This window comes from Plectropomus leopardus, chromosome 10 (genome assembly GCF_026936395.1).
Source record: "Plectropomus leopardus strain MGB_pleo_1.0 chromosome 10, ASM2693639v1, whole genome shotgun sequence".
In the NCBI taxonomy this organism is placed as follows: Eukaryota; Metazoa; Chordata; class Actinopteri; order Perciformes; family Serranidae; genus Plectropomus; species Plectropomus leopardus.
The window spans coordinates 16,636,363-16,768,754 of record NC_142185.1 but is presented as its reverse complement, the minus strand read 5'-3'; the positions used below and the strand labels follow the sequence as shown (position 1 = coordinate 16,768,754).

The window sequence follows — 132,392 nt, the reverse complement described above, 5'->3', positions numbered from 1 at the left end:
TTTATGCTGTGGTGTGTCTCTGCAAGCTTTTTTATGCAGTTTACAGGTGTTTTAAGCTGGTTTTTGGACATGTCATTTTTGGATTTTTTTGCCTTACTATAGCCTTGCTTTTTGGGTCATTTTTTCGACATGCCATATTCTTGTGTTTTCGTGTATTTTTGCAACATTCTATGCTGTGGCAAGTTTTTGCATGCTTTTTTATGCAGTTTACAGGTGTTTTATGCTTGTTTTGGGACATGTCATTTTTGGACATTTTTGCCTTGCTATAGCCTTGCTTTTTGGGTCATTTTTTCAACATGCCACATTATGGTGTTTTTGGCTGTTTTTGTAACATTTTACGCTGTGGTGTGTCTCTGCAAGCTTTTTTCTGTAGTTTGCAGTTGTTTTAAACTGTTTTTGGGACATGTCATTTTTGGACATTTTTGCCTTACTATAGCCTTGGTTTTTGGGTCATTTTTTCAACATGCCACATTATGGTGTTTTGGGCCGTTTTTGCAACATTTCATGCTGTGGCGTGTCTCTGCTTGCTTTTTTATGCAGTTTACAGGAGTTTTAAGCTGTTTTTGGGACATGTCATTTTTGGACATTTTTGCCTTACTATAGCCTTGGTTTTTGGGTCATTTTTTCGACATGCCATATCATGGAGTTTTGGGCCGTTTTTGCAACATTTTATGCTGTGGCGTGTCTCTGCAAGCTTTTTTATGCAGTTTACAGATGTTTTAAGCTTGTTTTGGGACATGTCATTTTTGGACATTTTTGCCTTACTATAGCCTTGCTTTTTGGGTCATTTTTTCGACATGCCATATTCTTGTGTTTTCGTGTATTTTTGCAACATTCTATGCTGTGGCAAGTTTTTGCATGCTTTTTTATGCAGTTTACAGGTGTTTTATGCTTGTTTTGGGACATGTCATTTTTGGACATTTTTGCCTTACTATAGCCTTGCTTTTTGGGTCATTTTTTCAACATGCCACATTATGGTGTTTTGGGCTGTTTTTGCAACATTTTATGCTGTGGTGTGTCTCTGCAAGCCTTTTTCTGTAGTTTGCAGTTGTTTTAAACTGTTTTTGGGACATGTCATTTTTGGACATTTTTGCCTTACTATAGCCTTGCTTTTTGGGTCATTTTTTCGACATGCCATATTATGGTGTTTTGGGCCGTTTTTGCAACATTTCATGCTGTGACGTGTCTCTGCTTACTGTTTTATGTAGTTTGCAGTTGTTTTAAGCTGTTTTTGGGACATATCATTTTTGGACATTTTTGCCTTACTATAGCCTTTGTTTTTGGGTCATTTTTTCGACATGCCACATTATGGTGTTTTGGGCCGTTTTTGCAGCATTTTATGCTGTGGCGTGTCTCTGCAAGCTTTTTTATGCAGTTTACAGATGTTTTAAGCTTGTTTTGGGACATGTCATTTTTGGACATTTTTGCCTTACTATAGCCTTGCTTTTTGGGTCATTTTTTCGACATGCCACATCATGGTGTTTTTGGCTGTTTTTGCAACATTTTATGCTGTGGTGTGTCTCTGCAAGCTTTTTTATGCAGTTTACAGGTGTTTTAAGCTGGTTTTTGGACATGTCATTTTTGGATATTTTTGCCTTACTATAGCCTTGCTTTTTGGGTCATTTTTTCGACATGCCATATTCTTGTGTTTTCGTGTATTTTTGCAACATTCTATTCTGTGGCAAGTTTTTGCATGCTTTTTTATGCAGTTTACAGGTGTTTTATGCTTGTTTTGGGACATGTCATTTTTGGACATTTTTGCCTTACTATAGCCTTGGTTTTTGGGTCATTTTTTCAACATGCCACATTATGGTGTTTTGGGCCATTTTTGCAACATTTCATGCTGTGGCGTGTCTCTGCTTTCTTTTTTATGCAGTTTACAGGAGTTTTAAGCTGTTTTTGGGACATGTCATTTTTGGACATTTTTGCCTTACTATAGCCTTGCTTTTTGGGTCATTTTTTCAACATGCCATATCATGGTGTTTTGGGCTGTTTTTGCAACATTTTATGCTGTGGCGTGTCTCTGCTTGCTTTTTTATGCAGTTTACAGGAGTTTTAAGCTGTTTTTGGGACATGTCATTTTTGGACATTTTTGCCTTACTATAGCCTTGGTTTTTGGGTCATTTTTTCGACATGCCATATTATGGTGTTTTTTGCTGTTTTTGCAGCATTTTATGCTGTGGCGTGTCTCTGCAAGCTTTTTTATGTAGTTTGCAGTTGTTTTAAGCCGTTTTTGTGACATGTCATTTTTGGACATCTTTGCCTTACTATAGCCTTGCTTTTTGGGTCATTTTTTCGACATGCCACATCATGGTGTTTTTGGCTGTTTTTGCAACATTTTATGCTGCGGTGTGTCTCTGCAAGCTTTTTTATGCAGTTTACATGTGTTTTAAGCTGGTTTTTGGACATGTCATTTTTGGATATTTTTGCCTTACTATAGCCTTGCTTTTTGGGTCATTTTTTCAACATGCCATATCATGGTGTTTTGGGCCGTTTTTGCAACATTTTATGCTGTGGTGTGTCTCTGCAAGCTTTTTTATGCAGTTTACAGGTGTTTTAAGCTGGTTTTGGGACATGTCATTTTTGGACATTTTTGCCTTACTATAGCCTTGGTTTTTGGGTCATTTTTTGGACATGCCACATCATGGTGTTTTTGGCTGTTTTTGCAACATTTTACGCTGTGGTGTGTCTCTGCAAGCTTTTTTCTGTAGTTTGCAGTTGTTTTAAACTGTTTTTGGGACATGTCATTTTTGGACATTTTTGCCTTACTATAGCCTTGGTTTTTGGGTCATTTTTTCAACATGCCACATTATGGTGTTTTGGGCCATTTTTGCAACATTTCATGCTGTGGCGTGTCTCTGCTTGCTTTTTTATGAAGTTTACAGGAGTTTTAAGCTGTTTTTGGGACATGTCATTTTTGGACATTTTTGCCTTACTATAGCCTTGGTTTTTGGGTCATTTTTTCAACATGCCATATCATGGTGTTTTGGGCTGTTTTTGCAACATTTTATGCTGTGGTGTGTCTCTGCAAGCTTTTTTCTGTAGCTTGCAGTTGTTTTAAACTGTTTTTGGGACATGTCATTTTTGGACATTTTTGCCTTACTATAGCCTTGGTTTTTGGGTCATTTTTTCGACATGCCACATTATGGTGTTTTGGGCCGTTTTTGCAACATTTTTTACTGTGGCGTGTCTCTGCAAGCTTTTTTATGTAGTTTGCAGTTGTTTTAAGCCGTTTTTGTGACATGTCATTTTTGGACATCTTTGCCTTACTATAGCCTTGCTTTTTGGGTCATTTTTTCAACATGCCACATTATGGTGTTTTGGGCTGTTTTTGCAACATTTTATGCTGTGGTGTGTCTCTGCAAGCTTTTTTATGCAGTTTACAGGTGTTTTAAGCTGGTTTTTGGACATGTCATTTTTGGATATTTTTGCCTTACTATAGCCTTGCTTTTTGGGTCATTTTTTCGACATGCCATATTCTTGTGTTTTCGTGTATTTTTGCAACATTCTATGCTGTGGCAAGTTTTTGCATGCTTTTTTATGCAGTTTACAGGTGTTTTATGCTTGTTTTGGGACATGTCATTTTTGGACATTTTTGCCTTGCTATAGCCTTGCTTTTTGGGTCATTTTTTCAACATGCCACATTATGGTGTTTTTGGCTGTTTTTGTAACATTTTACACTGTGGTGTGTCTCTGCAAGCTTTTTTCTGTAGTTTGCAGTTGTTTTAAACTGTTTTTGGGACATGTCATTTTTGGACATTTTTGCCTAACTATAGCCTTGGTTTTTGGGTCATTTTTTCAACATGCCACATTATGGTGTTTTTTGCTGTTTTTGCAGCATTTCATGCTGTGGCGTGTCTCTGCCAGCTTTTTTATGCAGTTTACAGATGTTTTAAGCTGGTTTTGGGACATGTCATTTTTGGACATTTTTGCCTTACTATAGCCTTGCTTTTTGGGTCATTTTTTCAACATGCCATATCATGGTGTTTTGGGCTGTTTTTGCAACATTTTATGCTGTGGTGTGTCTCTGCAAGCTTTTTTATGCAGTTTACAGGTGTTTTAAGATGGTTTTTGGGACATGTCATTTTTGGACATTTTTGCCTTACTATAGCCTTGCTTTTTGGGTCATTTTTTCAACATGCCATATTATGGTGTTTTTTGCTGTTTTTGCAGCATTTTATGCTGTTGTGTGTCTCTGCCAGCTTTTTTATGCAGTTTACAGATGTTTTAAGCTTGTTTTGGGACATGTCATTTTTGGATATTTTTGCCTTACTATAGCCTTGCTTTTTGGGTCATTTTTTCAACATGCCACATTATGGTGTTTTTGGCTGTTTTTGTAACATCTTACGCTGTGGTGTGTCTCTGCAAGCCTTTTTCTGTAGTTTGCAGTTGTTTTAAACTGTTTTTGGGACATGTCATTTTTGGACATTTTTGCCTTACTATAGCCTTGGTTTTTGGGTCATTTTTTCAACATGCCACATTATGGTGTTTTTTTGCTGTTTTTGCAGCATTTTATGCTGTTGTGTGTCTCTGCCAGCTTTTTTATGCAGTTTACAGATGTTTTAAGCTTGTTTTGGGACATGTCATTTTTGGACATTTTTGCCTTACTATAGCCTTGGTTTTTGGGTCATTTTTTCGACATGCCATATTATGGTGTTTTTTTGCTGTTTTTGCAACATTTTATGCTGTGGTGTGTCTCTGCAAGCTTTTTTATGCAGTTTACAGGTGTTTTAAGCTGGTTTTTGAACATGTCATTTTTGGATATTTTTGCCTTACTATAGCCTTGCTTTTTGGGTCATTTTTTCGACATGCCATATTCTTGTGTTTTCGTGTATTTTTGCAACATTCTATGCTGTGGCAAGTTTTTGCATGCTTTTTTATGCAGTTTACAGGTGTTTTATGCTTGTTTTGGGACATGTCATTTTTGGACATTTTTGCCTTGCTATAGCCTTGCTTTTTGGGTCATTTTTTCAACATGCCACATTATGGTGTTTTGGGCCGTTTTTGCAACATTTCATGCTGTGGCGTGTCTCTGCTTGCTTTTTTATGCAGTTTACAGGAGTTTTAAGCTTGTTTTGGGACATGTCATTTTGGACATTTTTACCTTACTCTAGCCTTGCTTTTTGGGTCATTTTTTCAACATGCCACATTATGGTGTTTTGGGCCGTTTTTGTAACATTTCATGCTGTTGTGTGTCTCTGCCAGCTTTTTATGCAGTTTACAGATGTTTTAAGCTGGTTTTGGACATGTCATTTTGGACATTTTTGCCTTACTATAGCCTTGCTTTTTGGGTCATTTTTTCGACATGCCATATTATGGTGTTTTTTGCTGTTTTTGCAGCATTTTATGCTGTTGTGTGTCTCTGGCAGCTTTTTTATGCAGTTTACAGATGTTTTAAGCTTGTTTTGGGACATGTCATTTTTGGACATTTTTGCCTTACTATAGCCTTGCTTTTTGGGTCATTTTTTCAACATGCCACATCATGGTGTTTTTGGCTGTTTTTGCAACATTTTATGCTGTGGTGTGCCTCTGCACGCTTTTTTATGCAGTTTACAGGTGTTTTAAGCTGTTTTTTGGACATGTCATTTTTGGACATTTTTCCCTTACTATAGCCTTGCTTTTTGGGTTTTTTTTTTTCAACATGCCACATTATAGTGTTTTTTGCTGTTTTTGTAACATTTCATGCTGTGGTGTGTCTCTGCAAGGTTTTTTATGCAGTTTACAGGTGTTTTAAGCTGGTTTTTGGACATGTCATTTTTGGATTTTTTGCCTTACTATAGCCTTGCTTTTTGGGTCATTTTTTCGACATGCCATATTCTTGTGTTTTTCGTGTATTTTGCAACATTCTATGCTGTGGCAAGTTTTTGCATGCTTTTTTATGCAGTTTACAGGTGTTTTATGCTTGTTTTGGGACATGTCATTTTTGGACATTTTTGCCTTACTATAGCCTTGGTTTTTGGGTCATTTTTTCGACATGCCATATTATGGTGTTTTTGGCTGTTTTTGTAACATTTTACGCTGTGGTGTGTCTCTGCAAGCTTTTTTCTGTAGTTTGCAGTTGTTTTAAACTGTTTTTGGGACATGTCATTTTTGGACATTTTTGCCTTACTATAGCCTTGGTTTTTGGGTCATTTTTTCAACATGCCACATTATGGTGTTTTTTTGCTGTTTTTGCAGCATTTTATGCTGTGGCGTGTCTCTGCCAGCTTTTTTATGCAGTTTACAGATGTTTTAAGCTTGTTTTGGGACATGTCATTTTTGGACATTTTTGCCTTACTATAGCCTTGCTTTTTGGGTCATTTTTTCAACATGCCACATCATGGTGTTTTGGGCTGTTTTTGCAACATTTTATGCTGTGGTGTGTCTTTGCAAGCTTTTTATGCAGTTTACAGGTGTTTTAAGCTGGTTTTTGGACATGTCATTTTGGATTTTTGCCTTACTATAGCCTTGCTTTTTGGGTCATTTTTTCGACATGCCATATTCTTGTGTTTTCATGTATTTTTGTAACATTCTATTCTGTGGCAAGTTTTTGCATGCTTTTTTATGCAGTTTACAGGTGTTTTATGCTTGTTTTGGGACATGTCATTTTTGGACATTTTTGCCTTACTATAGCCTTGCTTTTTGGGTCATTTTTTTAACATGCCACATCATGGTGTTTTGGGCCGTTTTTGCAACATTTCATGCTGTGGCGTGTCTCTGCTTGCTTTTTTATGCAGTTTACAGGAGTTTTAAGCTGTTTTTGGGACATGTCATTTTTGGACATTTTTGCCTTACTATAGCCTCGGTTTTTGGGTCATTTTTTCAACATGCCACATTATGGTGTTTTGGGCCGTTTTTGCAACATTTCATGCTGTTGTGTGTCTCTGCCAGCTTTTTTATGCAGTTTACAGATGTTTTAAGCTGGTTTTTGGACATGTCATTTTTGGATATTTTTGCCTTACTATAGCCTTGGTTTTTGGGTCATTTTTTCGACATGCCATATTATGGTGTTTTTTGCTGTTTTTGCAGCATTTTATGCTGTTGTGTGTCTCTGTCAGCTTTTTTTATGCAGTTTACAGGTGTTTTAAGCTTGTTTTGGGACATGTCATTTTTGGACATTTTTGCCTTACTATAGCCTTGGTTTTTGGGTCATTTTTCAACATGCCAAATTATGTTGTTTTGGGCCGTTTTTGCAACATTTTATGCTGTGGTGTGCCTCTGCACGCTTTTTTATGCAGTTTGCAGGTGATTTAAGCTGATTTTTGGACATGTCATTTTTGGACATTTTTCCTTTACTATAGCCTTGCTTTTTGGGGTTTTTTTTTCCAACATGCCACATTATAGTGTTTTTTGCTGTTTTTGTAACATTTCATGCTGTGGTGTGTCTCTGCAAGCTTTTTTATGCAGTTTACATGTGTTTTAAGCTGGTTTTTGGACATGTCATTTTTGGATATTTTTGCCTTACTATAGCCTTGCTTTTTGGGTCATTTTTTCGACATGCCATATTCTTGTGTTTTCGTGTATTTTTGCAACATTCTATTCTGTGGCAAGTTTTTGCATGCTTTTTTATGCAGTTTACAGGTGTTTTATGCTTGTTTTGGGACATGTCATTTTTGGACATTTTTGCCTTACTATAGCCTTGCTTTTTGGGTCATTTTTTCGACATGCCACATCATGGTGTTTTTGGCTGTTTTTGCAATATTTTATGCTGCGGTGTGTCTGTGCAAGCTTTTTTATGCAGTTTACATGTGTTTTAAGCTGGTTTTTGGACATGTCATTTTTGGATATTTTTGCCTTACTATAGCCTTGCTTTTTGGGTCATGTTTTCAACATGCCATATCATGGAGTTTTGGGCCGTTTTTGCAACATTTTATGCTGTGGCGTGTCTCTGCCAGCTTTTTTATGCAGTTTACAGATGTTTTAAGCTTGTTTTGGGACATGTCATTTTTGGACATTTTTGCCTTACTATAGCCTTGGTTTTTGGGTCATTTTTTGGACATGCCACATCATGGTGTTTTTGGCTGTTTTTGCAACATTTTATGCTGTGGTGTGTCTCTGCAAGCTTTTTTATGCAGTTTACAGGTGTTTTAAGCTGGTTTTTGGACATGTCATTTTTGGATATTTTTGCCTTACTATAGCCTTGCTTTTTGGGTCATTTTTTCGACATGCCATATTCTTGTGTTTTCGTGTATTTTTGCAACATTCTATGCTGTGGCAAGTTTTTGCATGCTTTTTTACGCAGTTTACAGGTGTTTTATGCTTGTTTTGGGACATGTCATTTTTGGACATTTTTGCCTTGCTATAGCCTTGCTTTTTGGGTCATTTTTTCAACATGCCACATTATGGTGTTTTTGGCTGTTTTTGTAACATTTTACGCTGTGGTGTGTCTCTGCAAGCTTTTTTCTGTAGTTTGCAGTTGTTTTAAACTGTTTTTGGGACATGTCATTTTTGGATATTTTTGCCTTACTATAGCCTTGGTTTTTGGGTCATTTTTTCAACATGCCACATTATGGTGTTTTTTGCTGTTTTTGCAGCATTTTATGCTGTGGCGTGTTTCTGCCAGCTTTTTTTATGCAGTTTACAGATGTTTTAAGCTTGTTTTGGGACATGTCATTTTTGGACATTTTTGCCTTACTATAGCCTTGGTTTTTGGGTCATTTTTTTGACATGCCACATCATGGTGTTTTTGGCTGTTTTTGCAACATTTCATGCTGTGGTGTGTCTCTGCAAGCTTTTTTATGCAGTTTACAGGTGTTTTAAGCTGGTTTTTGGACATGTCATTTTTGGATTTTTTTGCCTTACTATAGCCTTGCTTTTTGGGTCATTTTTTCGACATGCCATATTCTTGTGTTTTCGTGTATTTTTGCAACATTCTATGCTGTGGCAAGTTTTTGCATGCTTTTTTATGCAGTTTACAGGTGTTTTATGCTTGTTTTGGGACATGTCATTTTTGGACATTTTTGCCTTGCTATAGCCTTGCTTTTTGGGTCATTTTTTCAACATGCCACATTATGGTGTTTTTGGCTGTTTTTGTAACATTTTACGCTGTGGTGTGTCTCTGCAAGCCTTTTTCTGTAGTTTGCAGTTGTTTTAAACTGTTTTTGGGACATGTCATTTTTGGACATTTTTGCCTTACTATAGCCTTGGTTTTTGGGTCATTTTTTCAACATGCCACATTATGGTGTTTTTTGCTGTTTTTGCAGCATTTTATGCTGTGGCGTGTCTCTGCCAGCTTTTTTATGCAGTTTACAGATGTTTTAAGCTTGTTTTGGGACATGTCATTTTTGGACATTTTTGCCTTACTATAGCCTTGGTTTTTGGGTCATTTTTTCGACATGCCACATCATGGTGTTTTTGGCTGTTTTTGCAACATGTTATGCTGTGGTGTGTCTCTGCAAGCTTTTTATGCAGTTTACAGGTGTTTTAAGCTGGTTTTGAACATGTCATTTTTGGATATTTTTGCCTTACTATAGCCTTGCTTTTTGGGTCATTTTTTCGACATGCCATATTCTTGTGTTTTCGTGTATTTTTGCAACATTCTATGCTGTGGCAAGTTTTTGCATGCTTTTTTATGCAGTTTACAGGTGTTTTATGCTTGTTTTGGGACATGTCATTTTGGACATTTTGCCTTGCTATAGCCTTGCTTTTTGGGTCATTTTTTCAACATGCCACATTATGGTGTTTTGGGCCGTTTTTGCAACATTTCATGCTGTGGCGTGTCTCTGCTTGCTTTTTTATGCAGTTTACAGGAGTTTTGAGCTGTTTTTGGGACATGTCATTTTTGGACATTTTTGCCTTACTATAGCCTTGGTTTTTGGGTCATTTTTTCGACATGCCATATTATGGTGTTTTTTACTGTTTTTGCAGCATTTTATGCTGTGGCGTGTCTCTGCCAGCTTTTTTATGCAGTTTACAGGTGTTTTAAGCTGGTTTTTGGACATGTCATTTTTGGACATTTTTGCCTTACTATAGCCTTGGTTTTTGGGTCATTTTTTCGACATGCCATATCATGGTGTTTTGGGCCGTTTTTGCAACATTTTATGCTGTGGCGTGTCTCTGCAAGCTTTTTTATGCAGTTTACAGATGTTTTAAGCTTGTTTTGGGACATGTCATTTTTGGACATTTTTGCCTCACTATAGCCTTGCTTTTTGGGTCATTTTTTCGACATGCCATATTCTTGTGTTTTCGTGTATTTTTGCAACATTCTATGCTGTGGCAAGTTTTTGCATGCTTTTTTATGCAGTTTACAGGTGTTTTATGCTTGTTTTGGGACATGTCATTTTTGGACATTTTTGCCTTGCTATGGCCTTGCTTTTTGGGTCATTTTTTCAACATGCCACATCATGGTGTTTTTGGCTGTTTTTGTAACATTTTACGCTGTGGTGTGTCTCTGCAAGCCTTTTTCTGTAGTTTGCAGTTGTTTTAAACTGTTTTTGGGACATGTCATTTTTGGACATTTTTGCCTTACTATAGCCTTGCTTTTTGGGTCATTTTTTCGACATGCCATATTATGGTGTTTTGGGCCGTTTTCGCAACATTTCATGCTGTGGTGTGTCTCTGCTTACTGTTTTATGCAGTTTACAGGAGTTTTAAGATGTTTTTGGGACATGTCATTTTTGGACATTTTTGCCTTACTATAGCCTTGGTTTTTGGGTCATTTTTTCGACATGCCACATTATGGTGTTTTGGGCCGTTTTTGCAACATTTTATGCTGTGGCGTGTCTCTGCAAGCTTTTTTATGCAGTTTACAGATGTTTTAAGCTTGTTTTGGGACATGTCATTTTTGGACATTTTTGCCTTACTATAGCCTTGCTTTTTGGGTCATTTTTTGGACATGCCACATCATGGTGTTTTTGGCTGTTTTTGCAACATTTTATGCTGTGGTGTGTCTCTGCAAGCTTTTTTATGCAGTTTACAGGTGTTTTAAGCTGGTTTTTGGACATGTCATTTTTGGATATTTTTGCCTTACTATAGCCTTGCTTTTTGGGTCATTTTTTCGACATGCCATATTCTTGTGTTTTCGTGTATTTTTGCAACATTCTATTCTGTGGCAAGTTTTTGCATGCTTTTTTATGCAGTTTACAGGTGTTTTATGCTTGTTTTGGGACATGTCATTTTTGGACATTTTTGCCTTGCTTTTTGGGTCATTTTTTCAACATGCCACATTATGGTGTTTTTGGCTGTTTTTGTAACATTTTACGCTGTGGTGTGTCTCTGCAAGCTTTTTTCTGTAGTTTGCAGTTGTTTTAAACTGTTTTTGGGACATGTCATTTTTGGACATTTTTGCCTTACTATAGCCTTGGTTTTTGGGTCATTTTTTCGACATGCCATATTATGGTGTTATTTGCTGTTTTTGCAGCATTTCATGCTGTGGCGTGTCTCTGCAAGCTTTTTTATGTAGTTTGCAGTTGTTTTAAGCCGTTTTTGTGACATGTCATTTTTGGACATCTTTGCCTTACTATAGCCTTGCTTTTTGGGTCATTTTTTCGACATGCCACATCATGGTGTTTTTGGCTGTTTTTGCAACATTTTATGCTGTGGTGTGTCTCTGCAAGCTTTTTTATGCAGTTTACAGGTGTTTTAAGCTGGTTTTTGGACATGTCATTTTTGGATATTTTTGCCTTACTATAGCCTTGCTTTTTGGGTCATTTTTTCGACATGCCATATTCTTGTGTTTTCGTGTATTTTTGCAACATTCTATTCTGTGGCAAGTTTTTGCATGCTTTTTTATGCAGTTTACAGGTGTTTTATGCTTGTTTTGGGACATGTCATTTTTGGACATTTTTGCCTTGCTATAGCCTTGCTTTTTGGGTCATTTTTTCAACATGCCACATTATGGTGTTTTTGGCTGTTTTTGTAACATTTTACGCTGTGGTGTGTCTCTGCAAGCTTTTTTCTGTAGTTTGCAGTTGTTTTAAACTGTTTTTGGGACATGTCATTTTTGGACATTTTTGCCTTACTATAGCCTTGCTTTTTGGGTCATTTTTTCAACATGCCATATCATGGTGTTTTTTGCTGTTTTTGCAGCATTTTATGCTGTTGTGTGTCTCTGCCAGCTTTTTTATGCAGTTTACAGATGTTTTAAGCTGGTTTTTGGACATGTCATTTTTGGATATTTTTGCCTTACTATAGCCTTGGTTTTTGGGTCATTTTTTCGACATGCCATATTATGGTGTTTTTTGCTGTTTTTGCAGCATTTTATGCTGTTGTGTGTCTCTGCCAGCTTTTTTATGCAGTTTACAGATGTTTTAAGCTTGTTTTGGGACATGTCATTTTTGGACATTTTTGCCTTACTATAGCCTTGCTTTTTGGGTCATTTTTTCAACATGCCACATCATGGTGTTTTTGGCTGTTTTTGCAACATTTTATGCTGTGGTGTGCCTCTGCACGCTTTTTTATGCAGTTTACAGGTGTTTTAAGCTGTTTTTTGGACATGTCATTTTTGGACATTTTTCCCTTACTATAGCCTTGGTTTTTGGGTCATTTTTTCGACATGCCATATTATGGTGTTTTTTGCTGTTTTTGCAGCATTTCATGCTGTGGCGTGTCTCTGCAAGCTTTTTTATGTAGTTTGCAGTTGTTTTAAGCCGTTTTTGTGACATGTCATTTTTGGACATCTTTGCCTTACTATAGCCTTGCTTTTTGGGTCATTTTTTCGACATGCCACATCATGGTGTTTTTGGCTGTTTTTGCAACATTTTATGCTGTGGTGTGTCTCTGCAAGCTTTTTTATGCAGTTTACATGTGTTTTAAGCTGGTTTTGGGACATGTCATTTTTGGATATTTTTGCCTTACTATAGCCTTGCTTTTTGGGTCATTTTTTCGACATGCCATATTCTTGTGTTTTCGTGTATTTTTGCAACATTCTATTCTGTGGCAAGTTTTTGCATGCTTTTTTATGCAGTTTACAGGTGTTTTATGCTTGTTTTGGGACATGTCATTTTTGGACATTTTTGCCTTACTATAGCCTTGCTTTTTGGGTCATTTTTTCAACATGCCACATTATGGTGTTTTTGGCTGTTTTTGTAACATTTTACGCTGTGGTGTGTCTCTGCAAGCTTTTTTCTGTAGTTTGCAGTTGTTTTAAACTGTTTTTGGGACATGTCATTTTTGGACATTTTTACCTTACTATAGCCTTGCTTTTTGGGTCATTTTTTCAACATGCCACATTATGGTGTTTTGGGCCGTTTTTGCAACATTTCATGCTGTTGTGTGTCTCTGCCAGCTTTTTTATGCAGTTTACAGATGTTTTAAGCTGGTTTTTGGACATGTCATTTTTGGATATTTTTGCCTTACTATAGCCTTGCTTTTTGGGGTTTTTTTTCGACATGCCATATTCTTGTGTTTTCGTGTATTTTTGCAACATTCTATTCTGTGGCAAGTTTTTGTATGCTTTTTTATGCAGTTTACAGGTGTTTTAAGCTTGTTTTGGGACATGTCATTTTTGATAATTTTTGCCTTAGTATAGCCTTGCTTTTTGGTTCATTTTTTCAACATGCTACATTATGGTGTTTTGGCTGTTTTGTAACATTTGACGCTGTGGTGTGTCTCTGCAAGCTTTTTTCTGTAGTTTACAGGAGTTTTAAGCTGTTTTTGGGACATGTCATTTTTGGACATTTTTGCCTTTCCTTTTGGGTCATTTTTTCAACCTGCCATATTATGGTGTTTTGGGCCATTTTTGCAACATTTCATGCTGTGGCGTGTCTCTGCTTGCTGTTTTATGCAGTTTACAGGAGTTTTAAACTGTTTCTGGGACATGTCATTTTTGGACATCTTTGCCTTACTATAGCCTTGCTTTTTGGGTCATTTTTTTGACATGCCATATTATGGTGTTTTGGGTGATTTTGTAATATTTTATGCTGTGGTTTGTCTCAACACGCTATTTTATGAAGTTACAAAACTACGACAACCTTTGAACAGTTTAGAATTCTATTTAAAAAAAACAAAAAAAATAACAAACATGACATTTTATTTTTCCTGGAAAAAAGAATTTAAGAAAATACACTTTCATAAACTTATCTGTAAATATAGCAGTGTCAGCCAGCTGGCTACCTTCACCTTCATTTCTTTGCAAAGATGCTTTTAAACCATCGGGGAACAAAGTCATACAGAAATCATACTGGTCCTCAGTGAGTAATTGTACATTTAAAAAATTGTTTTAAAAAACTCTCTCATTTGTGTTTTTCTAACAAAGTAATACAGAAAATGGCTGCTCAATGTGTGGTTATAAATGTTTACAACGTTGCAAAATAACAGCAACAACAAAACGTAAGTTGCATTTTCATAATAAAGTAATACAGTGACTATATTGGTCATTAGTGAGTAGTGATGCATGTTTACAATATTGAAAATACAAATCTGTTCATTTCTCATCATTTTTTACAATAAATTCTATTCAGATTAAATTGCCCTTATTGAATATAACATTGAAACTTTTATAATATTATTTGCCTTGTCATAACAAATTAATATAAAATTTATATTAGTGACTTATAGATGACCATAAATGTTTACACTGTTGTGAAAAACAAACAAAATATTCCTGTTTCATTTAGAGAATAAGTTCTAGATCATGTTGTCCTCAGTAAACAATTATAAATATTTAAAACATTGCAACTAAAAAATCCACTAATATTTATATTTTCATGACAAAGTAATACAGAAATGACATTGCTTATAAATTTTCTCAACAAAAAAGTAGTCTCATTAACCGTGAGTTTTCATAAATGTCGACAACAATGCACAAAAATCTTTGATATTTACATTTTCATAATATATAGTAAAATTCATATTAGTCTTCAATGTTTTTTGCAATGACTCATAAAATAGGCTAGACATATCATGCTAATGTCTGTCCTGTTAAAGAAGTGATACTGTTATTATTTTTAATGTAATATTTCAAAATATGACTAAAAGTATTTTTAACATGTCAAAAATTCTTAAATTGACTCTGCAACCATGGCATGTCTGTTGTTCTTCAATCCCTAATTTACATATGCTTCTACTTTTAGGAGAAGCTCAGATGCCTTGTCCAATGCTAACATTTCATTCTCTGATTTGAACTGTTCGTTTGGAATATGTGGCAGTGGATGGCAATTTGGATACTGAGTCTTTTTGGCATCCACTCCCAGTATCTTCAGATTCGCCACAATTTGAGGCAGATCTCTCAGTTGAGGGCTGTAGAGGTAAACTTGTGAAGCAAGGCCTGAAATAGAGGTGCCGGTGGGACCTTCACCATTTCTTTTATACTTTGCTGCTATGAGAGACTTTTCCACTGCTTGATGGATTTTGAACAGACACCACTCTGTGCTGGCCGTACCAACATCTTGGGAAGCTGCGTTGAGATCACAGCGAGCTTGCCTACACCAGCGTTGGGCCTCCTCTTTGTTTGGCCTTGGAACATTTTCATTATGGGTCCAAAAGTTGTAGGAGCGGTTTCTCCTAAAGAATCTCTCTCTCCCATCTCTGTGATGCCTGGCCTCCTGATCCCATTGCTGATAGAAGTTGCTGAAATTTGAGTTTCCACTTGAATAGGACGAGCCTGCAGTTCCGCCTGTGCCTGTTCTTGTGCTTTTGCCTTTGCCTCTGCTGAGTTCATCAATTCGATTCTGCAAGTATTTGAATGCCTCAGTGGCCAGTAGTGGGCAGTCTGGGTTTTTGTCAGGATGCCATCTAAGGTACAGTCGTTTGATGGCTTTGTGCCTCTCCTCCTTGGGAAGAGTCCAGATCTCTGACAAACATTTGTCAATTTCCCTTTTAGCTTCGTCAATAGAGGCTGGTGAGGATCTCTTAGATGAGGAACTTGTAGCAGATGATTGGGAAGAATGTGGCACAGATCCTGCTAGTGGCACCAGCTCCATGCAAGGAGCTTCAGCAGATGTGCTAGTCCTCCCTCCGGGTTCTTGCCTCTTCTGTCTTTTAAACTGAAAAAGATCAAGACAACTGACTTCAATTAGCTCTTCTTGTCCAATTTCTATTTTGTATCTCACTGAATACGGTCCAGAGTGTCCAGGCAGTTCTTCAACAATAACTGCATAAATATAGTACTTATTGTCAGTGCTGTAGCCAACATATTCACCCTCTTCAAAGTTATTAAGGATGTCCTGGTTTAAGGAATCATGCCATTCCTTTGGAATTTCTGTTCCAGGAGCTGGTGGACTGGGGAATAAGCTTTCAGTTTCAGCACTGTCACGGATCCCATTTTTCCCCAGAATTTCCAGAACATCTTGCATGCTATCACACGTCAGAAGTTGTCCAAGGACTAGGAGGTGAACTGATTCCAGTCTGTTGCCTAAAAGAGCATTAATCTCCTTTGTTAATGTCATGTTGATGTCATTAATCACCTTGTAAACCATGTTATCATTGTGTTTCAGGTAAAAGATGCAACCTTGTTGCCCTTGTTTGACAAAAACATTGGTTTCAGTGGCAGTTCTGTGTAGTGGCTGTTTATTGACCCAAATTTCTGTTGTCAGACTTTTGCAGCAGACAATCTGAATACTGCCAAAAGTATTCTTGCACATTTCAATAGCATCTTCTTGTGTTATTTCTCCCTGAGACTGCTCTCTGATGAGACAAATGAGTCCATGTGTAAATGCTGCTGAGGACAGATGTTTCCCAAACAGTCCACTAAATTCACAGTCGTCCTCAAACTCACAAAGCTGCATGTGTAATTCAACTACTTTCTCCTCTGTGAACTGAGATAGCATTTTAGGCGCAAATTTCTGAGGCAGCAATTGCAACAACTGATGATGCAGATAGACATCACTGCCTAAATGACATTCACTGAGTTTCTCAAGCAACAGGAACTTATTCTCCAGCGCCTTTTCCAACCTTTTGGTCTCAAACCCTGTATCATTGTAGTAGAGCGTACATGATGGATATAATTTACCATCTACTGCAGGAAGATACAAAGTCTTCACATCATCAACAGGGAACTGGTTTCCTTGTGTTCTGATTATCCTGAATAACTGCTCAACAGCACGTTTCACGGTTTTCTGTTGGTTTGGGTTTAGCTGTGGTCTATCAGAGGAATCAGCATAAACTGCTGCCAGAACATTACAGTACTGCACTGCAGTAGGTTCGTCCTTTACACCAATTTTCCGGAAGAAGTCTTCGAACATGAGATCCTTTGAAGAAATGTTGTACAAATACGGTCTGAACTCACAGCCACGGGGGAGTGAAAAACACGCATCTTCAGTCTTGACAAGTTCTTTGTCTTTTTCAACCAACACAACAGGAAGACCAGCCAACTGCTGGCCTTCAAACCCGTTTGCTTGAAGGTATTTATATGCACTTCGAAACACGTTAGCACGGGTTTGGATCAACTGGCCAGTTTTACAGGGTGACTGACAGATGTTGCTCAAGTTACTGGTTACGCAGTGTGAAGGTGGATGTTCGTGCGCTCCAGCATTTTTCATCATTTTTAGGAGCTGCTGTGACCTATAAGCCCGTAGATGTATAATTGGCATTGAAGACCAAATCAGTTCTTGATGCTCAGGACCACTTTCCATCAAAGATCCTCTGATTTTAACAGCAGTATTCTCAGCAGCAAATGGTTGGTGGTAGTCGCACAGTTCTTTACGAATTTTCACAGGGAAGATGAACTTGATGTCAGCTATGCTCTGCAGTAACTTTCCATCTTTGTTTTTGCCATTACTCACTGTAGTCAAGGCTGCTTCGAGAAGTAATGATGATTTCTGCTTCAACTCTTTCAGGGGACTGTTTCCTTTTGCTTCAGATTCTAACTGGTATGCAAAATTTATTATGTCATCTTCTGACACAACATGCTTCATTCCAAGTTCTCTGAGTAACTTTTCTGGTTGTATTGTTGCTTGTAAATGTCCTTCACACAACTCAGTCCAAAATTTCTCAGGCACAAATCTCTCCAGGGGCAACATTTTCTTGTATAGCTCCACACTCCTATCAAAGTAGTACGATGCTGTCTCCAATCTGCCTTTAGAACTGCGAATCAATTTCACTGTCCTCATTGAGGATATGATGTTGTCCTTGTACTGAGAATATGTGAATTGTGGTGACAATAACAGTTTGAGGCAGTGAAGCATCTGCATCTCTGTGAGTGTGTGTACAACGGGCAGAATAAACTTCATGAAATAGTCCACATCAGTCAGGGTTTGGATGTTCAATGTTTCAGAGAGACTGCAGTTCTCTGGACTGTTTTGGAGAAAAATGTTGTTGCTGTCTGGGAGGTTGAACAAATCTGGAAATGTCTTTGAATATGTGCTGTTGAGGATGAATACTTCTTTAGGTGCGTCAATCCTCACTCGGTTACCATGTATTGTTTCAAATAATGGCAAGCATTTGAGCTTTCTCTGATACTCTTGTTTGTCTTTGGACTTGGATACTCCAGACTGCAGGAAACACTGCAGCTCTTTCATCTCATTAGTAGAGAGTTGGGAAAACTCTGATTGGTTAATGTTGAAGACCTGGTTCAACACACAGCTTTTATCATTCACATCCATGAGTTCAGGGTATAGAAGTAAACGATCTTGTCTGTCCACATGTATCTTCTCAAAAAATACATTGTCAAGCTTCATGAAACCTAGTTTAAAGAGGATGTCTGATATGTCCATGTCCGAGGCAAACTGAATCACACTTTGCATGTCTTTCATTGTTTGTAGGAAGCGCTTGTTCTTCAGCCTTGGACACACAACAGGTAAAATGCAGCAGTCGCTGAGCAGCTGCCTCACATCACTTAATGTCAGGCTTTTTGCATCACTGCTAGATGTAGCACGTTTAATTTCACTTGTTAAGAACATCCACAGTAATTTCAACCACTTCAACGCTGACTCATCTGGGACATGAAGACCACTGTGTGGATCAACTGCACAGCTCTGATGAAGTTGCTGAATTAATGGTTTCAGATATTTCATTGCACAGGTAACAGTCAAAGTGTTGACAAGGTTCAAAGTTTGCAGAACAGCAACATGGGGTCCATTGGTTTTATGGTCGGCAAACTGGTGCTGATAGTCACAGAACAGACTGTGATATTTTGATATCAGCTTAGGAGTTTTGGAGTCAAACACTCTCAGAACTTGATCACTTGTGAGAAGAAGTGGAAGTCCATTGAATAAATCAGAGTCTATCTTTTTCAAGCTTACATCTTCTAAGCAGAAACTCAAGAGCTTTGAACATCTTGTCTCATCTCTGATTAGAGTAGCAGTTATGGGCAGTGGTAAATCCTCATTGGTTTGGGTTGGATCATTGAGAGGTTTTTCTCTCAGGAATTTTCGCACAGTTGAGGGGTTCACATCTTTCACTTCGACTCCAGCTGATCGGAAACTTTGCCAAACCTTTTGCATTTGCATGGAATGCGGAACCAATGCCATTCCAAGATCTTCCAAAATGGGATTAATCTCATCTCTTACTAAGCGTGTCAGGTAAGGTGCCTTCGTCCTTTCAGTTTCTCTGATGTCACACCAGTCAAAAGAGTACTCCTTAACCTCATGTTTTGCAATTATTCGCGTTGAACTCCTCATTACTGGAATCACATCAAGGCCTCTTTCTTTGATTGATCTGTATACCTCATGTATCATGTCATGCCATTCCTGACCAACATCTTTGGAGACAGTTGGCCAAAAACACAAGTATTCCCTTTCGAAGCATAACTCAATATCTGCAGAGAAGACTTTAATTTTTGGAAAGTTACTTCTGATGTAATGAAGGAGATCAGCATACAGTGGAGCAATGACTTGCTGTGTCAAAGACTCATTCCAGCTAGATTTGTGACTTTTCCCATCTTCTTTCCAAAGGCCTCTCCTGGCAGAATCTACCTCAAAGTTTGCATTGACATGCACTGGCAGTCCAGTTCTCCCTGGCAAAGGTAGTGAACAAAAGGCCTCTCCATTGAAATCCAAGGGGCTAGACACACGTGCTGCTATTGCTGCTTGAGGATGTTTGTCTGATAGTGTTAGTTCACTGTCACCACTGTTTTTGAAAGAGCCAAACTGTTCTGCAATGATCCATTTAGTTTGTCTGTTATTGGAGGTTGAAATTGTGGTTCCATAAATGGCCTTTTCTGGCATTATTGGCTTGTCAGATTGCAGGGCATTTTGTCGAAGTTCAACAAAAGCATCTTTTCTTTCTCTGTCCTTTTGTGGCACACTTTTGTCAACCACAAAAATGGTCTTGAGTTTCTTTGAATCTTCATTGATTTCATGAACTTTTATTTTGCAGATGTTTTTCAGAAACAGAATTAATCCTTCAGGGTCTTCAGAGAGTGCAGAGCATAGTTCTCTCATGTCATTGTCAGTGACTCCCTGGTCTGATATTTTAGAGCTGTTTGCCATGGTACCTGTTCTTAGAGGTAATCTGAACATGGTGCCCTCTTTAAGAGGAAATTTGTCTGGAAGAAAGGAATTGTAGACTTCTATGTACATGTTCCTGAAAGTTTCATCTAGTTTATAGCCAGTGCCAGATGGTGATTTTTCTGAATAGCTTTCAATGTATTTTTGATTGGGATCAGAAATGCAGAGTAGTTCATCTCCAGTGAGGATTGAAGGGCAATCAGTCAGATGGTAGACAGAGTTAAATCCTACTCCGTATTTTCCAATCTTTCCTGGAGAGTTGTGCTTTCCTCCTTCTCCCAACTGCTGAATGCCAGCCAGGTCAGCATCAGAAAACACTTTGTTGTTAAACACACACAGTGCTGGACCTTGCAGTTGGTTCCATTTCTTCCCAAATGTTTTTTTTTTGCCATGCTGTCGTTTGTCCCAAACAAAGTGAATTTCTGTTGCCTCTGCATCATCAGCATTTTGGATAAGCTCTTTAAGGATATCCTTCTTTGCTGGATAGGCAGAAATTATGTTTTTAATCCGAACAGTTAGTTGTTCCTGCTGTTCAAAATGAAAAGAAAATGGTGAAAGGCTCTCAACTTCGTAGTTTTTCAGGGTATGATGCCTGGTAGTTCTGATTCCAAAGTGGCGGGCCATAACACGTGGGATATTCTCATGGCATAAAGTAATACCTTGAGCAACTGGCATCCATGGGCTGTCATTGAAAAACATCTCACTTGTGGGTTGTAAAACACCATGTTCGTTGGGTACCAGACAATCACCTGTTGTTCTCTCTTTGGCCTCATATATGCCTCCTTTTAAAATTCTGAGGCATATTGATAGGTCACTCTTTGGCAGGGTCTTGTTACCATGTTTAGAGTGCAATTTCTGGAGGACTGCTAGAAACTGACTGGTTGTAAAACATTTTGTAACACCTACACATTCCCATAGTCTCCTGAAACCGGTGAAGGCAGGTGGAAGTACATAGAGATAGGGTTTTGCTTCAAATTGCTCACTTTCAGCTACACAATTAACCCTTACAAATGCACTGTCAACAAGAATGAATGGGAATGAGTTTGCCCTCTGTAAAATTAAATCAAAATCCCCATAATCACAGAGCCACTGATTCAGAAACTTATAGCATTCGTATGCTATTTTGTGAAGCATGGATCCATCAATGCATTGACATTGCTCACATGCCTCTTGCAGCTGCTGAAGCACTTGCTCAGGCCTTGGACTGTCATGAACACCCAAAATTTGCAGGAGTGGATCGGTATTGTGTATTTTCAGATTGGTATGATCCAGCATATGTTGTGTCATGTTGATGAGTGGAGAGCATTTGTCACTAAAAAGTTCAGTGGGCCTTGTAAGTGTCACATCTCTTTCCATTTTGGTATCCCCGGGGGAAAATGCTGGGAGAAATTCAGTCATCCTCAGTGTTTCCCAGTGGAAAGAGTCTTTGTCATTCATGTGGTGCTTCATAAGTTCAAGAAGGCAATTCAAATGCCCATATGCTTTCTTTTTGTCAGTGTTCCAGATTTTGGGAATTTCTTCTGCTTTCTCTGTGATGTTCTCCAATGAGAGATTATCATTTGCCATTCCAAGTTGCAACAAGCGTTGAATCCTTTTAGGAGAGCAAAAGTCATTTTTGGTACCACCAAGTAAGCGTCCTTCTTCTGGCTCAAAAAGACATGCCACTCTGCCTGATGGATTCACAAGTTTCTTGATATGCTGAAGTTGTCCACCTTTTGTGGGGATGCATGGATAGCAGACCAGTAGTTCGTCAATTTCTTTCATATTAAGGTCAATAGCATGCATCACAAGAGTATCTCTACTCTTAGCATCCATGGTATCAAGGTTGTTGAACACTACTTCCTGGTAAAACTTGTCCCAGTTCCATGTTCTGTTTTGTAAAACTTTTTCGAGGCCAGACTGTTTGAAGCAATTTCTCAACCACCCAGGAAGAGGAACAACACGGTTGGGTGGCTTTACATGTTTCTTGCACACCTGCACAGCAAGTTCACTAATGTCTTTATCCTCTTCAATGCTCTCATGTAGAAATATGGCCCTGTCCCACGAGCACCAGTTTTCTCCATCACTAAAGAGCTCTGGGCCGGTGGAATTCAAAGCAATGGCAGAGTACAATGCACCAACCAAAGGCTTGAAAGTTTCACTCACTTTTTCTCTATCAGGCCAAAATGTGTGATAATAGTAAGTTTCCAGTTGCTTGTTTTCAGACATTTTCTTTAGTGCCAAAAGTACAGTTATATATGCTGTCACTACAGGATCCTGTAGAAGAGCTTTGTTCCAGTGATGTTTCACCCCACTCTCCCACAGACCTTTTCGGTTGCTTGTCACAGCAAATGTCCCATTTACATTGACTGGAAGTCCTGTGTGAATGGAAAGAGGAAGGAAGCAAAATGCCTGTCCAACAAGATCTGTTTGTAGTGGGGCCAGTCTCCCAGTTTCTGGATTTTTTTGCAAAGGCACAGCAATCCCCCCAATGGGTAAAGAGAACTTGTCTTGCTTATTTTCTTGGAGGGCCATCTGCAAAGACTGCTGTGTCCCAAAGCAGTTGTACAGGAGCCAGGACTGCACTTCTGTTCCACCAGATTGCTCACTGGTCATTTGGACAATGTTGACTGTGCAGCTGTCAATGATCTCTTTGCATTTTCCATCAAGTTTCATCAATGATTTCTCAGCTTGATGCTGCTTTGACACATTGGTTTCATCAGGAATCCTCATGGTACTCAGAGTTGTTTTGGACACAGTAAGGATGTTTTCTATTTCGTTATCTCTTGGTGGAGTTGATGCATCGTTTGAGATACTTTGTAGAGATAATGTATTGATGTTCTTTAAAAACAGTAGGTGGGTTTTTGAACCATTTGTCAAGTGTTGTTGAAAAGTGATGATACTGTGTTTGTTATATACCTTTTCACTTATTTCTGACTTGAGAGCCTCTTCTTCAGTCCGGAAAGGTAGTTTGATCAAAGTGCCTGGATAGGGTTCAGGGGGACTTTGCCTGCTGAAATTACAATCAAAAATGTGTTCATATGGTCCAAACTGACCAGGAAACCAATGAAAAAGTCGTTGCTGAGAGAGATCCAGCTTGATTCCAGGATTTGTGTCATGTTTGATGTGCTTCTTCAGGTGGGTTACATTTGGATCAAGTATGAGAAGACTGTTGCCACTGAGGATAGATGGAACATCCGTCACATGATACACAGTATTGAATCCAAGTCCAAACTTTCCAATTTTTTCCACCTTCTTTTCCTTTGAGGCAGAGCCAACTCTGACAATATTTTTCCAGTCCTCAGCTGTGAACTGCTCATTATTATATGCCCAAAGGCAAGGTCCCTGACAAAGGGTCATGTTAGGGTCAATGAGACTCTCAGGGGTGTCTTTGTGCACTCTGAAATCCACCAAGAATTTACAGGCATCTGCTCCAGCATCCTCTGCATTTTGAATGAGCTCTTTAAAGATATCACTTTCTTCATCATACTCTTTAAGAATGTTCTTGATCCTCGTTGTTATCGGTTCGGATTGTCCACACTGTTCTATTCCCACTAACTCTGGATCAAGGATGTGGGTACTGAGAAATCGGATGTTGAACCATTCAGCAGCTGCTTTTGGGATTTCCTCGTGTACAACATGAATTTCATCCAGGCAGTACTTAAGCTCTTTTAGCCCATTTTTGCTCACATCACAGAACACGGCTGTTGACAGTGGTTTAAGGGTATGTTGTTCACCTGCTATGAGGACTGGTACTGGAATGTCATCATGAACAGTCTTCTTTTCTTTCCACAGCCAGTTGAGAATTTCTATTGACACTTTTACCTCAGAGGAACTCGCAAATGGCTGTTGCCTTCCTTCAATGGTTTGCTGGATAGAATGAAGAATGCCAACAATTTCTTCATCTGAAAGCAAAGTTCTCAGGCCAAACTCCTGGAGCAACTTCTTGTATGGCAGAAATTCATTTGGCACTTTCCCAATATAAGAGCTCAGATCAAGATTGCGTGGGTAGTCCAGAACCAGATCCTGTGGTGACACAAACTTGCTGTAGCGCCATAGCCAGGGTGTATCCTTGTTCATCATGCCTGAAAATTCAGAGATGTGGTTTTGCATGTGTTTGTAAATACTATGCAACTGCCTTTTGAAATCCACATCAGTGTCAAGATCCAACATTTTCTGTGATTTTAATGTCAAGACTGATAAATTTTCCATCACTTTTTCAGGTGGGGGTAGGCGTTTGAGACCAAGTTTGCTGCTAACTCTGTCACTGAATTTTCCCACCAGAGGCATCACATGCCCAACAATGTCCTTGTAGTCAGAATGTCTTATTTCATCTGGGCAGAAGAAACAACTTATCTGAGATTCAGTCTTGCAGTGTTCTTTGTCATCACCAGGTTTAGCACATGGGACCCATTTTAACATTTTGAGGCAATGAAGCTGCTCGTGAGAAAACTTTGAGAGTAGATCATTAGTGTCCAGGATTTTCATGAGCACCTGAGCTCTATTAATGGCCTCAAAGTCAACTTTTAGTTTGTCAATCAGTGTGGCAGCATGCAACAAGTGCTTGGGTGACACATCTACTTCTTTATTTAGCAGTCCAAGATCTGTTAGGCTTTGAAGCATCTGTGATGTGTGTGTGTATAGAGGTGGAGGGAAGAAATCAGACTCAAAAATTACTTTAAAGGTTTCAATTCGTGGATCAAAAAAGCTTGAGGTCTTTTTAAGCTTTCCATTTACTTCAATGAAGTTCAAGTCCTTACATCTGCGTTTCAAGGTCTGATTTTGAGAGAAAAGTATACCACCATGCTGCAAAATCCATGTCATGATTTTTTCGGTGTCTTCTTTTTTGCATGCCCCCCTCTCAATGCAGTCAATGAGGAGACTGGCTGCTTCAGCGGTGTCCAAAAGATTAACTTTGAGCAGCTGCAGGAGTCTGCGATCAGCCTCCGTTGCACACTGCACAACTGAATCAGGCATAGGGAACTCCGTTGGTACTGTTAGACCAGAAATTAGAAGCACAGCCTGTTTTGATTGAGCTGCAACACAAGGTCCTTGCATGGATTGAAACAGAGGCAACATGGAGAGTAAATCTTTCTCAGTGACTGAGAGAGAATCAAGATGAGAGAGGTACTCTTTCAGATCTTCTCGTGCATTGTGAGAGGCAGTCTTGAGCTCTCTGATGAGATCCCCAGAGTTTAAATTCACCAAGACTTTCAAGACACTCCTTGGAGATGGGCACAGCACATAAGAGTCTAGGTCATCATGTTTTAGCCATTCATTTCCTCTTACCACTGTGGCACCAACTTTGTTCATCAACTGAGCTATTTGTTCTGGCAAGTTCATCTGCCTGCTTTTCCAAAAAATTACAGTTGTGTTCTGTTCTAGTCTTGCTAGTGACACAGACTGACCGACAGACAATGGAGTGACTGGTATTAATGGCATTCCAGTGAAATTACTTAACTCTTTGAAGTGAGTGTTGAGAAATTTCCAGAATTTTTGGAGCCAGTCTAAAGGAGGATGCTGACTGCTGCTGATGTCCCAGTTAACAAGTCCTGTCCTCATCTGCTTCCAGTCCTGTGGTAAATATCTTCTCGTATATTCAGCCACCTGGTTTGCGTCAATGTTGATGACCTTGAATAAATCTGAAAAATAATTTTTTGAAAAATATATACATTAATGTTTATATGAAAATATACAAAGGACAGATAAATATTTAAATCTCTACTCTATAAAATGACATTCCTACTTTTTCTGCCAAGTTCTTTCAGGTGGGCAGTGCAGACTGGACTGAGATCATCTGGGATAAAAAAGTGTTTGCAGAATGGCAGCAGGACTCTGCACAAAGGATAAGAGTGTTTATTGTGCATTTAACAAAAATTAGGACATTTGCATATAATCTTTGTGTACATTTAGTAGGGCTGGCTAATGTTTCAAAATGACGATACCAGTAACAATATAAGTAACCTTTAACTGATACAAAAATACCTAATTTAATACCAATAATATGAATGAACTGGCATGTAGTGTATAGCCATACTTTACGTTTACGTTTAAGTGGCATTTCAGCACACAATGCTCAACTCCACCATACCACAGACTGTATGGTTTGAAGCTATGGTTTGAAGCTGCACTGTCACACACAGTGACCCTCCTAAATGGTCACATCATATGGCTAATGTTGCCCAATGATTCTATACAATTTTAACAACATTTCAAATAATATACTCAAGCAAGGGTGAGCCAATCAATGCTAATAATTAACAAGCATTGGATTAGGGGAACAACTGGCAACATGCTAACATAATATGGATGTAACTTCTTTAAAGTAAATAATCATATATATCAATGAAATTAAATATTGACTATAAAAGAGAATTAAACCAAAAACTAAAACTGTACCTTGGGAATTCATTGCTGTCAATCAATGCAGTGTCCTCCTCTCTGTCTGAGAAAAATCTGAAAGAGCCATCGTTGAGTGGAAGCAGCTGAAGACCCTTGAGTTCTTTGTAGTTTCCATCACTCAAAACATACTCCAAAAGACAGAGTTTGTCGTCTTTAGAAATAGTGTGCACGCCAATCCGGCGGAGAATGTCCCTTAGGAAAGTTTGAGTCACATGTTTTAGGGTGTTGAGATGTGGGTAGGCCTCATTAATAGCTTCTGCAACATGACCTGGCAAAGTTACAAGATTTTCTCCACAGGAAACCAAAGTCCTTTTAATGGCGGCCAATATGTCAGGGCTTGTTGGGCCATTACAGGGTAACACAGCTTCTGATGGAGTGATAAACTCTTTTTCATCTTTGGCAAGAGAGAGGACAGCCACATTATGTCTGAATAATTGATGAAGAACATCCAGAGCAACGGCATACCATTTGTCTTTGTGCCTTATCTGGGCTATGTCTGGCCACAGATTGTACACGGAAGAGACAGGCAGAACAGATTTTTGGGCAAGTTTGATGGCATCCTGAATGATCATGAGGTATGCTTGTGGGAGCACCTCCTTTATCAGCAATTCATTCCACACAGCACTTTCGTCATGTTTCTGATCTTCCTCTTGCCACTTGATGTGTCTTCTGTTGTCTGTGAGGCCAAAGCATGCATTGACATAGACTGGGAGTCCTGTCTTGTTGGATTCATTGTTTGGGAGAGGGAGAAAGCAGCTCAGTCTACTCTCACTACAGTCTGTATTCTCACCACAAGGGAATGCCAAGTCAACTTGAGGGAAAAAGCTTAACTTTTTTGCTAGTGAGTCAAGACTTTCTACATTGCCTTCTTTCATGGTGCACGTTGTCACAAGCCACTTTGTTTCTTTGTGGTCTTCTGAGCTGAGGGCTATATATTTGAACCTCGTTGAACCCTCAATGACTGAATCGTATTCTGACTTCAGAACGACATCTGTGGGGACTGAGGATTTTACTTCAAGTCTGGTGTTAACAGTGCCATGTACATCGATATGTATCAAGGAAACAGAGGTCACATTTTTCAGGAACAGAAGGCTCAAGTCTGCATCTGCAATGAAGCTATCAAAAAGGTCGACCACTTTGTCAGAGTTATATAGGTTGTCTGAAATATCTGATGCTGATTTGCGCAAGGGGAACCTGAAGATTGTCCCATCAAAGTGCTGATCTTCCATTATGACTTTTGACCATTCTTGTCTGCTTACAAGTGAAACTATGTCTCGAAAGGGTTGGAACTGATCATGCATATTCATCAGAGCTTCCTGATGTTCTTCATCATCCAAAGACCACAGAAAACCTCCCCGTCTTTCTCCAAATATTTTTTCTTGGGGGTCCATCAAACCAAGATGCTCTGAACTGAATATACTTGGCACATCTGGATATATAGAGAAACAGATATAATAAATTACTATGCATAGTCTTTAATGGCTAAAACTGAGACTATTTGGCATGCATGTGTGTCTGTAAGAGGTTTCACCTGTTATGTGGTAAACAGAGTTGAAGCCGATTCCAAACCTCCCAACTCTGTTTGGGTCATTTCGCTTGACACTTCTCCCTGCCATCTGAATTCCTTCCCAGTCTTCTTCAGCAAACGCTGCATTGTTGTAGGCATAGAGAGCAGGACCTTTGCAAAAAAATGAAAAAGAAAAATTCTGATGACAAGTGCTTATGGCATTAGGGTTAATGCAACTTTTTGTCGTTCATTAATTATCTCTGATCTCTGTTTTTAATTATATCCCACCATGCATTGAGCAAGGTAGAAATTTTTAAAAGGCTGAAGTTGTAAACATATATTCAGCAGACATGATGCAATTTCTGCCGGAGGGACTAAACAATGTTAAACTAGAACAGGTACATTTTACTATAATATTACTCCATCCAGCCATCCATTTTCTACCGCTTATCCAGGGTCTGGTCACGGGGGCAGCAGCCTAAGCAGGGAAGCCCAGACTTCCCTCTCCCCAGCCACTTCGTCCAGCTTGCGGGGGATCCCGAGGCTTTCCCAGGCCAGCTGGAAGACATAGTCTCACCAGCGTGTCCTGGAACACCTCACCAGGGAGGCGTCTGGGAGGCATCCTAATTAGAAGCCCGAGCCACCTCATCTGGCTCTTCTCAACGTGGAGGAGCAGCGGCTCTACTCCAAGCTCATCTAGGATGACCAAGCTTCTCGCCCTGTCTCTAAGGGAGAGCCCAGCCACCCTACGGAGGAAGCTCATTTCGGCATCTTGTTCTTTCGGACACCACCCAAAGCTTGTGACCATAGGTGAGGGTAGGAACAAAGATCGACCGGTAAATCAAGAGCTTTGCCTTTCGGCTCAGCTTCCTCTTCACCATGACAGATTGGTGCAGAGTCCGCATTACTGCAGACGCCGTGCTGATCTGCCTGTCGATCTCTCACTTGTGAACAAGACCCCACGGTACTTAAACTCCTCCACTTGGGGCTGGATCTCTTCCCCAATCTGGAGAGGACACTCCACCCTTTTCCGGCTGAGAACCATGGCCTCGGATTTGGAGGTGCTGATTCTCATCCCGGCCGCTTCACACTCGGCTGTGAACCGATCCAGTGAGAGCTGAAGTTCACAGTCTGAGGAAGCCAACAGGACCACATCACCTACAAAAAGCAGCGACCCAATCCTGAGGTCACCAAACGGGACTGCCTCAACTCCCTGGCTGCACCTAGAAATTCTGTCCATAAAAGTTATGAACAGAATCAGTGACAAAGGCCAGCCCTGGCGGAGTCCAACCATCACTGGAAACAAGTCCGACTTACTGCCAGCAATGCGGACCAAGCTCCAACACTGGTCCTACAGGGAACGTACGGACTATATCAGGAATTCTGATAACCCATACTTCAGGAGTACCCCCCACAGGACTCCCCGAGGGACACAGTTGAATGCCTTCTCCAAGTCCACAAAGCACATGTGGACTGGTTGGGCAAACTCCCATGCACCCTCAAGGCTCCGGCCAAGGGTCCAGAGCTGGACCACAGTTTCACAACCAGGACGAAAACCGCATTGCTCCTCCTGGATCCAAGGTTTGACTATCTCCTCTCCACTACCCCTGAATAGATCTTACCAGGGAGGCTGAGGAGTGTGATCTCCCTATAGTTGGAACTCACACTTCGGTCCCCCTTCTTAAAAAGAGGGACTACCACCCAGGTCTGCCAGTCCAAAGGCACTGCCTCTGATGTCCACGCAATGCTGCAGAGTTGTGTCAACCATGACAGCCCCACAACATCCAGGGCCTTAAGGAACTCTTGGCGGATCTCATCCACCCCTGGTGGCCTGCCTGGTGGCCTGCCACCAGGGAGCTTTTTGACCTCGGCAACTTCAGTCCCAGAGATGGTAGAGCCCACTCCCAAGTCCCCAGGCCCTGCTTCCTCACCAGAAGGCGTGTCGGTGGGATTGAGGAGGTCTTTGAAGAACTCCTTCCACTGATCCACCACGTCCGGACTCGAGGTCAGCAGCGCACCGTCCCCACCCGACCACCTTACGGCCACAGCACCGACAGCAAGTCCAATAACAAAACACCACTCGGGGTTAGATCGGGGGGGGCATTCCTCCTGATCACAACCCTTCAGGTCTCACTGTCGCTGCCAACGTGAGCGTTGGTCCCCCAGCAGAATGAGGGAATCCCCAGAAGGAGCACTCTCCAGTACCCCTTCTAAGGACTCCAAAAAGGGTGGATACTCTGAGCTGCTGTTTGTACCATAGGCACAAACAACAGTCAGGATCTGTCCCCCCACCCGAAATTGGAGGGAGGCTGCCCTCTCGTTCACTGGGGTAAACTCCAACATACAGGCACTGAGCCGGGGGGCAATAAGTATTGTCACCCCTGCCTGGAGCCTCTCACCAGTGGCAACTCCAGAGTGGAAGAGAGTCCAACCTCTCTCGAGAAGACTGGTTCTGGAGCCCATGCTATGTGTCGAGGTGAGGCCGACTATATCTAGTCAGAACTTCTCAACTTCGCGCACCAGCTCAGGCTCCTTCCCCACCAGAGAGGTGACATTCCATGTCCCTAGAGCTAGCTTCTGCAGCTAAGAATCTGACCACCAAGGTCCCCGCCTTTGGCTGCTGCCCATCTCACATCGCACCCGACCCCTTTGGCCCCTCCTATGGGTGATGAGCCCACAGGAAGGAGGTCCCACGCCGCTGTCTCTTCGGGCTGTGCCCGGCCGGGCCCCGTGGGTAAAGGCCCAGCCACCAGGTGCTCGCCATCGAGCCTCACCCCCAGGTCTGGCTCTGGGGGGGGGGGGCTGCTGGTGACCCGCGTCCGGGCGAGGGAAACTTTGGACCATATATGGGTTTCATCATAAGGGGTCTAGTGAGCTACACTTTGTCTGGTCCCTCCCCTAGGACCTGTTTCCCATGGGTGACCCTACCAAGGGCATAAAGCCCTTGACAACTGAGCTCCTAGGATCATTGGGACATGCAAACCCCTCCACCACGATAAGGTGGTAGCTCAGAGAGGGGCTATAATATTAATAAATAATTTGAAGTTAGGGTCTTTTGTCTAATATTGTCAACACAATCTATTTAAATGTAACCAGCAACATGCATATTTCAGAGACTCTAAAATGCATATCAGTCTTATGACTGACGGATATAAATGGTATAGCATATAACCCTTTAATGTAATAATAAATATAAAAAAGTGGTGAGGAGAACCAAGTTTGCGAGAAATGCACATAAAAAAAAACAGCACAACAAACAAGTAGTAGGGACTGGGCTGACATTTGAGTGTTGGACCTTTTTGTTAGGAGGCTAACAAACTACCATCAGGCTACCTCATACTAACTTTAATTATTAATTTTCCAATATATATTTTTGTCGAAACATTAAATGATAACCACTCTTGAGCATGGCCATTCTCAGAACATACTGCATACCTTGGTATTCTTCCAATTTATCAGTCCAAAGGCTCTCAGTCCCATAGCTTCTCTCATCATGGATGAAAACCACATCTGTGGCTTGAGCATCATCTGCATTTTGAATCAGCTCCTGTTGACAAACAGAAAAACAATAACCATTGACAGAGATTAGCAGACCAACACCAACACACACCATGTTCCTTTGCATGAATGCCTCTGCATCAGTCTCCAAATTTGGGCAAGTTACTGGTATATTTAAAGCCAGCTGCACAAACTTAGCCCACTTACACAGGTGTTTTCATTTATATAGCTTAATTAGACTTCTGGCTCTTGGGACTGTATGAGCATGTACAACCTGTGCTTATTGACAGCGCAGTAGTAACACCCTTTTATAATTTCCAGCACATTCCCACCCAATTCACATTGGACTGTGGAAAAGATAAGCCTGAGTATTTCAACACACTTGTGTTGACATGCAGAGCCTTGGAAACTTTAAATTAAAGTGACAAATTACTATACAATCGATATACATAAGCTAACTTTAGTCAGTAAACCTTTAAAACCTGGAACAACTGCAGTTTCTTTGTGCTGTGGTCAGAAGCCTCTCTTATGCCTTTAAACATCTGAAACCTTAACAGATTGGTTTGATTTATTTTGAGAACATGGCTTAAAAGGGAATGGCAACCTGGCAAGAGATGTCCCACAAATTGCAAGAAAATCAGGAAAAAGTAGTCAAACAGAGAGAGAGAGAGAGAGAGAGAGAGAGAGAGAGAGAGAAATTATTTCAAATGAATAAAATAATAAAATAGGGAAAAATGTTCAGAAAACTATAGTCATAATTATTAGAATTATTTTTAGCTATTATAACTATTATATCCATATATATCATTTTTTTTTATCCTTTTCTCCTTTTTTTCCACCTTATATTCCTTTTTTTTGCTAAATTTCAGGTAATTTTCTTTTAACTCCTCATGTATAATTAATCTGAAATACAAATCAACAGCTCTGCCACTCTGGTTTATCATTATCAGTTTTAATGACACTGCATCAGAGAGCTGTTGATTGAGCTGGTAATTTTGGAGGGTCCTGGTATTGTGCATGTTAGATCACTGTCACTCTGATTTGATTTACTTTAACACTTGAGTATGATCTTTAATGTTTTTAACACCTGTGATTTTTTTTTACCATGACAAGTAAATTGTCTTCTTTGAAAAAGGCTTATGAGAGCATTTTTGCTCCAAATGCAGGGATCCTGTACTTTGGGGTAGAAGAATATATTTTGTACCATTAGCACTTCCAATACACTCTATTAATGGAGTAGGTATATATTCTGTTCAAAAACTGAGGATAGGATGTCTTTTCACAACACTTTAAAGGTTAAGTGTGTATGATATAGGGGCATTTATTGGCAGGGATGGTATGCAGAAGTCATAACTGTATTTTTATTAGCTTATAGTCGACTGAAAATAAGATGAAAGTATTCAGAAGTAAGATTTTGCCCATAATCTAAATTTGGTTGCAATATAAAAAAGGCTTTTGGACAATGGACAAGCAAAATGAACAGGTCTAACTTGTTGCAAAAAGAAACTTTCACAAGTTAGAGGACTGAGGGCAGGGAATCATGTTTGTCACTAATTTTACAACTGATGCCAAGCAAAATTGCAAAGATTTTTAATAATCAATTAAAGCTGCTAGCAGCGATGAAAGGGTCCTTGGCCCCCCACGTATGCCGGGGTACTGGTTTCTGTGAAAGTCGGATAATGCTTGCAGATAGTTTGGACCCTGAAATGAGATATTTCACATGATGTAGTACTTCCAACGCATAATAGATGGCACTGGAGGGCATATAAATTCCATGTCATCTTGGTGTACATCACTGGTAGACCAAATTAGAAAAATTCATGTATATTAATGAATTAATTAATTAACATTAAAACAAAAATCCTATTTGAAATGCTGAATTTGAACCTTACGCAGGGCAGTCAAGTTTTACGGGCCACTTCCCAGAGAAGAGTCTGAAGTGCAACTTAAAATACAGTTGAAAAGTCTGCAGGTTTAGCTCAGTTGGTTAGCCTGCTGGCCTTCAGGCTATGAAATAGCAGGTTCAAACCTCACCCAGTTGAGAATTGTACAAGCAGCTGTCCACACCACAGAGGGAAAAAGAACACCAAAAATCATCTAAGTGTCAGCTGGATTAGTTCTAAGAGTGTTTCTGGTTGTGAGATTGAACTTTATCCAACTTTATCTTTATTTTAAAGACTGCTGTCCAGACAGGAGTGTGAAAGAGAACGTCTAAAACAGTTACAGTGTCAGGAGGTTTGGCTCAGTGGGTTCGATGGCTGGTTGGTGTTCCTGAGGTTGTGAGATCAAGCCTTAATCAGGACAGGTGACTTTTAAAGGTTGTTGTCCAAATGGTAAAGGAAGTATAAAGGGAATGTCCAAAATGGTACAGATAACTGAAGTGTGGCTCAGGGGACAAGGAGGCTGGTTGGAGTCTCCTAGGTTGGCAGTTTTATCCTCACAAGTGAAATGATTATGTGACAGAAGAAAATCCATGGCTAAAATTTCACAGATAATGCCAGAATTGGCGAAAACTATACATATACAAGAAAAGGAGACAACTGTGACACAAACAAACAAACAAACAAACAAACAAAACACCTTACACTTGAATATTAAAACATGTCAGTACTCTCTAATGGACAAAGTATGATATTATAACACAGTTTCTAAATTACCTCAGATTTTACTGTGACATTCTTTTACCAATATTCCTTGATTGTGACAGATGCATCTGCGGATACTAGTTTTACCTGTTTTGGGACAACTTCACCTGATGTAACAATATATCATTCAACTTTACATGCCATAATTTTTTTCTGCAATATCACAATCAGTGTCTAAACTGTATTAATCTGCGGCCAGATGATATTTTATGGCATAAATAAAGTAAAATAGCAGCTGATATATCGTTCTGCTCTGCTGATATAAGGGTCACATGTGGAAAATTCTGTATCGGCAGTGATGTCTGTTGAAAACCCGACTATATTAGTCAGGCCGACAATCAACTAAGTTCCTTGCAGGGAAAAATCAGTATGCAGTAGATGAAAATTCAGGAGACAGTTGTATGTTTTTTAACTGTTTTAAGTGTTCATTGCAAGGAAAGTCATCGATGATATACGGGATTTCCTTCATTTAAAGACTGCTCCCTGTCATTCAAGACTTAAGGGATGTATCATCCCTTTTTTTCACCTTTCCAGACTCGTGGTAGACTGCATCATGCTATGATCCTGACTTCCATCTTCTACCTTTACTCAACTTCCTCAGTCTCTCAACTTAACCTGCTGTAACTTGACTTACCTTTCTGTCTTTAAACCCAACTTCCTGTTTCTCACCTCAACTTCCTGTCTTATCTGCCTTTCCTGTCTCACAACCCAACTGCCTGTAACTTGATTGACTTTACTGTCTCTTAACCTAACTTCTTGTCTTTCCCCCAACCTACTGTGTAAATGATCCCAAAGGTTTGTTAACTGCATTTATTCGTGTACAAAATTTTCAAGTTTATTGTACACATTTTTAATTTTATATCGTTAAAACAGTACCGTATTTTTTGCTAAGCAAGCTAATGCATCGTGTCTTGTGTTTATTTTCTGTTTAGCTCTTACGTTGGTCTATGAACTGAATCCTTCATTAAAAGACATTAGACCATCAGTCCTGGCTTACACTTATTTCGACTGGTACGCTACATACTGTGTCTTGACTGTCCTTCCTGTCTCTCAGTCTAACTTCATGTATTTAGTGTTTGCTTTAGTTCCTTTTTCTTTCTTTTTTTAGTTTTTCTTTCAAAAGTCACCTGTCCCAGACAAGACTTGAACCAGCAACCTCAGACACACTAACCACCTGAGTTACCCACTGAGCCAAATCTCCTGTCACTTTGTGTGTTTTTGACATTCCCTTTAGCTCTGTGCTAAGACAGCAGCCTTCAAAAATCACATGTCCCAGGTAAGACTTGAACCAGGAACCTCAGGCACACTAACCACCTGATTTACCTACTGAGCCAAACCTCCAGACACTTTGAATGTTTTTGACGTTCCCTTTAGCTCTGTGCTAAGAAAGCAGCCTTCAAAAGTCACCTGTCCCAAATAAGACTTGAACCAGCAACCTCAGGCACACTGACCACCTGATTTACCAACTGAGCCAAACCTCCAAACACTTTGAGTGTTTTTGACATTCCCTTTAGCTCAGTATCTGCAGTGATGTCTTTCGAAAACTCGACTGATATATGATTCAGGCTGATAACCAACAATGTTCTTGGCAAGGACAGGAGACAATTGTGTGTTTTTTAACTGTTTTAAGTGTTTGTTGCAAGGTAAGCCATCAATAACTTATATCAGCAGAGCAGACAGATATATCAGCCGATATTTTATTTTATTTATGCCATAAAAGTCAAATGTCACCTGTCCCAGATAAGACTTGAACCAGCAATCTCAGGTACACTAACCACCCACTTTACCCACTGAACCAAACCTCCAGACACTATCCATATTTTCAACATTCTGTTGAACTTGAACTTGCAATCTCATGGTTTATGTGTAAGTGTTTTAACAAACACTTCACCTGTGTTTCACCTTGAATATAGCTCTTTGCTTTGGACAAATGACTTTAAAATTTCATCTGCCGCGGATAAGGATCAAAGTCTCAATCTCATGAATTTCCAACCTCAATTAAAGCTGCCCCAAAAAAGCCAATTTATTTCAAGGAATAATAATAATAATAATAATTTTAGGAATATCAAGAGGGTCCTCACACCGGTCGGTGCTTGAGCCCTAATTAAAGCTGCAAGCTGCGATGAAAGGGCCCTTGCACCCCCACGTATGTTGGGGTACTGGTGAACTCCAGCTAAAGCTGACATTCATTTCTGTGAAAGTTGGATAATGCATGCAGAGAGTTTGGACCCTGGAGTGAGATATTTCACATGATGTTATACTTCCATTGCCCACTAGATGGCTTAGAGGGCACAAAAATTCTACATCATCTTGGTGTACATCATTTGTAGAACAAACCATGAAAATTTTATGTAAATTCAAACATAACTGTCTTGCAAGGCTTACTTTCATTTGCCAGTAGGTGGCGCTATTACGTTTAGTGAATAGTGTAATGCACGTGTTCAGGGCAGGACCCTTATTAAATCTATGAAGTTTCAGGCAGATCGGACAGTGTACACCAAAGTTAGAACAATTTCCTGTTTTATGATGAAACATCAGAATTTAACTCTGCGCCCCAGGAAAACTGTAAAAGTTTTGCGTGGACCTTTGATACTGTTTCATCACTAAGGGGTTAAGTTTGGAAACAAAAAATTTGAAGTCGATCAGATTAATCTTGTAGGACAAATTTGCAAAAGTACAAGACCCGAAATTGCCAAAAATTAGCACAAAATTTAAAATGGCCAACTTGTTGGGTTTGGAGGGTGGGTCCAAGAGGATTTTTTTGTGCACCTGGGCATGATACATGAGTGTCACTTTTCCACGGCCATTTACAAACCACCAAAATACAAAATTTTTCGCCAGGCCAGACTTGCATACCAACTTTCATGAGTTTTTGAGAATTTTTAGACCTCCAAAAATGCGATTCGCTGAAGAGAAAAATAATAATTCCTTGCATTCCAAGAGGGTCCTTCCACTGCTAGTTGCTCAGGCCCTAATTATAGGTATGTTGTGGGGAATGCAGCTATTATAGCAACCTTAAACTGAGTCTTTATTTATTTGCTGTTACTGTTTAACAGGGACATTGCACAATACATTCCCTGCAATGAAGGCTGCCAAAGGGCTCATCCATATTTACACAATCCAAACAAATGCAATAAATGAACACATTAAATGTGATACATGCTTTGTTGTTAACTTGGCAGGACAAAACGGAACATGGCAGTTTTTTTTCTTAAAGGTCTCTTAATTGAAGTAGATTGAAGTAAACCTGTGTTTGGGATTAAAATAAATTTAAGCAGAATCAAGATTAGCAACCATACTCGTCCTACCACAAGAAACAGAATTCCATAAACCAAGTGTGCATAAAGCAGATCTAAAGAACAATGCTATGTATCAGTTGTGAGTAAAAAAATGAAATGTTACATGACTCAATTATTCAAACCAGTATTCAAGAAAGCATTGTACCTACCTTCAAAATTTGTCCACCGTCTGGATATCGACGTAGAATATCCTGCAGGTAGTCGATGAAGGGAGGTGCTGTGGCTCCGAAGGACGTCCTAAACAAAGCAGGAAGATAAAAGAGTGAAAAACAAGACTTAAAATTTAAATCCACAGAGGGTGTGTCCTCCTGAAGACATTAATGTAAGAAGAGCTGGGAGAAGAGTCAAGTCTGACTAACACATATGTACACACAATTAAATAATGTTTGGCCAAAAAACAGCTAAAACATTGCTGCATTGCACTTTTGTCAAAACACCATATTACTCAGTTGTTGGACTGCCTCTTACAGTCATGAGATTGCATCAGTTTGCACATAGAACAGCATAAAAACAGGAAGCTACGACTCACCCAGTTTTTTTCTTTGCCTTCGAACTCATCCTTCATGTCTGGTATGTTGTAAGAGAAAAGTGCATTACATTACACTGCAGAACAAACATCTCTTTCTATCTACATGTGATGGCCGCACCTGCTGCCACACAGCTGATTTAAATGTTGGCTTCCCTTTCGGCACACACTTCAGTTTCCTAAAGTTTACACGCAAGTTCATTTCTCCTCTATTGAGTTTTGTTGACCTTGTGCACATTGCAAAACCAAACAGATAAATGAGACACATATCTTTCGTTCAATACATCAAACTCATAGTTGTAGCATTAGTCATACATTAGTTTCTACTTTTAGAGATCACATTAAGCTTACTCGTAATCAGTAACACTTTAGTTTGTCTTAGCTTATTTAGCCATCAGTCATTTTAATTTCTGTCTTTGAGTAAGCAGTGCTGATGTTGCTGCATCTTTTCAGGCTGAAGCTAAAGTTGCTTCAATTAATATGCTGCTTAAGCTGATGCGCTCATACAAATTGTCTAACGAACCACTATTCCATAGAATTAGTATTATAGCTGTATATCTGTTTGAGAATACTGAAAAAGGTCCAGAAACCCCTATCATGGGTCAACAGATCACACTGCTGAGTAGTAGTAGTAGGCCTGCTAAATGGCCAAAAAACTGTAAAAGAAGGTCTCAAAATCATGAAAAAATGCACAGTATTGGCTGATCTGAAACCCTGGGAGCATGTCCGCTGGAGGAACATGTTTTCAACAATTAGAATGTGTTTTGAAACAAATCTCTGAATTCCCTTTACCTGGACTTTAAGCCTCCCAGACTGGACCCCTTCACCAAAAAGCACCGTATTTAACAGTTTCTGGCCTGATACACCTGTGTGAGTTTAGAGGAAAACTTAAAAACCCATCTGCAGGTTTTGCAGTTCTGAGGTTATTTAAAAATAAATACAGAGTTAAATGTCTCTTCCCTGAGCCAAATAATAAAAACACATTGCTTAAAAAATAAAAATAAATCAGTTGATCCACTTCCCCTCATAAATAACGATCAGAACTTTAGTGGATTTGTTTGGTTTGCTGTTTCGGCTTTAATTCATTTCATATTTCTGCTGTCCACTGTACTGCATTCCCTCTGTATAATTCCTTTATCTGACACGTAGCTTAATATGCTGATAAATATTCTAATAATTACACAGTGAAAACAAATAATCAAAAAACGCAGTACCTCGGTCATATCTGTGAAGAGTCGCATCAGTTCTGCTGTGGCCAAGTTTTCTCTAGAAACGAATGATACTGCATCAGTCCTGCTGGTTATAAAGGCTGCTGCTGTCCAACCCTAACGCTAACATTTTTCTTTCGTTTTCCCCTAAGATGCTGTTTTGCATTAAACGAAACTTTGCAGGGCAGCATATTTTCACCAGTCACGCACCGTTTCTCGCTGCCTCTCCGAGGAAACGAAACTATTCTAAGTAAAGACAAAGTCATCCTGCTCGCGGAAAATAAAAATAGGTCTAACCACAGACATCATATCGTTGTATCTGCACACTCCGGTTTAATGATTTATATCTATAGCGATCTTCTGCCAGTTTCCCGTCATCAGCTGTTTGCCTGTACTGTCCCTCTGACATTATCGCACAGTTACTCCGCCACTCGCTAGATGCTGCTGCAGCCTGCGTCTCTCTGCTAAAACCGGGCTGCTTCTTGCAGGAAACCATAGCAGATGAAATACGATCTCCTCTGTCCGTTGTTAACCAGGCAGTGTTATTGAGATGTATAACTCCGTTTACAAGATAATCATTTTCAATACATGCATTAATTCATACGAAGAATGAACGCGGTATGTAAAACACTTTGTTAATGCGCCATTACTACCATCGTGCAATTTCATTGTTTAGGGCGAAGCGAGGCCTACGACACAGCTGATCGGTTGTCAAGCGAGCTAGTGTATTATTTCTGGTTGTCAGATTTGCATGCCGATTACAGTATTTTGGCTTGTTCAGTGATCCACGTAATCAGACCAGCTTTGTATTTTCTTGCAGTGACATACAGTATAGCTTCAGTAACGAGGAACTAATTAAAAAGTAATCCGTAATTTAGCCTTTGTGTTAACCTAGTAATTAGCTGAGATACGCATGTTTAAACATCTGAAAGCTGAGAAAATTGGTTTTATTTCTTTCAAAAGCACACACAAAAATATTGAGCAGTTTGGCAAAATATATCATGCAAAGTGATCTGAAAATTAACTTGGATTATTAAATAAGATTTGTTATTAATAATAATAATAATAATAATAATAATGCATTAAAAAACTAGGGTAATGTCTAGAAAAACAGATTTGTCTTTTTCTTATTTATGTAAGATTTGTAAATGTTTTTTTAGCACATTTTCTTTTTTTGTTTGCTTGATTGATTTTTTTTTAACTTTTCTTGTTTTTTTCTTATTATTTTAAGGTAATTTTGTTGTAACTTTTCACTAATTTCTTGCTAATTTTTGGGCTATTTCTTGTTCAGCTGCTTGGTGCCTTCTTCCTGTGTTTTTGAAAGAAATTAAGCACAGGTTTCAAGTAGTTAATGCATGTCTACCCTGAGCTGTATCACGGCAAAGCATAACAAGCATGGGTGGATTATGACACAAAGGCCCCTGGGCATAGATATGAAAAGTTAAATATAGTTAAAAGACACAGACTTTGTGATGGTTTTGCATATTTGTAGTAATTTTGTGCCTTTCTGTAGTCTGGCAACCTGTTTTGTAGTAGTTGGGATATCTATGCGGAAATTTTCTCTCATTTTTGTCACTTTGTTTCACATTGTTGTTGTTTCCCCCATTCTATAATTGTTTTTTGTCTCTTTCAAGTTCCTTTTCATCTTTTTGTGGTCTTTTTGTCTCAATTTGTAGTTGTTTTTTTAGTCATTTTGGTGTCTTTAGTTTTTTTTAATTTTGAGTTAATTTTGTCTTCTTTTTTTTTTTTTTACATTTTGTGTCGCTTTGTAATAATTTTGTCTTTTTGTACTTACTTTGTGTGTATTTACAGATCCTTTTTGTCTCTGTGGTCATTTTTTCTCTTTATGGTTTTGTTTCTTTAGTTTTGTGATTTTTGTTGTGTTGTAGAAATTGTGTCTTGTTGTGGTTGTTTGTAGTCAATTAGTATCTCTTTATGGCTGTGTTACACATTTGTTATAGTTATTTGTGTCTCTTTGCATCTCTTTGTGGTCATTTTGAGGATCCTCTTAATCAGTACATGTTCATTTGAGTGACATTTTGCAGCTGAAGGCTTGGTAGGCCTGTTCAGTAATCCATCCATGATAACAAATGTCTTTATCACTTTCAGATGTTCCTATGATGTGTGAAAAAGTGGAAACCCTGCCACTCACGTTATAAATTGCACCATGTTGGATAAAACCGATGATAAAGATCAACAAACGGAAAAGTGCTCGGACTGCGGATGCAGGCTACCAGAGCCCAACTCTGATTCAACTAACACTTCTGAAACAGCCCCTCTGAAACAGCAGCGTGTACACAAAACAGCCAGTCCTTCCAAATGTTCATCCTGCGAGGCAGGCAGCAGCCTCCCGAATGGGCAACGTCCACACCGCCGCCTCCGTCTGGACCCTCACAGCTGCGGTTTGTGCTCCAAAACCTTCATCTCCTCCGCCCACCTGACCCTTCACCTCGCCTCTCATAACAAGGAGAGGAAGTTCAGATGCAGCACCTGTGGCAAGTACTTCCATCAGTCCTCCCACCTGATGGCACACAAAGTAATCCACAGCGGGGACAGGCCGTTTAAGTGCCCACAGTGCGGTAAGACCTTCGGCCGCGCCTCACATCTGAAGACCCACCAACGGCTCCACACAGGCGAGAAGCCCTTCAAGTGCACCCACTGTGACAAGTCGTTCACGCAGAAGGCTGGGCTCCTGGCACATGTTCGTCTACACACAGGAGAGCGGCAATTCAAGTGTGAGGAGTGTGGTGCGGGTTTTCGCTCTCTGTCACTCTTGCTCTCTCACAAGGCCGCAGAGGCATCTGGGCATGCCAAACCACCGGTACAACCACCAGCAATAAACCAGCCCCAGAAGACACAGAGTAGCTCAGAGGATCTGAAGTGTGGTGTGTGCTGCCGCACCTTTGTACGATCATCCTACATCAGGCTGCACATACGCCTCAAAAAGGGACAGCGTCCTTATCACTGCAAAGTGTGCAACAAGACCTTTGTCAAGCTGGATACGTTTGTAAACCACTGCGATAAACACTTAAGGCAGAAAAGGGAAAAGAATATGGCGAAGGCGGCTAAAGACAAAGTTGTTAAACCTCCCCTGTTTGTCCCACTCTCAAGGCCTCCTTCTCCTGAATCCTTACCCACTCAGCCTTTATCCTCAGAGGTCAACACGCGTGCCAGAGCAAAAGCAAAGAGTAAGACGGAGCCATGACCAAGGAGTGCATCTACTGAGATAAAAATGGTCTTTAACTAAGAAATGTGCCACTGCATATAGTAGTAATAAATGCAGGACAGTAGTTTCATGTTGATGTAAAAGTTACATGTTTACAAGTGATCAGAGAAAGGGACAACAAGCAAATATGTAGATGAATAATTCCGATGATACAGTCATGCATTTTATGTCAACATGATTTTATTAATTGTACAGTTATTTTATTTTAAAGAATTTATTTTAATTGTTTATGTATATTTTTAGGTACCACAATGTTGTTTTTAATGCCTGTAAGGCTAACAATTAAGTAGAATTGTCAGTGGCGTGAAGTGTTCACTCTGTGAATATAAAAAAAATATTTGTAACCATTATAGTTCATGGTTAATCTGTTGTTTATTTAAACCCATACAAGCTTACTGGCATGTACAATAGCACTTGATCCATGTACCATCAATGTAAATTAAATGCCTATTGTAAAACAATATGCACATAGAGTAGAAAATAATCATAAAAGCATAGTGTGGAGGACTGAGCCATTTCTTTTGTTGCACCTTGAGACCGCATATCTGTTCAAAACAAATTTGTGTGTTTCAGACATTGTCCTCTATAAAGCCTCTTTTTCCACTTAGGCCAGTGAGCGCTCAAATCAAAAATACTGTAACGCTCCACAGTTCATTCTCAGCTTGTAAATTCTTTCCTTAAAACATGGTTTGTACTGTGCTGTATCACCTACACCTGTACTTACGGGGCTAATGTGGGACTGCATTTGCCATCAGATGGACCACCTTTGACTGTCACACCTTATTCCAGGTCAGCAGCAGCTCACAGCTGAAACCTCTCTCACCCAAAACTCAACAGGAGATGTGTTAGACTGTTTTCCTGTGGATCTCCACCAACGATGACAATCTGTCACCTCCACATGGGGAAACTCTTTGTCCCAACCTACGGACAAAGAGCAAAAAAAGTCACTTGAAGGACACCATTTACAAATCGAAAGTAAAAAATGAGACCCTTGGGAATCACAGTGCATGAGAGTGAGAGATGCAACCACATGCTGCAAAAGACAATAAAACAATTTACAAACCACTGTGTGGACATAGTTAATGAATTAGATTAGGAGAGTGCAACATTTAAGATGAAATGCTTGCCTGGCAGCTGTCTGTGTCCTCTGTGCTGCTGTTGATGCTCCAGTGCAGGGTAACGGTCATGTGGCGTCTCCAGACGGGGTTCCTGCGCAGGAGAATGGTTCCACTGATGGAGTCTCCAGCATACACACTGACCGGCCTGTCCAGCATGAACAGAGTCTGCTTCCAGTGTGTTGGCCTGCAGAGGAAAGAGTCTTACTGTCATGCTTGGCAGTTTATGGCTCTTTCAAGACACTTTGTAAACTTTGTTTTTTAGATTTCAAGGGTGGCTCCATAATTTTCTTGAAGGTTTGTGTATTATTCCAGTAGTCTTGCTAATATATTCATATTGTAAAATTTTAATTTTTAGTGTCTGTTTTAGTATCAAAATGCTATTTTCCCACACCCCTCTAACATTTTCCTATATGACGTGACAATTTTCTTCACAATGTTATTGCAATATATAGACCCACATACTGCTGTCGACACCATGTTAAGTTCCAAAAGTCACAAAAAAACACAACAAACTAAATGATCAAGTCAGCAGTAACCCAGAAACTCCCATGTTCTGTTATGTAATGCTACTTTTGTTGTCAGTGGAGTCTGGTGGCTTTGAAGAGGGCAGTATAACAGCTTCAGTTCCTCATCATGAAGGACTGTCTGACGGCAAGGTAGAGTGGTAAAATATTTTTAATCTATAGTACCCTTAAAGTGATATGGATATTTTTAGGTGGTCCTTTTAGGAGGCTAAAATATGCCTTGCTGCTGCTCCCGTCCACAGCCACAACATTCCATTGACAGACACAGAAATTTTACCTCACAGAACACAGAGTTGCTGGTGTACCACTGCTTAAATAACATTTTCACAATAATAAAATACCACCATCTTACATTTCCATGCTCAAATTTTCCAAATCTTTTAAGAGTATTGGAACATTATTTGCAACCTATAACAGAGATACATGCAGACATTTTTTGCAGTACCTATATGTTTGCCCCTCAGTAATTTTATAATTTGAATTATCTGTATGGGCTGTTAAACATTGCTGTTCGGGCTCATGAGCACTGCTGTTAGCGAATATTTCTTCATGCTGTAGCAGCACAACAGAGTGAGTGAGTGTTTTTTTATTTTACTCAGAATTAGGTCCGGTGTTTAGCTCCACTGTAGCGCCTCCCGTCTCCAGGCTCTCAAAGTGAACAGTGAACCAGGCTGTGAATCCATGGAAAACACCAGACTTTTCCACACAGAAATGAAACTGACCCTTTATTTCCTGAGAAATGAAACACAGGGCTATCTCAGTTAAATATTGCAGTTTACTATTCCGTTTGCACATGCACAATTGCACTGTTCAAATTTGCACTGTACTGTTTTATTTGCACTGTTCTTCCTACTTCTATTGCAAATTTCTAAATTTCTTCTATTGTAAATTTTTAAATTTCTATTCATATTTCTTTTATATTTGCTAAACGTTTTTTAGGCATTCTGTGGACAGCAAAGTAAGAATTTCATTGTACAGGGAAACATGTTTCCATACTGTGCATATGACAATAAACACTTTGAATCTTGAATCTTGAATCTTGAATCAATGTGTGTGAGGGTGGAAATATTACTCTCACATGCACGCACAGACACACAGACACACAGACACACACACACAATACCTCCAAGTCTTTGACTTGCAGAGTGTACATGTCGAGGCATAGGACATCACAGGGAGCGGTGAGGCAGTCATTGGGCTCAATGAGGTGGCTGAACTTTGGCTTGGTGAAGAACTCCTGCTGAGCCAAGGGCCTGCAAAGATGAAATGTTGGTCAACACTATGGTGAAATGAGGTTGCTGCCACAGACAACACTACACAAAAATCCAAGCACAGCACTTTTGTGTTTGCTTCCATTATCAAAGGTTAAAGTAAAAAAATCTACCGTTTTTTAATGCGCACAAAAGCAGTTTTTCTTTTATTTAGACTGGATAAATGAACCTTGGATTACCTTGGATTTGTGTATTTATAAATGGATGTTCAATATAGTTGTGATGTGTTCCCAGATCAGTCATAGATCAGTATGTTTGCAATGTGTATGTTCAGTCATTCATTCATTCATTTTCTGTAACCGCTTGTCCTTGCAAGGGTCGTGGGGGGGCTGGAGCCAATCCCAGCTGTCATCAGGCGGAAGGCGGGGTACACCCTGGACAGGTTGCCAGACTATCGCAGGGCCGACACATATAGACAGACAACCTTTCACGCTCACAGTCACACCTAAGGGCGATTTAGAGTCACCAGTCGACCTGAGCTGCATGTCTTTGGAATGTGGGAGGAAGCCGGAGACCCCGGAGAGAACCCACACAGACACGGGGAGAACATGCAAACTCTGCACAGAAGGGCCCCCGCCCATGGACCGAACCCCTTTCCCACCCGGGTTCAAACCAGGGACCCTCTTGCTGTGAGGCAGCAGTGCTAACCACGACACCACCGTGCTGCCGCAATGTGTATGTTTTCCTCAGAAACTCAAGGTAACATGGTGTGACTACTATTAAGTCATTTTGCAAGTGAAATCTGAGTATGTACATAAAAAATATGAGTCAAGACAATGTTCAGTGAGAACAGCTGACTAATGGCCCTTACTGAAGAGGAGTGAAGTCCAGACCGTAGGGCTGCTCCCAGAAGGCCATCTTCTCTGCATAATAGCTGTTGGCCTGACACGGCACCAAGCTGAGGGCCGCAGACGAAGGCCACATCACACCGCCTTCCTTCAGCCAGCGGTCCCTGGCCAGCAGAACTGACTCCACCATGAACTCAAACTAGACCAGAAGAAGGAAACATGATCAATCACACAAACATTGTTTACATATCACCTGTATTCAGGTTAATGCAATATATGAGATAGAAAGATAATAAAAATGTCATTACTATATGCTGGTGTAAGACTATGAAAAACAAGCGCAAGAATTTTAAAATCAAGACGCAAACTGACAGCCAATCAATGCACGGACTTTGGTGATGTAGTATATTTAAACCTGAATGAGACTGACAGCAGAGGAGCATGATTGACATCCAATGAGTCTGTAATAACACTGAGATTAAGCATCTAAAGTTGAACAAATCTTCACACAGTAGTTTGTATTATTAGTAATGACAGTGTCATTATTACCAGCAGGCAGTTTCCCATCCACTCAGACACCAAGACGTCCACCTGCTCAGGTAGCTCGATCTCCTCAGCTCGTCCTTGGAGCACCGTGACCACCTCCTCACAGCCGTTCTGCTTCACCAGCTGTCTGGTGTACTCTGCCATTGAGCTTGCCTCCACGGCATATACCTACAAAAGAAACAAAAAAAAGATGGACACTGTATGATGTTTTTGCCATTTAGTGACAACTGTTGTCCAGCAGATGGGAGTAGTATGCCAGTGTTTAATGTGCAGTGTGAGTAAACTGAGTAGTCTGGCACATTCTCCAGAATTGTATTATCATTTCAGATGAACTCTGAACTTTGGAATACATTTTTGGGTAAAAATGAATTATGCTAAATTCTATTTTTTTGTACGTTACTTAATATATAGTTGTACAACTGGCCACATCAGCTGCAAAAAGCATATCACACCCAAATCTCAACTGTCGGCTGTCAAGCTGCATTGCGTTTAAAACAGGCACCAGGTTTTCACAAGAGAGAGGGTGTGGAATTTAAAAAAAAAACAATATCTCTGATTGTGCTGCGTTAATTTTGACCATTTTTAAAAAAATGTCCATCCCCTTGCACCTACAGGTATGAACACGTTTGCACATGCATGATGCAGAAATAGAAATCTCCATGACATTCTCTACATGTTTTTTGTTGATGTACAATTAAGGATCTGAGCCAAACTGACAATACCAGTAATTTTTCAGTCATGCCCTCCCTTTCAGAGGCCAAAAAGTAAAGTTTATGACACCACACCCCATAATTTTTTTAATCAATTATTAACAATATTTGGGGGATCAACCAATAAAAAAGGATAATGTTGATTTTTTGTGAAATAAAGGTTAGCATGATACCATCATCCAGAAATTAATCATACTTCTTAACTTCGCATCACCCCTTATTTTGTCCCTGGTTATCTATGCCCCATCTGCAGTAGTTCTATGCTGCCCCACAGTTTGAGAAACACTGGATCATACACTGTATGGTCCAGGACTGCATAACCTGCAACCGGTGTCTTTATGTGAAAGAGCCTCAGCATTTGAGTAACTTCCCCAGCAGCCATGCTGTTGACGTTACCTCTGAGGGTTGTGCCAGCTGAGCGCAAAACAGGCTGATGATTCCAGTCCCGCAGCCCAGGTCCATCACCACCTTATTCCTCAGGGAGGCACTGTTGCTGATAATAACCTGCCGGTACGCCTCAGTGCGGCTCTTATCTGACAACATCTCCAAATGAAGCCTCTGTGTGATGACCCCCCCACCCCAAAAAACATATAAAACAGAATAATTGATATGATTTCCTCATATCAGTACAATGTGTGACAAACATAGTCAAGACAGTATTGGCAGTTTTGTCCTTTAAGACCAAAAGTATAACATATTGAATAAAGATGACATTATGAGTTATTTATGTATTACAGATACAGATAAAAAAAAACAGTTTGAAATAATCAAATAGTTGTTATAACTTAACTACAATAAGCTGTTTACTTTGATTAAGACTGTGTGATAAAAGTGGCATTACTAAATAAAATGGTCATTGAGAAAATGCTGTTGTGAAATCACATTTCATTCATTTCAGTTATATTGAATAACTTTGTGTGTTTTTAATATGAATATTTAAAATACACAAAATGACTGTGGCTGGTGGCACCCACATGAACAAAGGACCCAAGGTTTCCCAGCAGCACATTGCATTGTAACAAGATGATCAATTTCAGTCACGTCATCTGTCAGTGGTGTTAATGTTTTGCCTAATCGGAATATGGCCATTCGTGTTTTCACGTCAGCCACTGTAGTTCTTCTATACTCCAAATGCCACTAAATCCTACACACTAGACCTTCAATGCAAAATTGAGCATGCCACCACATAATTTATTTTTTTTTAAATTCTGGGCAGCTATTGTTTTCATTAAATTTCAGTGCAGAATGACAATCACTGTGAACAGACTTGAAAACTTTGTTGAGAGCTAATCCATCACCACTTTAGTTATTGCCCTAGGAAGAGTAGTGGTTGCAAAGTTCACAACTTTTGGGATAAAAATAAACTATTAACAATTTCCACTTTGTAATAGAGGCAGGGCGAGTTCTAAAACCTCTTGCCGCTTGGTGCATTCTAGGAAATGCTGACCTGAAGAGGTTTGTATGAGCAAGGGGAGGGTTTCTGGAGCAACTTTACCTACTTTCAAGGTACATGGAGAGCAGAGATAAATCAAAGACGAAGAAACTCCAGCAACTATGGAAGTATTTAGAACATTTTTATTGCAAGACTAACACATTGCAGCATGTGTTCTAAACACTACATGTGTCGCTGGAGTTTCTTTGTCTGTGACCTGCAGAGGATTAAAAGTAAATGGCTGGACAGCAGTCTTTGAGATCTAATTAGCTTATCAATTTGGGGTTTTCTACCAGCACTTCTTGTGCTCAGCTGCTCTTCCTGAGGTTTCTTTTTCTCTTTTTCTTCCTAACTTCCTTAAAAATATTTAATTTATTGTTCATCATTTAATGTTCAACAGCAAAACTATGGTTCTGCACAAAATGGTTTACATACATTTTTGTGTACCTAACTTTGTTATGCTGATACACAAATGCATGTTTCTCAAAATCACTTCATAAAGAATATTACAATCAAGTTTCTGACCAGTGTCCCATAACTGCCGAAGTACTCTTCATCTTGCCATGGGTCTTCCAGAGAGGGGTCCTCCTCCTCCTCCTCCTCCTGGCGCAGGTAGCTGGCAGGAGCATAACCTATGACCCCGTGCAGCTCTGCCCACCACCACTCTGCTGAGGGCTTCGCGTGCACGAGCAGTCTGTCCCCGCTGCTGAAACTTAACTGCGGGGGGAAAAAAAGCAGCACAGTTAGAGCCACACACAACTTTTCAGCAAATATGTGCTGATATTAGACTGCCCAATGTCTGTGTGCGTCTCTAACCTGGTCACTGCCACTTCCAGTGAAATTAGACAGGGCAACATATTCTTCAGCTGATGCATCCTCCTCCTCCTCCTTCACTGCCTGCATGACTAACGGCGGTTCTTTCGACTCGCCTGCTGTGTAATAACTTGCAACTATCCTCTCAGGAGAAATAACTGGAGTCTCTACAAATAAAGAAAAACTGTATATTAATGTGAAATGAGCGGTAAAGCCATCATAACTACACTTCCACTGGCATGCAACGAACACTTCCTGTTTTGACGTTAACGTGCCTTCACGTGCTGTCGGAAATATGGGAATTGTAAATCAAATGCAATTGAAGGATCCCCAAAAAACATGATTCGCCAGATTGTGTGTGCGAATTATGATTTGCGGCATTTATGTAACAGCATTGTACAGCAAATGTTTGGCATTCAACGTAAAATGTATTTATTTTAGTCGTTTAAATGTAAGTATGACATTTATTATATTGGAATCGCGCACATCACATTTTGTTTCTCATTGTACCACCAAAGCCAATTTCCACTGCGCTCTCACTGTTACTACAGCCTAATGTAGATCACAATTCACAGCACGTAATGTAACAGCAGGACACTTCCAAAGATGGCAAAGGATCGGAGGAGCACCTAAAGGCAGCACGGGGCTCTACAATGGATAGGAAACGATACAATTTAAAACACTGATAACGTTAGTCTCCAGTTAAATCATTTTTTGCACATTTTAGAGCGGTGTTACTCAAAAAGGACTTACTGCTTTTAGTTTACCTTTTTTTTTTTAAGTAACCTCACTGCCCATCTTCATATTCAAAGTGGAACCAAATTACTCATTCAAATACAAATGTATACTGTAGTTATTATAACGAGAAAATCCAAATCTGCAACACATTCAGAAGTTTAGTGTTGGTTCAAGCTGTGGTAACATCCCCCCTCTTTCTCCTATCAAAAAGCTCAGTTTCAATGTCCATGTTCCACCTCCTTAAATAGATATATTTGCAGACATCGAAGACCTCCCTTTGGTTTTGAGAAAACTATAAAACAGAATTAAGGTGCAATATACAGTATACACAAATAACAAAATATTTATTTACATAAAAATGAATTCAACATGAAAAAACTGTATCAAGCCATAACAGAGACTTGATGTGCAGCTCTGGATGCTAGAGTTCACACCTGAAAGTCTCTAGACATCGCTCCTAGCTGATTCTCAGAGTGGTCAACATTTCTTCACTCCAGCAAATCAAGTGTTTGTAGTATTTAATTCATTTGTGTGACTGTGTGTGTGTGTTTGCATGCTGTTCAACATGACAACCAACTTCAAAAATTTCTTTAAGGAATGCGTCACACATCCTTGATAAGTTGTTTCAGCTGTCTTTTGTCTTCGACTTGAGGAAGGGCTTATGCAGCACATCGTGGAGTCGCCGAGCCTGCAAACACAAAATGTCAACACAATAATTTTGAGAAATGTTCTATCAACCTTCTGTATACTCATATGGTGCACATTTACTTTTTCTCACTTTTTGTGGCCCGAGGCCTGGACAGAGAACCAAGTCTTCCTTAGAGGCACTGATGATTCCTTCAACAGACTGGAAAAAAACACAAAATTCATCAGCTCAGTATGAAAAGATTAAGCCTGTGGATATGTCTGTACATATAAACTGAGCGTAATAAAGCAGCAATATACGGATGAGTTTTCTTTGTAGTGGTGCTCACCTGGAAAGTGGACAGCAAGGTCATGGCATCGGTCTTGTTTATGGACTTTACAGTGGTCAGGCAATCAGTAACCTTAAAACATACCGAACAATCAGCAGCAACATTCAAAGACTGAAAAACACACTGGAAAATAGTCTTGTTGCATTTCTGTGTGACTACATCATATTCGGTCAATCACATTTAAACGCCTTCCATATTCTTATTTTTTTCTTTTTATTTGTGACTTTTACTACCACAGCTGCATAAGGACAGAATCTTTTACAACACTTACAATCACATCACCCGTGCAGTGCAGATACAGCATAATTTGCAGGACAATTGCCCTGCTTTTCTTTCCTCTACTTTCATTTTCTTTTTTCCTCATTGTTTTTGTTAAAAGACAAAGAGAGGCAAAAGAAAAAAATAAAGAGTTCAGTATGGACAGACGCACGTGAGCCTGCTCGCCCACTGAAGCGCACACACGCACCTGCGAAAGCAAGTGAGCACAAGTGGATATGGAAGCACGCCACATACGCCTCCACACCCGCCCATCCCCCTAAACACACATGCATACCCAAGCGGACCCATCCAAGCACCAACTATAACCCTCCATATTTTTCAATAACAATCTTTACTGGAAAACAACAAATCCACACACCTTTGACAGATAGTTTTTTTCAACTTGCTCCTTCAGTGCATCTGCTGGTTTCTTTTCATATGACTTGTATGTTTCCAGGTAACGGCCAGCCTCCTCTGGACTGTTAAATCCACAGGAAGACAGTATTACTTATGTTTATTTATTCATTTCTTTTTACTTGTTCATTTTACAGAACTACGTGATTCTTGATCCTGGCCAGAATAAATAATAATAAAACAACATATTGTATGGATGTTTCAATTAAATGTTTGAAATATGAATATAAACTACATATCAATTACAAGTCAAAGATGTATGACATAACACATCAAAAGATGGAGCAACTAACTTAATAATTTGATTTCTCATTTTTTTTAGGTGGCAAAGAAAGGATAATAGAGAAGTAAACTTTCAAAACTGTTTCCAAGAACGCTCTTTTATTCCATCTGAGTCTTGTAGCAAACTGCTCATCTGTGGCAGGTCTTACCTCCAAGCCAAAATGAGAGTGCAGTCAGCCATGATGCAGATGCGAGCCAGCTCCTTTAATGCATGATGAGGATCTTTCTGTGATGATGTGTGACGATGTCAGTTAGACAGGCTACAATTCATTTCAAAACTGGTTCAGGCTATAGATACCCTGAACCAGATCTGAGTCTTTCTCATACACTATCTAGTATTTGTGAACTCTGGCATTTATATCTTTCTACATACAGCACAGAAACTGTCTCCAGCTGCAAACTTCAGACTTAAATTATACCAACATTAGCAAAATTTATTCCACTGCGGCAAAATATACTTCACAAATACTTCTGCATGGATAGCTTACATTACAGCTGTCCTTTAATGGTTTAGTGTTTTGTATGGGCTGTTCAATTTTGTTAATTATTATTATTATTATGTTAAATATGAAATGCCGAACATTCTTATCCCAGTACTTTAATGGAAAATTACATTACTAATGTGAAAGCTGTTGTAGTGAACTAGCAGGGTATTTTTATCTGTGGTTTTGTTATCAACTTGCTTTAAAGTCTGTTTTTGCCACTAGTATTACCAGATAACCAGATGTCTTCAAGTTTTCTTTTCTCTTATAGACAGTTAAATATTAACATGAAATCAAAGTGAACATCAGCAAAGGGAGTATTATTCTTAAGTTTCGAACAGAATTTAGGCAGCCGCTCTTACTTGCCACAATGAACAAAGGTAAATGTAGTTTTTAAAAATGCACGTCACAGCTTTTAAAGTGCTGTGTCTGGAATGTGCCACAAGAGTAATAATAATATATTTGTTTACTGCAAACGTTAAAGCAGAAACTACATAAGAGAAGGCATGGGTCAAACAGGCATATTAATACATGAAAAAATAAATGTATAATTTCAATTTATTCTTTTTTTATTTTATTAATTAGTCTTATATTTCATGTGTATACATTTTTTAAATGCAAGGCCAGATCAATTATATTAAACACTGGCAAACTGATGTATATTAGAAATAGGTACTAGTAGTTAACAGAGTAAAATAGGAAATTTATGACACCTTTGAACAGCTGCCCTAGCTAATCAGAATTTAATCAGATTTGATATGCAGATATCAACTGATTAAAAAGGCCATCTGATAATCTGATAATGAACTTCCTTTGTCTTCAAAGTTTCTTAAATATAGTACTAACAACAGAATATTACCTTTCAGGAGTTAAAACAATACTGTTCATGAAACATAGTACTTTCAGCTGTGAGACAGACAGTATTGACTTAATTATTCATTTTGTCCATGTGAAATTCAATGTTTTGATTACAAAATATGTTTTCACTTACCACATCTACTTGTACCAGTAACACCCGCAGGGTGAAAGTCTGTCCAAGCTGCTTGAGACGATCATGGATATAGTTTGGATTGAGATTGTGATACCTCAGACTTCATGCCAGGCCCAAAACCAACATCACAGCAAAACAAAACACACACGAGAGAAAAGAAAAAAGGCGTGAAAAGGGGGAAGTTTGCACAACAAATATTGAAGAAAGAAAAAAAATCTGCATTCTTTAAAATAATTTATATACAGTTGAGACAACATTGCACAAAACAAGGCACACATTGTTTGCTTCTCTACATACACATACAAACACATCCTCTGGATATCAAATACATACATGCCATTGTTGAGACTCAAAAACCCACCTGAGGAAGAGCGCACAAGTTGTTTGGCCCAAGACATAGTCTGGTACCACTTCGCCAAACTCCCACGGGACACTCCTCACAAACTTCAGGATGGGATTTCCCCGCTGAATAAGTAAAAACAAACATGTGATTACATACCTGCACAAGCCAACCTACAAACCTGAAAACAAACAACTCCAAGCTAACAAAGAAACATCAGCTTTAGTATCAACAAACTAATATACCCAGAGACTGAATGGGAATAAGATGTGTAGATGATTGATGTATGAATGGGGAGAGTTGGTGATTTCGTGTATAAATCACTCCCTACATATACACATGTCAAGATGCTGATGTCTACCTGTCGAGGACTGACAATGATGCTGCTCCCAGACCCTGCTGGTTTTGGACCCAAGCCTGGATCTGACCTTTGACAGTTCCCCTCCTTTTGGTCTGTAGCAGCCACCTGTGTCTCCTCGTAACTCTTTCCTTCAGATCCACCTGCAGTGTCTTTAGCACAGTCCTGAACTGTCTCGCATGCTCCTGCGGCAGATGTCACTGAATCTGACTCAGTTTGTTTCAACTTGGTAACTCCAGCACCTTCAGTCTTCGGTGGTTTGGTGGGACCTCCTCTCTGGGGAGGAGCAGCGTTGCTTTTACTCTGGACGATGTATTCTGCATAGGACAGGGGCTGGACCACGGGGACAGGCTTTGCTGGAGATGCGTCTGAGGCTGAGGTGCTTTGTCCTCCTTTAGATGAAGACTGAAACTGAGGCTTTGGCTGGAATATAATTACATGGAAATCATGTCTGAGAGCCGTGAAATTAATTACAAACAACCACTCACGTTTATGGAAAGCTGTCCTGTAACAAACGTCTGTTGCTTTGTTGTTCAGCTAATTAAAAGTCTGAAAAGTTGGAAAGCTATTTACCAACGGGAAAGCTAACGTACTGTAGCTAACGTTAGCTAGCTAATACCTAGCCGCCATAAAAGTTAGCGTTAATTCTAGTAAAATACTCACCGGTGTTCTTTCTTTGGTGAAAGCAGAGTCGTCAAGATTGATGTTAAATCTTCTCTTCATGTCTTTTAGCTGATTGAGACTTTTCAAGAAAACACATGCCACTCACTGGTGAGATTCAAGACGCTACTATCAACAGCGGCACTATGACGACATCCGACTTCCTTCAGAATAAAAGCACCGTCTCGAAATCTGCATCTCCGCGGTGCCATTCAATCTGTAAACCGAAAGTCTGAAAAAGCGCGACGCTCAAGTCAACCTGCGATCTGTAGCTGAGGAGAGAGTTAAGGGGAATGTAATTCGCAATGCTTACTGACCGATTCTTGGCCTTTTTGCAAACCCTTCTGTGGTTAAAGCTTGTTCGTTGTCTGAAATGCAAAAAAGGGACAATTCGCTGCATTTTTCACACGTAAACCATAGTGCACTAGAATATACATCTAAAACTAAAAATTAATCTCCTAAAGGGCTCTGGTAGACCACAATGAACCACGTCTCTCTCGAAAAACACTATACTTATGTCAAATCTGGCCTAGACTATCCAAGACGGGGTAAAAATTATTTAAAATAAAGTTTCACATTTGTGAAACCTATTTTCTATTTGTTAAAGTGCGAAAAAAAAGACAAAATTGCAAAAAACACAATAAATCTCCCTGTGCATTTATGTTGCATATACAATAAACACATTTCTTTTTGTTTCACGTTCTTAGTCAGTTTACTTGGGCATGTTGGAGAGGAGGGCATGGAAGATTATATTCAGTGTACAGTTATGTTTATATGTTGACTCACTGGTGATTATTGTATACTTTTCTGAAATCAAAAGATGAGGGAAAAAAACGATTAAATTGACTTTCAAAATACCCGAGGCGGACTGAAGTGAACAAAGCACACAAAGCACACAAGTATGTAGAGATCATTGAGGTTTTCAATAAACATCAACACATTTATGTACAAAGCAGGCGATGTCATATTCATATGACCCAAAACCAAAACTCCTAAAATGCATTTTCTTCCTTTTTCGTCATTAAAATAGCTAAAGGTTACCTCAGGGAATCAAATTAACAGTTCAACTACGCTTTTGGTACAGACTCAGTTTAGTTACAATTTGATAAAACCTCGACAGATTATCTTCCACAGTTTAACAGCCCTGGGTGTGGGAGGTCGACAAAGGAGAACTAATTCCCTCTCGGATGAAAATAAATGAGTTATGAGTGCAAGATTAATTAAAAAACGCATCCCTGCCAGTTTTCCTACAAGCACCAAGTCCGTCTTTGTTCTTCAGTCATCCAACGGGATGAAAGCATCCAGTGGAGCCCATTTCCCCCACACACTGCTGACACAGAAGATCTACCAGTGGCCAGGGTAACAGCATTTACAAGTCAAGCAGATATTTAACGCATCAATGGATTAAATGAAAAGGGCTTGTTGGGTTTTTCATTATGTTTGCGTGTTACTACACATTATGTTAATCATAACAATTCTCTCCTATTTACCAGCTGAACACAATGCTGCAAGATGTGTGCTTCATGTGGTTATAGTTCTTGCTTCAGTAAAAAAAGACAAAGAACCTGATTGTCTAATACAATTTTTTTCCCACAGTGGCACAGTTTTGGGACCCTTTCTCAATTTTATAACCACTAGAAGTCATCAGTTAACCCCCAGCGCAATGACATAAACTATGTTCTCCATGTGTGAAGCCACCGAGATAAATTCAATAATGTAAACAGCAACAGAAAGGCAAAAACATATCTAAAGCACATTTATTTTAAAAAAAAAAGAAAAAAAAAAGCCTATGGTTGAGTATGTTTTCACTCACAGAAATTAATTTAATTAATTTGAATTAGAAACATTCTTAAAAAGTAATAATTACCTCCATTTACAGTGAAAAGTTATATTTTTATCCATCCGGTGTATTATTAGGTTAACAATACGTTACATTGCAGTGTTTCAAAAAATTCTATTTGTGGCAATAGCCTTCCTCCTCTCTAAATTCTGACGTTTTTGTGGGTCAGTGAATGCAGGGCAAGTTATATTTATCCCTTTGCAACATTAAGTTATGGCGTGGATAACTGATCAGTTGATCTGGCCAGAGCTGATCAAAATGATGGATGAGGGGAAAAGCAGAGTGCAGAGTGAGTGAATGCAAACTTTTAGACCCTGCGCAATAAACAATTAGGTTTTACTTTAACTGCGCCTGGTGTTCCACTGCTCTGTCTGACACCAGCACACTCAGCGCTCTGAGAGTGGGGTCAAATTAATTACTGCATGATATGTACATATTTCAAAGCGCCAGAAAATCTATTTGTGGTGGCAGATGTTTTTACTGTGGCAGCTGGCCACTAATATATGAATATGTGGAAAACAATGCATTGACATCACTGAAGGATGGTGGCTCAATGTCCAGTCAGTCAGATTTTAGTTGTGATCTGAATCTGAGATTTAAGGGTATTATGGTAGCTTCTGTCCTGCTGGCAACTTCCCAACATCTAGGATCTCTGTACACATCCAGCACTGCTTTCAAATCAAGCCCAGATGACAAATTGTAAAATCCGACCTTTGAAATGTTTACACGCAACCAAACATCTTTTAGTTTTAAAACACTATCATGGCAAGCACAAAGTAATGGTGTGCTTTGTGAATCTGAAATTATATTGTATATTATAGTGTTTTGCAAAACACATGACACTGCATGTAAGGATATTGGTGTTAAAACTGTGGCAAATGAAATGTCTGTTCAAATATAATGTTTTCAGGTTGGAAAAAAAAAATCCCAACAAAGCCCAAACAAAAGACCAGGTCAGAGTCAAAAACAAGGTTGATTCTGTTTAAAATAGAGGGAATGAAAATCACACCCAGGACAGTGGAAACTGAATTAGTTATGCTTCGTGAATCAAATTTAAACCTTCTTTTTGCATCCAATATATTCAGTTATTCCATTCCTTCAAATTAATCAGATGTGGCAGCCTGTTCCAGGATTCACAACACGTGGTCACTCTCCTGTCCTGAAGACCCAGGCTTCCCAAAACAAATCACATGTGCGGTTCTACCAAAAACGATGTCTGCATTCTTTGTTTATAAAACCAGGGATTGGAGATAACTGGGGGAATTACAGCAGAACAAGGAAACAATCTCCACTTAACACAAATCTTTAAGAAAGCATAGAAGTAGAACAAATTTAGAGAAACTAATCTTTTACAAAAAAACTTGCGCCACTAGTTAGTTTGGTTTGTTTTCTCTTCAGTCTTTACAACAGTGACCGCTTAAATGAGCAGCAACACTGAGGAGTTGGTGGTGAAAGTCACTACACACACGCACGCACACACACACACACACACTCTACAGTCATACAACTGTGCACATGTCAGTATGTCCAGTTTACTCAGTGGTATCACAGGTGCAGTCTGCCAGTCACTCTCTCACACAAACTGAAACAAACTGGGGAGCTGGGTGGGGCAGTGGCTGGTGCGCCTATATTGTAACTGTGACAACTAGGGTGCTTTTCTTTTTCTAGGTGGTTAATGAGGCTCAGTCAAGTCATCTGGCTGCCAGAGGGAACTGTGGGAAGGTAGGTCCTCCTGTGAAGCATTTGTTTTTTTACATTTTCCTTCAGTCCTTTAAGGAGCGGCTGTGTGCAGACAAAGAGAAAAAAAGATCAAAGTTTGTTCATCATTTGATGTCAACAGAGAACATTAGGTTTAATTATATCTACAACACGTCTATTTAATATGCAGAGGAACAATACAATGAGGGAGGCTGATGACATTGTAACTGACCAGTGAGCCAAAGAGCTAATGTGGGTCTTTAAACAAGTTAAAATGTAGAGAAGACAAGACAAAGGTGGAAGGATAAGTATTTTACTGATTACGGCATGGCAGAATAGAGAAATTGATTCGAAACTGAGTGAATGAGTATGTTGCCACTGTACTGATGATCAACCAAACAAGGTTGACATCAAGTTAATAAGCTTAAAAATACATATGAATAATTCAGTTGCTGAAAAAGTAGCACTTAAATATTAATACATCAAGTTTGGAAAGGGAATCATGCTATGCAAAAACTTTTTAATATCAGTTGTTATAAAACAGCCAATGCTCACAATGGAATGAATAAAACATGAGTATAAAGACAAGGACATAGACTGACAAAAAAGTGGAAGAATAAAAATGTTACCGTGAGGGCTTGGCAATTTTAGCTTTCATCATCTGAGACATGGGGTTTAGCAATGGCCATCTCCTCCTTGCTATTCGCAATCATCTTACACTTCTACAAAGACAGACAAAAACAAATCAGCTACTTGCATAGTAAATATCCTGAAAAACACAACCACGTTACTCACACTTCAACATTCTTTCATTCAACATTGTTTTTATCAAGCATGTACACAGGGCTCTGGACTGTGACCAAAATGATCAGTCTGACAATTTTTGGTGAGGGGGCTTGTTAAAATTTCTTGTGGTTACATTCATGCAAGTGCATGACGCAGACTGAGGTCACTCATACATGGGTCTAACACGTGTTAAATGCATATTGTCAGGCCTGTGTTAAATATGTCCAGTGTATGAAATGTCTGTATCCTCATTGGGCTGCATATTAAATAAATTGTTATAGGGTCACATCTCTCACTACGCCCAGATGTTGCCTCACTTCCTCTTCCTCTCAGTGCAGTTCTTATTCTCACAGAACTGAAGTTGCATCCAGTAACTTTACTTACTACTACTATCAGTATAACGTTACCCGGGGGAAACACTGGGTGTTTTTGCAACTTCAGCATATTGGATTGTGATGTTTATTACAACTTCAGTATATCTGCTGCCTTATGTTCAAGACAGCTCTGATTAACCAGAGCAGCAGCTCCAGTTTCGGCACGGCAGCCATCAGAATTGATGGGCTATTACGTTACCCTTTTCCAATCAAAATTATCGTGTGCACACAAGTTTTTCAAACACGGGTAAACCCGCTAAAAATATGCTATTGACTGCTTTCCCATTGCCAGGAGAGCAGAGCTTTGAACACACTGCAGCAAACAAGTATGCTTTTCAGTGAGTGTGTGTTTTGTTTTGGTAATTCAGTTTGATGTCACAGACATGCTGGAGCTAAACAATGGACAGAGGTCTGTCTCTAAACTTTATGGTTACTTCTCTTTATAGATCTCTTAATCAGTCTTTCTTTCAAACTCAGTGCAGACTAATTTGGAGCTATGTTTAGCGCTGCTTGGGTGCAGATGGACGGTAATTAGTGGCGTCCCGTCATTACATCTTGTCGATTAAGGAGCTGATATTAGCACGTTCACCCGAGCATCAATGCTGATCGGAGCCGGAGGCGATAAGTATCCGTGACTGCTCGACTCATTTGTTTTTTGGCAATCAGATTTTAATTTGAAAAAAAAAAACAAACAATTAAAATAATAATAGAAATGAAAAAAGGGTGCAACCAAATCATGTGCTGGCGTGACCAACTAAGAAAGTTGGTTGCACAACTGTTACTAGAGGAAAAGTTAGTCTGGAGCCCTGAAAAACACACAGCCATTTACCTCTGTAAGCTCCTTGATGGTGTGTATGTTCGCTTGCTGAGTGACCTTCCTCTTTGCTTCCTCGATGTGGTCCAGGTTAAGGGTTGGTGTTGGTGGGGCGAGACATGGGGGAGGCTTGTTAGTGATGGTAGGAAGCGGGGCAAGGGGAGGCATGGCCGCCAGGGCACCCATGTTGGTCAAGGCAGCTGTCATAGTAGCTGCTGTCATACTTGCCATAGCGGCACTCATGGTGATGTTTGACATGCTGGGCATTCCTGGAATATTGGGTAGCCCCATTGGACCCATGTTGGGCATATTCGGCATGTTGGGCATCCCCATGCCCATTGGTAGAGGTAACGGTAGAGGTAGGGAGAGGGGGGCGGGAGATGGAGTGGGAAGAGGGAGCTGGAGGATGGCTTTTGGCCGAAGACTCTCAGGAATGGGCACCCCCGCCTTAGCACACATGGCAGCAGCATTAGCTTTGGCTATCTCCAGTAACTGGTCCTTATCTGAAGAAAGAGAGGGAGGGGTAAAGCAACAACAGCACACAGAGAGGGAAAAGGGGTCAGATTAAGCATACGAGCTGAGTGGAAAAGAATTCTTACAAAAAATGTAGGTTAATGGTTATAAATGGTGTGACTTAAGTGTGACTGTCATTAGTGACCATCATAATGTTTTTACCCAGTTCAGTCAGCCGTGGAGGAGTCTTGCTGGTGCTGCGTCGTGTCCGGGACCCTGAGCGGCGCTGTTTGCGTAGAATGAGAACTGGAGAGTGGCTAGGTTCCCTTTTCCACCTGTCTCGCCTATCGAAGGAACGACTGCGAAATACTGGGCGCCTCCCTCGACCCCTCGACCTAGACCTGCGTCTGCGGTCAGACGAACGAGACCTTGATCTCCTGCTTCTGTCTCCTGACCTTTTCCTCCGGCCTGTGGAGCGACTCCTGGATCTCTTGCTTCGGTCTGTGGACTTGGACCTCCTCCTTCCACGGGCATTGGGTGAGCGGGATCGTCTCTTTCGTGTTGGAGAACGGGACTTGGATCGGCGAGCTCTGGTTCGTGATTTGGAGCGTGACCGCCTACGCCGCCCAGCAGAACGCGACCTCCGCCGCCGAGCAGGACTCCGAGATTTAGATCGACGTTTCTTTCTTTCCGATGGAGAGACAGATTCTCTTTTCCTTACAGGAGACTTGGACCTGGGAGAGGTGAACAATAAGACTGATGAAAAACTGCACATATGTACAATACTGACTTACTAGTGCATCATAATTTCAGCATTGGGCCTGGCAGCTAGATACCTTTGAAGTTCCCGGTTTTTCATTTCATAACATTTAATACACCTTCAGACTTCACAATAATTGAATTCAAGGACATATAGGACCCTGATTTGTGATGTGGGGCAGGCGCATACACAAATAACACACCTAGACTGCTTCCTTCTTGATGTAGACTTGGATGCCGATCGTCGAGGTGAAGAAGTTGAGCGTGAAAGTTTCCTGCGATCTGTGGGTGAGGGGGACAGCTGCTTCTTCTGCACCTGCGGAGATGCTGAACCTGAGGAGCTTCTCTGGCCTTTAAATGCCGTTTTAATTGGAGAGGAAGAATCCTCTTCTTCGTCTGAGTGTTGCGAACAATCTGACCCATCAGGGTCAGTGCCGGGATCTCTGGAACCAGATCTGGACCTGGAAGCATCCCGTTCATTAGATGAGCTGGCGCGCTCACTCTGTTGCTTGTTATGGTTGGGAGAAAGTCCTTTAGATTGCTCCTGCAAGGTATCGGAGGTACTTCCAGCTTGAGAACTGGAGGCAGCTGCTGAGGGCACAGGTTTCCAGCCACCTGCATGGTACATGTTGAGACATGTTTAGCCATTATAAGACAACATTAACAAATATTACTGGGGAACTGAGCTCCTTCTTTTTGGAGTCTATACTTTAAACTAGACAATAGAAGTATGCCATAATAAATATTCACTGCTAGTTAAAAAGAGCAAACAAGGAGCAAGATGTCTACCAACTCCAAGTGTCTTGAAGGTGTGAGGGATGGAGAGTAACTTCACTGTTATCTGATTTTGATTTTGAGTGTGGGCAATACGTATATGAGTTGTAAAACTGTTGTCAAGTCAATGTTACACATCAAATTGGTTTACAAATAAAGGGCCCAGTTTGTGGAGAACAGAGATTTAAGATTCACTTTGGTTTTTGTAATAGAAGGAGAGCAGATACAAGAACTTGAGGAGCAAAATTTAAGTTATTGTAGTTTGCCATTTTTGTATCAGTTACTCACCATGTGGTACCTTGAATTCATGAACTGTTTTTTACATGCCTGCATGGTGAATGGAGAATCCAAAAAAGGTAAACATTCTTCATGAATTAAAATATACTGGAAGAGCATTTAAGAACAGCAAAACTATATCAATACATCTGTTTACCATCTCTCCTGCAGTATAATCCTAGTCTGATTTATCCAGTCGGTTGCTCAGTATCTCCCAAACACATGCATTTTCACTTAAACGTTACCATATAAACCACTTCTGCCCATGACCAGCTCACTCTGATCATGTTTCTGCATATTTGCTCTGCTTGTGCAGACATAGAGAGCACGTGTGCCAAGGCATGCCACTCTGATGTTTATGGGAGTGTTCTGAATCGCAACTTTTTAGCAAAATCGATGTGTTTGTGAAGCACTGAGCATTTGACTGAATAAATGAGACCAAGATTATACTGCAGAAGTTGTGTGAGAGTTTGTAAAAGGATGCTAGGATATAGTTTTGCTGCCGTTAAAAAAGCCTGTTAACGTCATTTCATGAATAATGTTTGCCTATTTTGGATTCTCCATTTACTGTGGAGACATGGAAGAAGAACAAAGTTTATTTTTTACGAGTTAAACTCAACACGCAATGAGTAACTGATATAAAAATGGACCTTTTGTGGGTGAAATTATCCTTTAGAAACACAGCAATTGAAGAAAAAAAGTCTGACCTGTTGTAACTGAAAATCCTCCACTTTCTCCATCTGTCTGCTCTGCCTCAGGAGAGGAAGCCTTCCTCTCCTTGACAGGAGACGAGGATGTGGATCTTGCTGGGGAGGAGCTGTCAGAGTGTTCATCACTTGACACAGACCTGGACCTGGACTTAGATCTGTTCAAACCGGCCGAGACAGATTTAGACTTCGACCTTCTTCCACTCTTCCTGGGAGATTTGGACCTCCTCTTAACAGGTAATGGTGAGTGTGACTTTGACCGATGCCTTCGAGACAGCGAGCGAGATTTGGAACGTTTGCTAGACCTTGGTGGAGAACGATTTCTCCTGGCGGGGGAACGGGAGCGCCTTCTGACTGGCGACCGGGATTTGGTCCGTTTTCTGGGAGTCCTTGATCTGGAACGCCGGTTGCGCTTCAGGACTACAACGGAACGTGACCGAGTGCGCCTGCTCCTGCGGACCGACCGGGAGCGTGAGCGGCGGGATCTGGGGGGTGGTGACCTCCTACGTCGAGACAAGGATCGACTCCTGGAACGCCTGCCTCCTGTACGCCTTGCTGGTGACCTCGACCTGGAGCGACGAACAGGGCGCCTTGATCTAGAACTGGAGCGACGGGTTCTAGTGACAGAACGTGACCTTGAACGCCTGCTGGCTGCACCACCTCGTCTAGGTGAGCGTGCCCTAGAGTGCCTTGTGCCTCCACGGGAACGTGATTCTGACCTTCGACTTTTCCTTGGAGACCGAGACAGAGAGGGGGACCTGCGCCCGCCCCGTTTAGGGGATCGTGACACCTTTCTTTTGGGAGAATGGGAACTTCTGCGTCGTTTTGGAGAAACAGAAAGTGAACTCCTCCGACGTTTAGGAGACTTGGACCTCCTTGGAGACTTTGACACCTTCTTCTTGGGAGTGAGGGAGCGAGAGGTGGACCGGGACTGACGGGTGACTCTCTTTGGAGACTTTGGGGATGGGGAAAGTGACCTCCTCTTAGATTTGGGGGACTGAGAGCGAGAAAGCTGCCGAGTCTTTAGAGGACTTGTAGATCGTTTTCCCTTTGAGGGTGACCTGGAATGGGTTCTTGACCGTTCTTTTATCGCTGCTGCCGTTTGCCCGTCAGACTGCTCCCTACTAGGACTAGGTGAACGACTATGACTTGACCCAGACCTCTTAATGTCTAAAACCCTGGGAGGGGAAGGAGACGTGGACTTCTGAACTGAATTTGCCCGATCTTTAAGGCCTGGGTCATCTCTTGCTGTAGCACCTTCCTGTTTAGGGATGATGTCAGGGAGTTCCTGGGCATGGCTGAATGTACCATCAGTGAGACTACCTTCTGTCTTAACCTTTACTGTTGCTGTTTGTGTTATCTCATTCTGGTCTGCAGAGGCCAACTTCATTTCTTTTTCTGATCGATTATTTTCCTTTCCTCCTGTTGGGGACACGTCCATATCTGATGTCTCCTCTTTCTTCACTCCAAGCAGCTCAGGTTTCTCCCCTCGTTTGCTTTTAGAAACCAATTTGGAGACTGGTTCCTGCAGGTCTGATACTGCAGCAGGAGAGTATTTTCCATCACCAGCCCCTTTCCCTCCTTCACCCTCAGACTCAGAGCCTGAAGCCGAGCTGCTTTCAGATGGGGAGCGAGATGGGGATTTCTTTTCCTGCTTTTCATCTTTCTTCCTCTTCTTTTTCTTCTTCTTGGCAGCGTGTCTTTTGTGTTTCTTGGATTTGGCATCACCCTCCGTGTCTGCACGATCTGAGTAGAAGTGATGATTTTAAATAAATAAATAAATAAATAATTAAATAAATAACACTTAACAGGAATTAATTAATCACTTTCAAAGAAAATATGAATTATGTGTGTGTGAGGGTCTCCCACCTGTAATTACATCCTTCTTGCCCTCCTCCTTCAACCCAGCTGGGTCTCCAGCTCCTGCAGCTGCTGCCAGTCTGGCACTACAAACACAGGAAAAATAAAAAATTCTGAACTTTATCCTTCTTAATGAGTACATTTTAAGTTACCAATACAAAAATACACAATTGTTTGGGTTAAGTGCAAATCTTGTTTAGGTATAAAAAATCCTTTTTTTTTCTTTTTTTCTTTCTTGGTATTTTTTCTTAGACGACTCTCCCCAGATAAAATGGGAAAATTGGATTTCAAACCATATTTAAAAAAATAACATCCGTGTCAATATGTGGCTTAGGGCCCTGTGCCTTACACCTCATATTCCACACTATGCTGACATTTTTTACACGTAAATAAGATCATTGTACAACCCACAGATTCCATTGTGTAGTGCTGAAAATACTTTTGTAGAATGAAAATGTCTTAAAGCATTCTATACTGGCAATTTATGTACAAAACCTGTGGCAACGGCTCGAAAATAAAATCTGATTAGTAAAAGATGTGAAATACTGAACCAAAATATATAGGTGACACGCTGAAACAAAGATGTGCTTACTATCACATACTTTATCTTTCTGAATTTAATACAATTAAATGAAAACATGCTGATAGAATACATCTACCAAGTCTCAGACATCTAGTTAACACAATGTTTTTCAATTAAATTTTACTTCTGACCTGGCTCTGGTGGCCCTGACAGGCCTTGGTGGCGGAGGCTCCACATCTGACTCAGCACCAGATTCTGAGCTGCTCTCCTTTTCCCCCTTTCTCTTCCTCTTCTTCTTCTTGCTCTTGTGTTTTCTGTGCTTCTTGTTTTTCTTGTGGGGTGGCTCATTCCCTTCCTTGGCATTCACGTCGTCTTTCTCAGGGGCCTCATTCTCACCTGCACAGGGCAGTCAGTTATTCAGGTAAAACAAGTATTTAGCAAATCTCTAACATGCATAAAACCTAGAGCACGTTACTTGATAAATGCTGTGCATAAAAATAAATTAATTTAATCTAATTTATTTCACTCTGTAAAATGTGAACGGTATATAAAGAGTAAATTGACATATGGTTAAGAGACATTTGAAAGACATTGTTTAGCCTTTCAACTTGACAATGCAGTATTTGATGTAATGGTGTTTGCTCCATACAGATGGAATATCCATAACAAGCCATGGCATGAGAAACCGCACTGACTATTTTTCTTTGTATTGGTGAACATGCCTAGAGTAGTTTATTCCTGCCACCACTTTAAACAATTAACTGCATCAAAGAAGAGCATGTGCAGTGACATCTTTCCAACTTGAAGCTTAAAAATAACAACAACAACAAAAAAAACCTTGACAAAAACTTGACTGGCCATGTCACAAAATGCAGCTTTCAAATTGACTTTTATGACAAACTAGTATGTCAAATCTGAAATCTAGGAGAAAACAGCAGCAAAAGGAACTTAATCAAAATGAGTCAAAATTATTAAAAAAAAGTAACTGTGTCTTATCCATTTAGCCATTACTCACCTGAGGGGATGTCCACTGCACATTCCATTGTGCCAGTGCTCCTTCTATTATAAATGGCCCACTGAATGTTACTGGTGTGCTGCTGGCGTCCCTCACTCAACACTGGCAAAGGAAACAAAGGAATAGTAACTTAAGCATTTTGCATTTTTCAACCACATTATTCTTTGGGTCAAAAATTTGACGGGTTGAGTTGCAAACTCAACAGCTTGTCCTTGAACACAAAACCTCAAAGCGTAGTTAAACCTTAAGTATGTCTAAGCACAAATATTGATAGTTGATAAGATAACTTGGAGGAAAGCAAAGCAGCTGATTACCCTTTGCTTTTGAATTAGCAGTCTGTAGACACACTTTTCAATTAGTTTGCAAAGAGTCAAATAAGTAAAATAAGAGATGCAAGTGAACAGTGGCATGTGTCTTCCAACAGATCAGCACATTGCAACCTGCCTGAGGCAAAATACTTGCTTTTGACACCACTGACTGAGATGTGACCAAAGATGTAATAAACATGGTCTGTCAGCACTTAAATATAGGAGCACTGGTAGAAAAAGGTCAATGGCATGACAAGAAGACAAAACATTCAGACCCATTCCTAACCCAACAAAAGTAACTTTGTACTACTCCTTGCAGCATCTCTCAGACTACCCTGAGGCCGGACTGCTAAAGAAAGCAAAGTCCATAACTAGATGTAGAGGTTGGCCAATGGGTCTTTTGTGTATGCACAAATATCACCTTATTATTTCTGAAAAGCTTTTAAAAAATGACAATATTGATCAAATTCTGTGTATGACTTAAGCATGAAACCTCAGACAGACAACCTACAATTTTAAAGCTTTAATAAAGCCAACATTAGCCCTGCTACCATACAAACGTAACAAAACAATTCATGTTTCAGTCAGAATTAGTCCAAAATATAGATAGAAAGTTGTGTGTGATAAATCTGCCTGTGCTTCAATTTTAAAAGGCGTGTTTTTACTTTGAAAACTCAAATAAATTGGTACGTCACCACCTGAACTACACTGTATATATTGTACACAATATGATCAAATAGAAACTCCATTATTCAACTATTTAAAGAAGCAGACATAAAGAAGTGGCTATCTAAAATGCATTACTTATCCTGAAAGTCCAAAGTAACTCTCTTTAACTTTTGTGAGACTGAAATTGAAAGAAGTGATCATCTGTTTTTCCAATGTATTTTTTCTGCAGCATTCTGGGGGGATTTGCAGGACTGTTAGTCAACCTAAATCCAACTGCTTGCTCCTCTCAAAAGAGGAAATATTGTGTTGGGTATTAACATAAAGGACAGTAAGAGTGACTTTTTATTGAACTTTCTGATACCCCCGGCAAAATACTTAATCCATACAACCAAATGGAGAAAAGTGAAATCCCTTTTCTGTCTTTCAAAAGGGACCTTTTTAACAACTACTTTGGTGCTTTAAGACTAATGAAAGGAAAACACCTAGAGTAACTACAGAAAACTGCAGACTACAAGTTATTACTGCTTTAATCTACCTTTGTTTTATTTAGCGTTTTGTCCTGATATTTTTATTATATTATTTTTATTGTATTCTTTACTATATTATTTGAGTTCTATTTCTTGACTGATGTGCCTTATGCATGGGTAAGTAAGTATTAAGTATTCTATGTGGTTACGATATCTATGCCTTGTTTTTTTGTAAATGAATATTTTCCCCTTAAAAAGAACACGTGAGAAGCAATGCTACTCATAGTGAAGCCACATTCTCACAGTATTTACTCAAGTCACATATAAAAATTATTGGCGGGAACAATTAACTTACATTCAGCATTCGTTACTTATCCAAAAACAATTACACTAAAATTGTATGCCACCAACATTTGAAGTTATGTAGCCACAACATCCAGCTAGTGAATGATACCGCTTCGGTTAATGCTAATGTTAGCCTTCCAAGGTACGACTGCCGACATGTTATTTTAGATAAAAGACACGTTAGCTACTACAACGTTAGCCCATCTTTACGTTTATAATATTAAACACTTTTGAGATACAACAATAATATTTTATAAAAACATATCACTAGGCTAAAGTGGTATGGGTTACAGAAGCAAAAAAAGAAAAAAGTTTGAAGCGGCAACGGACGTTAGATAATACTGATCACTGTCAGGCCTGCGCTAACATTCATTCACAGATCGCTGCGGCTAGCTAACAATATCATAAGTTACCGTAACAATGGCTGTGATTTTATTTACACAGCGGTTATTCCCTTAAACGCCAATCGTTTCGCGTTATTTCCAGTTGGACAATGCACACGCCGTGAGAGCCAAACATGCTGCCTGCACGCCGCGGCCTAAAAGCGGCGACCCACTGCCAACTCGTTCACCACCATTACCGCTAGCTACGTTAGCATGCTCGTAGCTATTCAAACTAGCTAGGGCATTTAGCTGCTACTTGTTTCAACAAAGCAAGTTCGTTCGCCAATCATAGCTGTTGATTCTGTAGAAGATCATTACCCAGTTTATGTTCGGCGGAGGCAGTCCGCTTGAAGAAAACGCCGGATAGCTGCAGACCTTTAACGTGTGGCTCCAAACAATCGTTGAATATGCTAACCGTTTACGTTAGCCGACTACCTTATCCGCCATGATGGGGAAAGGTATCCCAAAATGCTATGCTTCGCGGTTTGAATGGTGGCGTCACTGTCTCCAAGGCAACTACATGTAGCAGACCCCTAGCAGACCAATAAAAGAGAAGTACTCTAACAAAAATATTAGACACACAATAAGTTCTGTTCCTACCTCTTCATCTAGATATTTTTTGGTCATCCTTATTTAATGATATACAATGGGGGAAAAACACACGAAACATTTATAATTTATATCGTGTAAATAACAAGCTTAAGGAAGTATCCAGGCTTGAAAAAAAAAAATCTATGTATTTACACCCAAATGTTTTGGATTGATATTGCCAACTTAAAATAAAAAATAAAATACACTTGATGTAATGTTATGCTATAGGCAAGATACGATTGAAAATAACAAATTGGATATAATCCAACTTTTTATTATTTTTGGAAAATGCTTGTGACAAATGAACCTTCTAGGACACCCAGGACATCTGGGACTGGCCGGTGAAGCAATGTTTCATTATCATACAGTGAAAACCTGGCAAATCCTCCTAGATGATGTTAGACAAGCCCAGACTCTGACCACTTTTAGCTCAAAAGTAATATTGCTCCTTTTTTACACTGCCTACTCCACCCAGTAATGACTGCAAACTTATTCTTAAACTTGATTTTAAATCATTTTAAATAATCTTTTTTTTTTTTTTTTTTTATCTTTGCACCTCTTGTCTGCACTAAATCATTTAGTAATTCATTTTATCTTTTCTATCTTATCTCTTTACTATTTTACTATCTTTAATATTTATATATTATTCTTTATGTTTTATATTTCATTGCTCTGTAAAGCACTTTAAACTGCACTGTTGTATGAAATTCCCTTTACAAATAAAGCTGCCTTGCCTTGCCTTTGCTGTGAGTGATCACACTCGAAAAGAGTTTGAATGTTACATTTGCTAATAAAGATCACTTTGGTCATATGTTACAGACATTGAGCACAATAGACTAAATTCATTTTGCTGTACTTGGCTTAATTGTCGGTTTTAATCATCAAATACATTAGTTGGTCATTAAACCCAAAAGGTTTATCAAACTCTGCATTCCCATCTTGTCCTTTGGGAAATTTCCTAGCTGTGTGCATTCCATTTCACAATCAACAGGTAAATTATTTGGTTCAAAGGGATTCCAGGAAGAAGTTGTGGCTTTTATAATGTGTCCTTCTTTACATGGTGCATGGGTACAGCGTACACCACTGTACATTGTACGCTGCTGCTAATTGGCCTTCTCTGTCTGTCTGCAGGCTCACATTGGTCGGTTTCTATATATAAGAGTCTACTTGGGCTAGTTCCTTATTGTTTATGTATGGCCTACGCTCTCACAGCTCTCACTTTTGATGTCGGTCCCCAAGGTTCACACAGAACTTGGCAAAAAAGCTTTTAAATTTGCTGCCCCCTCCACTTGGAATAACTTACAGAAGGATGTAAAACTGTCTGAGCTGATCACTATGGGGGATTTAAGTCACTTTTAAAAGGTCAGAAAATAGCACTAATGGTCAATGTGACTGCTACTCCAATGATAATGAAATTTGATGATTGCACTTTTTGCATTTTAACTGGAGATTGTGCTCGCTCTTTGTATTGTGTGATAGTTGTATTTGTTTTATAGTTGTATTTGTCTGTATGTATTTGTTGTTGTTGTAACCTTGTTTTAAGCTGGCCAGGTCACTCTTGCAAAAGAGATTTTAAATCTAAGTGAGTCTTTTACCTGGTTAAATAAAGGATATGAGTTTCCTTTGTTTAAATTTAGGCTGTGCAGCCAGGTGTGAATGGGGTCATACAATAAATGTTTAGTTCTGTGACATTGGCCCAGTTGTGCATCGCTCAGCAGTGAGTGACCAGCTTCCAGATCCATAATGACAGCCTTCACAGCAGAGATGGAGCCCAAAAGTGCAGCCTGTCTGTACAACTTATTGATTTGTTTGAAGACTGTGTGCATTAACTGTGGTCAGTTTATGTGTGGCTGTGTGAAAGAAAGATTACGATGGATATAAACACGCTTTTATATAAGTGTTTGAAATTGACTGGTGCCACCATGTCATTTCTTGTGTGCTTGGATAATTGCAGTGTCGTTTCAGAAAATGTTTTAGGCCAGAAAAACATCTGTAGTTACGCAAACCTACCTACAAGTGGTGCACTTTCTCTTCGTTTCGACTGTACTTTTATTGTAGAGGTCAGAAATTAACCCTTTGAAACTTGGAGTGACAGCACTCTTCTTGTGCTGCTTTCAGATATCTTTCACAAGTATTTAACCATTTGAACACGGAGAAATAGGTTTGATTTCTTTCAAAAACAAAAAAAGGCAATGAAAAACTCGGTAAGAAATGTTCCGTAAATTGCATGAAATTCATAGAATTAGAAAGTGATTTTAAAATAAGCTAGGGAAAATATATCTATAATTATCATAATTACATATTTACTGTATAATTATTATACATTTTAAGCACATTTCTGGGTCATTTTCTCATCATCTTCTTTTGTTACTAATTTTCAGTTAATTTTCTTGTTCTTTTTACTAATTTCTCACTAATTTTTGGGTAATTTCTGCTTACATTGCTCATTGTCTTCTTCCTAGTTTTTTTTGTTTTAAAGAAATCAAGGCAATTTGCACAGGTTTCAAAGGGTTAAAGGAATTTTGGACCATCTCCATAAACAACAATGCCCCTAAAACACTACAACATAAAGCTCTAACAGATTGTGTAGGAGTGGTGGTAAAGTACGTAAAGTATAAGGGCTTTGATACATTAAACGTTTTATTTTTAGTTTACAAGTTGTCTGATTTACTTAGATGTCGAGCAAAAAGGAACGATCAGGGCAGTCTTCATGAAGAAAGCTTAAAAGGCTTTAATCTGTGGATTTCCTCACAGACTTGAACAAAGAGGTTAAAAACTCAGGAGTGAGAGTTTCAGTCTCCATCTTCATCATGGGGTTTAAAATACAATTCACTGTTGCCTACACTCAAATGAAAAATACAATCATAACCGTAGTCATGGAATTAGAGCGTTGAACTTAACTGTTTTTTGTCTTCAAATGAAACAAACACCAAAGAAAAGAGAAAAATGCCTCAGTCCCTTTTGTATTTTAAAAATGTTTCATAAGTTGGCTTGTTTTGATGGCGATAAACACATTTCAGCTTATTCTGCTGTTGAAACCAGGATGACATTCAATTTAATGCTTGTTGCAGAATTTCCTGTTTTTTTTCTTAGTTTTATTCTTTAAGATTTAGCAAGTTTGGAGACCGTGTTGTTTGTTTTTATTGTCATCTGTTGTTGAAAGGCAGGCAAGACAGGCAACAGTGGTGAATGCAAATCTTTCCATGCAATCTCTTTGGTTACAGTATTATGTTAGATAAGTAGGCGAATGCACGCTTTCTTGCATGACTTGTGCTGTGCATGCATGTCTGAAGCACGAGTTGGTTTGCAGAAAAATATAATGTCATCTTGTAGCATTATAGAAAAACATGGGGCTGTACCAAAGTTACTGGCGTGGAGAGGTTGTCGAATCTAGAGTAAATTAAAGTTAGAAATAATTTCCTTGGACTCTCCCCATTACACTACATATTTATAACTAATAGGCAATTTGTTGATTTTTAACTGGGGAGAAAACCGTCCTCAAGCTATATAGATTAGAGAATATTAGAGATCCAAGACAAAACTGACAGAAGGGCAAGACTGAAATTACTAATTCATCTGCTACTTCAGCACCCCGGACAGCACCATGGATTGATCAATACGAAGCACAGTGAGGTTTCTGATATTTTAGAGCCATGGTTGAGGCCATAGATTCTCACTTGCACAAACCTCAGTCAGATAAAGGATCAATGGGTCAGGCAGACTAGACAGACATATTCAACAGCCGCTCTGCCCCGGCACTCTGTCTGCTACCAGGGGATGGAGAGGAGGGAAGGCAGGTTAACAAGGTGCATACAATTTGGTCATTTTGCTAACAAGGGGGATGGATACCCCCCTCATCCCCACTCAAATTGCTTACTGATATGAGACCACAGCATGTATAAATAATGGATGTAGCTACCCTGACATCACCCACGGGTTTATGGACAGCAGTTTTCGGCTGTTGCCATCTTTGTACTTTGGAGTCAGAAGTGACCATATTTTGGTGAAAGGGTGGTGCTGAGGAGGATAGGGGTAGATCTGAAGGGAAGCCGAGGACACTATCGACACACAGCCTGTTACTCAAGCGTCCCCGCACTTAAATATGTGTAACTTTTAACTTTACTAACTTATCCTTTTAACAGGCACACATTTGCAAAAAAAAATTAAGAAAGAAAAAAAGTTCAAAGCCACTCTTTGAATTTCTCTCGCCCTCTCTTTCTTTCTCTCTCTCTCTCTCTCTCTCTCTCTCTCTCACACACACACACACACGCATGCATGCACACATGAGTTAGTGGGGACTAGGCTGCCGATTGTGATGAGAACATTAAAGCCCTGATACAAATGTCCATAGAACCCTTATTACCCGCAAAGAACAGAAAAAGCCTTTTTTTTTTTAAAAAAAATTGAATTTTCATATATAAATAATAATAATAAAAATACATTTCATTTATATAGTGTGCACAAAGACGTTTAGAGACACACATTAATTATAAATCTGGAAATAGGAAAATAATAAGAATTAAATCAAATTATTAAATCTCTCTGAAAAAATCGGCCCACCCTTCAGCACAAAGAAAAGTTACCCTCCCACTTTTCTGACCATTCCCTACCCTTATAATTTTTGTTCCCTAAAGACAAAAAACTACAAATGTCTTCAATAGAAATGCAGAGCCAGAATTTTAATTCCACTTTCAGTTTCTGATATTATTTTCTTAATTACTATGTGTGGGTTAGGGTTAGTAATCTGCATCAACTGCAATCTCTGAAAGAGTAGCTCTGTTTACAGATTTGGAGCCAATTATACTCATTTAATTTGTGGACTGCAATTACATTAATTAGTAATTACAGTTACGGGCCTTCCTGTCAGTGCCTGCATGTGTGCTTGTTTACACAAAGCAGTCACGTTCGCATGTATACGTATGTGGGTTGCATACTGAGAAGCTGGTGAGTCATTGGATTTTGCAGATCAATGGCTGTCGGTCGATGGATGGCTGAGTGCTTTGCAACGACCACCCCAGTCCAAGCACTACCCATTCTGTCAGGCAGCCAGGAAAGGAGGTCACATACACAAATTTCCTCCCACTCCCCCTTTGCTTTTCACTTTCACAACACACATTTCTCTCACAACATTGCCTCACACTCAACTCATACTCACTCACACACGCACACTGGGTAAGCGGATGAAATTCAGCGCGTGGTAGAGTTCTGGATCACAGTGGAACTTGTTTCACTACAATGTGAGACCGACTAACGAAGACAACAGAGACAGTGAGGAGAAAGGGAGAAAAGAGGATTTGAGAGAAATGAGAGGCTCGACGAGATAAAAGCTGACGAGAGTGAAAAGAGGGAAATATGAGAACAAAAGAGAAAAAGATGCCTAATTTTACTGAGGAGGATTTAGAGTGCTGCCTACAGAACCAAGTGAGCTGTAACTGTGAGGGTCCATGCACTGGTCAGAGGAGTAGAATAAAGGTTGTGACTTTGACTGTACTTGTCGGTTCATTGTACTGTCAAAATTGTGTGTGTGCACATTTTGGTTCAAGTGTGTGTGTGTCAATGTCCTCAACAGGACAGAGTCAAACCAGTATTGTATAAAGGGGAGCCTGCTGCAACAATGGCATGTCAACACACATGCCTACATGACTGAAGACACACATGTTGCATGCATGCATGCATGAATATTTCACGAGGGCACTGGGAAGGAGCAACTGCAGATCTTAATTTATGGATGAGTGAAGTTAACCCATTTGAAATATTCATGCAAACTCGAGACAAAATGAATTTTCAAAATATTCTTTTCATTTTCCATTACAGATTCAAAATTTAAATATGCATACATTTGCACAGAATATTAAAATCTCCTAATGTATGGTTCAAATGCAAATGGAAATTCATATTTGCAGGCTCAAATGCTACTTAATAGTTATAAAAGTAGGACACATACCATCTTGCTAAGAACTTGCTAATTTAAAGGTCAAGTATATAGGAGTTAGGTGGATATATATGTTTCGTCACCTGAAAATAGGAATTATTGTGTTTTTGGTCCCTTGCCACATTGCATTGCCATGCTTCTACAGCATTATATAGTAGCCTTTTTTAAACAAGAAAATGGTTTTTTCAGTGTTTTCACTGGTTAACATCACTGGGTCCACTTGTTTTGGAGAGGAGGAGACCTCTACGGATAATTCCCCTATGATAAAAACCTCTTAAAAGTCTGATCTTAAGTTACCAGAAAAAGAAAGGCGAGCACAGATTAGCAGGAGCTTAGCTACGAGTCCATCTCCAATGAGCCGAACAGCATCAGAAAAACATTGATTTGTAATGTGAAACTGCTTTATTGCAGTTGGGTCAAATAACTACCTGTCTGTCAATCTGTTTATATTCATGGATAGAATTTTCAATGAGTTCTTGGTAATTTGGGACTGCTGATGTAATCTTGGTCTAAGACGCCAGACAGAAGTGATTCTCCTTCTGATAGGTTCTCCTTCTGACCTTTTTGGAAACAAGACTTCTCAGAGGAAAGGACTCAAAATAACTCATATATCCATAAAAGAGCAAACAGAAAAGTATCAAGGCATAAGGTTGTCTTTCTGTGCAGCAGAGACGATGTTTTCTTTCGAATGTCCTTAAACCATGTTAAAATACTTGTGTATGTGTATGTATCTAATTTCATATCTAATTTACAAGTATTTTGAAATGTGGTGTCTTGTCATCTTGGCTGAACTTGGGTCATCAAACACCATCTATGAGGGCGGAAGAAACGCTGGCCACAGTCGCAGAGTTGACCTATGAAGTCAGCCCAAGAGACGGATGCTTCCTGACTGTAGCGCGCGTTGGTGTGAATGATGAGAACATTGGGGTAGTACAGTATAGTTTGTGTGTGTAAGTGTGTGTGTGTGTGTGTCTGGCTCAATAGACTTAAAGTGATTCATTTCTATAGGGAGAGAGTGTGTGAGTCAGAGATCATGGTGTGTGTGTATAAGGTTGTGTTTTTTGTGCTTTCAACAAACAGCAGCAAGGTTGTGTGCATGTTAATGTGCACAAGTCCTCTCTGTGTCTTTCCCTGTGTGTGTGTGTGTGTGTGTGTGTGTGTGTGTGTGTGTGTGTGTGTGTGTGTGTGACAGCCGCAGGAATGTGTATGTTAGTTCCAGTCCATTGCTCGAGAATGAGAGCAGAGGTAGCGCCGCGTGTGTGTGCTGTTTGTCACAGGCATGGAGGGACTACCCATGATGACATCCACGAAGATCAAGGTAGATCAAGGTTAATATGTGTGTGTGTGTTGTGTGTGTGTGTGTATGTGTGTGTTTGTTTATTAGCTGCAGGCTAGGAAAGTTCCTCATGTGTCTACACTGATTAACGTAGCATGTGTTCCAACATCAAAGGTGAGACTCAGTGTTGAAGCCTGAGCGATAACACAATCATATTAAACTGATGGTGGGCAGCAGAATTTAATTTTCTTCGTATACATTCCCTAAAAATCTTTAATAACCTTAATCAATTAGATTATGATGAGGTAATTTGAAATAAGTGCCTTAAATCCCACTGGGTGTTGCCTAAACTATCATGCTATGACTGCAGCTACACACTACTCTGACAGTTCTGTGTGTGTGTGTGTGTGTGTGTGTGTGTGTGTGTGTATATGCCATATAAACTGTATGGGAGGTTTCAGTCCAGTGCTCACACTTAAGCCCCCAACCCGACTGCTGAGACGTGTGTATTATAGAGTCATGGACGTTCCAGTTCATCGCCCATGTTCGGGCTCACAGTGAGAATATCTGGAGTGTGTCACAGTCACAAAACGATGTAAGGTCATGATACAACAAGGTAGAGTGGTGCAGCTGTGTGTGTGCATTCTTGTCACTTGTGCAGAAGCTATATCTGGCTCATCATTGCTCTTGTTGACTACAACGAAATCATCAAAGTAGAGTGGTGTTGGCATTTCCATCTATGTCAGAGCATGCATGTGCTTCAGGAAGAACAACGTACTGTATGAGTAGCTGCCATTTCATGTGCTTACACAGTTATCTGTATGTGTTTCCCTCAAGCGGCAACCACCGCGGATTAAAAATGAAGCCAATGCTGAAGTGCCAAAGACTGCAGTTCATTGAATGGCCACTAGAGGCTGGCTACAGAGGTCAGTCAATTACCATAACAACACACACACACATACTCACACACACCTCAGACATGGACTGTGAGCACCCTCACACTCACACAATATCCACTCACATTTTATAGGTTCTATAGGTTATGTGGTGTAAACTCAGTATTGTTTTCAATTTAACTTATGTGGTTTTTATGATGTCTTTTACATGTTTGATGTTTGTGAGGATTGATGAGCTTGTAATGCAAGACAAATCTAGGTGCAAACAGACAATAAAGTGTTATCTGATTTTAATATTATTGTAGCTATATGCAATATGAATATCATACGTATTGTGCTTTAATACCACATTTTTATACTAATTTATTGTCTCGATACTTATTGTTTTTAATACTATTGTATATGATCTTTAATGTGTCAGCTTGTCTGTAAAATGCTGTATATACCACTGGCGACACTTAATTTTGTTGTACAGCTATGCAATGACTATTGAGGAACTGAACTGAACTGTATTGAATTGAAATGAATTGGACTGAACTGAAAAATCTAAGATGGCAACGCTTGAAATGTCAAACCTGATGCTTAAAAAAGGGATAAGTAGTTAATGTCACAGTGGCTATGTCCATTATTCATATGCAGCCTATGGTTTTCTTGTCATTACTTATTTATGTGTCACACATACATATGAAACCAGCTGAATCACCCATTATTAAAAATAGCTCTATTAATTAACTCGTTTTTGATATTTAGGTCAAGGAAAAGTTTTCATAGTAAGCCTACAGGCCGCTACAGCAATATTGAACAATGTAAGAGTAAATGCCACTTGGGGACTCTTCCTTCCACGATTAAAATGTCCAGGTTTCAGATCTTACCTACCTGCAACAGGCTAATAAAATATTGAAATCTGCAACTGGCTGATCAAATATTTATACTGGCCACAGGGCTGTAAGGTACTCACATTAGTTAGTTGAGTGGTCTCCCCGGCTTACCGAGCGATCACAAGTTCTATTCCTGGATAAACTAATGTATAATCTTATAATGTATAATCTTTAATTATAAACTGAGCAAAATTTGGCCCTATTCACTCATTAATCACCCCTTACAGTTGTGGTAAACTGTGTCTTCTCTTAAATGTCATCAAAAGAGAATATGTCTAAACTCTAAGTTGATAAAAATGGTTATCAGTGAAATGATCACCTTTTTCTCAGGCTTTCTTTAAATGGCATTAATGAAACTGAGGAAAGTCACAGGAAACTCAAGCTGAGGAAGGGTTATGTCCTCGTATCTCGGCTTTATTAGGTAATATACATAAGGGAGAAATAAGGACGATAAGAAAGACAGAGAGGATGAGACGACTAATGAGCCAGACTTGAACCCATTTAATGAACCCATTGTAACTGGCTTCACATGCTGACTACTTGTATGGGCCTATTATTTAAGATTCAAATCATACAAAGCCTAGTCTATCCTAACATTAACTCAACATGTTCTATTCATTCAGGTATTTAAATGTGAACTTGGGAGAGCTCTATGTAGTTAAAGTCATATCTTACTCCTTTACAACGAAAGGCGCAGAGAACTGTATGGGTCTCTTGTTTGTTGTTGGCAGTCTGAAAAACTTTGTTGTAATTTGAAATACAACACTAACGGCACACATTTTATTCTTGTAAAGTGTGTTACAGGAGCACAAAAGGGCGGCAAAGGTACTGAAGTGTTTTCCTCATGCAGCAGAAAATGACAAATGCCTCTTCACTATCCCGCTGCTTTCCTCAACGGACCGCACTTAGCACATTTTATTCATGCAAGGTGTTAAACGCTGACTCACTTTCACCGACAGCAACAAACATTTTCACTCTGCTGCTGTCCAAAGACTTTTATCTCTCACTGTACTTGTGCACATTTTTTCTACATGACAGCTCTTTTAAAGTTAACTCACTGTTCCCTAACATAGCGCGACAGCCAAGAAATGTATGTTTTTGCCCGCTGCCGCATGCATTAATTATGGCTGCCATGCAAAATAGATTAGATCTGCAACTTCATTGAGTGGCTGAGGTGGTTGTAGAGTTCACGGCACACATGACTTTGCTACTCCAATCCAACTACATGCCCCCGCCTTCGCTCACACCAAGCTAAAAAAATAAAAATCAGGCAATTTATGCCCCTCATTTTAGTTACTTTAGTGGCTTGATATTACATACCTAATCAGAGGTTGCAGTACTAAATATGTAGCTTTTGTAATTTTGACATGCATTTTTTGCTGGATCAACTATCAAGTAGCAAAATCAAAAAAAAAGCATGCATTATAATTTATAGAGTATAGCACATTTTAACACAGAGAACAGCTCTTATGTCTACTTTCACAACCCTCAAATCCCTTTTCAGTCTGTAACTCTTTCCAACAAACATTGTGCTGTAGTACAGACAGGACAGGAAGGCTGATGTGTGTCACTGTTTTCTCCTATTTTCCTGCAGGACATGTTTGACTTTGAGAATACAAGGGGCTGTCTATTGGCTTGTCTCCTGTTGTCTCCCAGCGTTTGCCACTTTTGAATGCTTGTTGTACGCCAACACTGCCCCGTATTTGTTTTCCTAGACACGCAGCGAGTCTTATCTCTGGTGTTCTCCTTTACGGCCATTTGCCAAGAACAGTATGCATCATGAATGAAGTATCTGGAGAAGACATGGGTTTTTAATCATTTAAAGACTGGATCGAAGTCAGTTTTGTTGTGCTGCATTCAGATGCCTTCCATTGGATTTTGAAAAAAATGGTTTGATTTCTTTTGAAAAAATGAGAAAAATGATCAATGAGCAACTTGGTAAGAAATGTCTGGAAAACTGTGAAAAAAGAAAAAAAGTTGTGGGGAGATTATTAGCTATTATCCAAAAAAGGATAATTCCTATAATTATATAAAATAAAACAAAAAAATATTTTTGTTTTATTTTTTGCTATTTCTTGAGGTCATTCTTCTCTCTCTTTTATTTGCTTAAGCTTCTTGTAAATTTTCACTAATTTCTTGCTATTCTTTTTGGGCCATTTCCTGTTAAGTTGCTCATTGCCTGCTTCCCAGAAAGAAATCAAGCCAATTTGTTACAGGTTTTAAATGGTTAACTAAAACATGATTTGATGGATTTGATGCCGTCGTTTTCGTTAGGTAAAAACTTGGGCTGTGGATACAAAATTATCCCTCTGTCTCGTTGCTACTGGAAATTCAAGAGGAATCTGTTCATATTTTATCATATTCATGCATAATACAGTAGAACAGACTGAGGACCTCTCTGTAGTCAAAGTATCTCCAAACCTACCTCAGTTAGAACAGGAAAGCATGTATAAATATGCCTCCTATAAGGGATTTTTTTTGTCAGTGGGCTTCTCCATGAGTTAAGATGTTTAGTCCTAGGCTTTTAATTTAAGAGCTCTTATCTGTATCTGTGGAAAGAGTTCTTTTCTTTCAAGGCTGTTATTGACCTTCTTGCCCCTAAAGTGTTGTGCTTATTAGCCAACTGACAATCTATGGCAAATGGACTCAGAGGGAGGCTGCAGCACATACAATACCAGCAGGAACTTGCCATTCCTTTTGAATTTCATTCTGTCTACTTTTTATTCACCATATCCTCTTCTGCATCTCCTTATCTTTCTTTCTTTCACACTTGTGTGCCTCTATGTGTGCATGTAAGCTTGAGAATTTGCGGGCTGACACTGCTCCTCTCCCTCTCTCTCTCTTAGTTCAGTGTGATTCAAGGACACTTTAATGGCATGGGTGTTGATAATACATTATTGCCAAAGCTGCATTACAATACTGAATTCATTTTCATATGAAAAAGAATGAGGACAAATATTCTTAACACTAAAACAGCATCTCTCCTTCCTCAAGTTCTCACCTGCTTTTATTGCTTCCACTTCAGGGGTTGCTAGGTAACCGCAGGGATGTGACAGGTCAATGGCAGTGCCACTTGGAGTTTTAATCTAAGGTTTTTTGTCACACAATCTTGCACTGTTTTGTTGCATCTGTCTGTGGAGTTTAGTGTATCTACATTTTATGGCCTGTTTTGTTTTTATGGTGTGCTTATCTGCATTTCTTAGAGTGCTATTTAGCAGTATAACTGGACTTAATGCACACAGGATACACTGCATCAACATAAACTTGATGTTATTTTTGCATCTTTCCCCAATATGTCCAGTTTCCAGTTTACCCAGATCCACGACTGACCTGTCTTGGCACTGAGAGAATAAATTATTATCAAGTTGTCTCATCTTACTCTTGGTAAGACCATCAAGTCCTAAAACGTGCATGACAAAATAGAGGGCGGCTAAGGCTCAGGAGGCAGAGCAGATCGTCCATTAATAGGAAGATTGGCAGTTCGACCCCCAGCTCCTCAAGACTGCCTATTGAAGTATCCCTGGGCAAGACACCAAATCCCAAATAACATCGGTGTTCTGTTGGTGTCTAAGTGTAAGTGAATGGTTACAGAGTAGCAGGTGGTACCTTATACAACAGCCTCAGGCACCAGTGTGTGAATGGGTGAATGTCACTTGCAGTGTAAAAAGCACTTTGAGAGAAAGGCACTACGTAAGTACAAGTCCAATTTACCTTTTGCCAGTGTTGCAAAAATGTGTTGCTGTCTGATCTGCTGCCCCTTTAATGAGTGTGGTTAATTTAAGGCAACTGAAATTTCTTTGGTATGGTTGAAGAAAGATTTCCTGAATGGGTTAAAACAACATTTTTTTTGACTGTATGTGGATGATGATAAAAAAAAAGACAATAAAATCATGTAAAGATCATCCTGGCCAAAATAAGTGCAAGTCATTGTGTTGCATATTTTTTAATCATCAGAATATGCTTAAAACTCTCAAGATGGCACTAAAATATAGCCGACTGGAATCACTTTACATTACATTAAGAAACCATTATTTTAATTGTATCAGAGAGAGGGGATATATATTTTTTAGCAAACATTCTTTTTAGTGAAAAACAATTCATCTTAAAAAGCAAGGCATTTCAACTAAAATGGCATCATATCTCTTGATATGAATTGTATCAATTCTTGATAAACATCTTTTGATTTTTTTTTTTTTTTTGGTGCATATGCACCAATGATGGTTTCCCATCATTCTCTTTGAGTGCTGCTGAACATGATATTCATTATTATCTCCAAACTTTCACCAAGGTTTTTTTTTTTTTTTTGAGATAAAATCATATATGGTCCCCTCTCGACTCATATTTCCCAAGCCGATGAAAGGTTCCTTTTATTCACAGAGCAATTATCTGCTATATGAATCTAGTTTTTCCCCTGTTGGTATTGTTTGAGATCTTTAATTGACATAAAATTTTTTGTGAGGTAATACACTTTGAGAGATTCTCACCTGCTCTTCCCTAATTGTGACCAAGAGTATCCCCACTAACAGCGAGACTGAACATTTCAGCAGCCCCTGCTAGTTTCGGCATGTATTATAAAACAGCTGTTAACAGTTTATTAATCTTTAAATTACAGCCATTTCATTTGCCTCTCCCAGTTTAAAAGGGGAAAAAAATCTAATTTCCATTATAATTATCCATGTGTGGTAGGAGGGCGACGTATTTCCAGTTAAGCTTATCAGCCTGTTTAGTGAAATGTGCTGCCGCCTCACAGGTCACAGTTCACTTGGGTCTGTGACTTCATTTATGAGGGAAATAAGGGAATGGCCAGAGTAGCATCTCAATTAGACGGCCATGTTAGCAGAGTCCATTTTGCTCAAGTTCATGAATGTGGTAGAAAACCTAAGACAAGCGAACATTTTACACTCTGAGTAAAACTCATGCAAGCAATGTTTTACCATCAAGTTTCATTATTTTCTTAGCAGCTGCTTTTGGTGATTAATGTATCTGTCTATACCAAGAACTTTCTTCCTAACGGGGCAAGAACTGAAAGCATGAAATATGGAACAAAAAAATGGTGGAATATTTCTACCATGGATTATTTTTTAAGCAGATACTGTATTACCAAATAAAATAGATGTTAATTTAGATTTAGTGATTTACAGCTCCAGTCTTTTTTGAACTGACACAATGTCGAGGTACAGCTTAGTGCACTGTTATTTCTATTTTTTTAATTTGTGCAAGTGTCCTATGACTGTTAGAACTGTTCTTCCGTGTGTATTTATAGATATGAGTTGTTTTTCCTCCATATGTGTGCAGCAGAACAGAACATGCAACATGCAAGGCGCCACTTAGTACATTACAAGTGCATACATATTGTATAGTTTAAATCTGGGCCCTGCGTAATCATCTGTGTGTGTGTGTGTGTGTGTGTGTGTGTGTGTTGGAACGGAAGAAAGGCTTCCAACAGGAGTGTGGGTTGCCGTAGAAACATAAGAGAGTTAAATAAAGCCAGAGCCCATGGTCACATTGGAGATGATCAACCACAAGACAAAAAAGTCAAACAAGTGCTTTGTTGACATGAGTACTAGCTATGTTCAGAGCATGCTTGTAGCTATATGCATAGATTTTGGAGGGTTGCAGGGGACATGTCCCACTGGATATTTAAAGCAGGGGTGTTTCACTGATTTTAATTCATGAGTCACATACAGCTTAATTCAATCTCAAGTGGGTCGGACCAGTAAAACCATTACATAATAACCTATAAATAACAACACCTCTAAATGTCTTCCCTTTCTTTTAGTGTGAAGAAGCACATTCTGAAAATTTTCAATATTTAACAGATTTTGAACTGTATGAAATGTCAGTAAGTGTGAGTTTAACAATATGTCTCAATTTTTCCACATTCAGTCAGTACAGCTCACACGGGCATACAATCCCTCTCCTGTAATTCTGGCATTGCCGCACCAAACTTAAGTGGAAGCTGTTGAGGAAGTTACCTCCTGCCTTACAAACCATTTGCAAATCTAAAGTTTTTAGCTGTGTCTAAACATAAGGGTTCCACCAATATAGATAGAAATCTGATCCAGTTTCTTTTGACCGAAGCTGCTGAATGACAATATTTTGCACAGTGTTCAATATCTTTATATATGACCACAATAAGTATTCACTTTGTTTTCTATTGCCCTTTTCACGTGGAACTGTGCAAAACTTAATTTAGTAACATACAAACAGATATTGATTTAGTATACATGGATGATGCACAAAGATGAAGGTGGTTATTTACGGTTAGATTAGCTCATTATCTGGAGAAAGCATGGGAGATGAGAAAACAAGCTCTTTATCAAGATAAACTGTAGATTTGAAAAAATTGTAAAACGTATTTTTCATTGTACAATTCATTTTTGCAAGAAGTATTGGCCATGTATTATTTTGCAACTTAATTTGCTTTTTGTGCCTACTTTTTCTTTTTTGCTCAACTGGAAGATGACACATGCTTTGAATTGTGATGGTGTTTTGTAATCCCATGTGGCATGGCCCAGAAATGGCAGAACACATATATAAAAACGAACTAACTAAACATATCAGACTATCAACTGTATTATGATCTGGGTGAAAAGCCTCTGTAACAGCATTTTACATGAGGCATTTACATGAAGGCCACCCACTATTGAACATGCTCCTGAAGCCCGACACCTCTTTGCCTTCTCAAGTGCATCATTAGGCATGAAATGTCATAGTGGGCTGCATCAGACCCTTTGGCAGGCTGGTTCTGATCCCTAATTTAGAGCGTGTGCATTTTCCCCCCAAAATAAAATCAGAAAAGTATAAAAAGACTTTAATTTTGATGAAAATGAAATTTCCACCATAGATTGATGCGGAAAAGGCACACATTTGTGCAGAAAAATTCACCAGAATGCAGGAAATTAAGTAGGGACTCATTTGCATACCCCCCCAATTTATAAATTAGACCAACACCCTTGCTTGTAGCATCAAGGTTTGCACATGCACACATGCGCGCACACACACACACACACACACACACACACACACACACACACACACACACACACACACACACACACACAAACGAATTCATTAAACCGAGGTCAACAGTCAGCAGCATCTATCACTGAGCTTCCCCCCTCCAGAACAGTTCTGCACACAAAACTGGTGTTCAGTATCAGTGTTTAAACCAGCTTCTTCTTCAGGTTATTTTTGCATTTTGCTAAACAGATGCAAAGCTTTTATTATTATTTTTTTTAATTTAGGTGATTGTACACCTCTGTTTTTGACAAGCACTAAATAAACGTTATCATTATACTATTATGACTGCTTGATTTTATGGCACATTGTCTTAAAATGTAAAACATGTTTGAGAACATGTTAGATGACACTGAGAGCAGCCAGGGAAATTTTCTGAGAGTATGGGGACATTTTCTGTTTCAGAACTGAGAACACTACAGCAGAATAAAAAAATCTGGTTTCTTGGTTTGAGAGAAAGTAGTTCATATTCACAAACACTGATTGAACTTTCCAAGGTCATGGAAATAACATCTTAAAATTCATATTTATGTGGTGTTCACCTTCATTGTGATGCTTGGTATGTGAATGATTACTTTTGTGACCTCCCAAACATTTACAAGACAAAGTCCCGTCCTCCTGTCTGAAAAACACTGAACTTCCATTAGTGTGACTAAACAGTCACACTAATGGAAAGTCTGTCTCTCAACACAAATCACAACCACAACAGTAATTCTGTTAGAAAACTGCTAAAGTAAACACAGCAGGAGGTGTGTAGCTTCTGCATAAATTCATACTGATTTGACAAATTGGAGTCGATGCACTGTTTTCGACACAGGGAGTTTAAACAGAGACTCATGCACAGTCACAACACAAAGCTGACAGAGGGATGACTGAGACAGGCGGCAGAGAATGGAGGGATCTTCAAGTTAAGCAACTGGATTTCACCACCACTCCTGGAGGCTTTGTCACCTAGCAGTGCCCATAGGTATCTTGATTGAACAGCTGCCGTATCAATTCAGGAGCCACAGTGGTGGCTATTTGCAGCTCAGAGGCACCTTCGGCAATAAATCTCCCAACACAGATAAAGAGGAAGACGCATGTACACGAAACACACTCATGAACACTGTCTCACACAGCCCTCACTGCCTCAATCCAGTGCTCTTGTTGGATGAACAGCTTTACCTCACACACATTTTTGGCTACACACATACATATTTTGAGATACAGAAGCTCCGGTCCCTGAGCGATGAGTTACTTTTTCTATTTGATGTGAGGTGACAGCAGGAAGACCCTTTAGGGCTGCGATACATGGACATCAATTTCAGGCACTGTGGCTTTACATGGGCAGTAGTCTCTGCAACACGATGGAACAAAAGCAAAATCACTGGCTTATGAAGTACAAATATAACATGAAAAGATGCTATAGGCTGTAGGTTGACAGCATTATTCAAAATGTTTGGACCAAGGAAGTGTACTTTTAGTGCGCTTTCACTACACACCATAATGATTCTGTGTTTCAGGTTTTAAATTTGGAGGGGGTCGTGAATTTGGTCGTGTGTGTGTGTGTGTGTGTGTGTATCTATGCATTCACAACAAACTACTAGACCCATAAGCCTAATATTTTTTGTGTCATTCATGCCTGTATTCTCAAGGATTGAGGCTTGTGGTTGTTCATAATCTCTGAAATCCCTCTCTGTCTAATACAATCACTGACTGCTGATGCCTTACTCCTTTTACACTGCTTATAGGAGCTGCAAGACATCAACAAAAGCAGGAGTAAACAGAATCTGTGTATATGACAAAAAAACATTCATAAAGTAAAAATGGAGATATGCAGTACATTTGTTAATTATTTACAGGTTGTAAAAAAATGTGTTTTCAATATATTTAATGATTAGTTTAAAATACTGTCAAAAATTGGGCAATATGTTGCAGGTAAATACTGGTCTTATATTTAAATGATGTCTATTGCTCAGTGGGACTCTTGATAATAGCCTGGTGCCAGAAGTCTAAATTCAATGAATAGAGTAACATCAATGGAATTTCGATGAATTTTCATTTAATTTCGATCTAATTTGATTAATTAGATAAATTGCTGATTTTCAGAAAAAAATTCCTGTTAGTCTCTATTTATCTCACATTTAAATGATAACAGTTAAAAACGGTATTCTTGTCTCTTCAGGTCCCATGAACAATCAATTTCCACACAGTTGTCTGGCACTTTTTATTGGTTCTAACCTCTGCCCAAACCAGTCCACAGAGAATGACCAATTATAGAGCTTTTATTTTCACACCACACAAGTATGGCCTGGACATGTCAATTTCCTCACAGCCTCTGGATGTATATACACCCTGGCGCTGTGTGTCGATCGATACTCATCCTCACCTGAGTAATGCTGCATCCATATCCCTTGAACTTTGATCACAGTAGTTTCACAAAACTGTTAATTTAAAAGATTGATAAAATACCCCTCTGGCAACACCTTGTTTTCTATCTCTGTATCTTTCTCACCTTTTTTAATTGCTTTTTCACTTTTATTCACACCCTCAGCCCCCTCTATTAGCTCGCCTTCCCACCATTTTTACCCATCTCTCTCCCATTCTCTTTTATCTCTCCCTTGCACCACCAATTTTCCTTTTCTTTTCTCTTTTACTGATTTACTGATCTTTTTCTTTCTCATGCTTTTCCCTCTGCTTTCCTTCCTCATTTCCATCTCATTCAACCCTCCATTACTTGCTCCTTTCCCCCCTGTGCCCATCTGACACCTGTCCTTTCCTTCACAATTGCCATCCTCCCTCCCCCCCTCTACCGCTGTGAGAAATACCAATAAGGGCTGTTGCTGCTACATGCACCAATACTTCATATGCTCCTTCAACCTGCAAGAGGGCAGCAAGTCAACTGAGCTGGTCCGTACTGCACAGAAAACCAGTCGACCCCAGCCTACACATGCAACACAGTGTGGGTGTGTGTAGGTGACATTTTGGAAATAAACTCAAACAAAATCCGGAGTAAATCAAATTTTGGCATGCCTGCCTGCCAATGGGAGCCAAAAAACAAAGGCTTTTGTTACTGGAAACAATAGTTTGGATAGTGAGTAATGTGTGGGTGATGTACACATTTAGTGTCAGTTGTATATGAAATAAAACCAGGCTGATAGTTGAATAGTGTGTATTATACCCATAGACACCACTCATTGTACGCCTGTATTGTCCAGTGACAATCCAGCACGGCTGACAAATTACAGCTGATGAGGCAGAATCTTCAGCCAATCGAGTGAGCCAATAAGTCAAGAGCGACCCCTTTGTTTTAACTTTCATTACATTCTTTTCAATAACAATTACAGCTGATTTAAAGTTATTGTATCTTAGGACGGATTTACCATTAACACTAGTGCTGGAGAATTTATAATCCATCACATCAAATTACCCAGTTCACAGAGTTTAAATGCCTAATGTGATGCACTCTTTTAGTTTTAAATGAAGTCATTTTGTAGCCATTTCTGGATATCCTGCACATGTGATCAAACTGGTTACATGCATGGGCGGATTATGAGGTAATGGGTCCCTGGGCACAGACATGCAAAATGCCCCACCACCTTGCCTACATAGAAGCACAATATAGACTTTGTGGTGCATCTGCCTCTTTTTTGTTGTTGTTGTTTTGAGTCTCTTTGTAGTCATTTTTTTATTTTTTTTTGGGGGGTTGTTTAGCCTGTTTTTGCACTTATATTGTACCTCTTAGTAGTTCCTTTGCATCTATTTGTGTTTTTTGTCTTTTTAGTGGTCTTTTTGCATGTCTTTTTGTCTCTGTGGCTGTTTTTCCTATTTTTGTAGTTATTTTATACATCTTTGTAATTTATTTGAATCTATCTGTGGGGGGTTTATGTCACTTTGCAGTCTTTTTTTAAGTCTCTTTGTGGTTGTTTACCCCATTTTGTAGGATAAATGTTCTGTCTCTTTGCAGTTCCTTTACATCTATTTGTTGTATTTTGGTGTCAGTTTATAGTTGTGATGTGTCTCTTTGCTGTATTTTCATGTCTCCTTGTGGTTGTTTTGCCTGTTTTTGTGGTTATCTTGTGTGTGTTTGTAGTCTTTTGTGTCTCTTTCTGTGTGTCTTGCCTGTTTTGTAGTTACTTCATGTCTCTTTGTATTTCCTTTGCATCTTTTTGTGCCCGATAGGCCTGTTCAGTATTCCATCCATGGTCACATGTGTATGAGTGTCTGTTGTGAGAGAGTGTATGCAAAGGTCTGATACTAAAACTGGTCTAAAATTGACAAATAGATTCACAAAATGTTGTCAGTTCTCTCCTCTGTCTGTTGCTGTATCTTTAAGATATTTTATAATCCAGTACTGTGCTGTAATTTCCTCTCACAGTATGCAGGTCTCCATGTCAGTCCACCCATTTCATCATTTCAGACAATGTGTCAGACTTTGCTCCAGACCACACGCCCATTAAGTAATAAAAGCTTCCTACATGGAGAGCAGCAGTTATCTCCATCCATCTGGCTGCTTTCTTGTCTGTGTTAGTCTGACATATCTCCTGAAGACTGTTTGTTTCAGTGTACCCTTATACACATACTGACAGGCACACTTAAGCACATACAAAGTCTAGCTTGTATGTGTTCTTGCTTTTGTCTTTTATTGGCCCTTGTTTTGATATCTGCTTGTGTGTCCTTTGTTTTCTTTGAGTTCTTTGTGACAAAGCACTTTGTGACAAGTGCTCTATAAATAAATCTTACTTGATTTGACTGCCCAGCAAATAATATGATGGGAAGGATAAAAATACTTCCGAAAGCACACTCTGCACCAGTGAACCATGGTCGGGGGAAGGGCAGGAGGAGAGAGGCTCCCCAACAGTATTATGCAGGTTGACTGAAATTTAACTGAAACACTAATGACTTAAATGAGATCTCATGTCAAGAATGCACTTGTTTTTATTTAAACTACGCTGTCTGAACTAGGAAAGATTAAGCTGACAGATGGCTTACTGTGTAAAGTGGGTTCATCTGTTTGATCTGTCCATTTGCATTTCTTTGCACAGTTAGCAGCAATGAGAAAAGCCACACAGTGTAAAACAGGTGTAAAATCTGGTTAAAGAGGAACAGTTTTTATGACATATGCAACAGGTTTGAGTAATCAAAAGGGGAGGATAAAATCATTTTTTGTAACTGTGAATTCTCAATCTCAGCCAGTCATTTATTTTTCATTATTTCTCAGATTCAGTAAAACACAATTTCCACCGTTTTTCTGCTTTCCCTGTTGTTGCACAGGCTTTGAGGTTCTACTGGGATTACAGCACTACAAACATCTTGTATTCATGATTTTGTCTCGCTGATTTTCAAATAACTCAAACACCAGTCATTGTGCCAGTATCACTGTCTCAGTACAAAATGTCCATATTGTTGCAAAAATCGCAGAATATAATGACGCTAAATATGGCACTTAGGTATGTGACAACATATTACATATTATTATATTTCAGCAAAGCATAAAACTAGAAAGCATTTTCAGAATAAGTTGCATGAAATAAAGAATTCTGCTTATACACATATATGAATTGACATAATCAAATTGCTAGTGGTTGAGCACTTTCGTCTAAAAACTGTGTGATGTTCTGAGGGTTATACAGAGCAGTGAATGAGTTAAGGATAGGTAGTGTGTGCCGAAGAGACACAAAAAGTGTTTAAGACATCAATGAATATTTTAAGAGAGAGCTGGAGCTATGGGAGGGATGGGTGAACTGAGAGAGAGTTGGGCTGCTGAGAGACGGAGAGATAATTTAATAGACGAGCAGAGCAAATGTGTTGGAGGAGAGACAGAAAAGCTGGAGGGATGGGAGATGAATGAATGGTGGACTAATCTGGACTAAGCGATGGAGAGAAGAACTGACATTAATTTAATAAGATGGATGAACGGACAAATAGATGCATTGTGCAATGTTGAAAAAAAAAATCCCTAAACCTGGACAGGCTTGTGACAAACATTAAGTGTGTGTTTGTGTACGTGCATCTTTTCACAGATGAAATTAAATGGTTTAGAAAAAGCACTATAAAGGTCAGGACACTTGTAGAAAAAACAGGAGCCTCAAACAAGTTTTAGACTGATGAGGTCTAGAGAGGTAAACAGAGAAATAGGGATACTAGGATGGAAAACAAATAAGCAATTTCATTAAAAATGGCATGCACAGACAAGCTCAGTCTACAGACACTGAATTCTATGAGGCTATGGTGAAAATGAACAGAGGTCATCTCCCCAGTGTGTGCAGGTCAAGGGTTTTTGCCCTGATATGACACAAAAGCAGCACTTGAGCTAAGAAGAGTGGCATTTGGACCAACCGTCGCGGCACTTAAAATGACCAAAGAGGTCCTTGGGGTGACTGTGGGGTCAGTTGTAGTGCAACTGGTCTGACCAGAGGGGCTTTTATGAGCATTTGAGATGACCAGAGGAGCACATGGGTCACCCAGTCTCCCCTCTGGTGTGGAATCAGGGCACAAAGTAAGAAAGGAGAGGAGCAGTGAGTAAGAGAATTAATCTGCTCGGTTTACTGTAAACAAAACCAGGCACTAAAAGGCAGAGTGACAGTGTTGTACTCAAGAGCTCCTAAACTGAGACCCAGTCTAGACTGAAGTATCGAGATCGAAACAAAACTTTGAGGGGTTGAGACCAAGATCAAACTAGTGCGAGTCCCACACTGCAGGACACACTTATGATAAAACGTTAAACATTCAAACCATAGACACTCCTAAAATTGATCTGAAAAATCCACACAGAAAACACACCAAGATTCTTCTCCATTTCCCCCTTTTTTGCTACCTTACTGTATATATGTGTAACATGAGAAATGTCTTGATAAAATTACCAAAAGGCACTGCAGAGGTTAATTTATATAAGTGAATTTTCTCCATGAGAAAATAAATACAAACACTAGGAAACTAAAATCAACTTTACCATGTTTATCCAACACTTTTTTTGTCACAGGCAATTTGGTGATATTCCCAAAAGTTGTGGTCTTGACTGGTGTAGGTTGAAACAAAATCCTTTTTTGTCTGAGACTGAGACAAGACAGAGTAAAAATAAAGATGAGTCTGAGGCGAGACCAACACCTTCAAAAAAGTAGTGCTGAGACCAAGACCAATCTCAAGCACTACAACACTGAAATAAGAACACAAAGACGGCTCGCTCTGTCAGCCGCTCTGGTTGCAACTCATTTCAAGGTTGACACTCATGCTCAAGTAGCATCAAGGTGTCGCAGTCAGACAAAAATGAAGCATTAAGGTGTATTTATAGAGCACAAATGTAGCAAAAGTTGCCCTGTGCATGCTGCTGGCTATGGTGACATTGTGAACTTGTATTTCTGGGATAATTTGTCCTGCCTGTCGAATAGAAATTTAATTTCAATTAATGGTTGTATTTACTTCGTAACTTACATTTTGTACCTCAGAATTCAATTTTAGGCGCAGTTTTATTCTCACAATATCCTACCATTTGGCTGCCTCATCTTGCACTACTCATAGCTCAATTGCTATGCAGACGATTTTCCACTGTATCTCTTAAATTCACATCAGGCTCTATCTGAGTAATTTAAGACCGACAGATACTGGCAGTGATTTAAAACCAGAGATTAAATTGGATTGAAGCTTGTCAGAGATGAGCTGAGCTCCACTTATCTACATCCAAATTACTTCCTGCTGCAGCTCAGCTGCAGCTTCTGGTTGTAATGACAGAATGGCTCAAACGGGAAAGGTCTCTTAAAAAGATAAAATGAAAGTGCCACTCTCCTCAGAAGTGTGGTGTCCATGTGAATCTACTGTATTAATAAACACATGTTTACTGCAAGTAAACAGGCTCTATTCAGTTTCAGTTAACTTTTGCCTGTTTGTAGTATTTTTGTCTTCTAAAAATTAGGTATACACACTGACCAGCCTGTTTAGTTTAGAGGAATGAACTGTTGGTCTTATCCGGCAGCCTAAATTATTCAGAAAATGATAGAGTTTTGAGAATAAATGGAAAGTTTCACTTTTTTTTTTTTTTAGCATAAACAGCTAGGCCCTGTTGTATATGCAGTCTCAGTTAGCAATGATAACACCAATAGATTTTTTGTGGTCAAAACTGTCCAGCTAACGAGCCCCCCCGTTCCGTACCAAACGAACTGATCTACAGATTTGAAAGCACCCTTAGTCTTGAAGTACTTTCTTCTCATACTAAGAATATTAATGCACATTTAGAGGTTCTTAGCATGCATTGTGCATGATTGGCATTAAATTTTGATAAAGCGCTAAAGCACTTAAAATCATCAGGAAATGCTCAACAAATTGTTCAACATGGCTCAATTTGTAATCTTGGTGAAGGGCCAATTAAAAAGAAAGTACGCATGTAAAATAATGCCTTTGCAAGTTCTTTATCCTTTTTTGGTACCAATCTGCTCAGTGCCATAAAGCTCTATTGTTATGTTTAATGTATGTGGTTTGATTGGAGAGAGAAAAAAGATGAATTTATGAGCAAAGAATTAAAGCTAATGCAGATACTTCCATGCAGGTGTACTGAGTGATACACTTAAAGTAATTTAACTTCTTTTATACTTTATGACATGAATAAAATGAAAGGTCTTAAAGACTTTCAAAGAGAGTTCGTATTGGAACACGAATGACAGGAGCTTCAGTCACAAGACTGGGTCAAGTGTTCCAATAGGTACAATACTATGGAAAGCATATCAGTGAAAAGGTTCGCAAAGTTTACTGACCCTGCGGCATGCAAGAAAAAACTCAAGATAACTCTCCCTTATGTGACCAAGAATGTCAATGGAGGATCAATGGTGATCAGTTTGTGTCAGTACCAACACTCTGCTGACAATAACATAGAGAGGACTTTTACAGGAGGGTTACAGTTCATAAATCCCTCACTACACAAGTCCTCCAAATGAAATGACAAAAGGCATTGTTGGTCCATGCACTTCGGAACGACACATAAAAGCATTTTCTGATCTGACATTGCTGTCAGCAGGACAACATTTTTTTTCTGTTTCTCCCCAAACTAAATCACTGTTAAAAAAAACAGATCTGTGTCACGCTGTGATAATGGGGTAAGGTTCGGTTAGATTTAGCCACAAAAATGACCTGACTTGCATTTGTAAAATGAGAGCGCTGTTGTTCGAAGTAACAGAGCATTCCATTTCCATATAAATTAACAAATGATTAAGTTGATCACACATTCACACCGCTTGGCGCTCTACTACTACGTCCACCCAGACAGAGTGGCCAGAGTGCTCTCTGCCACTCCCAGAGTGTAATGTCCTGAATAACTGAATGGTACACCCCAACAGGGCTCCGAATTTACAAACAGCGCAGTTTGTGCCAAAGTCCGCTCCGGCATTCACAGTGAGTACTTCCATACACACCCTAGATGTCCAAGATTTTCCTTATTGTCTGACTTCCCTTAATCAATATTCACTGAAATACAGAGGACCATCTTTTTGGAACAGCCTACTTCTATCACTACAAGTGTCATCTACATTATCATTACTTAAAAAAACATTTGAAAATGACTCTAATTTGCAAAGAGTGGTAGGACACCATTAATTAATTTGAAATCCACTTACTTTGTATCTACAAACTTTTGCCATTTGTACAATTTTTTTTTTATCAACTTGGTATTAATAATAAGTCTTGGAATTTTGATCAATTATGCAAACTTTATCATTATCGTTTTTCTTTTTATAAAGGATTGCAGGTTAATATTAGAGGAGGTATCCCCATAAGCCATTTTTGGCTTCTAACCTTTCCTGCACAGTGTTTAAACATTTTAATTTTCTTTTTCGGTTGTTTCTTTGTGTATGTGCAAATAAATCAAATCAAATAAAATAAAATAAAATAAAATAAAATAAAATAAAATAAAATAAAATCAAATCAAATAAAATAAAATAAAATGTCACATTCACCCATTCACTCACACATTGGTGGCAAGGTACAAGGTGCCGACTGCTACTCGGTTAACCATTTACCCACATTCACACATCAATTGTACAGCCATCCAAGGCAACATGTGGAGTGGAGGGGCTGGGGATCTAACTACTGGACAACCTGATCTACTTCCTGAGCCACATGTGTAAGGAAACAGGGTGGTTGTGATTAAAATGACTACCATGTCACCACATTTGGGGACCTTCAGCCTTATGGTTACAATAATAAACACATGGTTGAGGTCAGAGAATAGTGGTCAGGCTTTAAATACCCAAATGCTGACTGTCAGTAGGAAACAGGAAGCAAACAGCAGTCTCGGCCTGTATTCTTCTTGACCCATTCATCCATTTAAAACTCCTGGCTACAAGGACTTTGTGAAAAAAATAAGGCGTCATTAAGTTTTGTGATAATTAGGTTAATTAGGTAGTGATAGATTATCTTGATATAAAGGCTATTATCAAATCTTAATAGACCTTATTACATGTGTTGTGATATTCTTTTTGCAAATTAATTACATTTATTTCACAAATTGCACATTTGTTTCAAGGGCTGTCTGCTGTCTCTTTCTCGTGATTTTGTCCTTTTTATTCTTTCATCAGTGAAAAGAATGATGACAAACACAGGGGGCACTATGTCCCCAAAGCCCTGACGTTAAGCACAAGGGTTTCCCGTCTTAATAGATCCAGATCTCTATTAAAATCTGGCAGCTTGCTAGTAAACTGCCTGAGTCTAAGTTCACATCCTCTCAGCTCATCACATTAGTAAACATTGCAACAGGAAAATAAACCCTCTGTAAAATATTCCATACTCTGACAAAACTGAAGTATTGTTTTGTTGCTAGCACCTTGTTATTGCCCATGAATCAATTTCAAGTCAAACTCGGCGCTCTGTTTCCGTCCTTTATCCAGATAATAGACTTTTGGCGTAATATTTCATCCAAGCTCTCCCAAATCATCATGTTTACTTCAGCTGGGTAATATTTCCAACAAAATTCATGACAGAGAATCAAGCGTGCTTTCTGAGCTGTTTGTCTCAAGTCCTGTGACATCTTATTTATCCCTCTCGACTGAGGAGATGTGATACGTCTCCAGATAGTGCAAATAGCTGTAGCTTATTTTTACGCCCTTACGTTCACAGCACGGCAGAGTTATTCCTTGGATTTTATTGATAACTTCTTTGGGTTGTACGGGCCTAACCTCTAGCTCCAACTCTAACCTTTTAATCCGATATGAGTCCGAGCACAGCCTCAGATACTCATGCAGCGTCAATTTTGTTGGCAGTCTCAGTTAAAGAGAATGAGTAAAAGGCCCTATGGCTTTGCAAAGCTTAGACTATAAGTCAATGTCATCCTTTTAAAACACCTCTCAAACCCCATCTGTACAAATAAAGCCTTTCCGCAAATTGACCGGCATGTTTTCTTTTTTTTTTTTGCCTTATTAAAAAAGAGACAACCTGCTTTAAAAGAGAGGAAAGGAGAGAGAGGGAGGACTCAGGAGACGTGAGCAGAGGGCACCACAGAGGAATAAGCAAACAAGTGCACGGGCAGACAGAGAGGCAGACAGGCAGACAAAGAGATGGATGGGTGGATGGAAGAATGTTGAGGAGAGGAATAGAAAGTTCTGAATGCTGCTGCAGCAGGCTGTGCTGACGTGAGGAGTGTTCCCAAACACAGTTAGTAGCGACTGCAGACCCACTGCATTACCATACACACGCACACATACACACACACACCGTGCCTAGGGGAGAACGCTACTCACAGGCTCAGCTGAATAGAGACAGAATCTCCTGTTCTGGTCCTGAAGAGGTCACTGTGTACTCCAGCAACATTGTGTTAAGGTGTGTGTGCAAATGTGTTTGGGCATGTTACAGGTTTGTGTGCATTTTTTTTCCCAGGTGTTTCATTTGTGCATGTGTTTTTGTCTGCAATGGGTGCTTCTACAGGTGTGTGTGGAGCCATGTATGTTTATGCACCAGTGTGCTTTCAGTATGCACTTCTCACTCTGTGTGTGTGTGTGTGTGTGTGTGTGTGTGTGTGTGTGTGTGTGTGTGTGTGTGTGTGTGTGTGCCTGCACTGGTCGATCCTCTCCTCTTCTCCATTCTCTCCAGTCTGCGCTTCCTCACGGAGCTAGGTGCGTATCATTGGATCAGTAGCTGCTGCCTGCCACACTGTCCAATCGCATCTAGGGAGAGAAAGAGACACAGGGAGAGGGAGAGCAAGGCAGAGAGAGAGAGAGAGAGAGAGAGAGAGAGAGAGAGAGAGAGAGAGATGGGGGAGGGAGGAGAAAGAAAGGAAGAGAGGGAGATTGATCATTTGAACGTCCTGGGCCTTGCGATCCTTGTGGAAACACAATTTCTACAACATCCAAAACGTCGTTTTTTAAAATCTCCACATTTTCTCCGACTGAAAGCTTGAGCGTTGTTTTTTTTTCTTGTTGCTTTTTGGGGGGTTATTCCCACCCAGGAGACGTGCCATCGCCACCACCACCACCACCAGCAGCAGCAGCAGCAGCAGCAGCATCAGCAGAGGAATATCTCCCAATATCCCATCCTGGGCACGTCGGATAAGCTGCAGCAGCGAAAAACACGAGGCGAATATTGCGGTGGACGGGAACGGGAACATGCTCCGTGGGATTTCGCACCACTCACTCTGTCTGGGTAGGTTACATGTCACATTTTGTCATTTGATTTTTTTTTTACTGCAGCAGGGATGCAGGTTGAGGCTTTTGCATCTGAGTGTGTGTGCGCGCGCGTGTGTGTGTGTTTTGCCGTAGTCAGCTTCAGTGCCGATAGTGATTTAGACAGGATATTCTACCTCACAGGGAAGCGCACACTTGCTCTTTTTCGTTTTTTCTTCTCTTTTTCTTTATTTCTATTAGGAAAAAAACGCAGCTCAGCTTTTATCTGTTGTTTTCTGTGTGAAAACATACATGGGGAGGCTGGCAGGCGGGTTTGCCTTGATAAATGGAGCGTTATTCATCAGCGTGTGTGTGATCACCACTGGAATGTTAACTAGCACCTTGGACAGCCGACACCAATACAGTCTAACATGGGAGGAGCGATAGTACTGATCACTTTGACACTCTAATATATTTGGTGTCCGGTGTGTGCGTGTGTGTGCGCGCGCGCGTGTATGATTACACGGAAATTGATGTTGCTCTCTCTGTGCGCGTGTGTGTATGTGTTAATATTCTGCCCTAAGGCCCTCAGTGAGAGATAGCAGTGTCGGCTGGGGAGCAGCTGTGTGTGTGTGTGTGTGTGTGTGTGTGTGTGTGTGTGTGTGTGTGTGTGTGTGTGTGTGTGTGTGTGTGAGAGAGAGAGAGAGAGAGAGAGAGATAGAGAGAGGGGGAGCATGCAGAGAGAGATCAAGAAAGTGTGTGTGTGCATCTTTGCAAGAGAGGAAAAACCTGGGTGTTATTGAGAGACGTAAAGAAGGGGTGTGTGCATGCATTTGTTGGAGAGAGAAAGAGAACAAAGTGTGTATGTGTGTGTGTGTGTGTGTGTGTGTGTGTGTGTGTGTGTGTGTGTGTGTGTGTGTGTGTCACAGGCTTCCTACCTTATGCTACATGCAGGTCAGGAGCCCCATGGTGTATTCAGGGTTTAATTAAGCGTGTGACGTGACTCTCCACCCCCTCCTCCAACCCCCCTCCTCAACCGGGTCCTGCGATCTGTGAAACATTGTGTAGTGAGGATGTGACATATGTCTGCGGCTCATACTAGATACACATGCACATACACACACACACACACACACACACACACACACATATATATATATACATACACACACACACATGCCATTCCTGTGTGACACAGCAGCCCTGACAGTCTGACACCGAGTTAAGCTGAGCGGACAACATCTTGTTTGCCCTATCTATCGCTCTCATATCTATTTTTAACGTGAACAGCAGCGAGGTAGCACAGCCTATTTTTTCTGATGTGATATGTAAGTTTGCTGTGGTGTGTGACATTTTGTCTATTTGACACTGTGATTATTCTAACGAAGACTAATTAAGTCCTTCTCTCCTCCTCTTTCCATTTCTCTGCCTCTCTGTCTCTTTTCCAGGAGGCAGTTTGGGCTTGTTATGGGGGTGACCGGAAGCAGAGAGTGACAGAGGAACAGTGATGCTACTGTTTACATAACGAGAGACTCACACACATATACACACACACACACACACACACACACAGACACACATACACGCACACATGCTCGAATCGCCTGTCCAGGACATACACACTTGCTTAAAACACTTCCACACATACACGCGCATACAGACACATATTCAAGGGACTCGCTGACTGAGTCACCACACACTCAGAGGCACAGAATCACTGACTCACACACAGGACCAAAAACACGCACAGACACACACACACACACACAAAAGGAAAAAGGTTTTGGGAGAGTCAGAGCTGTGTGTTGTCTGTGCTACGGGCCAAGCTGAGCAGCAGCTGTGTGTGAGTGTTGGATACCTCTGAAGGGTCAACACAGCCACAACCCTCGCCCTCCCCTACCATCCCTCATCTCCCAGCTGCCCTTAAACGCACCACCATGTCCGAGCAGAGGACCTGGAGAACTCCCTCGCCCCCTGTCCCATCTTTCTCCTCCCCGTTCAGGTTTCTATCCCTCCTTTTTTCCCTCTGCCTCTCCCTTTCCCTTTATTTGGCCTCCTCTTCAGCACAGCAGACTGTGCCTGTCATCTCCACGGTGCAGGGCCGCATCCGTGGCATCCTGACCCCGCTCCCCTCCGACCTCTTGGGGCCTGTCATTCAGTACCTGGGAGTACCATACGCAAGGCCTCCAACGGGGGACCGGCGCTTTCAGCCACCAGAACCTCCTCTGCCCTGGCCAGGAATAAGAAATGTGACGCAGTTTGCTCCGGTGTGTCCGCAGTCGCTGGATGAGAGGAGCATGCTGGGAGATATGATGCCGTCCTGGCTCACGGCTAACCTGGATATAGCGGCGACGTATCTCACTCACCAGAGTGAGGACTGTCTCTACCTCAACATCTACGTGCCCACTGAGGAAGGTGAGTGAACCTAAAGGTGTGCACAGGGAGAATATATATGCCCCAGCTGGCATCCAACATTGTTAAGACGCTGATGTTTGGTTGAATTTAAGTTGTGATGTTGAATGACCAAAACTCAATTTTAAGACAATACCCAATGCCAATATTAATTGAATGAGGCAAAATGTCAACAGATTTTAAGTTGTGTTGTTAAGTAAAATCCAATGTCTTTCATCATCTTCACATAGAATAACAACATTTAGTTGTGAGGTACGGTGAACAAAACTCATCGTTTGCAAAACATCATGATGGTAACACCCACACAACGTAAAAGTCTAACATTAGACAGTTAAAATATCCTCAACCTGATTTTCATTTCAACCAAAATTTAACGTCTGTCTTCAGTAAGAGTCCAGTGTCTTACTGACATCATATTGATGTGTGGTGCCAACTGGGTGCATGCAGGGTTAGAATTGGGGTGACATGTTTTGGTTCATTCCCATGTAAGGGCTCATATATACTCCCATCATGTACGAAAATAGAAGTTAGTTTCAAATGTCACTGCCCTCATAATTTCATGCGTCCTGTATGTTAGCGTATATACAGCCAATAAATGGCTGTAAAAGGCAGAGTCAAAAATTTCAGAAGACAACAAAGGAGGTGATGGTGAAGGGGGTTGTAATAATGTGGCTTTTAATGAAGACAGTGTTGCAGATGGTGGTGGTCGTTTCGCCATTTTTTAAATGTCTGTTGCTTGAACTATGCTACACTGTTCCCATGATCTGTTTCTCCCGTATCTGTAAGCTCTCAGAAATTTTGCACAAATATGGATGAAATTAATGCAGAGAACGAACAGAAGGCTCCCGTAATGTCTGGATACATATCTAACGTTGCGCATAAATAACCCCTGAGATCAAAACAGACTGCTAACCTTGGGGCGACCACAAGGTGATTTTTAGGTCATTTTGGCTATGACATATGATAAAAACATGCAAGTTTCCTGTCAGAGCACAGACATACCCTCGCTGAATAAATAAATAAAGGTTAAAAAAAGTGGAGCCCCAACCGGTCCCCTCCATCCCTCCTTTGTGCACGCCTCTGGTTGAACCAACACTTAATATGCAGACACCTGCGTCGGTCGCCGAGGGGTTCACGCCTTTACTTGTGGAGGAAAGTGGGAAGGACACAGACTCACTCATGCATACATATTGGTTCATATGCATGCATGTGACCCCGTGCAAACACATACACAAATGAACACATGAACACTCCCACAACCTCAATTTGTATCCACTTGCCGTGAAGTGGAGGTAGGGAGATATGGGGCATAGGGAAGGAAAGGAAGCCACAGACTCTTGCTGCTTTGTATGTATAAACCCACTGAGTGATTAAAGGCTGAGATACATACAAATGGACAGGTGGACAGTCGGTCGATATGGACATTAACAACAGACAGAGCGGAGGCAGAAGGAAGGTGGGTGGATCTGTGCTTACACTCATGCAAAAAAAAGTGATTATGTACAGAACTGGTATCAATGATGTCACCTTGAACGCATCATCAGGCCATATGTTGTGCAAATCTCTCTCCTCTCTCGCTCCTTCTCTCTCTGTCTCTCTCTCTCTATATCTATATCTATCCATCTATCTATCCATCTATCTATCATCTGTCTTTCTCTCTCCTTACCAGACATTCATGAGGAGGGGGGTCAGCGGCCGGTGATGGTCTATGTCCACGGGGGCTCGTACACAGAAGGCACTGGCAACATGATGGATGGCAGCGTGCTGGCAAGCTACGGCAACGTCATTGTCATAACCCTCAACTATCGCCTAGGAGTGCTGGGTAAAATCATATATCTTCTATATCTATGTAATTTGCTGAACACTCAAGCACTTTATGGTAATATTACTGTATATGCTTTTAGTATGGGTGTAGCCGCATTTCAAAATAACCCCCTGCGTCCCCAGCCTGTTAGTGTCACAGTTGAAGCATTCCTTTTGATTCTGTATTCCAATCATTTTTCATCCTATGGAGTTACTCCGCAATAGAAATAGGCCTATCCATATCTTGAAAACCTTTGAATATAATATAGTATGCCTTTTGAGCACATGCAACAAGGATGCAATCTGTTGTGCAACAATCAACATTTTACTGTAAGATGGCTGTAGTTGTGCTCCACTACCACACTGCAGCCTCTGAGCAAGAGCAATAGCAATGCAATTACTGCCAAGGTACTCTGGGTATTCTGATAATATCACTGCGGTATCATAAACCTACTGTATAGTAATTTACTTTACGTTGGGGGCTAGGCTAAAGGGCAATGAATGGATAATTATTGGAAAATTGGAAATGCAACACACACATCTCTGCTGCATTTTTTGTAAGTTGGGATTTTTTTTTAAGGTTCTATAGATGAGATTCTGAACATAAATAAAGCAGCAAACAGCTATTTGCTATGCAAATATATAGTGGAGAAAAAGTGTCACATTCACTCTGCTTGTGCTTCAATGTTCCTTGTTTTGGTAACCGGGCCGACCATGCTTGCATGCTAGTACCTATTGGTCACCCTCTGTGTTTTTAAGAGACTAAAAGAGTGGCCCCACACAGCATTGTAAAAGCTAGATGGCAGAGTGCAGTTTGAAGTGTGTAGCTGACGGTTACCGAAAGCATATTTTCTGCAACTTTCCCATTAACACTCAAAAACATCCTGATTTTTTCTATAGTGGAAAAGGTTACAATCCGCATTCATTTTTGGGTCAAACAAATCCAAGACATGGTTATTTTTTGGCTCCAGCTCTGATAAGTTTTAATTTGCAGTGATGGAAATGTGACACTAATTTATGAATTTATGAATGACGCGCCACCGCAAATACGGTTTATTTCCATCCAAGCAGTGCTTGAAATCATTCCAAATTAATGTGCACTGAGTTTGAGAGAGACACCGAATAAGTAATAAATATAAAATATATTAAAAATAAGTAATGACCGTAACATTTTCCCTGGCCTACCTGCTGCTTTCAGCTGTTTATCAACCTGTTTTCATAACATCGAACGTGAACTTCCAGAAAAAAAAAAGAAAAAAACAGAGAGGCATACATGTCCACTGCAGAGCCTTGTACATCTCTGGTCTACTGGCAATTGGAAAGGAGTCTATTCCCGTTTTCTGGCATGTTTTTCTACAACCAGTATATATGCACTAATTTTGATGGAAAAGGGGGTATTACTTGATATTTTAGGTAGCTACTGTGAGCAGGATAGCTAGCAAGGTTTCACTGCATTTCAAAACACCTTGCTGGAAACAAGAGGGGAAGAGGGTGTTTTGGTCAACGTGACCTTTTGCTTGGTCTGAGATGCTGGTGCTCTATAGTGCAACATGTAGTGGTTCTGAATGTTATACAATGAAGAACCTTTAATAAATTGCAAAAGAACAGATGAATCCCCTGTTAAAAGATCATACAGTAGCTAGATGGTAACCATAAATTTCCTGAACTCTTGCGAGCCGCATTAAAACACTCTTGAATCTGTTTTTATTGGTGTGGCAATGCTGCTGTTAAGATCTGGTTAGATTTAAGCACAAAAAGCACTTGGTTACTGTTGGGAAGGATCATGAATTTGGTTAAAATGATCACTTTTCACAAATCTGACATGACCCTGTCTGAAGATGAAGAAGCTATAGAGGAGGTGGAATGGGATTGAGTGATGCAAGTTTAGTCTATGATAGCGGTGAATCATTAGATCTCACACTCCTGTTGTACAGAGTACATGAGTACATAATATGTCACCCAAGTTTTTATTTCAGTTTAGTTTTACTTTTCTTTTATCCTGGGTTCTCAGTTTTTTTTGGTGGTGTATTTATTACCAAGGAGCTATAAATAATTAGTCTTGATGCAATGTGAATGACACTCACTTTAAATTTGGTAGTTTCTTTACATTTACATCATATTCACCATTTAGATTGTTTATTCCTTCAGCGAGCTATGAAATGTGAAAACCATTACTGAGTTGTTCTCACCCAGACTGCCTTTTTTGTTTTTTATTTTTTTGAGCGAAAACATGTTCAGTATGGGTGTCCCTAGTGGAAATAAACCCCCTGAAGCCAATTTTTTCCACTACTAGCATTGACTCAAATCTGATCCTTTTTTTTTTTTTCCCTCCATGATTCTCTGACTCATTGCTCTCTGAACAGTGAAAATCTGATTCCCTGTGGTTTTTCTAATTTTAGATAGCTATGCAAAGCTCACGGGCTGAATAAATAGAATATCTTAGAATCCTGGTATTTAGGCTTTTTAAGACTGTAATTATAAAAATCATAAAGCCCAGGCAATGCCACAGGAGGGTTAAAGACACACTTTGAAGGCATCATTTACTGTATGACACTGAGCATGGAGTGATTTGTGTGAGCACAGCATGCCTTCATGTTAATTAAGGCAAATGCATGAGCTGCATATCACACCAATGGATGGGTTAAACCATGCCCCTACTCTCATTAAGAGTTATCCACTATTTAATAATTCATATAAGGAAATTAATTAGTGCCAGCAGGTTAATTAAGGGTGTGCATACAGTATGTTTTGATTGCCTACTCAGTGCTTACAATTGGTTACAAATCTCAGTGCACTATGAAATGCAGTATTTAACATGTGCAAGCAATGTGCAGATGCATTCATGTACAACAGATCATCGCAATCCAGCCCTGGTAAAAATGTAGCAGCAACCAGTCTTTTTCTGCTACGTGTTTACTGGTTCTGGTTTATGGTGATCTGCTGAACATGAATGAATCTGCACATTCCCTACACGTTAGATACTGCATGTCATAGTGTACTGAGGTTTGTTACAAATTGTAAAGCCCTCACTCATTACTGTACGCTTTATTCCAGGGCTGGTTGGCCATCTTTGACCTTTTGTAGGCTCAGTCAATGGTATTTGTTAATTTATAAATCTATACTGGTTAAACTCTGTTCATATATTTGCACTTTAATTAAACAGAGATCTAAATGTAGCTATAGTCAGCCATCTCAAGAGTTAGTCTTGTTGTCAGTAGTGCACAGACTGAGCTGGGAAATAAAGCTTTTATGTGTGAGAGTCCAAGGACAGGGGGATGTCATATACTGTAAAGCCCTCTGAGGCAAATTGTGATTTGTGATAATGGGCTTTATAAATAAAATTGACTTGACTTGACTCTGCACCCCTCACTTAGAATAGCCTTCAAAAAGATTTGAAACTAGGAGAACTGGTCTGCCTGCCTGATTTTAAAGCTCTCAGTACAAGGGTGAGGTAATGGTTTGGTATTTGTCATTGTGCTTTAGTGTTTTAATATTTTTTAAATGCAATACTGTATATTGTCTTATGTTTCTATTGTGGTTATTGTTGCATGTAACTTTTTCTTAAGCTGCTGTCTTGGCCAGGTCTCCCTTGAAAAAGAGATCATGATCTTAACGAGATTTCCCTGGCTAAGTATGGGTTAAATAATATAATAAAAATAAAAATAATAAAAATAAAAATAATAAAAATAATTTTTAAAAAACTAAACGAAACAAACAAACAAAAACTAGATCTAAACGATTTTTTTAAAAAAAAAATTGATTGAATGATTTAATGAGGAAAAAAGTAACTCCTCTTGGATCCCACTTGGATCTTCATCAGGTCATCTCATGAAAGTTTTCTGAAAGCTTTGCACTTACGCGATGTGCGTATAACTATCCTTTTTTCAACTTGAATGATTTAAGGCACATGGCATTACAAGTATCTTTATAGTCTTTTTCGTGGTCTTATGTTACAGTGACTGATATTTTGTAAAATACAAAGATGCATGTGTTTGAATAACACTTTTGATATATTGTATATATAGAGATACAGTATATAGATATGGTTGGATATATAGATTTAGAGTGCAATTAAGGAACAGTCCTGAGGGCATTTGGCTGCTCTTAACTATTTAGTGCCCGTATTTAGTTTGCTTCCTTTTTATAAGCACATTTTATAGATCATGTTAACACACAACACATATTTCACCTCTGTTCATTCTGGAGGAGAGATCCCTCCTCAGCTGCTCTTTCTGAGGTTGCAACTATTTTTTCCTGTTTAAGGGTTTTTTGGGGGAGTTTTTCCTTATCTGCTGTGAGGGCCAAGGACAGAGGGATGTATGCTGTAAAGGCCTCTCTGAAAAATTGTTATTTGTGATAATGGGCTTCATAAATAAAACTGACTTGACTTGGCACATCATGCTAATACTGTATTTTTTTTTCAGAAGAAATGCCACTGGTCCTTTAATTTCACAAGGAATTGTTTTTTTGGGTTTTTGTTGTTTTTTTTAAATGGAGCAGTGGAGTTGAATACATGTTAAAAAGTCAAAAAATTCAACAAAAAAGTTTTGATTTGAGTTCATGAGTCCCATGCTGTCTTTTCTATATTTCAGAGGCTTTCAAGGGTTTTATGAGGTATCGATTTAATATGATGGCATAAAATCTGCATCTGCTTGGTGGTGAAACGACTATTTAATTCTGACCTTGGGGATAAAAGTAGTCACTACAGCTGTGATTATCATATCGAGCTAAACAAAGCCAATTCCACATACTTCTTTTTTGTCTTCATCTCCATCCTCTGTGTTTGTACCACCTCCAGTACGATCATCACCATCATCATCCATCATCATGAGTCGCAGTGTCTTCTTCTCCATCATTGTCATCATAAGTTGGATGCATGAGGTGAGCCTAAATATGCAAAGCAGTGTAAAGTTATAGACATTTTTGCTAATTTTACTCTAATCTTCTGGAATTGGGGCATATTCCTACATAAAATGTAAAAAAAATAAATATATTAAAACATATGAAAGCGCACATAGTTTATATGAAGGCATTCTGATACTGTTCTCAAGATCAAACGAATATAATTGCTTTTAAAGTCCATTTTGCATGAGAGAAATTTCTGACAAATTACTCATAAGTGATGAAATGTATTATTTTAACAGTGTCGCCTTTTTTTGCTCATTATACTCCTACACTATGTGTTCATGGCCAGCTTGAGGTTCAGAGAAATTAGCTTCTGCAGTAATGAGATATACTGTAGTGGAATGAGCCATTAGGATCGTTTTTTGTTTATTTAACACCGTCAGCAGTAATGGGAATAAGGGGATAGCTGAGTTTGTATCTGCATGCGTGTGTGGGTTTATGTCTGTGCGCGTGTGTGTAAGTTGATTTTTAGTCAAATGAATATGGATGTACCTTGTTGATTTAATCCAATTTGCAAGGGATTGCAGGGGAGGCACATCATTTGTCCTTAATTTTCTCTTTAAATGTATGATAAACAGGACTCATGTATAATTGATCTTACCAGTGGGGATGCCATGATGTGGGAATCACATCCCTGTGTGCTCCTGTGTGTTTTAACACTGTAAGATGACAAAAAGTCAGCTGGAAAAAACGCTTTTGATCGATTCAATTTGTATACATAGTTTGCTCACTTCTCTAGCGAGCATTTTTAGCTCTGATTTCATGTAACTATTATTTTCTACCCATTTGAAATAAGAACATCTCCCTCTCTGTCTGCCTGTAGGATTTCTCAGTACAGGTGACCAGGCAGCAAAAGGGAACTACGGCTTGCTGGATCAGATCCAGGCTCTGCGCTGGGTGAAGGAGAACATTGCAGCCTTCGGAGGAGACCCGAGCAGGGTCACTGTGTTTGGATCTGGAGCTGGGGCCTCGTGCGTCAGCCTGCTCACCTTGTCCCACTACTCTGAGGGTAAGGAAGAATCACTGACACAAACCCTGTTGTGTGTTTTATTCAGTCCAACTTATGCACTCATGCACAGATGTGGAGAGGGTTTTTGCACTTACACCAGAGTATAGGCAGATAGACAATTGGGCAACTACTGTATGATAGTTGGCAGGTAGGTGGGTGCTGTGAAAGCTATAACACTCATGGTTATGAAACCTTTCTTGGTCTCCAGTGGACCGTTTGAGCTTTCATTTACTGGTATAAATGCCTGAAAAAGCCTTTGAATTCTCTGAATAATCCAGCCCGCCTGTGACTCATATAGCTAAGAGCTGTATTATTTTAAATTGTTAACCCTTCCCTACTTGAACTTGCTGCTCTAACCATGACCTGTCATCCTTTTGAATAATGCATGTCTGTGAGTTCGGTGTTTTCTTGCTGTTGGAACGATTTTTCTGCATCTGTTTATTCATGCAAATGTGTTGTGTAACCCTCCAAGTATGCAGTCATATGGAGGAATTCATGCATGCATGTGTGGGTGCATGTGTATTCATATATGTGTACGTACATGCATGTGTCTCAGTGCATTTGCTTTGTACACACATATTTATTTCTCTAAGCGTGTGTTCATATGTGTCTTAGACCTGTTCCACAGAGCCATTATCCAGAGCGGCAGCGCTTTAGCCAGTTGGGCTGTTAACTACCAGCCCAGCAAGTACGCCCGGCAGCTGGGTGAAAGGGTGGGCTGCGGCATCGACGACAGCACCCAACTGGTCGCCTGCCTCCAGGGCCGGAGTTACCGCGAACTTGTGGAGCAGAACATAACGCCGGCCAAATATCACACGGCTTTTGCCCCGGTGATTGATGGTGATGTTATACCTGATGACCCCCAGATTCTGATGGAGCAGGGAGAGTTTCTGAACTACGATGTGATGCTGGGGGTTAATCAGGGCGAGGGCGTGAAGTTTGTGGAGGGCATTGTGGACTCTGAGGACGGTGTCACAGCTGAGGACTTTGACTTTGCAGTGTCAGACTTTGTGGATAGTTTGTATGGATACCCAGAAGGACGAGACACACTGAGAGAGAGCATAAGGTGAGTGAGTCTTTAAATGTCTGAACATATTTAAGGAACAGTTTGACATTTTGGGAAATACGCTTGTTTTCCTTGCACAGAGTTAGATAAGAACACTGCTACCACTCTTATGTCTGTTTGCTAAATATGAAGCTACAGTTGGGAGATGATTATCTTAGCTTAGACTAAAGACTGGAATAAGCGAGCATGGCTCTGTCCAAAGGTAACAACATCTACCCACCAGCAGCACTAAAAGCCAAATCAACATCAAAGAACTAGTGACGAACAACAACAAAATTGATTACAAATCATTTCTGCTACAGAGGTTAATGGCTTAAAACATAATCTTAACACATAAAAAGGTTGTGTCTTTCTCACGTCCTCTTGACTCTAACTTTTTACTTCCTTTCTTCTGTTTCTCTTCTTGTGCAATGTGCGCTGAGCTGAACTGCCAATCAGAATAATTTTATTCACCGACGGGCTCCAAAGGTGATTCAACATGTTGAATTGGTGGAAAAAAGATGATAAGGGCCAAACAAGTGCCACCTCAAAAAAATTGGGCAAAAGATGCTCACAGACAACGCAACATTGATCGACGGTCGACCATTGGCTTGGTGTGTAAGGGTGCTAAAGTTCACCAGTTAGCATGTTACATTTCTTCAATCGGTATAAGAACTAACATGTAAAATTATCATTTTGTGGTGTTATGGGGTGCGGGACTATTTCTTGGCCTGGAGTTGTGATATCCTCAAATCTTGTCTTCACCATGAGGTTGTCTGGCAACCAGCAGAGACTCGCCATAAATAGTCACAGCACATTTCTTCCTGCAAAATCAGAGCTTGGCATTTCTCTAGTTCTTTTTGGGCAAAGATTAATCAGGGATGATATATATGAATAACTAATGAGCCTTAATGGTATTGGTAAGTGTTTTTTTTTTTTTAACTTAAGTGAAACTAACCTTCTTTTAAAAGTAGCTTCCAATTTAGTGAACAGACATGAGAGTGGTATCAGAGATCAGGAGTTTGATTCCCAGCTTCTCCATTCTCCGCATGTCAAAGTATGCTTGGGCAAGATCCTGAATGCCAAATTTCTCTGATGGCTGTCTGTGAGTAGCAGGGGGCATCTAGTAAGGTAGCCCCAGACACAAATATATAAATGTGTGTGTGTGTGTGAATGAAAGGGAAGACAAAAAAGATGTTATACAAATGCAATTTACCATTTATCATTACCAATCTATTCATCTAACTAAAAGTGAACTCTCAAGGCGAGTAAGTGCATTTCCCAAAATGTCAAACTTTTCCTTCATATGGATGTTTGAATATTCACATGTACACTTTTGACTATGAGGTGTGTATGTAAATACCCATGCACATTAAGAAGTGTAATACCTTTGTGAAGAACTGTTCTTTGCACTGATCAATGGATTGTTTTTATCTAATTTAAAATGTACACTCAAGGTTCATGTACACGGACTGGGCGGACCGTGACAATGCAGAAACCCGGCGGAAAACTCTGGTTGCACTGTTCACAGACCACCAATGGGTTGCGCCTGCGATTGCCACAGCTGACCTTCACGCTCAGTATGGTTCCCCCACCTACTTCTACTCCTTTTACCACCACTGCCAGAGTGACGCCACGCCGCCCTGGGCCGACTCCGCCCATGGTGACGAGGTAATCTAATGTAACAGTGTTGAAATGCTCCACAGAGTTAACATTAGTTACAACTGTAGCATTAGTGTTAATGTAGCAGATGTTGAGGAGAGATAAACGTTTTGATTTGGGTACTTCAGACCTAGGCAAAAATGAACATGACTAATGTCTCAAAGATTTTACAAATATTCATTTGATGAATCAGGAGCTCTTGATTTAGATTAACAGTGAAGTGCTGCTTCATACTGATTTGTTCAAAGTGCTTAATAAGCGGAATCAAGCAGTCCTCTACAGCATGAAATATTTGGAATGTTCATGGAACATGAGTGTCTGATTTTAAAGCAACTGTATATTTAACACTGATGATCATAATGTATTACAGCAATCTTTCCAAATTTACTTGGTGACAGGGTTTTTTTGTGTAGGTGTATGCTTCCTTGTCTTATGTCCAGCACACTGAATGAGTGTTTGTGCATGCATTTGTAGTTGGTGTTTGTGGGGGTGGATATTAGTCCAGAATATGGGGGGTGATTTGTCAAACTTAAAAGGATTTACTGACTTTAGTTTCACTGCAGTTACACATAAAGCAGTGTTTGTCTTCACTGGGAGAAGGTTAGAGTTTGTCATGATTCAGTTATGGTTACGGTTACTGTCAAAAGAATGAATGTCATAAAAGCTATCCTAAAATGTAAAATGTGTGTGTGTGTGTGTGTGTGTGTGTGTGTGTGTGTGTGTGTGTGTGTGTGTGTGTGTGTGTGTGTGTAGGTGCCCTACGTGTTTGGCGTGCCCATGGTGGGACCCACTGATCTGTTCAACTGTAACTTCTCCAAAAACGACGTGATGCTGAGTGCTGTTGTCATGACTTACTGGACCAACTTTGCCAAGACTGGGTGAGCTATTAAAATGTACACTGATGTGAGACGTTGATTTCAATTGGAAAATCTGACTGTGAAGAGTTTGTTCTGCCTGACTATACTATATAAAGAAAACAAGACAAAACAAAGCACAGCTTCGGTGCGATTCAGTTCTCTTTATCTCTGCTTTCTTAGATGTAGAGATCCGTTTCTAATTTCTGCTATCAATATCTAATCCCCACCCACATGCAGAAAATGTCTCATGATAATGAATGAAAGCCCGGCCATTTAATCACATTTTAAAATGTGAAAGAAAATGCACAGCTGTCAGTAAGAGATCGTCCTTTTATCTTTGATGCTCTGCAGAGACGAGGTTTTGGCAGCACTGAGTGTTGTTGCTGTAACTGTGGACAGCTCACTCTTGATTTTACAGGAACAAATCTCCTCCAAGCTCGAAGTAAGACGGCCAAGTCTCAAGTCTGTGGTGTCTTTAAGACAAACAGCATAGTGCCTCTCTCATAAGTTTTCTTCATGTTAAATTTGTTGAACTTAAAGTTTCAATGAACAATGGCATGGAGAGTAGGCAGGGTTTAAAACCATAGACTGTGAAAAAAAATGCATGTAGTCACCATGACGTAACTCATTAGTTTGTGGACTCATTGTGGACCCATTTTGAAGCTTTGGTTTCAGCATTTTGGCTGTTGCCATTTTGTATTTTTGGAGCCAGACGTGACCATATTTAGGCAAGAGGCTGGTGCTGTGGACGAGTAAGGGGTGAATCTGACTGAGAAGCTGAGGACACTATCGGCAGACAGCCTGTCACTCAAAGCAGCCTGCCCTTCATTTTGCACAACTTTAAGCCTTAATAAAATGTAAAAGGGTGAGTTGTGAAAAAAATTAACCCCCATTCAGTTGTCATGGATGGAGATATAAAGACAAAAAACGCTTTTTGTACTTGCCTATCCACATGTTTATTTCTGCTGTAAAGTTGGACATTTTAGCATGGGGTTTATGGGGACTGACCTGTTTTTAGAGTCAGCCTCAAGTGGCCATTCATGGAACTGCAGTTTTTTGGCACTTTTAGATTGGCTTCATTTTTCAGCTCCGAAAGTTGCTGCTTGGTTCAAACCATAGACTGTATAATTAATGGAAGTAGCTACTGTATTGTCGCCCATTGCTTTGGGAAGTTTGGCATTTTGTTTGGGGCCAAAGGAAACCATATCTAGAGGAGAGGATGGAGTGGCGGAGGAACGAGAGGTGGATCTGACTCACAGACCGCAGCGACTGGTAGAGTTGACTAGCAGATGGCATGTCACTTAAGTGGCCCCACAATTGAATATGCGTAACTTCGGGCCTTCATAAAATGGGTAAGTTCTAAAGAAATTCACCCCGCATACAGTTGTCATGGATACTGAAATTAGCTATAGAGACTTAAAACGTTTTTTGTACCAGACTTTAAACAAGTTTATTTCTGCTGTAAAGTTGTTGGTTTATTTTAACATGGGAGGCCTTGGGGATTTACTCACTTTTGGAGCTAGCTTCAAATGGCCAGTTGATGACCTGCAGTTTTTGGCACTTCTGCGTGGACTTCAGCCCCAGAGGCTGCTGTTGAGAGAGAAAATGAGGACAATCAAAGACACACAACAACATGTTGTTAACAGGTTTTGATTAGCGAATACGCGAATGTGCTTTTTCCAAATGATGTTTAAATTGCATGGGGAAATGCTTTGGCACCAATTTGTGGAAACTGTGTGCGGGAGACGGATCAGTCTACATCCATTTCTTTGTCAAGTTTTTTCCATCAAAATAAGTTACATTTTAATAGCATCGAAAAAAATGTTTTTCAGAAATGTTAGGCTTCATTTTGAAATGGGAGTTTAAACTGAGTGAAGCCGAGATTTAATGATGCATTAGATGAAAAAACATTGTAGTTTTAGAGCAACAAAAATAATGAGCTCACAGGCAAAGGATATGTTATTATAATGGCTTTTCCTTCAGAAGGTCTCTGACGTCTGACGAGAAGACAGTACTTTAGATACAATCATGAAAGCAGCACTGCAGACTAATTTTGGCAGAGGGCGCACACAGGTTCTCTGTCATGTCAGAATCTTGACAAGGCTTTTCTTCTTTGGCTGAGAAAGTTAAAGAACCCGTGCCATTGAAAAAGTCCTTGAGGAAAGCCAAGGTAATGTCCTGAAAGAAGAATGAAAGATTGGCCACAGTTTGATTAATCTTCTCTCCGCTCCTCTCCTCCTGTCTGCTCTTCATTCTTTCTGCATCCTTATTCTGTCATTTATGGTCAAAACTGGTGCAATAAGACAGAGAGCTTATTCAATACGTTAAATCAAAATTAAAATTATCTGCCAGTAGCAAAAAAGCTTGTAGAGATCCATTTTATTAAATTAAAAGTGAAATGATGTGCCGGAAGCAAAAACTACTACAGTTGTATAAAGAATTCACATTAAAACTTTAAAAACCCGACAGTCCACACTGATAAGAGCACCTTTTATCTCTCCACTCTGACATGATATACAAGATAAAAGTAATTGTTGAGGATGGACCCTCATTCTGCAGTGCTCGAAGTGAGTAATTACCAGTAATTAATCCAATCGAGGCTCCCTCCACTGAGACCTCTTCAGATTTACACAGACATCTACAGTCTAGACCTTGATCTAAATCACCACGGAGCCTTGCTATCTCACAACATGCAGAATTAGGACTGTGCTCTTACATGTTTTGACTTAGGCATTAGAAAAACTGTCTTTACTGCTGGTGCATAAAGGCAATCCGATTGCATCTGTGTTGTCATTACCACCGTGCCAAGCTGCGGAGCAAAATCACGAAGGAGGTTGTTGAGATTTCAGTGTGCACTTCAGTTATCAATGGGGAAACTTTCTCTGAAGAAAAGATTTCACCTGGTTGAGTGTTTCAAATGGTGATGGAACTCTGCGACAGCTCAATTTAACGGGGAGGATATGATGCTCCCTGATGTATATTTTGTAAGCCTGTGTGTGGGTAGATAAATCCTCAGCCTGTGCGAGTGTGTGTGTGTGCGTGCCGGTAGGTCTTTTTCGCTAGCTGCCTCTTTGTGCTGTTCATAAGGTGTTGATTGACAAGTAAGCACATAGCGTGTAACTGGCAAGTCTGTGAAGATGTGTCGCTCTTTCATTTACGCCGTTTTCACTGCTGACACAAATAAGAAGGTAAAATCGACAAATAAATGCCTGTCCGTATGTGTCAGAGAGGTGATTTTTCAGGATACTTTCACCACTCAACACACACATTCATCTTTAATAAAGATATCTGACAGTTTTTAGAGAGGCAAGTATTCACACACAGTTCCAGCTGCAGCAGTTTGAAGTGCACATTAACTGAAATGTTTTGTTAGAGGCATATAAAGTGGACAAAAATCAATGATCTGCAACTGAATCACCTTTGGGCGATGTTTACAAGAAAATAAAAGTTGTTCTGCTTTGTGCAAATATTTTTTCGCCACTGGTTTGTCTTGTGTTACTTTGATATTGATTTTAAAAGATGTGTGCCAGCACTGGTGGAACTGTTGGACAGCATGAGAGAAACTCATACTCTCCAGAGGACGGCAGCCAGCTGAGAGACAGTCTTCAGCAGCTCTGTTAGGAGTCTCTGACATTTCAAAAACTGGAAAGCTTGAAATATTGGTATTTCTGGATGGTAGAGCATTGCAGTAAAATCCTTTTTTTTAATATGACACTTGAATGTAAATATGTGGGTGGAAAATGTATTCTCTGTTGAATTGTGGTTTGTTTAATCTTTTGTCGATCGTGGAGTGTTCTAAGCTGTTAGCAGGTCTCAATGCTAATTTTTAAAAGACGTCAGGCTCACAATCAGGCAATAGCTTTTAGTAGATGAAACTGAAAATATGATTTTGCCATTTTCAGTCACTATACATTTTTACTAATTCAAAATATATTCAGTTACTTATAAGCTTAATAATGAAAATGTGTCATAAAGAATATAAGCTTCATTTGCAGATCCAGCAGACGAGGTAAGGATGAAAAGGGTCCGTCACTTTTCAGAAGAGAATATGTCATGCTTTTCAAGTCTAATGGGGATCTCCTGGTTGGCGGCATTAATTTCGTGAATGGCGTTCAGCGGAAAGTCAGTTGGTGTGCCAGCACTTGCAGCCTTCACCTCAATACGTTGTTGAGCTGCCCACTCGTGCTTCGAGCTCCAGTGTTTGTCTAGCCTGTGGATTTGCAGGATGTGCTCTCTTGAACGTGTGAACTTCAGTTATTGAGGTGTATGTTGGGCTTTGCAGTATAATTTTCAGTCTAGCTCAAAAAAGCCTGAATACTTCACTTCCCGAATCTTCACAAATACATTTTTTGTTTTTCACTCAGGTTCATCTGGCTATTTGTGACATGAATCTATTCAAACAGTAGTTTGTAATGTTTGACGGATTAGTTGAACCTTTCACCTCACAGTCAAACAACTTAATTTGCTTTACCACTGTCTCTAAAGCCCCTTTACAACTGCACAACTGCATGATGGGCTGCCAGAAAATACCATCCGTCTCTGCCCAAGAAGCACTCAAACATTGTTCCAAATTAGTCTGCACTGAGTCTGACAGAGAGACAGAATAAGTAAGAGATATAATAAAATAAGTAGTCACTGTCAAATTTTCACTGGCCTCCATGCTGTTTTGTGGCCCAGCCATGACGTTGAATGTGATACACCAATAAAACAAAAACACACTAAAGAGCCCTGTACACAGCTGTGCTCTACTGGCAATGGGACAGGAGTCTGTTGCCTGTTTTTTAGCAGGTTTTCCCATGTTTAAAAACACTGCGTACACACACTAATTGTGGTAGAAAAAGGATATAAAAAAAGTCTGTGTGGAAGTAAGTATACACAGCAATGCACATGTAGCATTTTCATGTGCAGTGCTGTCTGGTTCCAGTTTTGAGCAATATTTAAATATCACTTATGCAACAAGTATTAAAAAAGTATTTATTTTGGGGTACTCATTTTGCTGTTTGCTGTCACTATTTTTAGTTTGTCAAAAAGCTGTTGCCACTGATGGCAACTGAAGGACAAGAATTGGTTGCCAGTATCTCAAAATGGTTACCGTCAAGCCTTATATTAGGTTGCACTATTTATTACTTCTTTTTTTTATTTTTGTGTATATTTGCAGCTATTTGTAGAGCAACTAGGTTTACTTTTAGGTTTGGAGGTGATGAAATCAATGTCTTCCCTAACTCAAATGATCAATCCTTTTTGTTATATATGAATAACATTTTTTTTTTTTATAAACATACATAATTACCAACCCATCTAGATGGGATTAGAGCTGCAACTATGAGTCAACTGATCAATTAATCAAGTGGCTGTCATCAAAGAAAATAATCACCAGATAAATTAACAATGAAAACAATTGTTAGTTGCAGCCCTAGATGTGACAAAATCACTCAATGTGTTTCACTCTTTCCAGTGACCCAAACCAGCCGGTTCCTCAAGATACCAAGTTCATCCACACTAAACCGAACCGCTTTGAAGAAGTGGCCTGGTCTAAGTACACCCCTAAAGAGCAGCTGTACCTACACATCGGCCTGAAGCCGCGTGTCAGAGACCACTATCGTGCCACCAAAATCTCCTTCTGGCTCCAGCTGGTCCCTCACTTGCATCATGTCAATGAGCTCCTCCAGTCGGTGTCCTCCTTCACCCACAGTCCCTCTCCACAGGACGACACTCCTTATTCTTACACGAAGCGTCTTGCCAAAGGTTGGCCGCCAAGCAGTACACGACATCCAGGTTCACAAGGAGGCACTCCACAGCCGCCAGAGCCCGCTTTGGGCCAAGGTGGAGGGGAAGAGGGGGTCCGCGTCCCTAATGAGGACTACTCAACTGAACTCTCAGTGACGATTGCGGTGGGAGCGTCCCTGCTGTTTCTTAACATCCTCGCGTTTGCGGCTCTGCTTTACAAGAAAGACAAAAGGCGTCTTGAGCACCGTCGGCCACGTCCACTTCCTCCCCCAAGACGAGACATTACACCAGCAGATGTTGCTGCCCACCTGCAGGGGGAGGGACTGATGTCATTACAGGTGAGTCGTATTTTTGTATCTTAATTGTGCTTGTATGTGTGTTGTTTTTTGGTTTTTTTTTTAACATTGTGCTTCTGAAGCCAGAACATTTTAACTTATTTTAAATAATAATCATGCTTATTGTCAATAATCACACACTATTTTATGTTAAAGTCAAATAAAGCCAGTTGAGGTTGTGTGTGTGACTGAATGAACTCTTTTCTCGCCAGCAGAGAAGCTGCCAGTTGAGCACTTATGCAAAACACAGCCTGTCATCAGCAAGCATTATCAGTGTGAGAATGTGTGTGTTTGTTTGTGTGTTTGTGTGTATTTGTGAGTGTGTTTTGATGCATGTGCATGTGTGGGCCGTGTCCAATTGCCTGAATTGCTTCCAATTGCCACCAATTCATCCGCTGACTGTTTGGCCTCTTTCAAGCTCAGCTAGTGTCTTTGAAATCTCACACAGTGAGTGTGCTAAATGTCAGACCTCTTATAAAGCTGACAAATATTGTTAATTGGCAATTGAGCTACAGTAATGAAGGTCAACATTGCAGCTGCTTTTGTAATTGTATTTTATTTTTTGAAATATCATTGTGTGGCTTTTTGGGCACTACCAGTAGATCTGACGTGAAAAGGAAAATTCAAGCATTTTCTTTTTGCAATAGTATACATTATTCTTCTCATTACAGATTATTTAACTAAATTAAATGTTCCATGGAGCTGATTTTAATCAATTAAGATTTGTAGAGAGGTATGCATTGGGGCTGTATTTGCTTGACTGACGGTTATCAGAGCCAATAACACCAATGGCATTAGGTAGTTACAATGAGCCCCAGTGCACGCTATTATGATGGGCCCTAGTGCACGCTAGTTACTGGTTATGTGCCTAAACTAGCTACCATATAATCTCACTGTGTCGTTTAATGATCGAATAGAGACTCGACATTGAATTGAACACCAACATAAATATCACCAAAAATCATTGTTGCTTATATATATACACGACAAGCATACAAATATATAAGAAAACATTGATTTAATGAAATCGTTTTTTATAGTTTATGTATTATTCATGCAGAATTAGCTCCTATTTGATAACATTTTGTTAAAGGTTGCCAGTGTAGTATTTTCTTTCAAAAAGGAAAACCATAATGGAGATGGAGTTTCACTGCTCTATAAATGGCACCATTTTTAGTTTAATGTGAGTTCTTTGAACACAAGCATAGCCTGTTTCAAAGGTGGCGATGTGAGTAACTTACAAGGGTCCTTTTTGTCACCAACTTATAGTTGTAGGGCCCGCTCTCTCTATTGGCCCCATCACCCCTTGGGGCCCAGTACAGCATACAGATTGAATGGTTGACAGTTTTTGCCCTTTAAACTTTTACATGAACACACCTTGTGAATTCAAACAGGTTTTAGTTGTGAATGTAGGGCTGGGTAATATTGTTAAGTATTATTATATATGGATTTGAAGTGGATTTTGTATAAGGAGTATATTATAATTTCACATGAATTCTGGTAAAACAAAAGGAGCTACAAGTTGTTTGACGTGTTAAGTGTTTTGAAATGCAGAGGAACACAGCTGGTTTCATTGAACCTTAGTTTAACTATTTTAGCACCAACTCTTGACTCATCATATCAAATCTACTAGTTTAGCTGAATCTTTTGACAGTTTTAAGCGGCTTCTAGGAACCTGTCTTTATGGACAAAGCTTTTTATAGCTCTCCATCACTGTGTTTGTTTTAGTTTGATCTTTCATTGTGCTGTGTTCTATATTTTCATTTATTTTTAATAGTTCATTCATTCATATATATATTTTGTACTAGGTGAAGCACTTTGTAATTGTGAATTCTAAAAAGTGTTATATCAATAAAGCTTTACCTAATTACTCACATGTTGATGCTATATATTGATATTGAAAGTTCTGATAATATTGCAATATTGATTTCAGCCATATGGCCATTATAATATGAAATTTAATTGACAATTAGCTAATTAATTGAAAATTAATCAACAATTATTTTGGTAGTTATTTGGTCAAGTCATTTTTTCAGGCAAAAATGCATTATGAACATTATCTGGGTCTAGCTTTTCAACTGTAAGAATTTGCTACTTATCTCTGTCTTTTATCTCTCTAAATTAAACATCTTTGGTGTTTAGACTAGGGCTGCACAACATGAGGGAAATATGAAATATACAAGAATGTTGCTAAATATCAAAATATCAACATTGCGGGCAATAAATAAACAGATGTTAAAGCATATTCGGTTTTCTGCTGCTGTCAGTGTACTGCTAAAATATGACAAGTTTCTTTTTTTCCAGCATAATTTAATTCAACAAATTAAACACTGAACTGAACACAAAAGGCATCAAAATAAAAATAAAAATATTTGATAGTGCAGTTTTCTACTTAAACCCTCTTTCAGCTAACAAAAAAAAATCTCTGGGGCACAATATGGTAGTCCTCAGTGATGTGTTTATTGTACAAGTTGACATTGCAATGATGTTAAAAAAAATTAATTAATACTGCAACCCTAGTTTTGACTATTGGTTGGAAAAAAAACATGCAAAAACATGTCACTTCAGCTTTAGCAAACTGTGATGATGGACATATTTTTAACTATTTTTTAACTATTTTTTGACCATAGTCAAGATAAACTGATTTAAGAAAATGTTAAAATAGTTGAAGAAAATAACTGGTAAAATGATTGACAATTAAGCTCCTTAGTCATAAATAACCACAGATGTGATTACTTGATTATTGAGTTAATTTCCCTTTCTGTCTCTTTGTGTCCTAATTTCTTCACCTCCTTGTCCTCTACTTATCCACCCAATTCATTCATTCATCATCCCACCTTTTAGGTGAAGCAGCTGGAGTGTGACGCTGCATCAGCAGACGAGAGGAACAACACTCACCACCATCATACTTTAGACACGCTGGACGCCCTGGACGGCTTGGACACCCAGGACATCTACAGCACACTGGACACCGTGCGCCTAACCTGCCCACCTGATTACACCCTTACTTTGCGCCGCTCACCTGACGACGTCCCCCTCATGACCTCTCTGACCCCAGGATCACTGCCCGTGACCCCTGGGTCACACCCTGTTACCCCGGCGACACCGATGACCCCCATGACACCTGGATCAGTGGTGGGGATGAGGATGGGCCATCCACACCAGGGATACACACACCATAGCCCATATAGTAATACACACTTGCCACATACACACATCTCCACGCACACACACTCCACCACGCGTGTATAACCGCAGCAAGATACTTGCACACACAGGGACATACTTACAACACACAAACATACAAACACCTTCACACATACACACATAAAACAAAAGACTTAAATACCTCTACTAACTACCCTGCAGGATTGTTACAGATGGAGTGACAGAGAGACATTTTTAGTAACAGGATGAAAAGAAAGACAGCTGTGTGTTGCATGTCGGGGAACTGAAGACAAACTGGATCCCAGGAGATGCAGTTCTATGCATCATTCGCTCTTAACCTTGAATGAGACAAGCCAAGACATCCATCAAATGTCTCAAAAACCTGCTTTGGATATTAAATCTACTTTTTCTACACCTGAGGAGGAAGAGGAGGAGCGCTGTGGCAAAAGGGTCAGTTAAGGATCAGTTTACATCTCCTACTGTACCTGTGCTGCACAGCGAAGCAGTGCGGGGACTGAGCAGAGCAGATGCAGAACTGAGCTAAGAAGTACCACACACACAGACTGCTGAAGTCAACTTGAACAACCTGTGAAATGTGAATGTAGCATTTTTTTCCATTAAAAGATCAAAGGCCCTATCTGCCAAGGATCAAACTAAGCTGAGGAGAAAAAAAACAAAATTTCAGCAGGAGATGGATGTAAAGACAGACAGAGAGGAAGAGGGGATTAAAAAAAACAACATTAGCTGAAGGAAAAGTTCGTCAGATGGTGGGAAAGAGATTAAGATTTTATTGAGAGGGATTTAGCAGCTGTGAGTGCGAGAAAGACTAAGTGAGATAGAGTGATATGGAAAACACAGGAACGCAAAGTGTGCCAAGAGACAGAAATTAGCTTCAAAAGATGAAAGGGCCTCTGAAGTGTTGTCAGACTTTCTGAAGAATCACTCTTACCAGCTATGTGTTAAACTCTTGTAAATAGAATGGAAAGATACAGATGATATATTATGATTTATAGCATTTACCTGCTCTTGCATTAAAACATGACTTATTTAACCACATTATTGCTTTCATTTCAGATATTACTATATTATTGTATAGGTGTCCTGAAGCAAGGCTGGTTGTCTTTCTATCTCACCCACTGTAGTATGTACACAGTACCTTTATTTAAAGGCTATATTTGCTATGCACAGCCATTTCAATGATTCTTAACTGTGTAAACATCTCAATACTTGTTTAGTAGTTGAAGTATAGGACATTTTCACACCATCCTGTGTCTTTGTTTGACCATCGGGTGATGAGCTAGTACTGTGTAGATAATGCAACATTGGTTTGATGATTGAGCACCAGCCAAAAACCATGACCCTTAACCCTTTGAACCGAACCCTGTCCCGTTTTCCTTTTCCCCTTGCTCCTCCAATGTCTCTTAAAGGCCTTACCCTTAATTCCTATTTAATGCGCCCTTAATTAATGTCTCTGCAGACAGACAGGTGGTAATGATTCAGGGGGTCCCAAGTCAGTGTCCCAAAAACATCAAGAATGCCTCTCCTATTGGTCTGAGTGTTTTATGGCTCAGACACATCAAACTGACATCCAACAACTAGTCGTGACTAAAGAAGTGTATTGCGTCACCTAACGTTGCGTGTGTCTTCACCAAAAAGGTGCACTTGAACACATTGCAAAGATTACAGTCAATAGCCAACTAGCACAGATGCTCTGCATCTGTGTGAGAGTAGATGGTGGTAGTCTGTATACAGTGCCCAAAATAAATTTTTTGACTCTTCAGCCAAGGTAACTGACAGATTTAAAAAATCCATGGGCCAACCATATTTCTTTTTTACCAGCAAAAATGATAAATTCCCTTTTTTTGTTTCAAGGATACATTCGGTTCTGTACATTTAATTGAGATAATAGTGTATTATCTTGAAGGCAACCTCAGAAGCAAAATTATTTAAATATATTTAGGAACTCATAACCACAGCCTCAGCAGGTGAAAAAGTCCCCTCTGGATAGCTTTCTGAGGTTTGTTCACCAAACAAAAAATCTACCTGCATTTAGTGCTTGGCAGGTGTTAATTTGTGACCCTGTCTGTAATCGTCATTTAAAACAGTAAGCTGGACAGGAAGGATTCAAAACACTAGTTAGCCAGTCGATGATACAGATCGACTAGTGTTAGACACACAGGCTGTGCAAGACACAGAGCAAAAACTGGAGCGACACTCATTGATGGCCCAACACTGGTCGACTGTCGGCTTGGTGTGTCAGGGCCATTACACCCAGCATCTCTAGAAGAGCCCCTGCTTGAACTACCTGCTGACTAAAACCTTGTTTAACTAATAACTATTATAACTTAAAATATCTCTGCAGTGTTGCCCATAGTCTGTCGAAAAACGTGGGTCTGTCACCCACATTTTACAGCCCGGAGCTTGGTTTCCTACCTGCGACCATGTTGTCAGTTGCTCCAACTTTGATTAATTAGGTGGAGCTGAAGGGGGAATAAACACTGCGGCTTTGTGTTTGACTTGACATAGACGGCAAACACGCCTCCAAACATATTGCTTTTTTTAAGCTTCAATATCCTTGTAATAGAGCCATCTTTTCTCAAATTGCAACCAAGACATGCTTTATAAGACGTGGAATTAATTATCAAGAAACCCCACCAAGATTTTTTGGGAAAATATGATTGATTTTATTTGGGAGAGAAGTTGGAGGTTTTCCTGCTGACTTCACAGCGAGTGCTTGAGGGCCATGATGGTTACTGCTATGTGTCATCATAATAGGATTTTGAGCATTCATGAAATCAATTTCAACCAAGTCATTTTGACAGTTCATGTGGCAGAGATGTGGTACTCTAACAGCTGCCATTAAGAAATGACAAAATGGTCAAACTGTCTGTCTGGTTGCTAATGTAAAACACTGTATGTCAATTACACAAGCCCCAAACTCCCAAACCTTGCTCCAAGCCAGTAACGTAACCACAGGTCCTTACCCTGATATTGTAACTTTCCTGTTTTATCCTCTTTTCCTGCTTTTCTTCTAACCCCAACCTTAACCCTAGCCCGTCCCATCCTCCCCCTCCCAGCCTCATCTGTGCAACTCCATGCAGCTTTGTCACAGTGGGGCCTATTTAACCTCCTCTCATCCTAAGTAACTTCTTCATGAAAGATTTTAGTTAATTGTCAACAGAATACACGAAAAATGAAAGCCGAGAAATTTGTGGATGACAAGCAAAGAACTTTTACAAAATGATATAAAAATAACATTTAATGGATGTTTGATTGACTGAATTTTTTTTTTTCATATGGGTTTATTGACTCAGCGGATGGCTGGATTGTGTCAAGCATAAAACATTTCTGCTGCATTTTTGAAAAATAAAAATATCAGTATTTTACAATTTATGAGCATTTTAAATGTCTTGTATGTCTTAATTCACAATATCTTTGGCAGTGTTTCAAACCGAAGCTGCCCGGTGCTGTATTAGAGCACTGCAAAAGGTGCTGTCCAGCCCCATTATAAACTGACAACGCCCGGTGGTGACTCATACTGTCATGAAAGGTGCCTTTTGGGTCGGTGTCTGATACTGAAATCACTGACAAAGCAGTAGTTATTTTACTACTCTGGGATGAGAATGGGCTGGAGATCTGGGTAATTTTACACATGAAAGTCAAGCGTTTTTTAGCTTTATGCACCACTGACTAATTTTCGTAGAAATGAATGGGTCCCGCCTCCAATGCTATATCCAGTTATATTTATATATCTATCTATTTATATATATCAGAGCTAAGCTAGTTCCTTGATAATAAGCTAACTGGCAGCTGGCTGCAGCTTTATATTTAGCTTTCACACGTGAGTGGTAGTGATGTTCTCATCTAACTGTCAGCAAGAAGGTGAATAAACTTATTCCCCAAAGCTATGCCTTAAGATTTAAATGTAATGTAATAATAATTCTGTATGGATTATCTTTGCTCTATAGTGCATATGTTGTAAAATTACTGAAGTCCTTACTGCAGCAAAATAGGGAGATATTATTGTAAATCACCGCCGACCAGCAGCCCCTGCCAGCTGGCCAAGGAGACCCTGTGAGATGTGAAAGAACCAAATTCATGGCTGACTTCCAGACTAGATTGATGTCTCCTACAGTGTGTCCCTGCTCTAATCCCATTAACTAGATATAACTGCAGTTAATTTGATTTATGGCCGGCAACACATTAGAAAGCATGAGTTCAAGTCATGACCAGGTGTTTTCTTATTTTCTTTTGATGTCAACATGTGCAGAAAGGGAACTGAACAGCCAGTCTTAAGTTGCACTTAAAAACAGCTGCCATTTTACCCCTGCCTGCATGGTGGAATACTTTTTAGTGAATAAAAAGTCACTTGGACACATTTTAATTGAACATCTTGTGTTTTGCATCTTGACTTTCTCTTGAATGGTGGCATCTTGATTGAGGTTATTTCAGCAGCATTTGTTAAACTTTTAAACAAAAGAGGTGGAGAGGTTTATCTGCTAAGCCCAGAAATGATGTCTGTACCAAAATGTGTGCAGATGGTGGGGATTGGAACATTTTCACAGATACCTGACTAATATTTAAGAACTGAATGTGAAACATCTGGAGACAATTTTAAGGCAATATTTGGCAGCATTTGATAGCCGCTAAATCTCAGGCATTTATTGTTTGGCTAATCTGTATGAGATATAAATTTCTCATTTTCAGTGAAGTTTTTTAATTGTTTTTTTTAAACACAAATCTTTATTGCAGAGATGACTGTCCATATCACTTGTGATTTTCTGTACATGCACTCAGTGAGTCCCTGCTCCGTTTTTTATGAAAAATGACCATTGTGACAACTTGCCTGCCTCGCTCTGTAGCCTGCATGTCACTGAGTGGAGATGAAATTAGCTTGATGGAGAAACAGAGCAGGGAGTCACGAATGAATGAATGGGAGGTTTTCCCCACTTGGCTAAACAGCAACTGAACACAGGCAATGTTTAAACAAGACTCAGAGCCATGGTAGCAGCCCTGGAGCCACACAGCTAGTGTTGCCAAAAAATAAAATTATTACACAGACAGTACTATGATTCCATGATCAAATGCTGTCCGACTTTGGTCACACACACAAGATGCTCCTGGCTCCTGATTTGAGCAAATTATCCCCGCTTGTGTTGCATCTCACAGTCTGAAAGACCGTGACAATGTCGACTCCTCCTGCTTTTTTTCTTTCTAGCGGAATCGAGGGAACGAGTAGGGAGGGCAGCAGGGAGATGAAGATTAAAAGAAAAGTATCTGAGCGAAGAAATATTGAAAGCAGAGTAGAAGTGGAGGATGCCTGATGAATGATAATGGGACACGGAGAGAGGGGGGAGTGACTGAGATAATGTAAAGGAGAGTAAATAAACAGGATGCATGGAAGGAGGAGAGGAGGAGAAAAGATAAGGGGAGCTCATTAAGAAATGGAACACAGCCTGCCTTGTTGTTTACTGGCTGGCACGCTCATTGTGCTTAATCACTCCTGCCAAGACTTGCGCACACCTTCCATTCGCAGTTTTTGCATGTCTGCCGATACTGATACACACTGCGTACATGTTAATGCCTCACAATACACACACACACACACACACACTACTGCATGCCTCATAGCGACTTGAGTCACTGAATCATTTTCTCTGCATCCTTCATCACTCTCACTATTACACTCCTCTTATCTCTTCACGGTTCCTTTCGACTCCCTCATCCTCCTCTCCTCTGTTGTTTTTTTCTTTCTCTTACTCCTGTTGGTGTCTTCGTTACCCCTCCTCCCCTCCTCTCCCCTGTTTGGATGGATTCCCTCTTATCTAACAACCTTGAGATGATCTTCAAAGCGTCATTGCAGCCGAGCATGTGAGGTCACAGCACAGAGTCCCCGGTCTCTCTTCTCCTCCTTTCTCATCTCCCTGCGCCACTCTTGTTCCACTCCTGTCCACTCCTCTCCACTGCACTTCACTACTCTTATTTTTCTGGCTCTCTTTCTTCTATCTTCTCTGCCCCCTTCTTCCTCCTCCTCCTCCTCCTTCATCTATCTCTCTACATCCTCTCACTTTTTTTCATCTCACACTCCATTTCTCTTCTTTTCTCCCAACATCCATCTTTACCTCATCTGGTCTCATCTCCTCTTATTTGATCTTCACTCCATCTTTGCTTTGTGTCTCTCCTCTCCTCTCCTCTGCCCAATTCATTACTTCCCTCCACTGCTCTTTTCATTCCCGTTTTCTTCGTCCTCTCCTCATCTAAAAAGCTGTGAAAAGAGGTGATACAAGGTCCCATCGTGGTGTGTGCATACACGCCGCTTTTCGCACGTGTCTGGCTTTCTGAGTGTGGGTGTGTTGTTGTGGGGATGTAACACGCCTAACTGTCTTTCAAGCAGAGCCCTGCAGTGTTTTCACTCTCTAATTAATTAAGCGTGGGATGCTTTAGACTGTTTATTGCTTGTCTGTCTCACTTGCTTTTTGTCTGTGTTGACCACGTCTCTCTCTTACCTCTCTGTTGCCATTATGAATCAGTACCTGTTCATACCGCCGCTACATCTGTCTCTCTCTGTCTTGCCTGTCTAACTTCCTCTTTTATCTCCCTGTCTGCCTGTCTCCCGCTCTGATTGTATGTTCCGTTAGACTCTTCTCTGCGGGAGAATTGCTACATAATTCAGACTACTCTGATGCCCGCTGCTTTTTATAAAGGAGCGTAAACAACAGCAGTAACACACTTGTTCCAGCTGAGGTCAGCATTGTTCCTGATAAATTAAGAGCAGGAAATGATGCCTCCTGGACAAAGTTTAGGGCAAAGCTTCACGCTAGTGTGCTGTTTTTTGTTTTTTATTTCATAATAATTTTGGAATCACAAGGGGGTGGTTCTTTTCATCGATGTGAGTCGTTTCTTTACAGCTTGTTCACTCATACAGGACAGTCGCACCACACTTTTGAGCCTTACCTTCCTCTGCTTTGTGTATTATTTGCAGAATAGCACAATATATCTGCAAAGCTGGTAAAAATAGAAGAGATAGATGACTAACAGAAATAATAATCAACTTTTAAAAAATGAACAATTATAGTGGTCATTTTTTTCATTCTTACATATGCTTTGCAACACAGATGCATGATGGTTACATTTTTTTTGTCCATGTTTCATGTTGACAGACAGATGTCGAGATATAAAGTACTTCTACTGTCCCTCGCTATTTTTCTTTTCTTAAGGAGGGATGGAGGAGAGTGTGTGTGCTGTTCCCAGACTGTCCTGCTGCTAGACATGAGTGTGTTTGTGTGTGTGTTTGTGTACCATTCACATGGACCATCTGATCTGTGTGCATTACCCTCAAGTAGAGAGACAGACAGCATGTGTGTGTTATTTTGTGTGTGTGTGTGTGTGTGTGTGTGTGTGTGTGTGTGTGTGTGTTATTATTGGCCTGTGATATCGCTCAGACAGGAAGGAAGTTAGGCTTTTCAGCATAGACTTTCCTCACTGCAAAAACTCTTACCACACACACACACGCACGCACGCACACATGCAAGCATGCACACACACACACACACACACACGTCCCATTACGAGGGTGTGAACTGTCTGTGATTCTGTTAAGATAAAATCCGATCATCTCACACCCTGCAGCAAATCTGTTTTCTTTCCCTTTGCCGGCAAAATACTTAAGTTATTTCTGTTTATTTCCAGCTAGTAAAATTCCTCACAAGTTCTCATGCTGCTGCTGCTTTAAGACACGGTGTTGCCCCAAAAATAGCCCAGAAACCAGCCTAATTGGCATTGCAATGTGACCTCCTGTGTCACACTGAAGCCCGCTGTGCTCTAAGTTTGTCTGGCTGCCTGTGTTTGTTTAAGAATGCAGCGCATCTCTGTATTCCCACTGGGTCTCATTTATTAATTTTTCAGTATGTGTGCTGTATTAAAATGAGCTGAATTACTGGGTGTAGTAAATGAATGCAGGAAACACCTCATTGTTTTTGTCCATGTTATTGCTCATTTCATTTTATCTTGCCCTGTTTTGCTGCCTCAGCCATGAGGTGTGCGACTACCTCTATTCAAATATTCCTGTATTTTGTCCCTTTCGAGCTTTATCAGGTGTGTTCCTCCTTGTCCTCTCTGACACACACTGTTGTTTGGGTTAGGATTATTCTGTTATGTCTTGTTTGCTTTGCTCTTTAAATAGCAAATCTGGACTCTTTGTAAAATATTTTTTATATGAATAAGCTTCTGACTTTACTGCACACCATGAAGGCTCATATTACATGTTTTTCCAGAAAACTGTTTTACAGTTCACCTTGCTACTCTTTTGCTCCTCCATAGCACAAGAGCCACACTTAATTGAGGCAGCATTTTGTAAATTGTTGTCAGCTGTAAAGCAGATCATTTACTGCATTTAACACATTCAGAGCACACAATAAAACCTGTGGGTTGTCTGTTGTATTAACTTTACAGCCTGTTGTTCTCTGGCTAACTGCTACCAAGCAGTCTCAATGTAATTGTTTGCTAAATTAGAGCTCAAAGCATCAAATCAATGTCTGCAGGCTTGTAACCTTTTTGTTCTTTTCCCCCCAAAATTAGATGTAGCTACAGAGCACCTGGAGCCTTGTGTTCATACCCTGACATGTACTATACAAAAAAAAATTATTTTCCACTCGAATTCATGTCTGACTACATGATGCAGCTTCAGTTCCTGCCTCAGACAAATGAGAGATTCTTTAAAGAGTGATTGTCTAAATCACAGGGACTTGAGTGACATGACTTAGAACCTAACCAGACTTGAGTCAAACTTTGATGACTTTAGACCCAGCTTTACCGAAAAAAAAAAGAATTGCAACTTGACTTGGACTTTAAGACCAAATCCGCATGACTTCACTTGGATTCGAGGCTTTTGGCTTGAAAATACTCGATACCTTCCTTGAAGCCCAAAGATTAAAATGTAAAATGTATGTTATTATAGTCGAATGTCCTAAATTCACTTAACTCAAAAATTAATAAAATAATAAAGGGGACAGAAGACTGTGTGACAGTAACTGCTGCCCTTTTATTTTCTTGGCCAAAACTTCCACACATAAGACCCCCCACAGTGGGAGTACCCCAGAACTTTTCTCAGCTCTACGGCAACTCAGACGGACACACTAGATACACTAGAACAGTCTATACAAGATTTAAAACGTGTGCCACCAATCAATTCATATTTCGTCATTTCCTTGATCAACAAACATTACTGCAGTTAATTCCCAGCAAGTCGACACCTAATTCTTTAGATGTTCCTAGTTTACAACAATCGGACCCCAAACAGTCAAGTTGTGGGAGAGAACCACGAGGAACTATCAAGACCTTACTGAGCTGCAGTTGAAGAACAAAGATAATTTGGTTCACATACGAAAACTACATGGTGGTCGACAAAAAAGAAGTGCAGTGCGCAAAACATTTGAGTCTAAAATTACAGATAAAGATGCAACAACTTCCAACTTTGTTTCACATTTGAAGTTATATAAAGAACGGTAAGTCACAGCAAATATTAACAGTTAACAAACTTATACATAGCTAATGTTAGCTTAACAGCTAAAGAACTTTTTAACAAACTTACTTCAACTAGTAAATGCACATTTTTAGAAGCATTCATAATTTGGGGAAATTAAAGACATGGCATTAAATTTGTCGGGGAGGGCATTATGACTTTTTTAGGACTCGTCATTGAAAGTTTAGGACTTAGTCTTGACTTGGGACCGGAATCTTGACTTGGGACTTAACACCAAATTGAATACAAAGACTTGAGACTTATGAACAATGACTTGGTCTCTCCTCTTGCCTAAACTGAGTCAATGCAAAACTCTGAATTATTTCTTTAGTTTGTTCAAATTCTGGGGCCATGTTCACAAAGCTTCTCGGTACCAAGAGTTGCTCCTTGTGATGAAATTCTAATCAAATTCTTAGACTTCTGATGTTTTCTAAGAATTTCCCCTTAAAGTTAAGACTAGGTAAAGCAACGTATTTATAACGTAGCAAGTATTTACAAAGCATCTCAGGCCTTAAGGTGGAAAACTGTAAAGAGTAAGGAGGAGGACTTTTAAGAGGCTTAAGAGTTTCTGAAGCAGAGGGAAATGACAAAGACAAAGAGGTTGGAGAAATTTTCTCAGCCGATTACATCTGTTAAAAGAATGTGTCATACCTAGCAACAAGGTCAACCACACCCCCTTGCCAAGGTAAAAGTTTCCCATCCCTGCTCAGAGTTACTCTGAGACCTTTCCTAAATCACTACTAATTCAGAACTCCTTGCTAGAAATTTTTAGGCTAACTTGGAGCTCTCTGAGAGTATTCTTAAGGGCTGTACCCGACTCAGACTTTTGCCAGTTGAATCAGATTTGGCTGTTTAATACAAATATTCAACAATTTGTTTCGTTTAAGTTTAGTGGGAAGTTTGAAAGGCTCCGCTGGTCATTCTGTGTGACGGTGGCATTCATGTCAGAAAGTAAAAAGCAAACGACAGGACACATATGCTCAACAACATTTTTTGCTGATACTAGATATCAAACAGAGAGTAGCGTGAAAGTCAATCCACTGTCTGTCACTCCACAGCATAATCACAGCTCAGCACACTCATCGGGAAAAAAAACAAAACAAAACTGCTCGATTTGAAGCAATCTCAGTCGACTGAGAGGTCTCCAACTGATGATTCGCATCTCCGACTTTCAAGGGGCAGCCCTGGTATTCTCAAGATGTTTGTGAATAAGGTCCCTGTTTTCTTGATTTAAGATGCGCTGCTCAGCATAATCTAATCTGCCTTCATATGAATGAATTACATTTACCTCTAACTACAGACAACTATTTCACATCCAGTGGATTTCTTTAGTTCCATTGTTGTTACATACATCATATATTTACGGTCACTTGCCTTGCTTTCAAAAGTTGTACTACCTTCAAACATGCTCTGGATTTTTTTTATTTTACTACTTGGAACTAAATGTTTCCAACCAACA

The 132,392-nt window shown here is 39.8% G+C and overlaps 6 protein-coding genes across 8 annotated transcripts; 2 read left to right on the top strand and 4 right to left on the bottom strand.

Annotated features, from left to right (window-relative positions):
• Window positions 1-14,788: 14,788 nt before the first annotated feature.
• sacs2 (sacsin molecular chaperone 2) lies at window positions 14,789-39,726 on the bottom strand. Of its 2 annotated transcripts, none has more exons than XM_042494275.2 (8): window positions 39,374-39,726; window positions 38,163-38,200; window positions 37,783-37,870; window positions 31,627-31,738; window positions 28,216-28,362; window positions 26,682-28,113; window positions 26,029-26,117; window positions 14,789-25,924 (listed from the first exon to the last, which is right to left on the bottom strand). In XM_042494275.2, the coding sequence occupies exons 2-8, from the start codon at window positions 38,189-38,191 to the stop codon at window positions 14,964-14,966; spliced, it is 12,858 nt and encodes a 4,285-aa protein (XP_042350209.2). In that variant the 5' UTR covers window positions 38,192-38,200; window positions 39,374-39,726; the 3' UTR covers window positions 14,789-14,963. The 2 variants fall into 2 exon arrangements, with proteins under 2 accessions (XP_042350209.2, XP_087939272.1); XM_088083146.1 differs by lacking the exon at window positions 39,374-39,726 and adding an exon at window positions 38,952-39,006.
• A 104-nt stretch (window positions 39,727-39,830) lies between these two features.
• LOC121949516 (uncharacterized) lies at window positions 39,831-43,658 on the top strand. Its single transcript, XM_042495230.2, has 2 exons — window positions 39,831-39,985; window positions 41,477-43,658. Exon 2 carries the CDS (start codon window positions 41,535-41,537, stop codon window positions 42,570-42,572), a length of 1,038 nt encoding a protein of 345 aa, XP_042351164.2. The 5' UTR covers window positions 39,831-39,985; window positions 41,477-41,534; the 3' UTR covers window positions 42,573-43,658.
• prmt2 (protein arginine methyltransferase 2) lies at window positions 42,758-50,018 on the bottom strand. Its single transcript, XM_088083148.1, has 9 exons — window positions 49,799-50,018; window positions 49,508-49,699; window positions 47,947-48,108; window positions 46,844-47,008; window positions 46,318-46,493; window positions 45,359-45,488; window positions 44,831-44,967; window positions 43,721-43,895; window positions 42,758-43,514 (listed from the first exon to the last, which is right to left on the bottom strand). Exons 1-9 carry the CDS (start codon window positions 49,883-49,885, stop codon window positions 43,482-43,484), a joined length of 1,257 nt encoding a protein of 418 aa, XP_087939274.1. The 5' UTR covers window positions 49,886-50,018; the 3' UTR covers window positions 42,758-43,481.
• Window positions 50,019-50,860: 842 nt separating this feature from the next.
• Window positions 50,861-55,532, bottom strand: ercc1 (excision repair cross-complementation group 1). Of its 2 annotated transcripts, none has more exons than XM_088083149.1 (9): window positions 55,296-55,532; window positions 54,636-55,055; window positions 54,296-54,399; window positions 53,935-54,034; window positions 52,611-52,687; window positions 52,145-52,244; window positions 51,508-51,579; window positions 51,302-51,380; window positions 50,861-51,221 (listed from the first exon to the last, which is right to left on the bottom strand). In XM_088083149.1, the coding sequence occupies exons 1-9, from the start codon at window positions 55,353-55,355 to the stop codon at window positions 51,193-51,195; spliced, it is 1,041 nt and encodes a 346-aa protein (XP_087939275.1). In that variant the 5' UTR covers window positions 55,356-55,532; the 3' UTR covers window positions 50,861-51,192. The 2 variants fall into 2 exon arrangements, with proteins under 2 accessions (XP_087939275.1, XP_042350806.2); XM_042494872.2 differs by having other exon boundaries at window positions 51,312-51,380; window positions 55,296-55,525.
• Window positions 55,533-56,196: 664 nt separating this feature from the next.
• On the bottom strand, window positions 56,197-69,829 carry sona (SON DNA and RNA binding protein a). Its single transcript, XM_042494306.2, has 10 exons — window positions 69,662-69,829; window positions 67,172-67,273; window positions 66,348-66,552; window positions 65,643-65,719; window positions 63,774-65,519; window positions 62,220-62,631; window positions 61,480-61,991; window positions 60,820-61,307; window positions 59,460-59,552; window positions 56,197-58,914 (listed from the first exon to the last, which is right to left on the bottom strand). The coding sequence occupies exons 2-9, from the start codon at window positions 67,197-67,199 to the stop codon at window positions 59,478-59,480; spliced, it is 3,543 nt and encodes a 1,180-aa protein (XP_042350240.2). The 5' UTR covers window positions 67,200-67,273; window positions 69,662-69,829; the 3' UTR covers window positions 56,197-58,914; window positions 59,460-59,477.
• Window positions 69,830-98,118: 28,289 nt separating this feature from the next.
• Window positions 98,119-125,798, top strand: LOC121949460 (neuroligin-4, X-linked-like). Its single transcript, XM_042495151.2, has 9 exons — window positions 98,119-98,530; window positions 99,939-100,905; window positions 102,572-102,724; window positions 108,434-108,619; window positions 109,235-109,685; window positions 111,122-111,335; window positions 112,080-112,204; window positions 117,639-118,248; window positions 121,090-125,798. The coding sequence occupies exons 2-9, from the start codon at window positions 100,428-100,430 to the stop codon at window positions 121,495-121,497; spliced, it is 2,625 nt and encodes an 874-aa protein (XP_042351085.2). The 5' UTR covers window positions 98,119-98,530; window positions 99,939-100,427; the 3' UTR covers window positions 121,498-125,798.
• The last annotated feature ends 6,594 nt before the right edge of the window (window positions 125,799-132,392 follow it).

Excerpts from the sequence above, each read along its gene's own strand:
- sacs2 (XM_042494275.2), bottom strand. The coding sequence starts at position 38,191 with ATGAGTTCGAAGGCAAAGAAAAAAACTGG. Across the intron at positions 31,739-37,782 it reads ACGGTGGACAAATTTTGAAG|GAGCTGATTCAAAATGCAGA; the intron begins GTAGGTACAATG and ends GTTTGTCAACAG. Across the intron at positions 26,118-26,681 it reads GACAGCAATGAATTCCCAAG|AGTCCTGCTGCCATTCTGCA; the intron begins GTACAGTTTTAG and ends TCCTTTGTGCAG.
- LOC121949516 (XM_042495230.2), top strand. The coding sequence starts at position 41,535 with ATGTTGGATAAAACCGATGATAAAGATCAACAAACGGAAAAGTGCTCG.
- prmt2 (XM_088083148.1), bottom strand. The coding sequence starts at position 49,885 with ATGCAGGCAGTGAAGGAGGAGGAGGAGGATGCATCAGCTGAAGAATAT. Across the intron at positions 48,109-49,507 it reads TCGGCAGTTATGGGACACTG|AGGCTTCATTTGGAGATGTT; the intron begins GTCAGAAACTTG and ends GTCATCACACAG. Across the intron at positions 44,968-45,358 it reads TGCAAGTCAAAGACTTGGAG|GAAATAAAGGGTCAGTTTCA; the intron begins GTATTGTGTGTG and ends TTCATTTCTCAG.
- ercc1 (XM_042494872.2), bottom strand. The coding sequence starts at position 55,355 with ATGAAGAGAAGATTTAACATCAATCTTGACGACTCTGCTTTCACCAAA. Across the intron at positions 55,056-55,295 it reads TCACCAAAGAAAGAACACCG|CCAAAGCCTCAGTTTCAGTC; the intron begins GTGAGTATTTTA and ends ATTATATTCCAG. Across the intron at positions 51,580-52,144 it reads AAAAAAACTATCTGTCAAAG|GTTACTGATTGCCTGACCAC; the intron begins GTGTGTGGATTT and ends GTATGTTTTAAG.
- sona (XM_042494306.2), bottom strand. The coding sequence starts at position 67,199 with ATGGAATGTGCAGTGGACATCCCCTCAG. Across the intron at positions 65,720-66,347 it reads GTCAGGGCCACCAGAGCCAG|TGCCAGACTGGCAGCAGCTG; the intron begins GTCAGAAGTAAA and ends CTGTGTTTGTAG. Across the intron at positions 61,992-62,219 it reads TCAAGAAGGAAGCAGTCTAG|GTCCAAGTCTCCTGTAAGGA; the intron begins GTGTGTTATTTG and ends CACCTCTCCCAG.
- LOC121949460 (XM_042495151.2), top strand. The coding sequence starts at position 100,428 with ATGTCCGAGCAGAGGACCTGGAGAACTCCCTCGCCCCCTGTCCCATCT. Across the intron at positions 102,725-108,433 it reads CTATCGCCTAGGAGTGCTGG|GATTTCTCAGTACAGGTGAC; the intron begins GTAAAATCATAT and ends GTCTGCCTGTAG. Across the intron at positions 109,686-111,121 it reads ACACTGAGAGAGAGCATAAG|GTTCATGTACACGGACTGGG; the intron begins GTGAGTGAGTCT and ends TGTACACTCAAG.